The 107,164-nt window shown below is 42.2% G+C and overlaps 3 protein-coding genes across 8 annotated transcripts; 2 read left to right on the top strand and 1 right to left on the bottom strand.

Annotated features, from left to right (window-relative positions):
• The first annotated feature begins 260 nt into the window (after positions 1-260).
• Positions 261-28,949, top strand: RBL1 (RB transcriptional corepressor like 1). Of its 2 annotated transcripts, XM_062589412.1 has the most exons (22): positions 261-401; positions 1,143-1,276; positions 2,335-2,535; positions 3,476-3,540; positions 3,634-3,762; positions 3,884-4,044; positions 4,758-4,807; positions 6,628-6,814; positions 7,953-8,119; positions 12,036-12,148; positions 12,673-12,776; positions 13,513-13,650; positions 15,773-15,937; positions 16,092-16,227; positions 17,985-18,251; positions 19,231-19,409; positions 21,070-21,246; positions 22,571-22,642; positions 22,825-22,909; positions 24,292-24,455; positions 24,900-25,064; positions 25,340-28,949. In XM_062589412.1, exons 1-22 carry the CDS (start codon positions 261-263, stop codon positions 25,508-25,510), a joined length of 3,171 nt encoding a protein of 1,056 aa, XP_062445396.1. In that variant the 3' UTR covers positions 25,511-28,949. The 2 variants fall into 2 exon arrangements, with proteins under 2 accessions (XP_062445396.1, XP_062445397.1); XM_062589413.1 differs by lacking the exon at positions 261-401 and having other exon boundaries at positions 1,149-1,276; positions 19,285-19,409.
• A 5,722-nt stretch (positions 28,950-34,671) lies between these two features.
• Positions 34,672-66,323, top strand: SAMHD1 (SAM and HD domain containing deoxynucleoside triphosphate triphosphohydrolase 1). Of its 5 annotated transcripts, XM_062589441.1 has the most exons (16): positions 34,672-34,891; positions 35,007-35,073; positions 42,333-42,405; positions 43,625-43,785; positions 45,286-45,401; positions 46,018-46,088; positions 47,164-47,319; positions 49,561-49,661; positions 49,770-49,878; positions 50,499-50,590; positions 52,691-52,806; positions 55,446-55,585; positions 56,026-56,121; positions 57,397-57,501; positions 57,840-57,977; positions 60,074-62,255. In XM_062589441.1, exons 1-16 carry the CDS (start codon positions 34,672-34,674, stop codon positions 60,191-60,193), a joined length of 1,881 nt encoding a protein of 626 aa, XP_062445425.1. In that variant the 3' UTR covers positions 60,194-62,255. The 5 variants fall into 5 exon arrangements, with proteins under 5 accessions (XP_062445425.1, XP_062445427.1, XP_062445426.1 ...); XM_062589443.1 differs by lacking the exons at positions 35,007-35,073; positions 60,074-62,255 and adding an exon at positions 66,163-66,323 and having other exon boundaries at positions 34,679-34,891; XM_062589442.1 differs by lacking the exon at positions 35,007-35,073 and having other exon boundaries at positions 34,679-34,891.
• A 2,115-nt stretch (positions 66,324-68,438) lies between these two features.
• On the bottom strand, positions 68,439-89,264 carry PIGU (phosphatidylinositol glycan anchor biosynthesis class U). The gene is made up of 12 exons (XM_062589378.1): positions 89,135-89,264; positions 87,644-87,708; positions 86,181-86,240; positions 85,094-85,156; positions 83,898-84,007; positions 82,024-82,124; positions 79,989-80,086; positions 77,495-77,649; positions 76,816-76,959; positions 74,068-74,192; positions 72,712-72,854; positions 68,439-70,260 (listed from the first exon to the last, which is right to left on the bottom strand). The coding sequence occupies exons 1-12, from the start codon at positions 89,262-89,264 to the stop codon at positions 70,147-70,149; spliced, it is 1,308 nt and encodes a 435-aa protein (XP_062445362.1). The 3' UTR covers positions 68,439-70,146.
• Between the last annotated feature and the right edge of the window lie 17,900 nt (positions 89,265-107,164).

The raw sequence follows: 107,164 nt of genomic DNA, 5'->3' as shown, positions 1-107,164 counted from the left end.
GAAACTGCAGCGGCCACTACCGCGCGCCAAGCGCGAGCCGCGCGCCCGCCGCGCCCTCACACACCGCGCGTGCGCCGCGGGCGGCGGCAGCGCGCACGCCCGGCCCGAGGCGCCGCCGAGCCGAGCTGGGATCCCTCCGCCCGTTCCCGCCAAAAGCGGGCAGGGCGCGGCGGAAGGAGCCGGTGCCTTCCGGGTGACGCGGCGGCGTTGGAGCGCGGGGGCTGCGGCAGCGGAGCCGCGGGGGGGCGGCGGCCGCCGCCATGTCCCGCGCGGAGCCGCCGCCGCCCGCCGAGCCCGGCGCCGCCGTCGAGCGCCTCTGCCAGGAGCTCAACCTGGACGCGGCCAGCGCCGCCGAGGCGCTGCGCGACTTCACGGCGCTGCGCGGCACTTACAGCCTGGAGGTGAGGGCGGCGGCGGGGCCGGGCCGCCCGTCAGCGGGGCCGCTGTCAGGCGGCGGGGGCTCGGGGCGGCCCGCGGGAGCGGCTCGGGGGCGGCCGCCGCCGCTTGGCCGGCCTTGCGCTCCGAGCGGCGCGGGCGGCGCGACCTCGAGAAGCCCCTGCGGCGCCCGCAGAGAGCCGCCACGGCCGGCGAGAGGTGGTTGGGGCGGGCGCCGAAGCCGCCCGTTACACGGAGGCGGCAGGCGCGCAGCCGGAGCGTTGTTCCTTTAATTCCCGTTGGGGAAGCGCATAACAAAAACTTGCTTTTTTGTTGTTGTTGTTTTTTAACTTTACGTTCCTTCCATTTCAGCCACCCCAGCACGTCCTTGTTGTAATCTTCACTCAGAAACACCTCTGGGCGAGTCTGAAAGCTGTCTGCTGCTGTGTTGCCCTCAGTGGCCACGTTATACTGTGTGCTTTTCCCTTTTTCCTCCAAAAAAACAACATCCTCTGCCCCCTCCTATTATTCCGGATAGAATAGAAAAACAGAACAGTAAACTACTCATGTATATGTGTGTGTATGCCTATACGGATATATGCTTTAATCAAGTGCAGTAAAACGCGTGGAGCAAAAGCCCTCGGACTGCCGCAGCGCCCGTTGTTGTTGCGGTCTCGGAGGTTTTTGGAGGCTCCGTAGAGCTGAGGTGTGAGCTGGGTTCAGCCTCTCCTGGCTCACCAGTCTGGTGCTTTCCTGTGGTTTGGCAGGGAGAAGTTGTCCATTGGTTGGCGTGCGCCCTGTACGTGGCCTGCCGCAAGAGCGTAATTCCTACCGTGGGAAGCGGCCTTATGGAAGGAAACTGCGTCTCACTGACCAGGATACTACGTTCGGCCAAATTAAGGTTACTTTTTTTTTCAAATCGTTGTTGATTAGTGTAGAAGCCCTGGGATCTAACTGTTCTGGTATGTAATGTAGTAATCTATTGGTCCACTAAGCATTTCTGCTAATTTAGTTACCCAGGTTTGTGTTTTTCTTTAAGGCTCCAAGCACTGCAAAACTTGCATGTCCCAAGGTAATATTATAAAAACAGCAAATCTTCTTTTATTACAAATGGAAATAAGATGCAAATACGTAATTTTTTTCCCCCAAGTTCAGCTTCAATCCTTTGCAAACCACGCACATCAGACTAACAATTGTTCTGCCCACAGAGCTGGTTTTTCTTTTTCTTTCTTTTGTAGTTAATTGAAACGCAATTGAGACACCTAAATGTTTCATTAGTAATCTAGATAAAACTCATATTTGACTTAGGATGTAGGCCAAATTGCCAGATTTAGTCTTGACTGCTATGTTGTGTGGCATTTTTGGGCATGTAGAACTATACAATTACATACATATTTATGTGCTTCAGGGGGTTTCCAGGAAATACCTCACCTTAGAGATGTTGTCGCTGTAATTCTAACCATTTACTCTAAAATATTTCATGTTCCATTTAAAGAGCTATTTTCAGCTGGGCTGCCTAAGAGGTATTTGCCAGTCTTATTACTCCTACAGTTAAAAGTTTTGTCTAGGTAACTTTGATAGGCATGCACTCATGTTTTTGTTGCCTCCCTTCCTTTATAGACATGTTCTCCCTTCCCTTAAGAGACATGTAGCTAGGACACTCTTTCTGTCTTTAGCCCTCCCCTAACCAAAGTAACTATGCTGGCAGCCTTTGAATGCAATTAAGTATTTCCATGTCTGTGACCTAAAGAGAACCAAGAAGAAAAACCTAAATACTTCAGAGGCGAAAAGCTTCCAATGTGTACAGCTTGGCAGTGTTATCAAAACAAATGTTAAACCTATATAATAAACTAGTTGCTGAGGATTAAGTATGTTGCATTTTGCCTGTGTCAGAAATTCACAGAATAAATGAATTTCGTTAAAGCTCAAAATAAAATATTTTTTCTTTTTTCTTTTAAGTCTAATTCAGTTTTTCAGCAAAATGAAAAAGTGGATGGACATGTCAAATCTACCGCAGGAATTCAGAGAGCGAGTAGAGAGGCTGGAGAGAAATTTTGAAGTGTCAACTGTGATTTTCAAAAAGTTTGAACCAATATTTTTGGATATATTTCAAAACCCTTATGAAGAAACTTCTAAACCACAGAGAAGCAGGAAGCAGAGGTATTTTTGAGGCTTAATGTGACTTTTCCCTGGAAAGGGTTATATATGGTACAGCTTTATGAAAATTAAGATTGTGATTTGTGCTTTAATACTAAGTGAGAGTTCTGAAATGGTAGGACTGCTTTGCTTTGTGGCCTTGACTCCAAAACGCGGTAAATATTGTCGATCTTGCTGGAGTAGTGCTGGTATGAGGCGAGCTTTGCGTCTGCTCATTGTTCACTGTAAGGTTCAGATATTGACCCCAGATGAAGATGTCTCTGTATGTTAGGAAGAGCTACAATGAGATTAATTTCCACAAATACAGCAAGAGCAATACTTAATATGTTTAGCATAAATAACTAGAGGGATACTTTGTCTTGGCAAAGTACCTGCTCAGGTAGTCGATGTCCTGAAATAATCCTTCTCTACAGACTTAGCTGCCTTTGCATGGGAAAGCACTTCCAGTTCCGTGCTTTTGGATTATCTCTACTCTAAACATTATTCAGGAGAAGAAGCTGTAATACAAGTAATAGTTGCCTGTGTTGAAGGGATGACTGATGCTTTGGTAAAATATTTAGGAAAAATCTGTTGTCATTTATAAACCCCTTGGCATCCTGCTGTTCACAACTCCAGGTGGATTTTACCATTATGACGCCATAAAAATAGTGTGCCCAAGAGTCACAGGCCAAAGGCAGCTGTTTGCTCAAAGAAAGGATGAAAAGGTCAATGATGATGTGCTAAATGCTCTGTAGACTTAGATAGGAGGAGTATTAATTACTGAAAATTGAAATAAGTATGTATGGTTTTGCATTGTGCCTTAGTGTGAATTAAAGTCAGATGATGGCTCTGAATGCTATTTTGAGCAAGGAAGTAGTAAGAAACTCTTTGCTGTAGAAACAAGTTTCAGCTTCTTGGAACTGGAGACTGATTCCCCCCCCCCCCCCCCCCCCCTTCTTGCTAGACGGGTACCGTGCTGTGCTAAAGATCTCTTCAACTTCTGCTGGACTCTGTTTGTCTACACTAAGGGTAGGCTTGCTTTTTTTTTATCTGTATATTTTCTATATGTTTTGAGTTATTAACTCTTTTATATTGTTTGATGTGATACGCTGTCTCTTAAAGGTAATTTCCGTATGATTGGAGATGATTTAGTAAATTCCTATCATTTGCTTCTGTGCTGCTTGGACCTGATTTTTGCAAATGCCCTTTTGTGTCCAAATAGAAGAGATTTGCTAAATCCGTCATTTAAAGGTATGATGGGACAGATTATTTAAGATCAAATACAATTTTGTTTCCTTTTAAATGAAGTATAAGGTCAGTGGATTTTCTTCTCTTCCTCTCCTCTCTGCTTCTTGCCTCTTCTTGTTTTCAGGCTTACCTGTGGACTTCCATGCAACCGAGATCAAAACCTCTGAAGAGCCTCCATGCATCATTGCCACACTATGTGAACTACATGATGGGCTTTTAGTAGAAGCAAAAGGAATAAAGGAACACTACTTTAAACCATACATTTCAAAATTATTTGAAAGGAAGGTACATCTTACTAGTTTTAAGAATGAGTGATGGTCTTCAGAGAAATGATCTTGTCTTGAAACCATTTAAATCCTACAAGTTCTGGAGGAAAGTGTACTAATAGGCAAATGAATTTCTAAGTGATGGGTTCAGGTTTTCTTTGTACATGTTTTAGCAGAAGCAGATTTGAGTCGCTTTTCATGATGCATACCGTAAACCCCTTCGTGTTTTGGCTTGTTATGTGAGTGGGAAATCTCTGTCTTCATTTCTTCGCAATGTGAAAACTGAATCACGTACAGTAACTTATTTCTCTAAATCAAATGTTATCTTTTTGTAAATTAGTTTTATGGAATATCTGTAGTGATAGGGTGGGTCCTTGTTCTTATCTTAGCGTTGAGCAAAATACTTCAGAACGAACAGGTTGAGGTTGCAATTGCACGAACTGTTCTATCTGGTTTTGATCCTGGAAGTTATTTCCAAGCTCCGTGGAAACTTCTGTGTAGTCATTCATCAGATCACTCCCTAACCTGCTGATGGAAGAGATTTTAGATAGCAGTAGAGCTTCGGAAGAGTAAGCAGGCTTTGTTCCTGATTGTCTTGCTATGGACATTGTATGCAACAAAATGTCCAGTTATGTTCCTAACCCTTACTCACCTTTTGGCTAAACTGTCATGCAGAATTGGAACAGTTATGATTTTTATCGTATAAAATATTTCTGCTTTTTAATTTTTTAGATCTTAAAAGGAGAGTGTCTATTGGATCTATGCAATTTTACAGAAAACAAGTGAGTTATGGTTTATTTTCTTAAGCATGGGTTTGGGTTTCATTTCTGAAATACATGTCTCTGGATACTGTATCTCAAGTTTTTCTGCTCCTTACTCTTAACATAATTAATTGTTTTTAATTATATGACAAGTGAATCTATTATTGTTTGGCTGAAATGTGTTCTGGATCTGAGATTTGTCAAATATCAAAGGGTTTCGGGTCTGCTGCAGTGGTTCTTCCTTAACCCCAGGTTTTATGGTGTTTGCCTTTTTTTATTTTTCCTGGCAGCTGTAACCTTTGGAAAGTCTGATATACAAATCAAAGTCTTGACTTTGAAGTTAATGGATTTGTTTCTGTACATACCTCAAATACTGTACCTGGGTATGGAAACTTTCAGATAGTTTAATGTATGCAGTTGTCACTTTCCTGATAAGAGCATAAATCTCTGACTGCAACAGAAAAACTCAAGAGGGGAAAAAAAGCAACAATTGCAAAATCTCAAAAATAGGTTTAGAGCATTTCTGTGTGAGGCTAGTGTAGCTGTTTCAGAAAATTTTTAAAAATAATCTTTTGAAGCTAACTTAAATACAGAGACTAACAGCAGCTGCTTTGTTCGGAGTAGCCTTCTGGATTTTTTTTTTTTTTTTGCTTTTTTCAAAAGTACTTAACTTGTTTTTGCAAGATCAGTCTTTATCACTGGTTTGCTTTCTGAGAATTATAAGCAAAGATTGCTTGATTGTTTTAAAACTGCAGGTGAAGCTCTGAAATAGATACAGAACAGTGTTGATATAACCCATATAAAGCAGTGAAGCAAATATAACCACTAATTTTAGTATTTATACTTAAAGGATAATAGTATTACTGTAATAATACTGTCATATATGATAATACAGTAGTCCTTATTCTCTTGTAAGTAACTTTAAAGAAAACATAGAAACCTGTCTGTTTTTTATATCCAGATTTGTTCATAAAAATTTATTCTTTCTAAAAAACCATGAGAAGATACACCCATAAAATAATTGCAAGTTTGCTATGGGATCACAGAATCACTTGTATTGCAAATACATTGTTATGTTAAATATATTTGTAGGTAAAGAACATCTTGAACCTCGCAGGCAAAGATATTTCATATGTTCACGTATTACATAAACGTGCAGACAGTATTTAATGATGCTTGCTGTTTCTAATTTTTATTGCAAAATTTCATTCTGCTTCCCAGTTATCTGTTTAAAGCTTTGCAACCTTCATGAGGTTAAATATTCCTGTTTTACAGATGGGTAAACTGGAATAAAGGCAACTAAGGATTTGTATGGTATCGTATGTTAGTGAAGGTTTTGGGAATAGAAACCAGGGGACGGGCTCTTAAATTTTCCCTACCTCTACACCATTTGAAAAGTACTGACCACCAAGTGGCAAAAGTATAAATCAGACTTCCTAATGTGTTTAACAGAACTATGATTATTTTATTCTGTACTTACAACAGGTTAACTTCTTTTCAGTTGAGTATTTTAAAAAGTGTTTGATTTACAACTGTGATGGAAACTAAGTTGTTTCTCCCTGTACTTACTGAGAACCAGGTAGGGGTGGTAACTTAGGAAGAAGACTAGGGACTGCAGTGGACCCTATAGGGAATAGGGGAGATCTTAAGTAAAAAGAAAGGCAAGGTTTAGCACAAGCAAATTGCCGGTTGTAGTAAAGCATCACTAGCAAATAGTACTACTATTTAAAGTGTTACATGTTTGAATGCTTGTTGGTGTCAGTTTTGTACTTTACTGGCATCTTTTTTGTTTCTTCAGCAGTTTAACCTTTGATTATAATACTTTGTGGTTTCTCTTTCAGCAAAGCATTGAATAAAGAATATGAAGAATATGTTCTAACAGTGGGTGACTTTGATGAGAGGGTTTTCCTAGGAGCAGATGCTGAAGAAGAAATTGGCACTCCTCGGAAATTTCCTGCTGATACGCCAGTGGGGAAAACGGCAGCAAGAGCTCATGTAGAGTGTCACCTTCAGCAGCACTTTGAAAAGGTGGTTTGTGTAACATCATCTTCACTTAAAATACTCCCAAGTTTTTTCATCGTTTTATGTTATTTGAATCACAGTGGTGACTTTGAGAAGTTAAATTTCTTTAACTTTTTTCTAAGAGTCAGAAACTGAATGCCTTATGCAGGCTTCAGTGAACCCTCTTGCTAAGGAGAAATGGTTGTATCTTCTCTTCTGTGTGCTTTAGTAAGTAACTTTCTTAAAGAGTGTGCGAGTACTTTTGTATGGGTAATACCTTTGTCTAAAAAAAATTGATAAACAATTAAGGCATAACTTAGAATATATTAGGTATAAATGAAGTTTGAACAAAATCCTAATAGGCATACTGTGAAACTTTTACAGTGGATTAATTTACTTGTTTTCCTGATATTTCTCTCACAATACAGGAAATGTCAACCTGTTTGCTCTTCTATGGGAAATAACATTCAGGACCTAAAACCCACAAAAGCCTTACTCTAATTTCTTTACAAAAAGTAGAATGTAAACAGATAATGTTTCACTATGTTTAAAAATTGTAATATGTAATTAACGAAGCTGCTATATGGAAAAATACTTGTTTGATTACTTTTTAAACTGGCTAATGGGAAAAGGGGCACTGCCTGTGTGAAAGGATCATACGCTGTTTCATAGTTACTGTACATGCCAATCTGAAAAAAATTAATACTTATTACAATGTGCTAGTGGTGATGTAAATGAATTAGAGTTTTGTTTTTTGTCCCAAATGTAAATGTATTGCCTACTGGGGCAAATTAAGCGTATGATAATTTGGAATAGGTTTATAAATTTGAACTTCAGTTTCTGTAGCATAATGACCTCATTGCCATCCATGCGTACTGACTATGGGCATAACTTTTGATCATTATTCACCTAGAATCTTCAAAATGTAGTCTATCCTATGTTTACTGCAGTCTGTATTTATAGATCATGGCTTTGGAAAAGCTTTAACTAACTTTTAATGAGTTTTGAGGTCACAGGTTTGATGGCAGCCTACAGGTGGCATTTTCCATGTGACTACTAGTGTCATTTTAATCTTTTGAGTGATTCTGGAGGAGGTCTTGCTCAAAACGTTTTTGAAACAGTTCTGTTGACTGATTTATTTGCTGATTTATTTTCTGTCTGGCAGAAAAGGTCATTTGCACCTTCAACTCCACTGACTGGAAGAAGATACCTACGAGAAAAGGAAGCTGTCATCACTCCTGTTGCTTCAGCAACACAAAGTGTGAGCCGGTTGCAGAATATTGTGGCTGGATTGAAAAATGCACCAAGCGAACAGCTTATAACTATTTTTGAGTAAGTACCTGTACTGGTGCAGTGTATAATTGTTCGTGTTTCCCTATTATTTCCGGTTTAAGTGTCTTAACATGAGAAAAAACTTCTATTTTTTTTTAAATGAACTTTCCTTGTGGAGAAAGATAGCTGAAAAAAATCCTTAAACTTGTCACCTACTGTTGTTTTAATATGAGTTTATTTTTTTGCTGATGGTAATTTAGATCAGGCTTTTGTCTGTTTGAAAGCCAAACATATACATACACACACACACACACACACACACACACACACACATAAATATATGTTTATTCTAAGCCAACATGAGTGAGTTAAAATATATTAAAATGTATGATAACTATGTTGGTAGAGGTTTGGGGTTTTTTTTCAGGGGAGGGGGAAGTGTTAGTGTCAAGAAATTGAGATTTTTGTCCTGGTGAGCTGGGAAGATAAGACTAAATGCAGCCTAAGGGCTCACCGTTTCTATTTGATATCACTCCAGGATATCTTAGTCTAACTTGATAGCTTATATTTAAGCCTAGCAGAGTTAGTAATTATTAATCTAAGTCGATCTTCTGTATAACAGTAGCCACATTTTCCACTCCTGTAGTTCTGGTAGCCTTTCCTGATGCTGCTTCAGCTTATCAGTTTCCTCCTTGAACTGAGTATCTGTCATGTGGCAGGCATTCTGGCAGACATCCTAGGGGAGCTACAGCCTTCCTAGTCAAGGTCCTCCTGTTCATGCATCTGAAAGATGCATTAGCCGTTTTAGCTGCTGTATAATGCAGGGAAGTAATACTGGGTGAATATTGACAAAAACCCTTGGAATCATCATTTCTGGAATAGAGCCCCTGTTGCGAAGATCAGCTTATTTTTGGCTCCTAGTTGCATGACTGCATGCTGACTGCAATGAAATGCGTGTGCCAATGTTGGTGCATAAGCAGCTGAGTATAAATAAAATGCTTATCTGTGAAAGGTAGATTGTGTTGCTTCATAGGTCATAAATAATGATAACTTAATAGCAAATAATTGTAAAATTGTTACGTATTTTTCAAACACCTGTGCAAGGTCAGGCTGCCCTTTATATTTATAGTATAATGTCTAGCAATCTTTTGTAATTAGTCAAAGTGGACATTTAGACTGGACTGAAATATAAGTCCATTTAGTGGACTGAAATATTTGAAATGCAAAAGTAAAATTTCTATAGCAAGCTTTGTAAATAGGCGAAAGTATAACTTTTCTGATATTCTGAAGTTTTTTCTATCACTTACCCTTAAAAGTTTACATTACAAGTGCTTAGCAATATGCATTTCTATTTTTAATGTTTTCTTTTTTTTAAAGGACTGTTTGATATTTTTTTGCGTTACTCAGTTAAAATGTTAATTTGTCTGAAATCTCTGAGTGAAACACATACATTTTTTCGTTAAGTAATAACCTAGTCTTTCAGAGAGAGATGTAAATATTAAAACATGGGCGAGTAGTGAGTAAACTTCTGAGAAAAGCAAAGCATTCAACAGGTTTATCTTGCACATTGGCTCAGCAAGCAGTAAGATACATATTCTTTGGTTAGTAGAGATGGGAGGAACTGTGTTTTGAACTATGTGGAATATCCTGTGCTTTTGAATAATTTCTGTTTCAAATAAAAATTCCTTGGAAGTGTAACATTAATGTATAAATTAATTAGAAGACTTTGTTTAAAGAAGACTTAATTTATTTCAATGCTAAAATTTTTTGAAAAGTTCATTGTTTTAACTTGAAGCAAATCAAGACAGTGTGCCCTAATACAAACTTGCTGGAAGTTGCTAAAGTATTGCAATATGGGGTCTTGTCTGAAAACAAGTAAGTCCATTTATTTCAAAAAGTAATATGGTGAATTCTAAGGAGAAAGTCTCAAATACTATAAATTAGTTTTTGTGTAATAGCCTGTAATTAGAATAATTGGGTGTACTACCCTCATCAAACTTGAACCCTTCACAGTCTTTTAGAAATGCTGGTTCAGGGTAGGTGGTGTTCGTTACATATTGAACTGTTCTGGTTTTCATATCATTGCTAGTTGCAAAGAATAGGGATTGTACTTAAAAAGAGACAAGTGAAAACATAGATTCACCTTTCCTGATTAAAGTTTTTTCTCACTTAAATAGAGAACATAAGAATTGACTGCTAAGCTAGTCTGGTCCTGTGTTGTGTCTGTGCAAATGGTTGGCAATGGGTCATTAGCTGCAGAGTATAATACTGGTTGGATTTGAACTGTTTTTTTTTTTCCTGATATGTTGACTCAACATCTAGACCCATGGACTTTGGAGTCAGAGGTTGTAGCTCTGTTCCTGTATTTAATAGCTGCTGATAGACTTTTCTTCCATGAAATTACCTTTATTGTTTTAATCCTTTTATTCTTCTCCAAAATCTTTCCCTTGTGCTAGAGGCAGCTAAGTTAGCTGTCTGGATTGTTAGGTGCTGTTACTATGTTTCTCTCTTTATTCAAGTGCATCACTTTGTGTATAAATTATGTCTAATTTCTGTCACTTTATCAAGGTGGTGTTTAACATAATGGAGTTACAGTTGTTTACAGTTGGTTTTCTTTGTTGGGTTTCCTGTTTTTTTAACTACCCAGAATAATCTTATGTCCTCAGTAATAGTGTCATCTCACTATTCGTCCTGCTTTCCAGACCACTGAGAGGTATGCTTAACTGCATTATCCCTATGAGAACCATTCATGGAGAAGGCTACAGGCACATAGGTTAATAACTGATTGATGGATAAGAATAAGGAGCCCAGTCCTTCTAGTCCCTTGACACCTTGGTTGTCTAAGAATCTTGGAAAATGATTTGGAAGCCTGTTATATATATCAACATATTATCTTTTTCTACATCTTTAGTTTTTCTTAAAAAAGTTTTATTTCCTATTTTGTGTTGTATTTAGCCATATTTCTACTAGCTCTTTGTCTCCTAATAATTATCAGAGGATGGAGACTAATTTCCTGCAATTGTAAGATCCCTTCAAAGCCCCTTAAAAATTGTTATCCATTTTAATTCTTTCATTTCTGTTACTGAAGCTCACTGTAGCACTAGGTTTACACACCACTGTTTTTAATTCACTGACTTTGTGTTTGAGTTACCCTAGAGCTCTTACATGAGATCTGTCTAGTTGTAGTTGTCTCTTTGGTTCACTTTACTGATAGGTTCAGACTACTTTTTAAAGACAGTTCATGAGTCTCCTATGGGAGACTGTTTTCTCCTATAAAGAAGAATACAGCTGCAGTTCATGTTCCCCTGCAGCAAACACTGATGTACAGAATTGATTTATGTTATCTTACTGTCTTGCCTTATTTGAACATACCTTCATCTGTTGGCTGGGCAGGCTTCCTATTTCTGATGTTTTTTGAGATTTTTCATTTTTATACTTTCAGCAAGGTAATATAATCTGAAGAAATAAACACTAATACATAATTATAATTGTATTTAAGCTATTAGTTTGTGGGTTTGCTCATCTTTTGTGTTTCAGTTTGATTTCCAGTTTTTTAAAGGTATTGACTCTTTACTTTGAAAACTGTCACTTATGCTCTCAAACTGTGCCTGTTTGTGCTGGTACGAAGATGCATTTGGGTTTGTTTGGTTACCTATTGGAGTGTACTACTTACTGACTTGCTCTTCGCAGATGTGTCTTTCTGCTTAGTGTGCTACTATAGCTCTTGATTTCTTCTGCACTTGTTCTGAAATTCCCAGTATAGCCTCTCTATCATTGTTTCCTTTTTTTCCCCTTTCCCAACAATCTCTTTGTATTTTAGGTATTCTCCTTTACTGTTTGTAGTAATACGTATTACTGCCTGATGAGGAAAGCTGAGTAAAACTAGCTTCTCTCCTTTATGTTTTTGGGAAGGGACTAGGGGGGAGCAGAATAATTATTTGTGGAAAAAAGACTTTCTCTTTGCATTCTGCTCTAGATCTTGTGCGCGTAGCCCTATGGAAAGCATCATGAACAGAGTGAAAGAAATAGGTGAAACTTTCTGTCGGAACTACACTCAATCAACAGATGAACAGCCAGGATCTCATATAGGTATGAATGTGAAATGCATGGGATGTTTTAAAATACGAAACCAGGCATATGAACTGCATACCTGTGCTCTCCTGTAAGTATTTAATGCAGTGGGGCTTTGTTTGACTCAGAGCTTATCCAGAAAGCAAGCTTGCTGTCAAATGGAACACTGTTAAAAAGCATTACAGAACAGAACAAGGTTATGGTTCAAAATAGGATAACCAAGAAAGCACCAAAACTTTAGCAGCTGTTAACTTAAACTGTAAATGTTTATTCTTCTTAGATATAAGATTTAAAGAAAATAGGGTATCAATTTGCAGAATTACATAATTAGAAATATTAAAATGCATAATCTTTTAAAAATTTCTAGAATTGCATGCTGTTCTGGTGACTAGAGGATTTCTAAACACACTATTTTGATTTACAAAATCTAGACACACGAGCACACAATTATGTTTTTTAGAAGACCAAATATTGGTCAATTTAGTCTAAAACCATTTGTTAAAACAGCATTGGGCTTCATCGGTGATGGTTTTAAATTTCAGATTTTGCTGTAAACAGATTAAAACTAGCAGAGATCTTGTACTATAAAATCTTGGAGACTATAATGGTGCAAGAAACACGAAGACTACATGGAAAGGACATGACTGTAAGTAAGGAATTGGCAAAAGAAGAGAACACTCTTCCTAAGCCACCCCAGTATCAGTACTTCATGTTGGACAGGAACACATTTGTTATGTTTAGTGATTTGCAATGAGGAGACCATTTAATTTGGCCATAGTGGTGGTTTTGGCAATGTTAATCTGCTTCTAGTCTTTACCATTCTAGATTTCGCTGTAAAAAGAGGAGATTGGGGAAGGTGGGGAAAAAAAGCAGTACTTATTTCTTCAGGCAATAAGTTGTGAATCTGTGCTACAAAAAAGAAACTTCAAATGACACGTGTCATTTGACCTAAGTAGGTTAATGACTCGTGTGCTGCTGTGGGCTTACCTGTTCTTCCTTTCTCCTAGGTGCTTTCTGATTGACTGTAAAGAGCAAAACATCCATTATCCAGCTGGGTTTTTTAATCTTTTTGCAGATTTCTTCTGTGTTTTTTCTCAAAAATGACAAAACTTTAAGTGTTTTTTGAAATTAAAAAAAATGCTCGTGTTCTAAGTTTGTTAAGAAACGTATCTTTCCTATGCTCCCTTACAAGAATGGGTGTATTTTTTAAAAAACGAAGCATGTTAGATTTTTCTGTAGGCTCTATCTAATCTGAAGTTTCTTGCAGTAAGAGTGAGAAAGCTGTAATTCTGCCTGACTTGACACCTTTTTTGTCTTATTTAAAAGAGTTTACTTCTGTTTCCCTAACCTCAGACCACTGACAACTTCCGTAATCTCTTCAGGCTCTCTTAGAACAAGATGTATTCCACCGTTCCCTGATGGCATGCTGCTTGGAGATTGTGCTTTTTGCATATAGCTCACCTCGTACCTTTCCCTGGATCATAGAAGTTCTTGACCTCAGGCCATTCTATTTTTATAAGGTAAGCAGATACTGTCTTGTGACCGGGTCTATATTAAAAATGGCATTTTCTTACTGAATTGACAGTCTTAGAGGATGATAATTACCCTTTATAGACAATGGTGTAGGAGAAGAATGGTACTAATGGCACAATGCAACGTGCCTATTATTCTAAATTCTGGCTATTCTTAAAATATTTTATCTGGAATGTGTAATGCTTGAGCTGATACTGAAATTTAAAGGAAGAAAACCATTTTGTGAATGGTAGTTAACTGTGGCATGCTGTTGATCAACTTTTAATTCTTGTTATGTACAACTTTGAGTAGACAAAAGCATTCAAATATATGTTTTACTAACATGCAAATCTATTGACTGCAAGCTATAGGACTGATTGTGTCCTAGTTCTGCCTATTATGGATAAAATAGCAATAATATTCTTTGTCTTTCACTACTCCTACTTATTGCAGGCTTGCTCTGCTAAATTTTCTTCTCTCCCCCCCCCACCCCCCGCGCTTTTTTTTGGTCTTATATAACAGAGCATAAAATATCTTTTCTTGAGTGTTCTCATATTTTTGCTCATATTTTGGTGTGTGTTGGGGGGGTTGTATGGTTGTTTTGTTGTTTGTAGGTTTGTTTTGTTTGTTTGTTTTCCTCCTCCCCACTTGCCAAATATCCTTTCTGCTCCTTAACTTGTTTAATTCTTTTATCGCCTATTTATATGCCTTCTATGTGTAGGTCCTGGAAATTTTTGCTAGATACATAATCGCTTACTGAAAACGTTAGGAACAGAGCTCTGTTGAGAGAATAATAACCAAAAATAATTCAGTCCTTTGGGGAACCTGTATTTTATATACTATTCTCCCTTCCTTCATTTCAGATATAGGGCAGTAGTGAAACTGGAACAAATCTGTTAATACTGTTGTGGATATTGGTAGCCTAGATCAGTAGCAGATGCACTGGCATTTTCTCTGCAGATGTAACTTTGTTGAAGAGATTTATATTTCATTTCTATTTTCTGTTCTGTGTATGTTTTATAGTACTTTTTACTTTAAAAGCTTGCTGTCATGAAGACCTCATATGAAAGAGGTCGTATTTATCATTTCACTTATGCCACTTGAAAATTTGATCTTTGGACACTTAATTCCTATGGTAAAATCAGGTAGATGCCATATACCCCCAGGGTGACCTATTGAAGCATTTCCATCACTGAAGGTTCTTAAAAACAGACTGAAAATTCATCTGTCAGAAATAACATAAAGTGGGTCTTGCATTGGAGTTTAAGGATGAATTATGACATTTCAGGGGCCCTTTCAGCTGTTACTGATACTTGTACGTGTTAAGGGGTTTAACCTTTTCTGAAATGAACCTTTAAAACAGTCATTTTTCAACCTTTTTGGCTCCTTTCAAGGGAAGGAAAGCTTAAAATTTGTTCTCTCATGTACACAACTTAAGCTGATATATCTTCCTGAATAAGTGTAGATATGCAAAAGAGCATTGCATGTGCTTAGTGTGTTGATTTTGTATATGCTTGGTGATGGTGAGAGAGGGCCTTAAAATACCTTGGGAGTGGGTGGTTTTGAATTGGTAGGATGTTCACTTTCTGTTTTCAACTCCTGGACTGCCTTTGCGAAAGGGGGTTTAAAAAAAGAAAAAAACTTTTAAAATTCATACTTTACAAGGAAATGAAAATGTATATTTGGACTTAGCATTTCCATTTCATGTACCTTAATCCTGTCTTCTAGATATTTTGAATCATATATGTGTATAGACACACACATATACAGTTTTAGTTCCTGAAATGGAAAAGAAGTATTTTGAACAAAGTAAAGGCCTTCAACTGAGATCAGACAGTAGATGAAAACCCAGAAAGGCAAGCTGATACAGGAAAGATGTCCCAGGTGGAACTTTTGAAGAATGTGCTTTTATATTTGCAGAATCTAGGTTCTGTTGGTGCATTGGGAGTGAACTGGATTTTTTTAGAGGGATCAGAAGAGGATTGGAAAGATTAAGATGTGAGGAGGAAGCTGGAGCATTCTACATGGAAGAGAAGTTTTGAACAGGATCCTGAAATGAATAATAATTCGATGGTATTAAGCATGAGTGATGCAACTTCATTTTTTGTATGTGTGCCTTGTTACCATTAGGTAATTGAAGTACTGATTCGGTCTGAGGAAGGTCTTTCCAGAGACATGGTGAAACATCTCAACAGCATTGAAGAACAAATTCTCGAGAGTCTAGCCTGGACTCGAGAGTCAGCACTCTGGAATGCTCTCCAGGCTTCAGAAAACAAGGTCCCAACCTGTGAAGAAGTATGTTAGCTGTTTTTCTTTTATTAGCTGATTTGTGTTCTATTTTATACGGCAAATCATTCAAATGGGACAATTTTGCAGAAAATGTTTATTAATAGATTGGGACAAAGAAGGGAAAGCTGTTTATCTTACACCAGCATTTCTTGTTTCTCAGGTAATATTTCCCAGTAATTTTGAAGCAAGCAATGGAGGAAGTGGACTTGGACATTTGCCTATGATGCCAATATCTCCTATAGTTCATCCTCGAGTAAAAGAGGTTCGGACAGATCTTGGTGGGAGTTTAAGACGAGGTATGTTCAAGGTTTCTAATGGACTTTAAGTGTGTAGTTTTATTTATTTATTTATTTAAGACTACTTTAGAATTACAAAGAGCAATCCTGAATCTGAATTAAACATTGCTAAATGGAAAGACTTTCAGTCTAGGTGCATCCTGTCAAACAATTCCTGTGTTTTATTAGCAGCAGATGTTGGTAATAATGCTTCATTCCTGCACTGGAGCAGGATTTTCCTTTGTTTTGATGAAAAGGGTGCCTTGCTCTTTGGATGGGTTGTCATCTCTGACCATTAGTGTCATGTCCTTTGCTATTCGTGTTTTCTTTCAGCTTTTTCTCATTTTAGATTGCAGGGTTTTTAGATTACAGGTATAGCTTCCTCTCTGTGGCTTCTAGCATTTTTGAGAGGTCTCACTACTGTTGCAGTCTCATTATTCTTATCCTTCAGACCAAGTGTCTCAGTCTCTGCTTTTCTTTTCCCTCAAGTCCAGTGATGTTTGCCACTGACACCTCTTGCTTTTCTTCTTGGAATGACAGAGGCATATCTCTTCCTCCTTCCTACAGAACTTTTTTTGTGGGGTGAGGAGGAAGATAATGGAGGGTAACTGAGCAGGTAGTACTGTTTTCCTCCAAAGAACTGCCTTGCTCTTTCCTGCGAAGAAGAAGAAAACACTGCAAAGGAACTGCTGCTTTCATTGTTTCATAGTCTGCAGGTTCTTGCTGGTTCACTGAAGACTCACTGATGCTATGATGCTGACTCCTTTTATGTATGTCTGACAAATTGTATCATGGGACTGTTTTTAAAAAATACATCCTTTTCCTAATGCACTAGAATATAAGCAGTTGCTGTAGATGTTGTGGTGAATTGTTTGATAGAAGGCAAAGCAACCTGGAAATAGTATCTTATTGACAGAGGGGAGTGGGACCTTACCTTGTATGTGAGAGTCTGAAATCAAATGCTCTGTTCATCAAGTAGAACAGCTTGTGTAGGTGACAATGCAAAATGTTAATTTTCATTAGGGACTTACTTTCTTCTTATGTTGATGGAAAATCTATTTAGTTTCTTTAGACTCTGTGATGTGCTGCTGCTAACACAGAGACAGCTCCTAACTTTAAATAGAAAGTGGAGGGGAAGGGGTGGAGGGGGGGACTGGAAATCTTTATTTGCCCTTGGTACTAAGAAAATCATCCTGGCAGCATGGAAGTAAGGTCTCCAATCAGTTTCCCGTTGCCAGAAAGCTTCTGCTTTGTGAGAAGGAAGAAGCTACTGTCGCTGGCATCCCCCACAAGTAGCTAATGGACTTCTAGGAACAGCAGAAATGCTATTTAAAAAAAAAAAAAAAAAAAAGGAACAGTGAAGCAGAAGCCCATAAATTAGTATTACATGCTTTAGTTTTACTAAGGGAGTAAATATTTGAAAGCAACAACAAAGTTAGATGGGGACCAGAGGTGTATGAAGGGAGAGTTCGGGTCAGGATTAGTTCTGTAACCCTGTTGCTGTTTGGTCTCTGCAAATCAGCATGTTTTTTTCTTGCCTTTCATGTTGATAACCTGACCTGTCTGAGAAGATTAGAGAATAAAAGGAAATAGTTAAAGGGCTGTAGGTCCTTGTTCATACTGCCTAGGAACAGTGAACTATGAGATTACTTCTTAATCAGAAGAGACTTTTTATATTCTGTTTCTGCAGTTTGACAGATCAGCCTTTTCGCCTCATGTGGAGAAATGTTCCCCTTAAGCTGCTGCACTTAATTATTTTGTCTGTCTTTGCTTACTAGACATGCAACCATTGTCACCAATCTCTGTTCATGAGCGCTATAGTTCTCCTACAGCTGGTAGTGCTAAGAGAAGGCTCTTTGGAGATGACAGCCCGAAAGAAATGCAGGTGGAAAAGATCTTTACTGAAGGAACAAAGCTGACAATTGCTCCAGCTTCAAGCATTGTTGCTGAAAATGTCTCAGTTTCTTCTGGGCAAACAGTACTGACCATGACAACAGGTACAGTCGCAGGGAAAACAGGACAGAAAGTTACCATCCCACTGCATGGTAAGAATTCCTTCTGGTTTCCTTCTGTACTAGGTGTTTTGCTTGTGCTTCAAATCCAGTTAGAGTAAACTTGCATTTTTTAAATATATCACTTAAAAAAAAACTATTCATTTAAAAAAAGAAAAAAAAAAAAAAAAGAGAGATCAAGTACGTAGTCATTCTAAAGTCTGATCTGATGCCTGACAAGCATCTTTGGGAGTTTGTCATTGCAAACAAAGTTGTAGAACTTCTTTCAGTTACACTTCATCACAGATTAAGCTTGACTTTATTTTGCAACTTCAGTAGTGATTCACCACTGTTTGTCTTAACTTTTATTGTAATGTTAAAAGATTCTGAAATTTTTGGATAAGGAATAAGTGTGTGTGTGTGTGTCTGTGTATAAATATTTATGTATTTATACACACACATATACTAGGAAAATAGCGGCTTTGTTAAAGCTGAAAGATATTTTGAGTTTCTGGTGGTGATAAGCAAGAAACTATTTTTACAGTTTTCTTTAATTTAAAAAATGGTTCTTGTTTTTCTATAAAAATGAAAAGAACTAAAATAAAGAGAAAACCTCTACTATCGTGTTGACGGAGATTTTCAGCAAGAGGGTTTGACTACTGAGGAAACTAATCACATGGACTGTCTATAACATGGTGTCAAGTTTGCAAAAGTCATCCAAAACTGAAGAAACACCCATCCTCTCTCAAAAGAGTGAAACGCTATTACAGAAATTCTGTGGATTTCTTGTGAATGTTGTACTTTCAGAGTTTTAGAACATGAATGTGAATAATTGTTTCTTTTGATTTATCAGAAATATACTTTTTTGATAATTTCTGAATACTCTGAAAGCCAAAGAGTCCCCAGCATCCAGTGCTGACGGATAATGTGCCTTCAGCGTGGAATAGTTGTGAATGAATTTAGGATTTGTAATCTTAACTATGCACACAGTGGCAGCAAACCACTTATTTCTGGATGTGTATATTATCTCCAGGTATTGCAAATGAGATGGGTGGGATCACATTGATACCTGTTTCGATGAGTTTAGGTCAGCCATCTAAAATGGAGGCGCAGGCTCCCAGCCAGCCTCAGGTGAATCAAGTGCAAGAAGTACATCTGTCGTCAGGAAGCAAACCGAAGAAAACAGGATCCTTGGCACTGTTTTACAGAAAGGTAAGTGTGTCTGTTAGGAAGTTGAGCTTTACTTTTTCTCGTGGCTGTATTGCAGCTTATCCCCCTGAGCAGTTTTTGTTACCTGTCAGTCTTCAGCTACCTTGCCTTTGGCCTGTAGTATCCCCGTATAATTGGGAGGAGAAGGGAAAGGATGTTGGTTTCTAAAGTGCTGCAAAGAATCTGATTTCCCCCTCCACAGACTAACCCCATAAGAGATAGGTGTTTCATCTTTTTCAGTTAGCAACAGTTTTTGTTAAAAACTACTGGTGTTTTCTAGGTAGTTATTAAATATCTTTATTGCCTTCCCTATTTGCAAGGGTTAGACATCTTAAAAATGAGATTATCCTCCTATGTCCCGCTCATTCAGAACCACGCTATTTCAGAGCCCATATCTGAAGATTCCCTTGTTTAGTGACTTTATGAGGTCTGCCCTGTAAGTGCTTATCTTGCTGTTACGGGGCTTTGGAAAGCAGTGATGGATCACACAGATACCTAAAAAATTACTAGAAGGAAGGAGCTTCATTCTTGAAGTGATGAAGGGATTTGAGGGGTAGGGTAAGAACTAAGTGTTTCGTGGGAACAAGGAATGTGAAGTTTCTCTCTGCTTGCCTTCCACTATGGAGTGTATGAGGGGGTTTTTTGAGGAGGAGGAGGGAGGAAGTTGCCTGAATGCCTCTGAAGAATATATATCTAAATCAGTCCCTCAAAAATACAGGACACTTTGCTATTTATTTCCTATCTGAGAAAAGTTTATTTTTAGAGGCTTTTGCCACAGCACTATTTGTATTTTAAACCTACAGAAATCTATACTGAAAAAGCTGTAAATCTAAATACAGAAACTCATTTCTGTAAGGCATATTTTCTCTCTGAACTTTTGGTTCTTCAATTTCAACAGTGACAATTTGTTTCCCTCTCCCTTTCTGTATGTAGGTATGCATGTATACTGATATGCAAGCAGCCAGGTGTGAACTTGAATTGCTTATTAGAATCTTTGCTCGGTTGGGAAATGATATTTCAGTTGTGTCAAATATATTTGACAAACTAAGGGGTAGGCAACGCTGCTCTTGTTATGAAGGAGAACTCATATCTTTACTTAAATCTGTCTGTAAGGGAATTCTGACCTTCTGATTACAGTGATGATCATATTCAAAATGGTAATTTTTCCCTTCTTTCTTGTCTTATTCCTGTTCGTTGGAGCATGTAACTGAAAGTGAATGCTGCCTGCTTTCCAGCATAAAGAATTTTCACTGACAAAGTGAAAACCTCTGAAGAATGAGAACTTCAAGAATGTTGTGCTTGCCTTGATTATGTTAGGTTTCAAGATAGATTTTTGATAATGAAAAGGGAAAAAAAATCTGACTGCTTGCTGATTTAAGACTTTATTTGATCATAATTGAAATATCTCCCAACTTTTTGCCATTATAGTTCGTAAGTGATATGGTATAGAAGCAATAGTCATAATGCTTTTAGTCAGATTTTCTGTAAGTGTTAGAAATCCAACATTTGAACAGAGCTGACTTGAAGACCTGTCTTGGTCAAGTGGGGGGAATTTTGCTGAAATAAAGTATACAAGTTCAGGAGAGTTCAACAGCTCTACTCAGGTGAAGATTTTTGCAGACTGGGGTAGGTCTTGACTCTTAACTGTATCTTTTTGTTCTAGGTATATCATTTGGCAAGTGTACGCTTACGTGATCTATGCTTAAAACTGGATGTTTCCAATGACTTGCGCAGGAAGATATGGACTTGTTTTGAGTTCACATTGGTTCATTGTGCTGATCTGATGAAGGATAGACACTTGGACCAGCTCCTTCTCTGTGCTTTTTACATCATGGCAAAGGTAATGTGTAGGCTTAAATTTAGGAAATTCTACTTCAGTTGAAAATATAAATGTGTTTACAGTTTATTACCTGATTGCTTTATTTGCATCGTATTACTGAAAGGGAAAAATTCCTCCAACAAGTGGAGGAAGTCTCATTACTTTTTTTCCTTGTTTTGTGTAACCTCAAAACTTTCCCATCAACCAACCACTTGGTTAAGAGTGAATTTCTGTTTTTCTGAGCCCATTCACACTGTGAGGGCTTGTCACTGTAGACAAACTAGTGCGTGGTCTTACTGCATCACACTTGTGCTTTTTACTATTCTGTTCATGTCCATCATGATCTATGTAATTGAGCTGAAAAAACTGCACAATAATAGAATTATGCAAGTGCTAAACAAAAATCTGCAAGATCTTGCATCCTTAGGTATAAATGGAAAGTACATCTCCCCTCCCCTCCCCCCCCCCCCCAAAAAAAAACTCTTAGGATTTGAATATGTAGGATATAGGTTGCTGATATTAGTTTAAAATGCTGTTAAGTTGGAGTTTGAAAACGGAGTTTTGGTTTGACTCAGATTTCAGAACTGATAGTTAAAATGACCATCAAGTCTAATTGTAATTTTGAGGAAGACAAAGTGAAGAAATTGTCTAAAGTGTGAAATGGATGTTCAAATCGTGACTGCCTGTGCTCTTAACTGTAAGCACATGTTAAAGCTTAGCTTTGTTTGACCTTGCTCACTGATAGCTGAGGAAAAACAAAACTCTTGAATAGTCAGTGCTCCCATATATTAAACTACTCTGTTTGCAGAGTACTGTATCCAGTGCAGTGTGAGACCTGACAGTTTAGCCAGCAGTCTCTTCCAACCTTTGAAGTGTTTCTGTGCATGCCCTTAAAATATTGGGACATGCCAGCAAACCTGCGTAAGCTGAATTGTAGTATTACGAAGTGGTCAGACGCTTATGTGGATGGAAGTTGACGTGAGCAGCTCTCCCATGCTCCCCCTTGTATGGAAGGAGAAAAAGTAGCAGGGTCCCAGGTTGACTGGCATCTATTGCCCGTATGGTAAAGCTCTGTACAGGCTGTGGTCTTTCTACATGCTATGTATTTAGATGTAAACAGTGTCCTAGTTTGAGGAAAAGCCTTCCTTTGCAATGTAAAACTAATGTAATTTTTCTCCAATTTCAGTCTATTTTTCATGTAAGAAAAGCTTAGTAAATAAAGGATGGTAGAGGCTGTATTGTCTTTTAAAGTAAAGATAAGAACCTTCATGTGATTTACTGTTTAAACAAACCAAAAAAAAACCTACAGTTTGCAGCTGGTCTTGAATAGCTTTTTCTTTTCCAGGTAACCAAAGAGGAAAGAACTTTTCAGGACATAATGAAAAGTTACAGAAATCAGCCACAAGCAAACAGCCATGTGAGTAAATAGTACTGCTTTTCCTTTATATAATATCAGATACAGATGGCTTTTCAAATTTTTATGCTAATAGAAGAATAGATAATTTTAAATGTTAAAATTATTCAGATAGCTTTCATATAATCTTTCTGCTTTCTTGTTTTCCTTAACAACAGCTTTTTTTTTCCCTCCGTGTCCTCTAGGTTTATAGGAGTGTCTTACTGAGAAATATTTCTGTGAATGTTCTGTCGGACAAAAATGGCAACCAAGATGTAGAGATGACGGATGGTGAGTACAGCAAAGTAATCTTCTGTTTTTAAACAGGTACTTGCATGCTTTAAAAGAACTGAATGGTCAAGTAGTAAAGAAAGCTCCCCTAAGGAGAAGAGGAGCGTGTTTTATGATTTTTAAATGTACTGGAAAACAACATTATTGGAAAACAAACTGCCTTGTCAACTTGTCAAGTGTCTTCAACTGCTTGAAGAAGTATTGCTGCCATTTTAAAATACATGAGAGTATTTCACTTGGGTCCAGAAAGGTGCTGATCTCTTGTAGGTTCAGTATCCTGTCTAGCAGTTCCATGATTTTTGAATGTCTTTGGTTATCTAAAGTGGCACTGGGCTCCCACTTCTTGCCAAGCGATTTGCTTGGTTACAAAGTTCTTTAGTTCCTTCTGCCAGACTTTTTCTCTGGTTAAGAGTGTTTTATCCTTTATCTAATGTTAATCCGTGTTCTTTTGACATCAACTTACAGGAACGTTTGTGTTGTAAAAAAAGGCAGGCATGTTAAGGAATTACGCTCATGTGTATCCACTGAAGTTATTGATGTTTGTCTTAAGTTGCACTGATTGCAAAAGGCTTTATTCTTTGTTCCGTTGAAAGGTAACTTGTTTTGCTTTGTAGTAAACAATACAGAGGATGAAACATAGAAGGTTGTATTCAGTAGAGCTATTCAGTAAGTGAGAGAGTACATAGTAATACACTCATGTAGTTGTAGCTTTTTCCACTTAGTTATATGCCAGAACAAGTGATGTTATGGATTCCTTGCAGTAGAGGCATGAGTTGAGTACGAAGCTGTTCTTTGCCAGTTCTTCATGGGAAGCTTTGCCTGGAAAACTTGGAAATTGTCAGACGGCTTAAAACTTACTAGATTACTGTGAGCTTGTGTAGCATGTGCAGCTCCATTTGAGAAGTCAAGGTCTGCAGTCTGGCAGTTCTGACCACCTTAAAATTGTTCTAGATCCTGGCTAGTTTTATTACTGCTGTACCTGGATTATTGCCTGGACAACATAAGTGAGCACAGTATGATTCTGTACAACTTCCACCCCCAACAAAAAGCATGGAAAAGGGGGGCAATAGTGCTATGTTGATAGGGAGTCTTTTTGTTCTGTTTTTAGGTTTTTTGCTATAGTTCTGTTTTATAAGGAAAGAGTTATGTTAGTCTTTTTAGTCACAATCCATTATCTCCTATACCAGTGACTTGCAGTTCCTTCTAGTGTTCATAACCACCAACAGTGCACCCTGATCTTGTCTGAAGCATGCTTATTTAATTCATCTTAATTAATTAGGCAACTTATGAGTGAGTTCTTTGTCAGTTGGATATTTTAAGTTTTAATCTGAAGTATTCAATTTGTTGATACTATGTTCTTGAAATCTGAAACTCTCTCTTAGACTCATCTATGAAAACTTGTTCCTCAGCAAGATCTGCAACAGAGAACTCCAGTGAGTCAGGAACAGAGGAGAGAGGTGATCTTATCAAATTTTACAATGCAGTCTATGTAGGAAGAGTAAAATCATTTGCACTGAAGTACGATATCACAAACCAGGATCATGTAGTAAGTAAAATGTTTTAGAATTTTTGCTCTATTTATTAAAGATCACAGAGACAAAGGGATTTTACTGCCAGTTAAAAAGGTTGTTAATTTTGTTTTATTCTTCCCCTGGCATGATTACAGCACTCAAATAGGTAATGGTATGGGACTTGCTTTAACAGCAGTTCAAGAGGACAAACTGTCAAGTGCAGTTCAGTTTATAACTCATTTTCAGCTTCTCATAGCGATGCAACAGCCTTTTGCTCAAGAAGTACCTGTGCAGCATCTATGCAAAGCATCTGGGAAATTTGTTCTGCGATTTGGTAGGCACTTGCTCAGCTCATTAGGTACTGTGGACTAAAATGTTCAACAGAAAACCTGGAAGTGCATCAGTATTACCTTTCTCTGAAGTTACCGTTCTTTAAATGTTTTCTGATTTAGCTTATATGCAAATTTGGCCTCTTTCAGATGGAAGCCCCTCCCTTGTCTCCTTTCCCAAACATTAAGCAACAACCAGTATCTCCTCGGCGGATATCTCAACAGCACTCTGTTTACGTTTCACCTCACAAGAATGGTGCCTGCTTGACCCCTCGAACTGCTCTACTATATAAGTTTAATGGGAGCCCTTCCAAGGTAGAAATAAAAAAGGTTGAAAGGGGTAAATTTGGGAGAGGACAAGCTGTAATCTCATGATGGGAGAGTGTTCTAATGCAGTGATGGTTTTTTTGAACTGGTTTCTCTGTTTGTGCTGAAAGGTAGAATTCTTTACTTAGGATTCTTCACCTGATCAGTAAAGAGGTTCAAAATAGTAGCTTTTTGATTCTCAGTTAACTGAAAAATCAGAGTAAACTTGAAATGGACTCACTCAGGATATGTCTTTTCATTTTTTAATTTTTTCTTAATCACAGAGTTTGAAGGACATCAACAACATGATAAAACAAGGTGAACAAAGAAGTAAGAAACGAGCAATAACAATTGATAGTGACACTGAGTCCCCTACAAAACGACTGTGCCAGGAAAATGATGACGTTCTACTTAAGCGTCTCCAGGATGTTGTCAGTGAAAGAGCTAATCATTAAGACTGCCAGTTTTCTGTGGGATCTAAAAGCTAAGGAGTTCAATGCAGCTCTTGTGCTATTTGTTTCTCACTTCTTGGCCATGTTGTATGCAGACAACTGTCAAATTTCTTTTAAATGTTCAACTGTTGCCTGACTTCCACAGAACGCAAAAAGGAAGGGTTAAGTAGTAAATGGCAGAGAATAAGTATGCTCATTTATGCCGAAAGAACATCTTGTCTTAGAAGTTACTCTATTTGAGCTGTTTTAGCAAAAGACTGATCTGTAGAAAGCTGCGCTGGATGTTCTGTAGCCTAATTTAGAGCATCTGAGTTCTGAGTGTGACTCAACATCTAACGACAGTGGTTTTATTTCTGGATTAAGGGCATTCAGGAAATAAGTGAAGTCAGTTAATTTTCTCAAGCTTTTGGCATTTGTTTGGGGAAGAAACTTTAAAAGTGCCTTATTTTAAAAGAGCATGGAATTTTATACATGATTTTAATGGGAAGTAAATGGAGTGAAGAACAAACTGATCATTTAGCCTGAGTAAGAGATCTAAACAGCTTTGAACTTTATGACTTAATACGCTGTGCTCCATTTCCTCTCAGAACTTCAGCAAAGGCGATCGTTATGATGTGGATCAGACAGCTTATACAGTAAGGCAAAAATCACAAAGTACGAACAGCAGTGGCATAAATGGGACACTGATACCTACTAAAGCACGGAGATACTTTTCAGTTAGTCTGAATTATTTTTCTTCAGAGCCAGTGAGCGCTGCCATGGGAGCTGCTCCTTTCCAGTTGGAAACTTAAATGCAGTCCTGCTGTACAAGCTGTTCATGCATATTTTGTCTTAACTGTGAAAAAGTATTAGACGGTTACAGTTCAAAACAATTTGAGCTTTGGCCAACTTGCAGCTGTTTTAATGTGCAAATTCATTTAACAAATTGTATCTCTTAATTTTATTTTTTTCCTGAAGACTCTTGTTGTGTAGTATCTACACTGAATGTAAGCCCGATCAGATAAGGCATATTTGTATATGTGATTTTTATAGCTATTAAAGGTGTGGATTCATTGGAAATTTAGAAAGTCCAACATCTAAGTTGTTTTTGCTGAGGGATTTGGTAGGATTTGTTTTACCAAAATGGAGAAAAGTCAAGGTTTGTTTGTTACTGTATACCAGTAGTTTGATCTTACATCACAGAATGGGTAAGGTTGGAAGGGACCTCTAGAGATCATCTAGTCCAACCCCCCTACTCAAGTAGGGTCATCTACAGCATGTTAGAAAGGGTTGCATCCATGCGGGCCTTGAATATCTGCAGAGAAGGAGACTCCACAACCTCTCTGGGCAACCTCTTCTAGTGCTCTGTCACTCTCACAGTGAAGAAATTCCTCCTCATATTCAGGCGGAACTTCCTGTGGTTCAGTTTGTGCCCATTGCTTCTTGTCCTGTCGCACAGCACTTCTGGAAAGAGTTTGTCCCCGTCCCCTTCACACCCTCCTCCCTTCAGATACTTATAGACCTTGATAAGATCCCTTCTCAGTCTTCTCTTCCCCAGGCTGAAGAGGCCCAGCTCTCGCAGCCGCTCCTCATTGGGCAGGTGCTCCAGCCCTCTGATCATCTTTGTAGCCCTGTGCTGGACTTTCTCCAGTAGCTCCATGTCTCTCTTGGACTGGGGAGCCCAGAACTGGACACAGTACTTGAGAAGAAGCCTCACCAGGGCTGAGTAGCGGGGCAGGATCACCTCCCTCGACCTGCTGGCAACAGTCTTCCTAATGCACCCCAGGAGACCATTGGCCTTCCTGGCCACAAGGGCACATTGCTGGCTCATAGTCAACTTGTTGTCCACCAGCACTCCCAGGTCCTTCTCTGCAGAGCTGCTCTCCAGAAGGTCAGCCCCCAGCCTGCACTAGTGCATGGAGTCATTCCTCCCTAGGTGCAGGACGCTGCACTTGCCCTTGTTGAACCTCTTAAGGTTTCTTTCCACCCCACTCTCCAGCCTGTCCAGATCTCTCTGGCAGCACAGCCCTCAGCCACTCCTCCCAGCTTGGTATCATACGCAAACTTGCTGAGGAGGCGCTCTGTCCCCTCATCCAGGTCGTTGATGAAGAAGTTGAACAGGATGGGACCCAGTACTGAGCCCTGGGGGATGCCACTAGCCACAGGCCTCCAACTAGACTCTGACACTGCGCACAACCCTCTGAGCTTTGCCTTTCAGTCAGTTCTCAAGCCACCTCACTGTCCACTTGTCTAACCCACACTTCCTGAGCTTATCTAGGAGGATGTTATGGGAGGGAGTGTCCAAAGCCTTGCTGAAGTCAAGGTACACAACGTCCACTGCTCTCCCCTCATCTACCCAGCCAGTCATGCCATCATAGAAAGCTTTCAGATTGGTTAAGCAGGATTTCCTCTTTTTTCATACTTGCATTTAAAATTAGAGCCATACAGAGACTTCTCAGCACTGTATTTTTCACTTCTATGTGTATATATTAAACATTTTTTAACGATTACATAGGACTTGTTTAAAGAGCTCTGTTCACTTTAGTTTGCTTAATATGTGCAAATAGATCTGCTGTGCCTCAGTTCAATGGAAGATATTTTTATGATCTTGAATAGTCTCAGCAAATGAATCTGGCCAGCAATGATGTAGGAAAAATGTATTTAAAAGTGTACATGAGGCAGTTTACAAATGCTATAATTCATTTTTGAATTAATTAATTAACTCTCTGATTTTTTTGGTAGATTTGGAAAAAGGTGCTTATCTGTTTGACCAGGAAGAGCTGCAGTATGAGGAAGCAGCTATGCAATACAGTAGGTTTAATGTAGATTCTTTTGTTGAGTTCCTTTATTTGGTTTGAATATTTGGCTCCAGATCTTGAGATAAAAAGCACAAGGGAAACAACCTTTCTATCCTCATTTGTTTACCAGTGTTGTTTATATGTTGAATGGTTATAGTTATAATTCAGTCCTGAAAAGCCTCCTGTGTTCCTTGTGAGGAAATGGGGAATCTTGATTTCTAGCTTTATGCAGAGTCTGTGTTTATTTGCATGGAGGGCTGCAGGCTTTCTGGAGGATGTGGTTAAGATCAGCCTTAACAGTATAAATCTTTCAGCAATATTTTATCATGAGAACTTAGTTGATTTGGTTTTAATTTAACATCATGTGCAGATGTGTTTTCTTCCTCATGTATATGCTCACCACACTGTCCTGGTATTCTCTGGAACTGTAGAAAAATGATGATGATAAAATTTTTATTAGTTGTCATTAGTCATTGTTTTTTCATTAGAAAAATTAACGTACAACAACTGGGTGTGGTTCAGACTTTTTCATATTAGATTTGGCCCTTTTTAGGTGCTAATAGAAAGAAGTATTTTTTGGACTTGCTAAATGACTAAAATAACAGGTTATGTGACAATTTTATAATGGTTTAAAAGTGCCTTGACATGTAAATATGTATTTTATAATAAACAACTTTAAAAAATGTTTTAACCTGTGTTGCTCAGTTTCCTGTGATTAAATGGTGCCTTCTGATTGCATTTTCAGTTCTGTCAGAGACTCTTGTCATTCTTCTGTCTTCCTCAAATTTCTTTTGGATTCTTTTCAGTTTGAATTAATTTCTTTCATTTTGCATATTCATTTGATCTATCTCTGATTTCCTTCTGAGATTTCTGTACTGTTAGTACTTCAGTCATAGTTTCTGGGAGGGAGAGGTGACTAATGTGCTTACTAAAGTAACCAAAAACACTGAAAGGCAAAAACCTTGCAGTTATAGATGACCCTGCCCACACGAGGAAGGCATAACTCCAGAACAACGAACCATTAAAATTATTGCAAACTCATAGTTCCTGACCTTGCAGTGCTGCAGCCATGTCATACAGAAAACTAGTTACGATTATCCTGATCCCAGCAGTTTAAATTTGATTTAAAACCTATTTTGAACTTGTTCAGATTTTTGCCAGCAGGTTTTATGCTGGTTTTGTGTCTATAAATGTGCATAAACTGGCTTGGACTCAGTGCTCAGACTGTGCTCAGAGCTTTTTATCAGTTTTTGTTATGCCCCTGCCCTATGGGGGAGGGGGAACATATTAGGAGGAGTGATTTGATTGTGCAGAAATTCGTTTTAATGACTTTACATGATAGCTTTAGTGTCAAGATTTAATTTGGGGACTCTGTGTTAAACGTAGTTTCCAACTGAAAATGATGCTGAGGGGCATAGCTGTGAGAATGTCATTGACTTCTCATCAGAAACTTGCAGATAAGACTGCCAGTGAGAGGAGGGCATTGCAGTTGGGCAGTGTAAGGTGAGAAGTAAGACTGTCTTACCTATGTCTTGGAAACTGCATTCTGTTATTAGATCAGTGTTTTTCCCCAGCTAAAGAGATTTTTCATTAGTTCTCCAACTAAAAGCATCACCACCTTAATGCTGCTTAAAGCAAGTTCAACGCTTATATGTAAGTGTTCCAGAGAGTTAGAAGAAGAGTTATTAACACTACCAGGAAGAATACAATAAATCTACTAACATACTTCATATATAACCGGTATGTTAACATTACGTTACTGCATTCCAAGTGTCGAGTACTAAGATGTGCCCTCAAGAAAATCTGTGGTCAGAGTGTAATTAAGCACTGTGGGGAAATGAAACTGATTTTTTCTTAGTTTCCTGTTAGGAAATAGTTGTCTTTTGTTTCTATCTTCTGACTCACGATAGAGATTTTGGAGGATTTGGGGGTGGTCTTCCCCCCTTCCTCCCCCCCCCCCCAGCAATCATGGACAATTGATTTTGGCTTTGTAATTGATATATTCTGTCTCTTCAGAACTGTAACTTGAGACACAAAAAGAGATGCTCTGAAGGAACCACAATAGTTCAAGAAGTTCTAGGATCTCAGCTGAAAGATGCTGAACACATGTGAATCAATCTCAAGGCCAAAGAAACTAAGTTTATGATGATCTCCATAGTTGACATAAAGAGCATGTCTCATCACTCAGCTGTTCTTGAAAAATGAGTGTCAGATAAACATGAAAATGATACTTTGAGTAATCATCCAGATGGCAAACCCTAAAACTTTCCAACTTCCTTGAGTGATAAGAGTTTCAGAAGACTGGTGAGTCACAGAGATGGATTAAGTGTGTGGTTCTCAACCTTTCTGTAGGTTTACAGCTGCCACTTCAGCTCTGCTGGATGTAAGTGCATGGCAGAGTTGATGGGTGTGGGGAATCCACTCTGCCTCATCTTGAGGGTTAATACACCTCGGTAACAGGGAATCTTTGGTTTAAGAGTCTCTTGAGTGTTCCCCAAGTCAGGTGCAGCCTTTTGGCTGAGGTGCTGTAAACTTAAGCTACAGTACCTTTACTGCAGGCACCCTCAGTGCCTCTGCCTTCTCTTGTCTTCCATGACAAGTAGTAGGAAAAACAGCTTTGCAAGGACTCGATCAGAAGAATTTCAGCTCCGTAACATTTAAATAAAGGGCTCAAGCAACTGAGCATGAAGAATCAACAGCTCCAACAGATACAGATGGCTTTGCTGTGAACTCTTCAGTTCCTAGCAGTGTCAGTGGCAAAGCTATTGCTCTGGTGGACAGGTTCAGGTGTTTATAGCACTGCTTAATTAAAGTCCAGCAAAACCAGAGAAGGCTAGTAGAAACATGTCAAGTGAATAAATAAAGAAAACTTACATAGGAATAATCCCCCTTCATTCTCACTTTTAATGTGTACCTTTATTTCTGTTTTTCCCTGCAAGAGCTTCATTATGGATTCATTTTAGGATCTTGTAGTCTTAGACCTGTCTAATGTCTGTTTAGCTCTAGATGTGCAGCATGTTGAAGTTTGCTGTGTGTTTAGGGTGACAGGAGGGAATGAGAGGGCGTTCGGTCCCTCTCTATTGCGCATACAGAGGTACAATCCATATGAAAACATTTTCCTCCCTTCTCCTCTTTCATGTACTTGGTTACTAGGGCTTTCATGCTGCTCAGGACAAACACCCTGCCTATCACGGTATTTCTTTCTCCTGCTAGTGAGGGTGGAACAGGCAACCCTTGAATCCCACTTCTACACTGTGTTTAAGTTTAGTGTTATAAAACAGTTTCTGCCTTGATTTAGGAAGGATGTCTTGTCATTTTAAGGGTGCCTCTTCCTATTTTAGGCTACAGATGCAATGATGTGTCTCCTGGATTTCTTTGGATGAACATCTCAGAATTGCTGGGGTTGCAGATACGATGCATTACTTTACACTCTTCCCCCTCCTCAGCAAACTCTCTAGGTATAATCTGTACATTGAGATGTTCAGACTAGAATTATTGACATTCGAAGGTAGGAGAATGGGCAGCTAAAGAATTTTTCTTTAAAAGGTCAAGTACCAATGAAATTTGGATGTCACTTCAGTGTGGGAGATGGGAATTGGAAAAGGTGTAAGACTATTTTGTATGCTTATGTTAATCAATGGATCTAGCCTGTTATTGTCTGCTAAGGTTTCTTCCAGGAAGAGGAGTATTCTCTCTTAAGTAGGTGGAATTAGCTTAGAACAGTTGCCTCATTTCAGTTAATGGAGGCTGATGGAACTCTGAAAACCCTAGAGTGGATGGAGACTTTTGGTCTCAAAGAGGCAGTGAGCCTCTTAAGTGCACTTTCCTGACAACAGATGAGAAGTGAAAAAACGGGATGTTTGCTTATGAAAACACGGGACGTTTGCTTATGAAAACAAATCACTGTAGCTTGGTAGTAGAAAATGTAAGTTTTGAGCTCTGCAGAAACCTGATGAAAAGCCAGGAAAGCTTTTTGTTAAGTTTTTCTCCTTCATAGCTGTGAACTGTAATGGGAAATTTGTGACAAGAACACAGCAACTGAAGTGTGTGAGCTGCTGAGGGAAAACTGTCCCCAGATGTTTATCTTTCACCTTAAGAAGCCCATGCAGCATCATAGTAAGCATGGCTTTTTGCAAAGAGAACATTTTAACAATGCCCTCTTGAAAGGAGCAGGTACTGCCCTTCCATGCATGCCCTGCAGTCGTCCTTTCATGCTCGATACTGCAGAATTACAGAAACAGGATGGAACGCAGAGATGTTTAATGCATGAGGGTATGGTCTTTTGGGGGATATTTCTGCTAGAGTTGCTGACAGTAGCAGAGTGGAGGGTTGCCCATGAGGAGGTGCTATCCAGCACACCAGTGCTCTGTGGCACTGTGGTGCTGGGGTCACTGGGAGCAGTGACCTGGTGAGCATGCTTTATCCAGAAGTTTGGAAAGCTGTGGTGAAACAAATACCTGGTAAATTAGAGATGCTATTGCATGAGATTTATCTGTGACTGCTACATCTCTGAGAAGGCTCTTAGAGATGCTGTGACTTCTGAGCCACACACACTAGTGTCAATATTTAGGAGCCCATGTCTCAGGACGCTTCTGGGGACTCTGTAGAATGTAGAGGCCTTTTGCAGCAGAGTTGATTTTGTGGATGTTGGGACATTTTCTGTGGAGATAATAACTGAAAAAGCAGTGGATACACCTGTATCTGTGAAGGCCTTGGTTTTACACTGTCGCTGTTCTGAGTAGCAGATGCTGGGGTCCAGAGAGCATCTGTTTGCACTGCTGTTGATGTCATTGGGAATAATGGATTGAAAAAGTCAGTTTGGGTGTCTTTGGGCATATTTGTAGGCACAATGACTTGGGGGCAATGGTGCTGTGGCATCACGATTTGGGTTCACCTCTGTGGAGGCTGATTTCTGTAACTGAGCTGGGATTTGAGACATTGAGTCAGGCTTGCTGGTATTTGTGGAGGTGCTAGTTTCCAGGTATTTATGTCAGAATTCCTTACAGTAACCTGCCATTGTGGTGGGTACTGTTTACCTCATTCTGACACCTGTCTTCCACAGTTATATTGACATGTCCAAGGCTATCATTTGAAAAATGAATCATTTCAGAAAGCAGGCTCATAAGATGGATGCTGGAGACGGCCTTCTTACTAACAAGTAATTGTGCATATTTTTAATTTTTCTGTAATGATAATGTGTGGGTGCTCTTCATTTAATTGAGCACCAGTGAAGAGGTTGCTGGATATATCAGCATAGTAATGCCCAAGGATGCCAAGTAATGGATATTGGGAATGTTGGAGAGATGGCGTTGCCAAGATCATTAGTTTTAGCATCGGACAGGTTTGGTGAGAGTGTGTCTGTGAGTGGCAGTTTCTGTGGAGGGGGTGCCAGTGGGGTTTGGTGTGGTGCCTCCTCGAGGTGTTGTCAGGAGGGCGTTGGTGTCCAAGACCTGTGTGTCTTGGGGACTTATGCCTCTAGTTTGCTTTCCAAATTTTTCTGACATCACTGGCTTGCTGGCCCACCCTCAGCCTTTTGCTACAGCTTTTGCGATATCATAGCTACCTTCTGTGCCTTTCCCCAAGGCTGAATGCAGGCTTGAGTAGTGAAGAAGCAGTGAGGCAGCTCCAGCTGCAGCTGGGTGATTTCGTGCCACCGCAGCAAGTGCAAGGACTCATCCTTGTCTGTCCTGGCCAGGGCTCAGCCCACGGCAGCTTCAGGGTGGGCTGCAGTGCCCCACGCTTTCCTCTGAATCCGTGAGAACTGACTGCCTCACCAGTGCCTCTTGTGGCTCTCCCTCCTACTTCTTCCCATTCCCTGGGGGGAGGAAGGGGAGAGGGGTGTCTCCAGATGGCCGTCCTCATCTTCTCAAGCCCCAGCAACCCCCTCTCATCTCTGTCCCAGACTCTCAACTGGGGATGGCAAAGGGGGTTGCTGAGGGGTTACAGAGGCTTGCTGGACAGCCGATAGCTGTGACGGCTCCCCGGGGGGCAGTTGCTGGAGCTGTTTTGGGGCTGTGAGGGTGGTTGTGGGGCTGTGAGGGTGGTTGAGGGTGGCTGCAGGGCTGTGGGGGCGGTCGTGTGGGTGTGGGGACAGTTGTGGAGGGGCGGTCGGGGGGCAGTTTTGGGGCTGTGGGGGTGGTCAGGGGGGCGTGGGGGCGGTTGCGGGGGGGCAGTTGCGGGGCTGTGTCGGGGGGCTGTGGGGGCGGCCGGGCGGCAGTTGCGGGGCTGTGAGGGCGGCACCCCGAGCCGCTGCCACAGGCCGCCTGCCGCGGCGCCGCGCGCCCGTGGCCGCATCGCCGCGGGGCACCGCTCGGCGCGTGACGTCACTCCGGCGCCGGAGCCCGCGGGGCGAGTGCCGCTGCGCCTGCGCGCGGCGGCGGCGGCGGGATGGGCAGCCCGGCGGCGGCGGCGGCGGCATGGGGCGCGTCTCCCGTCAAGCGGGCGCGGTGCGAGAGCTTCGCCGAGGAGCTCCACAGCCCGGAGAGGCGCGCGGCCCCCGCGCCGCAGGGCGACCGCTCCGACCCGCGGCTCTGGGACACCGAGTGGCTCTGCGACTACCTCGCGCGCAGCGGCGTCGGCGAGCCCAGCCTGCTGCGGCGCTTCCGAGGTGAGGGCGGCGCGGCGCGGCGCGGCGCGGCCGCCCCGCGTGGGCCTGGCGCGCGGCTGCCCCGCGCGGGCGCGGGCGGGCCTGGGCACTCACGCTGCGTGCTTGTGCCCCTCAGAGAGCGGAGTCACCGGGACCATGCTGCTCGACATGCCGGCCTGCGCCCTCGAGATCACCCGCGTCTGGTAAGAGCCGCCGGGCCGGGCGCCGCCTGGCGTGTCCCGGCGCCCCGGGGCCTTTCCCTCGCCTCCCCGCCGCCCCGGGCAGGTTTTCTGCCGAGGCTGGCGGAGCAGCGCGGGCCCCGAGCCGTGACAGAAAGGGAAGGCGGCGGCGCCGCTGCCCTGCAGCCTCACGGGGCGCTGGCGCCTGACCGGCCCTTGCTCCATCCTCTCGTCAGGACGCGGTCCTGGATCCTTGGACGTTGAGCTCGGCTGGACCCAGCACCGCTGCTTGCTTACGCGATCGAAATCAGCTCTAGGGAGGACTTGCCCTTTTTAAAAGGGGAGCAGGAAGTTCAGCAAGGAATTATGCTTAGGCAAAGTACCTTTCAAAAACAAAAGAACAAAAACAAAACAAAACAAAAAGGGGGGGTATGTAAGTCACATGTCTTACCGTAGGCACAGCCTTTCCTTGCCCCCCACCCCCTCCCCAAGCCCTGACAATAACAGTAAGATCCGGGAGAAAATATTTTCCATCCTAACCAGATGGCTTGGTCAGGTTTCTACTGTAAACGCGGAAGAAACTGAATGTGAAAATAATCAGAACAGATACATGTGATTAAAAGGCTCTGTGTTACTAGTGTAGTTGCTAGTGTACTCTTAGATTCTCCAGTGTTTGGCCAGATGTTCCCCTGCTGATCCCAGCACGGTCAGTGCTCTCCAGGATGTAGAAGCTACTTGTCCAGTAGACATAAAAGGTTAAAAAAAAAAAAAAAAAACTGAAAATTGTAATGAAAACATTATAAACAGCAAAATAATTTTTAAAATGTTAGCGATACTAGCGTAAGCTTCAGGGATTTTGATGAGACTTTTCTTCTCAACAAAAAGTTAATGCCAGGCTGATTCTAATAGTGACAGTAGTAAAGATTTTTAAAACAACAAAACAGGCAGTCCTTTGTGGAGATTGTTTCATCCATCTCTCTCAAGGCAGCTACTGGGCATTTGAATGTTAGTTGCAAAATTTGCTTGGACTTCAATCGTTGTTGCTTCTACTACAATAGTTTGGAGAAATTTGAGAAAAAAGGGATTGCGTGCGCACTGAGAAAATACAGGTCTGTGGGCAAGTGGCTGAGTTGAACAGATCTGTATTATTAAATGTAGACATTAGTACATATTAAAGTGCTGCTGTGGTAACAGAGATGGCCAAAAAAACCTCTCATTTTAATCTGGCAGGAGTTGATAGGTTAACAGTCATTTGCCAAGAGCACAGGAAAATAGAACATTGACTTAAAAAAAACTTGAAGAATTGTTCTCACTAGCAATACAAATGGTTGAAAACCTTGCAATTTTTGAGGTGATAACTATACTTTCTCTCTCTTCTGAAAGAGAAGAGAGCATAAATACATCACATCACTGAAGATGTCTGAAATCCCCTGCTTGCTCTTCTTTGCCCTAGTAGAACCTATTTTGCTCACCTTTCCTGGGATATAAGCCAACACAGCCACCACATACCTTCAGGCACTTTTTAATCTTTGAGTGTCTTTTCTTTATTCTTTTGCTAACCTTGTTTTACTCTTTCTTCCAAATTTCTTTCAACCCTCCTCTGCTCCATACAATATATTTGCTAATATTGTGGTTAGAAGTTTGAAGTGTGGTTAGTTGGCAGACTTACAGAAGTGTGCAGAGTTGTACACTGTGTGTGTGGAGGATTTTGAGTCCTTCTATATACTGACTGGTTGCTTGACTGTTTATTAGTTTTGGATATCATCAGGAATAACAAGAGGATGTGTGCGTGTTTTAATAGGTTACCGGAAGGATTGTAGCTTTTAGTACCTTAGTGGATGGATGAGTATCAAGTGTCCATATTGGACACCTTGTTTTGAGGATTGTCAGAATGATGAATGTATTCAGGCGTGCTAGTGTAGAGCTCCTTGTTGGTGAGGTCACTGTTTGCACTTGCCTTTATTATTGTGCTCTGCTTCCAGCTCACCTTTCTTTGTGGAGCGGCTGCTGTTCCCTCACACTCCTGTTTCTGCTAAGCTGAAAACATGAGTCAAATGAGAAATTGCTACAGCTTTTTGCATTTCAGAGCAACTCAGTAATTCTGAGTACAACTAAATGCATGTAAGGGCTCTCAGTCAGTATTGGATGATAGGGTATGGAATGATATGCTTGTGGATTTTCTTTTACTAGGTGTTTCCTCCAGCAAGATTGGTCAGGGACCTAGAGCACATCCTCCCTTCTAAGAGTTTAATTGGCTAAGGTAGAGTTCAGCTGGTTAAGTCCAAGGTCTGCTTCTTCACTGGTAAGAGCTATTGTAAAGAAAGCTGGAAGTGAGGGCCTACCCCTCCTTCCCCTTGAGAAGCACTTTTTAAGAAGTGCTCTTTAAGATGATGCTCTACTCTGGCCCTGCCTGTGCTACGTTGTAACTGTGCAGCAGCTACCTCTGTTTCTGGTCTGGTACCTGCCTGATTTTGAACCTGACCCAGATGTGCTGGCTCGGCTTCTTGGCTTGATCTCTGACCTGCCTTATCACTACAGACTTACTGACTTGATCCCTGGACTGTGCCTGGCCCTGATCCAGATTTGCCACACTTCACCCCCGCTCCTTGTTGGTGAGGTCACTGTTTGCACTTGCCTTTATTATTGTGCTCTGCTTCTAGCTCACCTTTCTTCGTGGAGCAGCCGGCCTCGTTGTTTCCTTACACTCTTGTTTCTGCTAAGCTGAAAACATGAGTCAAATGAGAAATTGCTACAGCTTTTTGCATTTCAGAACATCTGCTTGACTTTGCAGTAAAGAATAATCTATTTGCCAGCTTTTTTCCAGTGCATAGCGTGTCTTACAGTGGCTTTAATCATTTCTCTATGACAGACAGAGGTAATAAATGTGTATACTTAGTTCACAGTCCCTTTAAGACATTCATAAGGAAAAGCTTGGGACGATTGGCCTGGAGGCAGTGCTGTTGGTTTTTCACACGTTCTCGTGTTCCTAGAAGTTAATGTTGTGCACAGCATGTGGCATGGTGCATGTAAAATGTAGATGATGAATAGGACTAGCTGGTTCACTTCTCTGGAATAGTCCAGTTAATCAGTGCAGGAAAAGGACTAGTTAAGCTAGCAGATCAATGCTTCAGATGAGGGAGAGGAGTTGAAAGGTGGTATAGGCTGATACAGATATTTCTGCAAGATAGCCCCAGCTGAGATGGGGCTCATATACCTGTGCAAAAGCTAACTACTGGTAGCTGCAGGTTCATCCTCCCCTTTCTACTTTGTCCTTGTTCTTGTTGTGTAGAGCTGTTTCAGCAGGCCATCTTGGCAAAAGGCTGTTTGCTGCGGTCTAAGTAGAGTTTCATAAGCTGTGGGCATCTGTAGGACCTTCTTGTCACTGAATTATGGAGTTGCTACTGCCTTCCATCCCTTGCTGTACCACAGCTCATTTTGTACCAGCTGGCCTTACTGGAGTGGCAGTAAACAAAACTGGCAAAAAAAAAAAAAAAGGCTGTTTTTCAGTCTTCCTAGTGTGTGATGCTTGGGAGGCTATAGGTGAAGCAGGAAAGGGTAGAAGGGAATGAATGGGAAAGAAATTGCCAGTTTCACCTTTTAAAAGGTAACCCATTGTTTTACTGGTTCAGCTGTGTGAGGAACTACGTTTGCAGAACCCTGGGAAAATGAAGTAATGAAATATAATTTGTGTATCATCTTTTGGTTGAGGCATTCTTTGACTCATAGGGAGCTTTCTTGCCCTTCTTTTTCCTCTAAAGAAGGATTAAGTGCTTTTTGTGTTTTGTCATTCAGAACATCAATCTTGCCGTGACCGTATTGACATTATGCTTCATCACCTAGAGTCAAAGTTCAAAACAGAGGTTAGTCTTCCTTGAAGCAGGGCAAGAGACAATGTGGAAGTCGTGGAGGTGTTATGAAAGTGAATGACTTCCTAGCCTCTCTAGTTGGGCCTGTTCCTTTTGCTGGAGTAATGCTGTCTGAGGAATCCCACTTCCAATACTATATGCAGCACTGATCCAACCAAGGGGGTGTCTCCTGGCACAAACTACAGATGTATCATACAGTCCAAAAAGCTGTGTTAGTGCTATTTAATTCAGCTGTGCTAGAGGTGATTTTCTGGAGCAAAAGCACATCAGCCTGTTTTTTGTGGACAATGTTTGCATAAATACTGTTGTAAGTAGCTTAGAGCAAACAGAGTTGCTTCATTGTGATCCGAAAATATCTCCAGATGTTAGATTTTGTTGTTCATCAAAAAGTAACGGCTTTACTTGATTGAAAATGAAGTGTTTGTGTTGTCCTGCCTCCTGCCCAAGGCCTCGTTCAGTGCCAGTTGTCTTGGCAGCATGGGCCTTTGGAGGGATGGCACCTGAACCTGAAGGGTTCCTAGCATTTGGCAAAAATTAGGATTAAGAAGGTGATTAAACTAGGAAGCCCTTAACACTTAGTGTTGGAGCATCTATCAAGGATGTAGCTTGAGCCCTGTGACAAAATACAATTTTGAAAGGCCTGTGCCAGTGTTCTCCTACCGTTGCAAAAGTGTAATAATTCCCATGGTAGATGCCTGAGCCTAAGCTCAACAGGGACATGTGGGTGATCTGATGTGCACTTTGTGGGGTAGAGAACTGAAACTGCTCTAATGAGGTGTATGGTGTCTGCTTTTGAGTAGCTCTCATAGGAGCAGTTGTAAACTTGTAAACTGTAACAAAACAACTTGATTTCACCAGTTTTTGTGTTTTTTTTTTTTTTTTCTATTTTAAGTTATAACTATACTTTCTGTTCTGTGCACACCATCTGTCTTTCAGAACATGAAGCAGATATGTACTTTTGGTGAAATGTGGTGTTTACTGAAGGTCAATTTTGGGAACTATGCTCCATATAAAACACAATTTTGGAAAGTTCTCTTCAGGATGCATCCTAGCAATCTCCTTGTAGTGCTGTGTGGGATGCCAAGTGCCTCGAGTGCTTGCTGATCTCAAACTTGTGGAGCTCCAGTTCTGACGTTCAGGTTTTAAGTGAACTGGAGACTTCAATGTGTCGGTGTAAAACAGGCTTATTTACTCCTGAGGACTTGGGAGTCTGGCCTGCCTGTGCAGACAGCTGCTGACTAACTTAGATTCTTTAGTTCCCATTCCTCATAGCTGTCTGGTGTTCCCGTAGTTGCAGTTGTTGGTCATTTCTCCAGAGGGTAGATGCCCACATGCATTCTCTTTATGTACGTGGCCTTTTTCCAATGAATTTTCTCCTCAATTCTGCATTTTTGTGGCATTTAAAAGTAAAATTGCCTCACGTTGCCTCACTCCATAAACATCCTTAAAGAAGTCTCTGTCATGTATTTGCACGATCTGGAATATCCTTTTGAGACATTGCTATCCACGTCCTATTCTGCCACTCTGTAGTGGTGTCATTAGAGCTCTTTCAAAAACATGCTTGTGATGATTATTTAATGTCCATTATTAGCATGCTTTTAAGTGACATTCACTGAAGACCTCTGATGTAATTAATAAAGTGTGGGTCATCTAATTACATTGAGTTTGGATGGGTTTTTTATTATTATTATTTTTTAATCTTCTGATAGCTTTCTCTCTGCTCTAATCCAGGCATGATTTTATGTGTTAGATTAGTATATTCAGAGATTTTAATTTTTTTTCCATAGAAATAAAACAAATGTAGATGGCTGGAAGCAGATCACTTCTGACATTGCTGTCCTGGAATTGTTTCTGTGGATGGTGACGGAATAGCTGGCTGCCACACCAAGCATTTGTTCCAGCTGAGTTAGCCAACTGTCAGTTGGAAAGGTTACACCTTCCTCTTGGGGAGCACCTTAAATATACTTGGTACCCTTTTTCAGATGAAACTCAGAAAGCAGTTGCCTTTCCTGAGAGTATGAAGATAGGTGTTTAGAAGCTCCTGAGTTTTACTGGTTGCAGAAGAACTCCTTGTTTTTTTCCGCAGTGCCAAAGTTTAGTTTCCGTCGTAGCAGGGAGCAAGAAGGATGGGCGCATGCAAGTGGTCTTCTTCTTGACTTTCATTTTAGCAGCTTTCAGTTACCCAGTAGATACAGTGCTCCTTCAGGAACTACCTGTAAGTATCTCAGAGTTTGTAACTTAATACAGATGGAGCTGCTGAGGGTGCAAAGTAGCAAACTTTGCTATATTTGTTGCTATCTTTGAGCAACACCTCTAATGCTTTTGATCTTGTTTGCTTACAGCAGTAGCTAAAGATTTTAAGTGACTGTCCATGAACAGCAGAGGTGGCAACCCAAGAGATCTCATGTTGCAGTCAGGGATACTAAATTTTTAAGACAAAAACTGGTTTCCAGCAGCTCAGATATTATATGGATTTAATATTTTATACATTGTGAATTATTAAACTGTTAGGAAAAATAGGTAGTGCTTTTTTTTTTTTTTCCCCTAACAGTTGACATTTTATGGTATTAATTTCTGTTAAAGTTTAAATTCAGACTGGTGCAAAGCTGATCTCAGAGGCTGGGTAGCTTGTGTAAATAGAGTAAAAGTTAGCAAATTGTACTTGTTCGTGGTGTAATGTTTGCTGTTGGGTTGTGGGACTGAAACCATTTTGCTTGAGGACAAACTTGTAGATAGCTAATAAAAGTGAGAGTGTAATACTGTATTATCTCCCCTTCCAGACTAGTCCTGCCTGTGTTTTTAGATTACTGTGGCTACAACAAAGTACCTCTGTTGAAAGCTTATGAACGTATTGTTGAGAAGAATTTCAATGATTTATTACAAATGATAGCGAAATATCTTTATGAAATACAAGAATCACTTCTCAACAAAGACGGAATATCTTCCATACTCCAGTGGTTCAGCTCTTGCAGTTGAAGTTCTGTTATGAAAAATTCAAATTGTTTTGGTTAAATTAAGATTCTCTTAAAACAGAGTTGACTAATTTTGGAATAAATGTATAAAAATATTACTTATTTTGGATTGGGGCCTTTCAGTTTGAGGAGTTTCTCAACCTTAAAATGTCAGTTATTTGGGCGCTGTATGTTGTCTTTCAGATACATTAAAAGGACTTACCCAAATGTGACTTTTCCTAAAATAAATTGATAAATTTTTTTTTGTATTTCTTGATGTTTCTTCTTCTCACTTGTGTAGCAATGGGACGAGCACTTAGATGTAGAAATATGTATTTCCACCAAAAGAGCTAATAAAGATCGGAACAATAAGAACCTGCACAAGTAATTCCTTATATACTGCAAACTGTAAAGGAAAATACATAAGAAATTTTTCTTTCTTTTCCTTCTTTTTTTTTTTTCCTAGCCTCCCAGCTGAGAGACTGAAAGTGCTTGCCTGCCTGAACAAACTGAGACAGCAGCATGTGGACATAATGAAGGTAACTGTGCTGCTGTGTGGGGAGGCCAGCGAGAGAGTGGTGCTGCCAGCTGGTACTGACACTTCAGATCACTGTCCTCTGTTGCTCCTCCCATTCTCTTTGAGTTCTGTGGTGGCAGCCTGTGCTGCTGTGGTGCTTTTCTTCTCTAGAGCAGTGAACTCCAAGCCCTTTCTCTTTGATAGTTGGGAGTCTTTGTAAACCACATTAACCAATGAAGTTGTTAAGATCATCAGTTAAAAGCTTGATGTGGGCACCTGGCAGTTGTGAAAAATTGAAAGAGCGAGTGAGCTATTTGGAAATGTAGTGCGAAGCACTCCTTTCACATCTTTTGTCTAGTAGAGTCTTTCCTTTTTGTTCTTTATTAGTTTAGCCCCAGGTTTGGGTTGGCAGACTACTTTTGTCTTCCACAGTTTGCACTGTTGAACAGTTTCTCACACTGTTACCTGTTAGTTCAATTCAGATAAAGGCTGGCTGCTACATGCATCCCTCAGCCTTCTGCACATCTGTTAGAGCCCTATCAGTTTAGGGACAGTGAGGAGAGAGCCTGTCATAAAGAATCCTATTTTGTTCAGTATTTTACCAAGATATATATCCTGGAATGGCTTTATCTTCTGTTCTGATGCAAGGATTAAATGTGGTTATGCTTATCTTCTCTAATAAGTCTCTGTAGTTACTAAGATATTTTTTAAAATGCATATGCGGAGGTGGTCCAGGAGTGCTTCTTTCAAATGGCAGGTATCTCGAGCTTTGTCTTTTGTTTTACAAAAATGATTGGAATCATAATTTCCTCTTTGCAAAATTTGGCTTGATTTTTAAAAACACAAGCACTGGCAAACTGAACACTTCTTATTGGATGCCTTGGAAATGTGTTGTGGTATCCTGCTTTAATTGGAATGGCAGATGTTGCCATTAATAAAGACAGCTGTTTTATCAAGTGGTAAGTGTCAGAATGAAACAGATACAGATAACATTTTTTGAGATTTTTTACTTAGATTCCTTTACCTACTGAAATGCATAGCTTTATCTTTTTGAACATCACACTAAGTAGTTCTCTAAGATAAAGCATTATCTAGGGTAGAAAAGATATCACTATTTTAAAAGAGAAAACAGCCCTTTTCCCCCAAATAGCTGACCCTTGTAGACGTCCTCTATCTTGGCGCCTGTTTCTTTTAAAAGTCAGTTTTTAAATGTTAGTTTCATTATTATTTGACTCTTCCAGGTTTTTAATGATCCCATTCATGGGCATATTGAGATACATCCTCTTCTTGTTCGCATCATCGACACTCCTCAGTTTCAGCGCCTTCGATACATTAAGCAGCTGGGAGGCACGTACTTTGTTTTTCCAGGAGCTTCTCACAACCGCTTTGAACACTCTTTAGGGTAAGGTGTTGTTCTCTTATATGCATGTCTCTTGCATTTTAATTTTCCTGAGATTGTTTCCACTTTGAAGACAGCTATATGCCATTTTCTGTCTTGTAAATGTTCCTGTATATCCTATGTAATTGTGGGTGTGGGCTGTTCTCTTTAATTTCTTTTGATAGAGCAAAACCATGAAATCTGCAAGATGAATCACTGTTAGATTTCTGTTTTCCCCCTTCTTTCTCCTTGTGAGACAGAATGCTTTATGTTTTTCCTGGTCTAAATTGAGTTGGGAGGGATACTGAATTTGCCATAAATGACTGGTCAGTTGTATTACTCTTGTATTACCCAGCACAGATGAAATGGATTTTGGCTGTAATGTTTGTACTTAGGTATACTTTATGCAATATATTACAGTTAGATGACAAGTAGTCAGACTGTTAAGTTAAACAGAAACAGATTGTGGACATTGGGATTTCCACTGGTTTGCTTTAGAAAGGTTATTGTTACTTAGATCATTCATGATCCACAGAGAAGCTGAGTAATCACCAGTATAACCTTGTTTTAAAGGCATATCCCCAGGTGCAGAGAAATTAAACTACTTGGTGTATTTTTTCAGGTGATTTGGCCAGTCTAAAGTTGTTGTATAGAAGTTGTTGTATAGAAATAATTTGGAGTAAGTCTGGCTACTGTCCCCCAGAAGGCTAACAAGAGGCAAATGACTATTGCAAAGGGTCAAGCTAGTGAGGCAAGCTTAAATTAACAGCATTTAATGAACCTGGAAATATAAAAACCTGAGGGATATAAATAAACCTGTGAGAACAGGAGTCTGAAAACTCCATTGGTGTCAATGGATAAATTGGTACCAATGTATCCATCCAGAATACATTGATACCAATGTATTGATCCAGGATACACTGATACCAATGTATCTATTCATCCATCCAGAAACATCAACTGATGTTTCTTTAAAACAGTTTGATTAAACTGTATAGTTAAACTTAGGACAAATGTTCTTAACTTGTATGTCATTTCAAAAATTTCTTTATGTTTAAAATAGAAGTAGGCTTTGTGTGTTTGTTGGTCTAGGGAAAAAAAAGTACAATTTGATCTAAGACACTTCTTCCTCTTATAAAACATGTGGGGGTTTAAATTAGAAGTTAAAGAGAGCACTGATAGTGACACATTTGATCTGTGAGAGAGAGTAAAGTACAGAATGCATCCTCTTAGAACTGTTGTTGCGGGAATACCATACTTAGGATGCAGTTGTTAATGTCTCCATTTTGGACATGAAGTCTGTTGCATTTTTACTTTTTTGCTCTCAAATATGTTACTAGGGCTCTACTAGAGGAGATAATTTGTTTCCGTGATTCTCATGCAGATCGAGGGTTGAGTATTTGTTGAGTACTACCTGTCAAACTACGGCTGTGACTTAATGTGGTGAAATAAAATTGATGAATTGTTCTCTTTCTATTCAGCCTAAAATACTATTTCTTTGCTTTCTGGTTTTTGCTGCAACAGAGTAGGCTATCTAGCAGGGTGTCTGGTTCGTGCACTGAAGGAAAGACAACCAGAACTCGATATAACCCAGCGAGACATCCTCTGTGTTGAGATTGCTGGGCTTTGTCATGATTTGGGTAAGCAATGCTTGGGATGATTTGTTTCTCTCCAGAAAGAGAGCTATGAGATCAGAGCATGAGATCTGTTTCTGGCTGCTCAATGCATGGCCATATTCTGCAACAGGATTTACTTATTCCTGTTTAGTCTGGAGCAACTCTCCTTTTAGGCAAGTCTATCTGGTAAAACCGCAGACAGCTTAGCCACTCATTCAAGTCTTTTCAGTATGGTGCTTTGAATTCGTCCCTCTGTGGCGTGTGTCCTGTTCTTTCTGTGATATCTTCAGTTCTCTTAAAACCTCCAGTAACATCTCAACTGGAAAGTTAGTGGTCCTTTCAACATTTTTCATGATTATTTTGTAAAACTGCCTATCTTTCTCAGAGTTGTCGTAGAATAATTAATGTACCTACTGTTACTGGAGTATTTGCTTGTGGTGTAGGTAGCAAAACTGAGTATGTTGAGTGTAGTAGTAGTTTAGATGTTGCATTAGTGAGTATACTTGCTGTAGCTGAATCTTGCTGATAGGTGATGTGAAGTTGAAGGCAATTACATAAGAATCCAGGTGCTTAGCTTGCTCCAAATAGTTTTATTGATGAGCATGTCTCAGATGAAACCTGTATAATGTTTATTTTTAAGGTCATGGGCCATTTTCACACATGTTTGATGGAAGATTTATTCCACTTGTTCGTCCAGATTTGAAGTGGAAGGTAGGCATTTTGCTATTAAAATAAAATGAGAAAACTCAATTTTTTAAAGGGAAAATAATTCATCTTAAAAGATTGACCAGTACTTGTGAGCACATAGTTGTCATCTTGCTTTTTCTTACTGCATCATTGTGATGATGTAATTAAAAAACAAAGTCGTCTCCTTGTCCTGTGGAGATTTCCCTATTGTTGTCTGTAAATATTCGTTTGGGGAATTTTCCCCCCTCTTAGTGTTGACCATGGGCAGATGTAACCTTTCTAATAAAGCAGAAGGAGGTGGGTAAGCAAGGGCATACATTTGTCACTGGCATCTCCTTCCTAAAGTGAAAATGCTCTTGAACTCCCCTGTGTAATGTCTTGAGACATTCTGTTTGTGTAAGCATGTCCTGTTTCTGCAAATATCTCATTGAATAACAAAGAAAAGAAATGTAAATCCTCAGTCCTGAAAATACCTATAGTAAGGTTTTGAAAGGGCAAAATGCATTAGGACTGCATTGATCATTTTAAGACAGTATCATGCTTTAAAATATATTGATAGTTTTTTTAAGAATATATTTTACGGAGGCAAAATATCATTCAGTAACTTCTTTTCAGTTTTGATGTTTTAGTTCGAAGTCCATATACTTAATAGAATGATTAGAATTCAGATGTTCAGGAACTTATGAATGGAATTTCAAAGGTTATTTGCTTTGAATAAAATGTTATACATTCCTTTCAACCCTCTGTGTGCAAGTTAATTCTAAACAAAATCAGCTAAGTCAACTTTTAATTTACTGCATGGCAAAGTGGGTTATTTTGTCTTTCAACATTATAACTCTTTTCTGTTTATTAAAAACATTTAATTAACAGCTCTATGCTGAAAATTCTATTTCTAGAGGCAGTGGGTAGGATGTTAGTCCTCTCTGAGTAAATGCAAAATGAATAGAAAATCACACAAGTGCTACACTTCTGCGTGACCTGGCACATGTGCTATGCCAGGGAATGCTACTCAGTGCCACTTGGGAGAAAGTTATGACACCTCAGGAAAGGTCTGAAGAAGAAACTTTGTAAAGAAACATTTACATTTTTTTTTTCACAGCATGAAACTGCTTCTGTTGAAATGTTTGAACATCTGATCACTTCCAATAAGCTAGAAAAAGTCATGGAATCTTACGGTCTTGTCCTGGAAGAAGATATGAACTTTATCAAGGAACAAATAGGAGGACCTACAGATGAAACTACTTGTGAGAAATCAGTGAGTCAATATACTGCTGCTGTGGATATTTCTATAAATGTCTTAAATTTTATTGAGAAGGAATATAATTTTAGCTTCTGTTTTGTTTCTTTTTTTTTTTTTTTTTTTTTTCCTGTTTTGGGTTTTTTTGAAGCTTCCTGAGAATCCTTGCATGAAATACCCTACAAAACTTTAGTGTTGTTTTTTAGGGTGCTGGCCTTAGGTAGTAGCTTCACTAAGTTAGGCACATGCATCATCATGTGAAGCTGTTGCCTCAAAGTCATAGGATTAGTCTTTAAAAAAGGGTATTTGTATGCAGTAAGTTGCTGTAACTAGATTGGTAGAACTGAATTTTTAATAAGTATCTTAAATGACCGAATTAGGATAAAACCAACCTGTTTATTGGAAGCACTGAAGGTAGTGCTGATGGGAGGTCATGTTTTTAAGTGGCTGTATGAAGAAAACATGGAGATAGTTTAGAGTAACAAGCTGATAATGAATAACAAGACTGAGAACTGGCAGAAATGAGGCAGGGAGCAATGCAAAGCATCACCCCAAGTACATGAGCAAGGCCAGAGCCACGTTAGCTTTGAAGATGATAGCAAAATATTTGGATTTATTGCAGTAGCAAATGCAAAGGAAAGATAAGAGTTGAAGAAATGTGTCGCCTCAAGAGGCGATGAAGAAGAGATCATAATTATTCCTCTACAAAAGAATTAAGTCCTCTCTCCTCGCTTTACAGTTGTTGTCATCTTTTTCAAGAACACCTGTTCAGTTCCTACCAGATTAAAGAACTCATCAGTGGGAGACCTACTTGCCTGATGTCCCAAACAAATCACGTCCACAAATGTTAGCACATACCCATTATTTTCTGTTGTAGTAATGTGTAGTGCTCCTGTGTGTTTTGGAAGTCTCTGATGACAGAACATAGGGAATTTAGCATAATAATATGCAGTTTGCAATCTTATGGAAGAGGATATTTATTTACAAAATCTCTAAGTTGATTTTACTGTCTTATGCTCATTCGCTTACAGATCTGTCACTGACACTGTCCCACTCAACTACTCACAAACACCATGCATCCAAGTAGTCTGGGCACTGGCTGTTGAGTCTTTATTATGTCTCTGGGGTCACTTCTTGGCTAGTGACAACAAACTAGATTTTGCACAGATCTTTTTATACTCCTTAAGTCATCACATGTTACGAGGTGGTCCTTTGCATCAGAAAGTTGCTGCTTCCACAGATCTTAGGCCAGGTTGTTACCCATTGTCTTTTCTTCCTTGATTTAACTCTATGCCTGTTTTCTGGTGAGATAAAAGGAGAAGGAATAGTATTCGTGGTGTGTGGCAACCCTCTTGCCATCTTCCTGCTGTTAGGATGCAGGGTCTTCTGCTGAAGTCATTTGTGCCGTGGTCTTACCAGAGTATGGACTTTGCTGCTGCCGAGTTGTCTGTGCTGTGATACCATCAGGTCACAGGCCTTTTGGTCTTGATGTAAAGAACTCGTTCTTAATTTCATTGCTAGGAATGGTGTTCTGGGAACCTTGTGCAGTGACAGAGTTCTTTGTTATTGGTGCAGGCTATTCTTTAGAACAGCTGCTTTATAGCAGTGTTTGTATGATTAAAGAATGCTTACATTGCAAGAGGGTAATGGTTATGTGCAACTTGTTTTTACAATAGTTTTGAAATAAATTTCCTGTTTGACTTAAGGCTGAATTAGTTTTCAACTATGGGTTAGGAGTTTAAGTAGCTGGCTGCTTATGCAATTTTAATTTAAGATAGTTTGAAAATAATTATATATATTCTAGAAAGTTCTACAGTTGATTACACGTCACTGTCTTGCAGTCTTCTGCAGGGAGATTTAAATCATTCCCTAAGTGTTTAAAAAAAGAAAAAGAAAGAAATCTAGTCTTCCCCTTCTTGATTGCTACCCACTAATTTCCCCTTTTTAAAAGCTCCTTTGCTTTAGTAGAATGGGAAATTAAATAATTACATACATGGTATTCCTTCTGAAATTCTAGGAAATTGGCTTATTAAGCCTGAGTTCTGGATTTCTAACACCCAACTTAGCTACAAAAGCTCTTCTATTCTATTCTATTCTTTTTGTGTCCTTTGATATATAACTCAGTGTTAGATGTGTTTTACAGCAAAGTCAAAATGTGTTCCTACTATCTATAAAATATTGGTCTGACATTGTTTGCATGTTTTAATTCACTATTTTTATTTATTTATTTATTTATTTTCTCGACTCCCTTGTTATTAGTGGCCCTACCTTGGTCGACAAAAGGAGAAAAGTTTCCTTTATGAGATAGTAGCTAACAAGAAAAATGGCATTGACGTTGACAAATGGGATTATTTTGCAAGGTACAAATTTTATGGTTTGTTTTTTATTAAATTCCTTCTGAAACAATGCTACTACATTTACGGTAGATATGATCTCATTGTTAAATACTCTGTGTGGAATATTTTTAGGGATTGCCATCACCTAGGAATCCAGAATAATTTTGATTATAAGCGATTACTTAAATTCACTCGGGTCTGTGAAGTAAAAAACCAGAAGCATGTCTGTACCCGTGACAAGGTAAGCAGTATGTATGAACTGAGGAAGCATTCACCAATAAAAATCGTACCAGGCATAGCAGCATACTGAAAAATGTGATGTATGAAGGCCTGTCTTAGGTAGTATGGTATAGCTGTGAATTGAATTGCATGGGGAAATGCAGGGAGTTGCCTACTGGGTGCTTTGTAGTAAGGAAGAGAAAGAAGTTGCTGCTCTTCTGTGAGGTAGGATTGAAAGTAACAGGATTAAGGAAAGGAGGAACAGAACAACCCAGTCTGCAGGGCTTGTGGTGAGTCTGTCTAAGGGACACCCTATGGAATCATCAGCTATATGTTATCCTACTCAAAATCTTCTGAACATGAGGAGAGCATGCCTTTGGAAAGATGTGGTTTCTTGTAACATGAGGTCTTCTTCTCTGCCCGTCTGGTATGTTCAGACTATTTGGGCACACTGACGGGTGTCTGCTTTCCCATGGTTTGAATCTATTTCAAAATTGGAAAATTGTTAAAAATACATGTCCTAATGTATGCTTCAAATGGAAAGAGTCAGTTCATTCACTTCCTTGATTGTTTGATTTTTTCAGTTGAAGCAGGATCAAGAGTAAAAGGTATTTGTTTTTTCTTTTTTTTTTTTTGATTCAGGAAGTTGGAAATTTGTATGATATGTTCCACACACGGAATTGTCTGCACCGGCGAGCATACCAGCATAAGGTTGGCAACATCATTGAAATAATGCAAGTATTATACTTTCTTTTTATTGCATACTATTTATTTTAAATTGTTGAAACTGTATATACATTTGGAATATTAAACTAATCAATAAGCTGTGATGTGTAATAAAAGCCACTGGGCTATTCAACCTGATTTTTTATTATGGCAATATTCAGTGCTGGAGTATTGTGGAGGCTGTGAATAATAAGAGAGAAAGGGACAACATCCTTCCATGTGAAAAGCAATCGGAGGCAAGTTACTAAAACCCTGAAGAAACATTCTACTAGGATGTGCTTCTGCTGTTATAATTGCTGACAATGAAAGTTTAACTTGCAGGTGAAGACTGTCAGTTCAAACTGACTATTTAGCAGAGCAAGATTTACCAATAGACTAAAGCAAGAGCAAGTTTACTGCAGCTCAGCTGAGATCTGTGTCTTGTGTCTATGCAATGCCATATCAGAAATTTGCCAGGACAATCTCAGTTGACTCCCCGCATTTGTACATCTTGTGGATGTCTGTAAATATATAGAGGTTCCCCTCTAGCATTATTCCATTTAGCATTTCTGCTTTTGAAGAAAAGTAATATCTCAAAATAATTTTTTCATGATGAACTTGGCTGCTGAGTAACCATCTGTTAAGTTTAGAAAAAAGGAAGGCAGGATATCACACAGTACAGGCATCATTCTGATTTCTTTCATTTTGTAGTCTTAGACGCTATTAAACCTAAGGATTTTTAGCCTGACTGCTTTTGAGGATCACTAAACCATGAACCAACGTGTGACGAGTGAAATATCATAGAAATTTTGCTCTTAGCTTACTGGGATTATAGCAGTCTATCCAAACCGGAATATAAGCAAGCTCTAAATAAAGGCAAGTGCAGAGTCCTGCACTTAGGGAGGAATAACTCCATGCACCAGTACAAGCTGGGGGCTGACCTTCTGGAGAGCAGCTCTGCAGAGAAGGACCTGGGAGTGCTGGTGGACAACAAGTTGACTATGAGCCAGCAATGTGCCCTTGTGGCCAGGAAGGCCAATGGTCTCCTGAGGTGCATTAGGAAGACTGTTGCCAGCAGGTCGAGGGAGGTGATCCTGCCCCGCTACTCAGCCCTGGTGAGGCCTCTTCTCAAGTACTGTGTCCAGTTCTGGGCTCCCCAGTCCAAGAGAGACATGGAGCTACTGGAGAGAGTCCAGCACAGGGCTACAAAGATGATCAGAGGGCTGGAGCACCTGCCCAATGAGGAGCGGCTGCGAGAGCTGGGCCTCTTCAGCCTGGGGAAGAGAAGACTGAGAGGGGATCTTATCAAGGTCTATAATTATCTGAAGGGAGGAGGGTGTGAAGGGGACGGGGACAAACTCTTTCCAGAAGTGCTGTGCGACAGGACAAGAAGCAATGGGCACAAACTGAACCACAGGAAGTTCCGCCTGAACATGAGGAGGAATTTCTTCACTGTGAGAGTGACAGAGCACTGGAAGAGGTTGCCCAGAGAGGTTGTGGAGTCTCCTTCTCTGCAGATCTTCAAGACCCGCCTGGATGCAACCCTGTCTAACATGCTGTAGATGACCCTACTTGAGCAGGGGGCTTGGACTAGATGATCTCTAGAGGTCCCTTCCAATCTTACTGATTCTGTGAAATGACAGCAAGAGATACAGGGGACTTCAGAACTTTCGCTCATCTTTAGAACATCAGTTTTTAGTCAATTTTTAAGCACTTCTTTGCATCTGAAGATTTGTGTTCACTCAGTTAACTCCTGGAGCAACTAGTCTACTCAAGAATATGGTCATCTGTGATGTAGTCTCACTGCAATTGATTGAGCATGTCACTGTCTTGTAGGGATCTTCAATCAACTGAACAGTAATAAGATCACAGTTTAAAGCAGAACCAAGTGTACTTCCTGATTCACTGAAATGAAGTAAAGACTTGATCCAAATCTGCTTTCAGTAAATGGAAGGACTCTATTGAAATGCACAATGACAGCATGGAGATAGGAGATATTGCAGTGTGGTTGGGTTCTGCTATGTACTTGAACTACAGTTTCATTTTTTGTCTTGTATTTATAATGTACAGCATCATTTCATTTCTGACTCTTAAACAATAAGATGCTTCTTAATTTTGTCTCAAAATAGGATTACAGAAGCCTTTCAAAAAGCAGACCAGTTTTTTAAAATAGAAGGCTCTAAAGGAACACCCTACAGAATTTCTACAGCCATGGAGGATATGGAAGCCTACACTAAGCTAACTGGTATGAGCTCTCAGTAGTTTTTTTGTTTTACTTTATTTTATATAAAAAAGCGTGAGTACCCATTAAAATGGGGAATGTTTTTTCCTGTTTGTACAGCTATTTGCATGTGAATCCTGTTCTATGACTAGGACTCTGAAGTACTGCTTTTATAAACAGATGGAAAGTCAGATCTTGACCATCATATTTCTGTGCTCTGATGTCTTGCTGGAAAACTGAAACTTTCTAGTTTAAATAGTTTTTATTTGTACATCTAGAGAGAGAGAGAGAAGCAGCAGCTTATGATGTTCTAGATGCATTGAAATCCAGATTATTGCAAGAATTGCTCTCTGGAGGTCATACTTGTGCCCCAGTTCTGTTGCACTTGTCGCAGGTGGAATACCAGTCAGCTCTGAGCAACACTCTGTCTATCTACTTCAGATGGAGGAGTATTGTATGCTAGTTGTAATGGGAAACTAACTCTCAGACAGGTTTCTAAGGGCGATAAGGTCTGATTAGATTGATGTTTTAGGACATTGTTACCCTGCTAGCAAATGCAACAGAAAGAAAACAGACTTTACAAACAACTTGGTTTACTGCATAAAATTTCTACTTGCTCTATCAAGAGCTCATCAGAATTGTTCTTGCATGGTAAACAAGCAGAGCAGCAACCTGCTTAAAGGCATGCAGGGATGTCCAACATGATTCCAGAGTGAATGACTTCCTGTAAATTATACTCTGACTCTGCTGGCACCCACTTCTTGAGGTCTGGGTCAGCCTTGTGAGCAGAAAACACTTAAATTATTGAATTCATGATAACTGACATGAGTTGTGTTGTCTCCCGTGTTGTGCAGTTCACCTGCTTCTCTCTACATAGCATTTTGGTTTTGCCTCCCCCTCCTGCTCTTCACTGTGGAGCACATCAGCGTTCCTCTGTTCAGTGCTGTGGCATCCCCTCACTAGTTTTGTGCAGCATGGGAGGTGAAGGCCAGTGTGGACACAGCAAGCCCTGCTAAGCTGAAGGGCTTTTGCTGGGAATGACTGAAGGGCAGAGGATGCTGCCAACCCTGCTAACACATGTCCCCAAGGGCTGGCAGCCTGTGAGCTACAGTTACAAGGATTCCCACAGCATCTTTCTTCAGTGGCAAGGCAGTTTTCATGAGTTTGCATCATCAAGCTTTAGCTGGACAATGAAGAGACTCATGTATTTTTGTCTTCAGCCTACGGATAAGGTGACAGAGGCCAAGGGCACTGTTGCAGAGGGATCTACATGCCTCAAGCTGTGTCCTGCTAAGACACAGCTTTCAATTTGCAAGCCTTTCTCATCAGCAACAGCCACATGCAGCCTGACTGCGGAGCTGCTGTGTTGAGCTGGTGAAGGGGCTGCACAGAGTTCTGAGGGGGGGGAACAGCCTGATCTCTGGTGCTGAGTGAAGGGACCCTTCTCTAATACAGCCTGCCTCTGTCCTGTTCTTAAACTGAGATACTTCCTTTCTTGCTGCCAGTGGTTGCAACATGAGGACTTCTCAGAAGACAGTAGGCTTGTGTTTAATGGTCCGTGATGAAAAATTCTTCCATGAAACTATCCAACTGCCTTTTTGACCTGTGTAAACAACAAACTTCTGTGAGGTTCCTCAGCAGTGATTTCCCCAGCTTTCCTCCATGTTGGATGAAAAACCACCTCTAGTTTTTGGATCTGTGTTCTCTTGATTCAACAGTAAATCCTAGTTTAAGTAATAGATAAGACAGCAAATGATTCCTTGTTACCACCTTTGCACGGTGTGTCTTCTCATAGGCGTATTTTCTTTAGGTTCTCTCTTTCAGTCTGAAGAGTCATAGTCTGTTGTTTCTTATGAAGTATTTTCATACTCTGATCAGCCTTGTTGTCCATGAAAATAATCCTCTGTAAAGGTGTTTTGCTAGATCACAGCAGTGCTTATGCAGTGGGTTGGGAGTTTCTTAAGCCAACTTTGCTATCCCGGGCAGCATGCTGTAGAACTGTACTCGCTGTGCACGGCTAAGTCACACAGATAATCTGGGCTAGAAGAATGCAGATGGATGCACAGGGTGCACCTGGGTTGCTTGTGTGACATGTGAACAGAATCCTGACGGCAGTGGTTTCTTTAGGGCAGCCAAAAATACCTTTCTACACTGAAGCCACATCAAAAGAATTTGCTGCTCATGTTGGTAGTGGGAACCACACTGCCTGCTTCACTGTCATGTGGGAACAGAATGGGGGACTTTGATTCCAGCATCCAAAGCTTGAGAAGTTCTTGAGGTTTAACAGAAGTATTTTTTTTTTTTCATTTGTAAAAAAGAAGTATTTTTTTCATTTCACCCTCATCCCTCAGCCTATTAGCACTGGGGATGTTCTGCTGAACAGAGATTGGCTAAATGAGAAAAGAAAGCAACCTCTAGTGAAATAATTAAAGTTTTACGGGTAAGAATTGGGTTAGTTTTTTTAAGTCAAAAACACTCACAAATTTGTGATGACCAAGAGTATATTCTAAGTGATTTCTCAGTTGTCAGACTAGCGTGTTGGGCCATTCTGTTAAAGTTTTTCTTGTTTATTTAACCTTTGTCCCTCTACATACATTTTTGCTTTGTTTGCTGCGACAGCAGAATTTGCCATATTTAACAAAAAATCAATGCAACTTTGACAGATAATATCTACTTGGAGATTCTGCACTCAAGTTGTCCAGAACTGGCTGAGGCACGAGAAATTTTGCATAAAATAGAGCGACGTGAATTATACAAATTTTTAGGAGAGACTCAGCCTGAAAAAGTGAAGGAAATTGCCAAGGTAATCTCCATTGCTGGAAGATTCAGAATTCCTTTTCTTTATAAATGTTCTCTAAGTAGCTGGCTGCATTTTTTTTTTTTGGCTTAACTGCCATTTCAGAAATTGTATTAAAAGCTCTTTTGCTGTCTTTACATAGCCAAGCCATTGAATATGTTTAAGAAAAATGAATGGGAAGAGTCTTCATGCAAACAGGCAGAAGAATGGCAAAATGGCAAGAGACGGAAATGTGGAAATATTGCTGCAGAAAAAAAGTCCTGTTTTCTTGGGGGGGGGGAAGTCATCTAATGTATCAAAGGATTAAAACAGTCAAATTGCTTAAAAAAAAAAAGTCCACTGAACTATGAAGAAATGAAAACTTTGGCTGAGTCCCATGTTATGTTATGTTGCCCAGGTGGACCTGATGATGCATAAATATACTTTGATTTGTTGTATCTTTTCAGGGTGAATATGATGGCCTAGCAGAAGAAATTGCTGATTCCAAGCCTGAAAAGAATCCTCCAACTGTGGAGCCAAAGGCTGAAGATTTCATAGTTGATGTAAACATCTTTCCTTTCAGGGGGAGATTAGAGTAAAAATTACTCAGTCACAGAAAGCTTTGTATGCCATAGTGAAAATCTGAAACATTTCAGTTGAAAAAGAAAAGAAAAAAAGAAAGAAAGAAAAATTGTCTCATAACATAGCAACAAGTTCAAAGCTCAAGGCTTTGAGAGCTGTGAACTTCTTTTTTGCTGTGTTTTGCTGTTGTGGGTCAGGCAAAGGGCCTGGTGACGTGGCTCTCCCTGGGGTGTGCATTGCCTTGCACAGGTCAGAGGTTTCAGGCAGCTTCGTAAGAGATTGTCCTTGGACAATCTATATTCTCAGTGACTGTGCAGAATGTGTTCTATGACTGCCTCCTTTGTGAAAAGGAAAGGGGAAACCTTTGTTTTTTAGCCTACAGGTGTTAGACACCCCAGTCTGGGAACCACTGCTGTGGGCATGTGTCTGAAGGCCAGTCAACTGTGAGCAGAGTGACTTCCAAACTTCTGGTATTTCACATCTGATGCATGAACCTGTTGGCAGTTATTCCTAGATTTTTTTTTTTTGTGCGTAAAGCATCTTGGTGCCACAGCTCAGAATCTCCCCAGCAGTGGTTGGAAGGAGCCAATATCAGAGCAGACGATTTGAGCATTGTACAAGTTTCTAATAGCTTAAACCCTCTTCTGATTTGATTCTGGGAAGAACTAATGATTGGTTTTGTATAGAGTATTTGACACATCACTTTTAAAGCTCTCGTGTTGAAGATTCATGTCAGACTGGGTGAAATTATAGCAGTTCACATAACTTTGAAGGAGGTAGCTGTATGTTCCTTGCCTCACATAAACTGTAGTCATGGGGAAGTAGACTCTTCTCCCTGCTGACTGCAAAACTGTTGGTTTTATTTATATCCAACAGGGTATAAATTATATTGTCTTACCACCTCATGTTTAAAATTTTAAGCTCTAATTCTGCCTCAGTATGTAGTGGGGTTTAGAAAGACTTAGGTTTGCCAGGGAGCAGCATGTTCCCGTTGTTTGAAATTGGAGTGTTTCAGAGTGCAGAGCTAGTTGGGAGCAAATGTGCATGTCCACTTGGCAGTTTCAGAGAAAAATATTGTGGAAGAAAAGATTTAAAAATACCAATATCAGGTTGTTTTACTAAGTAAGCATTTGTTAATTACAGTTTTATTTGGTTACCGTCATTTACAGGAATACAATGCCTATCTTTGTGCATTTATTGTACCAAAACTAAGGATGAACATTAACAAATACCATTTTATTTGTTTCATATGCAAGGTTATCAGTATGGATTATGGAATGAAAGAACAGAACCCTATTGATAATGTTCTCTTCTATTGCAAAGCTGATCCTACCAAGGCAGTGAAGATCAGTAAAGAACAGGTAGTTTTTATTTTCCTCAACTGGCTTCTGAAGGACGTGTTTTTTTGTTTTGTTTTGTTTTTTACAGTTTGTGTGTCAGTGTTTACCTTTCTTTGTGGTAGTTCTTGTGGTAGTGCTGCAGCTATCTGGAGATATGATGGATGGGTGTTACATATGAGCAGTGTTTAACTTGTATAGACTTGGGAATCTTAAAAAAACATAATTATTGTGGGTAAAGCTTATGACTTGTAGTGGGATATTTCTTAGTGCTTTAAATTTGTGTTTAGATGAAGAAATTGAAGTTCGGTAGACTCTAGATTCTGAGAAAGACTAAAGCTTATTTCTTTCTTATTGCAAAGGTCTCGAAGCTTTTGCCTGAGACTTTTGCGGAGCAGGTTATTCGTGTTTATTGCAAAAATCAGGATCCGGATACTGTTTCAGCTGCAAAACAATATTTTATTCAGTGGTGTATAAGGAGGGATTTCACCAAACCACAGGTAACAAATTCATGCTATTTTCTTATTAGAGATTTTCACCTTAGTCTGTAAAGTTACTATTTCATGAAATGTCTTGGGATTCAGGCCTTGTCTTTGTGGCAGAGCTGCTTCCCAATGACATACCTTCTGGTTTTATTCTGGCGTGCATCTAGGCGCGCTTTGATTTCACAGGAACAGTGATTTGATTTGTATTGATTTAACTTAAGTGATTTGAAAAGTCATGTTTTATAACAAAATTAGTGTCCACATAAACACTCGCTAGTTCGTTGATGCATGTTGCCTCATATAAAGGCTTAAAACACCACAGCAATCAAAACATTTAAGGAAGAGGTCAGATGAGTTATTCCTGTTGCTTTGCTGCTTTTCCTTCCATGTTTACCGGCTGTCAAATTCCCTGCTCTCCCAGGAAATGCCTTGTCAGCCCATTGGGTCTGAGTTAGAGCGCAGAATCTTTAGAAAAACAAGATTGCAAGCCTCCATTCTCTGGGCAACTGCTGAGTAGAACCTGAGTGCTTAGGAAGGTCTTGTCTGTTCTTTGTTTCCTCTTTTGGTCAAATCTCAGAACATACAAGTTACCAACTGTGAGGAAGAGGGCATGCTAGAGCCGATATGAAGTTACTCCTTTTGCACAGTGTGAGAGCTAGCCTGGCAGGTAAAACTGAAAGCCTGAAGTCCGTATGTCTTGCTTTGCATTTCTCCTACCAAATGTGGTGAAGAAGCCTGTAAACTGGTGATGTGTGATACAGCGTCCTCATCATGGCCTCCTTGCAGAAAGCTGGGGCCTTCCATCTAATAAAATTGTTATGTACTGATGCTTTCAGTACATCTATCATGATAAGGAAGCAGTTATGGTTGTATCAAGTAAGCTTTTCTCACTAGAGAATGCTGACGGAGCCACTCTGCAAGGTACACGAACTGTCAGATTTCTAAGCATATAGCGGGTCTGCTGTTAGATTTCTCTCCTAATGGTCTGTTTTAGCTTCTGTTTGTTTCATATTCATACCATAAAAAAGAATAGCTTTCTTTAGTTCCATGTGCTTTTCCAGATGTCCTGTCCTATATCGGATCAAGTCTGAAAGTGTGTGTGTATGGGGGGAAATGCTTATATTAAAGTCTTCAAGTCACTTAACAAATGAGGTGTGAACAATTTGTTGTGAACCATGTGCGTTTCCTTTACACTGAGTATGTTAATATCCCTAACTTTGCATCTTATTTTCCAGACACACCTGAAAGTCTCATTCAGAGAAAGAGCTACACCCTCTGAAATGAAAATTCAGTCAGTAGACTAGTGTTCTTATTTGCTAGGCCTACAGCTGTAGGCATGAACTATTTGTTTTAGGCTCATTCTTACATAAATAGTTCTGGTGTCTATCATTTGAGAACAGCGAATTTCAGAAAGACTTTTTACAAATGGATCAAATAGTAGGTTTTTTTCTGCTTGTAGCATCCATATGTCATAGTGGTTCTACCCTACAGCCACAATCTACTAGTTCAGGGATGTGTATCTTACACACTGTGTGGGACATATGCAACCTGCCAGGGCAGTCGCATCAGCTTGTTTTCCAGGTTTGCAGTGCCTGAACATTAGATTAACCTATGTTTCTGAGAAAGATAAGCATCACTGACTAGACCATAACATTTATTCTACCCATGTTATATACCTTAAGACTGTGAAGGGTGCATCTGAGCACCTGCCTGTAGCAGAATGCAGCAGTCTTGAATGAGACACTGAGAAATTCAGAGCAAAAACTTACGTTGATGTTTCCAGTTTGTATACCAATGCCTGAAATAGAAGCCTGCTGATCTTCCTGAATTTGCAGGCAATTTAGGAGGAAGTAAACTGTGAGTGGTGAAGGCTACTCAGATGCAGAGTGGAAGGTTTTTCCCCACCAGATATTACCACTGACTACAGCAGTTCCCATTTCTGGGAAGCACAATCTTCAATAATCATTGATATACTATGCTTCTAGGACCTTGCGTTTATTTTTATTTATTTATTTTTTTTTGTATTGAGTCTGATACTGAGCCTCTTTCCTCTTGCTTAGGATGGAAAGCAAAAGATAACGTCATTAATATTTTCTGACTTTTAATGATAGGATGGTGATGTGGTTGCTCCTCATCTAACTCCAATGAAAAAAAGCTGGAATAACATGCAAGAGAATGAATCCTCAGCTTCAGAATCCAGTTGCAAGCAAAGGCTTTCTTTTGATAAGTAATACTTTTCATTTTGCACTGTTCACTCTCCTTCAGAAGATGGGTAGTCTGGAGTAGCAACTTACTTAAAAGCCAATTTGATGGACTGTAAAAATTTACAGAACAATGCAGTAATGCATTTTACAATACAGCATATGTACAGTTTGTTTTAATGTAGACACTTAAACTAAGTGCATATTCAAAATGGACTTTTCAAAAATAACAACCTGTTGCAGCAGAAAAAACTCAATTCTCATTTTTTTTGAATGTATTGATGCTTTGTAGCAAGAGAAACCTTAAAATATTGAAATTCACCATAATTACAAGGAGGTGTTGAAGACACATTACTGCTTCTCCTGACAGTGATCCCTTCTTAAGGTATTACAATGTTACAAGAACTAGTAGAAAATCTTCAGCTCAGTTCTTTGCAGTGCCTGAGGCAGAGAGGAGTAAGTATGCTTCCTGAAATACAGTGAGATAGTAGCACTTTGAAATAACCATAGGTGGCTTCTTTGAGAACAATAAAACATACTTCCTTTAATAAGAAATAATTAAAATAATAATAAGAAGTAGTTGGGGGCAAGGGGAAGAGTTCTTTTTACTAACCAAAGATTATTTTTCTGGAATTAGAAAAGGTGATGAAGATGCAACCCTCTTGCTATAAAAGTGACCATGCAATTTTTATTGAAGTAACAATGCATTTCAGCAACAGCCTTTTATTGTTTTTATAGTGTATTTTTGATACATTGAATGTTATATTTTTTATTGCTACACTGAACTACAAAAGCTACCCAAAACTTCTATCCTTTGAGCACTTGCAAGAAAGCAGAGCTACTTGAATGTGAGTCAAAGCGTGTGGATGTACGCACAATTCTTAGCATGACTAACTAGTCCCAGAAGGATGCTGCACACAGCTCTGCTCCTCCTTGCAACAAAGTGCACCTTGTATCTGTGTTACACTGTACTAGGTAGACAGGCCCTTCATGACTTCCTCTATTCTTGCATCTATTCCCTGTTCTGTGGCTTTGTGATTGCTGTTTCTGTAGGCTTTTTGTTTTATTTTTTGTTTTGTTTTCCCTCTCCCATGTAGAATTATAAGAATTCTTACAGTTCGCCTTACTGGTAATACTGATGTGAGTGTTGCTAAATGACTGTCCAGTTGAAAAAACAAACGAGGAAGACCTTTTTCCTCTTATCTTTTACTCAGGTCTCAAACATTCTTTTTAAAGTCTGCTTTGCTTTTGTTAAATAAAACCCAAATGCTTGAAAAAGCCCACCGTCAAAACTGAAAACACCAAGCAAAATATTCTGTAATGCTGAGAAGTTGGACTGAGTTTTAGATTTTTGTAACATCTATTCAAAAAAAAAAAAAAAAAAAAAAAAAAAGGCAAGTTCAGCAATTGATATTGATTTTAGCAGCCAAGCATTGGTAACTAGACTGGTTTTGAAAACTGTCAGAGTGGGGAAGTCATTGTAAGAGAACTTCATAATTCTTTTCTTGTCTTACTGCATCTCCTTTGCCCTTTTTATTGTGGCAACTTATAGCTGTTATGCAGAGGTAAAGAGAATGAGTATTCAACTACTTATTCAGATTTAATTTGATGAAATAACCAGAAGTTGTTCTGCATTCTGCTGCTTTCTTATGAACTTGTGCTTAAGTGTTTAAGGGGGATGCTGTGCAGCCTCTGCTGTTCGTATCTTTAATGGTGTTTCACCTCTACAGTTGTACCATGTAATTTCTATTGCAAGGTATTGTGACCTCTTTAAAAGCTTAGAAAGGATTTTTTTATTATGCTTCAACAAATAACATCATAGAGTGAAGGCATTTATCTCCTTATCTACATGAAATCACGTATTTACTTGTTCAGAATAACGTAATTTTCTTATTGTTGCTTGGGTTTGTTTTGAAGCTGTTGTAAAAGGTGCACTTTATGTTTGGGAAAAGCTTTTTGCTTATGTTAACCATGTGTTTCAGAAATTTGTACATAAATGTATCAGATGTTAGTTTCTGAGACAGAGCATTTCTTTTTCTCAAACATGTTAATCTGAGCCTCCCTGGACTAAAAATAAATTTATAAACAATGATTTTAATATTCTTTTAATGAATTGCAATGTGTGAACTGTATTTATAACTATGCAGTAAGACAAGTGTTTTTAATGTCTGACACCCAAATGTACTCCTAGAGGACAAATGCAGTTCTGTGGAGGTGCTGCTGGGGCAGGTCCTACCAGGGCATCTGCAGCCCATCAGTCTCCTCCTGGCCTGGCCCTTGGCCCCGGTGTGAACCAGGGCTCCAGGTGAAGCTGTGAGAGCAGAGCTCTTCAGTGGGGCTGCCTGGTCGGAGCTAGGCTGGGCCACCCTGCAATGGATGTGGGGTCTAGAGCCCCCTCTGGCTGCCTGCAGCAAGCCTGGCACGAGCGTGGGCAGCGAGGGAGCTGGAGGAGAGCAGGGCACCAAGGCAGAGGATGAGGAAGGACCAGTGAGTGAGCAGAGAGCTGGTATCACTCCCTATTTTGCTCTGGCCCCACGTGTCCCCCAGGCTTCTGTCCATGGAGGGAAGGGTGATGGAGGCTCCTCTGCTAAGCCCTTCCTCTGAGATGCTCCACATGCGGCAGAGCCTGATGGGCTCGTTGAGAGCATGGCCAAAGGGTGATGCTGGCCTCTACACTCCCTCCTGGCGCTCCCCTGTGCCCTCCTTCTGAGTGAGGTCTCTGCCTGTCCCTGGGCTGTGCAAGGGCAGCCCTGCTCCACACAGCCTTCCCGGGCCTTGGCATTGCGGCCTTTTCTCGTTGATTTCAACCTGCCCCATTTTCCCCCAAAAAATGAAGGCAGAAAACACATGAAGACTGGAAGTTGTGGGGGGAGTGACAGCAGGGGCTTTGCTGAGGGCAGAGGGAACATGTGGCTGGGGCTGGGGAGCAGCAGCTGCTCAGGCTCTTTCGATCTCTTTCTTGTGGCAGAGTTTAAACTCCTCCATGGAGCCTGTGCCTAAGGAAGCTGGAGAAGTTGGGGATCGTCTCAGCCCTAAGTAGTCCTGGCCTAGGTGCTTTCCTGTGGGTAAAAAATCCCAATTGCAGCAGAGGAGAATGTGACCGCAAAAGCAAAGAAGCTGCAAACTCATTGGCTAACAAGCTCTCCTCGGAAAAGTAAGAATATCTTGGCAGATTTTCTGTCCTCCGGATACTGGTGGACCTCGTGGTGGCAGCAGAAGGCCTGCTGAGCCTCGTGGCCTCTGTCAAGCCTCAATTTTGGCTTTAGTGAATCAGGAGGGAAGAATCCTCTGGGGCCTGAAGTTCTCTAGCTTTGGGAACTCAGAGCTGTAGATCTAGCCCAGCCTGGAGTGCGGTGGCTTGGGATGGCATTTGGTGCACGGAAGCATGAGATGTCCCTTGCTCCCGTCAATCCAGCCTTGCTAGCAGCCTAAGGAGCATGCGGGCCTTGACCGCTAGGGAAGTGCCAATGCATTGCTTTGAGATCAGTCTCTTAGCACGCTTCTGGTCCATGCTGGCATCTCTGGAGAAAATTGCTACATGTGGGGCCGTCATTCCCTGCAAGCTGGGCAGCGTTGGTAGACCTATCAGTGGCTCAAGCTCTCCAAGTCAATCTTTTCAGTCTGGTGGGGTGGGGAAGGAAGCAGCCCCTGAGCCGTGTCCATATAGCAGTGGTTTTTCCCAAACTGGTCTCTGTTTGCTTGGAGATGGGACTTGCAACAAAGCTGTGCTGCCAGCCTGGCTCATGCTGGTCATGGGAGGGTGTTGGGGCGCAGGGCTGATGTTTGCTCCTCTCTTCCTCCGGCACTGGGGAGAGGGATGGAAGCGGTGGCATTGCTGGCCTGGTGGCATCCAGCTGCTGACAATATTCCCTGGAGGGCCGAGCTTGGGGACAGCTGGGCTGGCAGGATGGACACGCCACTGGTTCTGCACTCATTTACTTGCAAAGGGCTTTTCCTCAGTGCAGGCGATGCATGGGGAGGGCAGGATCCAGGCATGCGAGGAGATGCTGGGTAAGCTCCACAATGGGAAATGGCTAAAGCTAAACCCCAAGGTGAGCCTTGGCACCCTGAAGATGGAGGGCTGGTTGTCGCCAGTGCATCAGGCCCGGAGGGGATCCCAGGAGCTTCTGCAAGGTCTCTGCGGCTGAGTTAGTCAGTGGAGGGCTCTTTCTGGATCTCTGCAAGGGGCGCAAGGTGTGGCGCTGCAGAGGCAGCAGCTGGAGCATGCTCTCCTCTAGGGAAAGGCCACTAGCCTCAAAAAAGCAGGAGCACAGTTAAATCCAAGCTCTAGAGGGGGCCAGTCCCTGGGGACACCTGTATCCTGACCATCTCTCCCTCCACCACAATATCCTTTGGCCAACAGCCCCCTTTGCTGGTGAGAGCTCTGCCAGCTGGCGATGCAAAGAGTAAGGGATCTTGTTTGCCATTCAGATAAGCAGGAAATAGATTTGTCCTTCATTTATCTCTTCAGGAGCAGCTGCAGAAGGCAGGGGGCCTGCCACCCTCACTGGGGAGCTGCGCTGCAGGAAGAGCTGAGTAGGAAGGTGCCGCAGTAGCACCACACAGGGTTGTATTTGCGCTTGGAAGTAAAAACCTGGAGCAAGCCACAGCTGAGATGAGGTGATGCTTGCCTTATTCAGTGTTGCTTAACCCTGGTGAAAACCTCTCAGGCATCACATGTTTAGCGAGGGAGCTATTGCAGTCCCCTCACTAAATGTGTGCTTTCAATGCGGAGCAGAAAGCATTCTGGCAGGGCAAGAATGGAAGGCCATGATGAGGACGCTGTATCACACATCACCAGTTTACAGGCTTCTTCACCTTCTGGGAGGAAGCAGGGATGACAGGAACAGCTCCAGCGTGATGAGGGGATCACAGCTCCCTGGACATGGGTGGAGGGGAGGTGAGGAAGCATGACCACCCTAGGTTCCTTCCCTTGGCTGCTCTGGTTGGGTCAGGGCTGTTGGCCCACCTTGAAGTCCTTTGGGTCAGGAACTGCCCCCCCCCCCCGCCCCATTTAAAAGGCGTTTTTTTTTAAAAACTTACGAAGTTTCTAAGAGATACCTTTTAAGTACAGAAGTGATTGGCAGGGACAGGCCCCCCTGCCCAACTGGAGCAGCCCAGACCCCATGCTGCCTCATCTGATGCAAGTCCTGGAGGGGACCAAAAAGCACCCCCCCCCCCCCCCCCCCCGGGTTTGTGCTGCCACCCGAAGCACTTTTAGGCTCTTAGCCTTTTTGCTCTTACAAGTGCCCTGGGTGCTGGAGCTGAGCTGCTGAGAAGACCCTGGTTTCCCACCGCCCCCCCCCCCCCCCCCCCCCCCAAGAAGGGAACCGTTGCCCAGTTTTGGAGTGGTTGGAGCTAGTGTGGACACAGGCAAAGGGCAGTGTGACTCCTAGGCAGCTCTGTTTGGGGATTGTGTGTGTGTGTGTGCGTGTGTGTGTGTGTGTGTGTGTGGGGGGGGGGGGGTCAGACATGGAAATACTACAGTGTGGTGACTTTGAAACCTAACCCCCCCCCCCCCCCCAAAAGGGGCAGTTGCTGCTTTAACCCCCCCCCCCCCCTTTCCTGGGGCGGGGATGTGGTGATGGCTGGAAACCGGCAGCCAGGCAGGGTTGGAAAAGGCCTCGTACCAGGCATGGGGAGAGGAGGTGGCTCTGCCCCTCACCTCTGCCACCAGAGAGCTGGTAGAAGCAGGCGCAAGGGAAGCCTGGGCAGGGAGCAGTTCTCCCCAGCCCCAGTGCAGCCGAGGGTGGGGGAGTTGGGGGGGGGGGGGGGGCCTTCACCTACCTTCCCCCTCAGGACCCCCACTCCTTGGGGGGAGCCCAGGGCTGCAGAGGTGTGCAGGGCTGTCCGCTGACCTGCTAACGGGGCTCCTGCTCTTTTTCTTCTGTCCTGAAGACAATTGGGCTTTGCTCTCTACTTCATAGCTTTTCTGCTTTTTTTTTTTTTTTTTTCAGTCCTGAGGGCAGGGCATGAGCTTTGTATCTCTTTTTTTGTAGGGCACAATGTCATCAGAGGAGCACTTTCCAGAGGACAGCATCTTCTCTCCTGGAGCGAGTTGCACCAGGCAATGCTGCCAGATGCCTGTGGAGACCTGATGTGTCCTATTTACCTCAACAACACATTTGACATGATGTGGTTTAAACAGCCTTTTGCTTGTGTGGTGTTTTTTTTTTTTTTTTTTTTTTTTTTTTTTTTTTTTTTGCTGTATCTGGGAGTGGCCAGCAACTAAAACCAAACGCTGCAAGCAGCTGTCTGAGTCCATCATCCACTGGGTGTAAGGGGATGATGACTTCCAGGAGTACCATGTCAGGTGCTCCAAGCACAGCTCTTCCACACACCACCCAGAAGAATATTTCACTCCCATTTTGCAGCAAGGAGGCAACATTATCCTCCAGCCTGCTGGCACAAGAGCATCTCTGCTCAGTGCAGTGACATTTGGCAGGCCGGGACACAAAAGAGGGCTCAAAGCAGCTCTCTGAGGTGGAACCATCATCACCACTGCAGGTTTCAGCTCCCAAGAGGCAACAACTCAATTAAGAGGATCAGGATGGAAGAGCAGGGCTCAGGTAACCACTCATGCTACAAGAGAGCTCTTCACTCCAAAGGAGAAGTTCGGGCATTTGCAGGAAGAGGGAGAGCCATGGCCAGACAGGAGTCTGGGACACCCTGAGTTTCCTCCTGGGAAAGGTGTGGTGCTGGGAATTCAGGCTGCCTAAGACTAGCAGCAAGTAGAGTAATCCAGCCAGCACAAAATTTGCACTGATTGATGTGGGAAACAGAATAACCAGCTCCGGCAGAATAACCTTGATGAAACAAGAATGTGAGAGGTAGGCAAGACAAAACCAGCAGAGTAACAAATAACCCTTGGGAAGTGACCTTGGGGCTGCGTGTGTTTTATATCTATATATCTATATAGCTATATATATTAAATCTATGTATCTCTCTCTATATATAGAAAGATAAGGATTTTTTTTTAAAATATGTGTGTGTGTGTGTGTATGTGTGTATATATATATATATATATATATAAAATCATAGTATCTAATATAACATATTATACTACACATCCCTAAGTGAATAACGAGATGGAAATGACATGATAATGATGTTACCACCTCTTCTCTGCTTCCTATGCTAATTAACAGGAATGTGAAAGCGCAAGCGCAGAACAAATACTTGATGTAATGAAATTGTAACCAATAGAAAAATTAGTATGAAGTACTCCCTGAAAAGTGTGTATAAATACAGACTGAGAAGGGGAAAAGGGTGCTAGCTTTGTGGAGCTACCACCTAGCATCCATCTCTGCAACCCTGTGTGTCTATTGGGTGCTTGCACACCAGGTAACAGAAACCAGGTTTTGGGAAAACAGTATGAAAGACAGAAATCTGCAATTAAAACAAAAACAAAAAAAACCCCACCCAGTGTGGCTCCTCTCATTGTCCAGCAGCACTGAAGCCACATCAGCTACTCCATCTGATGCTGGTCACCCTCCACCTGCCTCCTGGTGCTCGTGCTTTAGGGTGTGAATTCCCTCACTTGAGCAGTGGCTAGTTCAAGAACTGGGCTGTCTTCTCCTAGATAAACCTGTGATATTAATCTATTCATTGCATTTGCTGTTAAGCTGCTGTCCAGATTGAACTGCGTAGCTGCCAGAACAGGGCACTAAGACGAAGTGTTGTGAGCTCTGAAAGCTCACAAAGAATAAACATAACAGTTTACAACGCTTAAAAACCAAAGCGCCTCTCAGGGTGGCCTGGAGGGCCTCCACAGTCCTTTTTGTGTGCCCTATGACCCTTTGGGTCTCTCTGATCTACTCAAGATGCCTCTGTTATTGCTCTCTTGCCCTCTCAGGACCCCTCTGTACACTCTTTGGTGCTCTCCAAAGCCCTCCGAGTGCCTTTCAGTATCCCACTGAGTGTCCCCCCCCCCGGCCATTTGCCCGCTGGTTTCCTCAAGATCCCCACCAAGTTTGCCTTTTGGTGTACTCAGAGCCCCTGCTCTCCTCCAGCCAAACTCAGCCTTTCCCAGACTCTTTAGTCCTGGGAATATTTATTCTCCTTAGACACAAGTGAAAACTCTTCAGATCTTTGAATGGTTAAAAAACAAACAAACAAACAAACAAACAAAAAAAACCCCAAACCTTTCTTCCCATTTACAACAAATTAACACAAATCCTGGGGTTCTTCCACAGCTTAAGTCGCACCCTGCAACCCATGTGGATGAAATTTGCTCCCTGTCTCCATCTTTGCCAAACACAGAGCACTCAAGAGGCATTTAAAACTTGCACAGTTTATTGTGCTCTTTGACATGCCACACACACATATGGCAGCCGAGAGCAGCCCTGGCTCCGAGTGCCCATCCAGCCCAGCCCAAGGTGCAGAGCGGCTGCAGGGCCTTCCCAGGCAGGCACAGCTGAGCGCAGGATGGGCTGAGCTGGACTTGGAGCAAACCCACTCGCCAGCCAAAGCGCTAATAGCAGTGCAATAAGGCAAAAGTTGTTATTGTCCAGAAAGAAAGAAAAAGAAAGGAGCTGCCTTGGCAGGGCCTGGGCATGTTGGTGTTTCAATTGGTGTAGAAGAGATGTAGTTTCTAGTTATTTTTGTCAAATTAGCAGCCCTCCAACTTCTTCTTAGGATCAGTGGGGCAAACTGCTTGTGTCTTACCCAGACACCACTGAAAAAAGCTTCCAACATGGTATTTAAGCTAATGCTTCTCAGTGCCAACATACATAAACCAGGAGAGAAGGAATCTAGCCTGGGTTCCCCTAGGTCAGTCACATTCATGCTCTGAAGTGAGCAGATCTGAACATACACAAAGGGAAGGAATAGGGGCAACCAAGGGATGCTGTTTTGTTACGCAGGCCTCCATGTACAGCCACAAGCTACCATCACCATACTTTCAGGAGGATCACACTGGGGAGTAAATATTCAGTATTGTTAAGCTGCTGTGGAACACCTCAAGCCCAACTCCACAAAAGGGGCATCTAAGGCTCCTTCTGAATTTGTTTTCTGGTCTTAAAGGGGAGACTTTGGCACCTCCTGGTCCCTAGCGTGGGCAGGCAGCTTGCTCACTGCCAGTCCAGAACTGCTGCTCCAAGCAACCACAACGGGTGCAGTTTAAGTCATGCCCTGCTAAGCTGTGCATAAAAGGAATAGTGAGAGTCTGTCTCCACAGGAATGGTCCTTCTTCTGAGACTCTATAATGCTTCTGTGCAGCTCTTAACGTGAAAGAGTCTGCGTAGCTTCAATGGGATGCATGTCCCCTATCCGTCCTTCTTTCACCCTCCCACTGCCAGCTCTCACTAGTGGTTTCAGCTCCAAGATGGTGGCTTTAAAAACGAACCTATGGCAGCAGCCTAAACCGTCCTCCTTCCACCAGGTTACCCCTTTGTTTCACAAGTTCTCCGCGTGCCTAAGCAAATCTCTTTTTTTTTTTCAAGATCCAGCAACAGGACAATAACTGAGAAAGCATCTGAATTGAATGCAGCCAGGGCTTAGGCACTAATGCCCAAAGATTGCCACGTGCCAAGCAGGAACACTACTGGTCAAAGCAGTGAAGAGGGAATTTCCAGGAGAAACAAACATCTCCAAGAAGCAATACCAACAGAGTAAAGAAGTTATGTTCTCAGCTCTTTCCGGGCCAGAGATTCAGCCCTGTTTTTAGCCCAGGCACTTCCTCCAGTTCCTGCTGGACTGCCCAGAGTTGATAGCTGAGGTTGCAGTAAAAAGCATGGCTGAGGGAAAGGAGATGCTCCAATGGAGGCATTGTGGCTCCTACTTGCAGCTCTTACAGTCTCCACACCGAGTTCACTGTTGCAGCTCAGGAGGGTATTCCCAGAATTTCCTCAGCTCTCTCTTTCAGTAGATATCATCCTCAAAGTCTGACCTCATCCAGGGAACCCTCCCCACCCACCCCATGTACCCCAAGCTTTGCATGTTCCTTACAGTAGTCCATTTCCCAAGAATGGTGAGCATCATCCTTACTTCAAAACAAGCATGGCCTCTGTCCCATCTTGTCTTGTCAAATAGAGTCCGTGAGTGAGGTAGTACTCCCGTCGGAGGAAGGCATAGAAATAATCTGAGACGAGCAGAATCTGCAGAAGTGAAATGTTCAGACACATCACTAATGCTTCCGAACACAGGACAAAAAGGGACATGTGTTTGTGACAGACATGGAAAGGATTTAAGAAGTTCTTATGCTGTTCATCACCCTTTCTGAGAAGAGACACTGTAACCACATGAACATTCCTTGAGCTTTCTCTTGCAGTACAAAACCAAGGGAGATTTAAACTGATCTGGTTTGCTGCCAATGTGTTCTCACAGTCATCTCAGCTGAAAAGAAAGTAAGTCCATTAACTGGCCAATCTGTAGCTGGCAGCTCCAGCTGTGCCACAGCTTCACAGACCATCTTAAGCCTCATGCATGACCTTCATCCATGTGAGTGCTGTAATGCAACCCAACTCAAATGCTGAAAGTCTCTTACTGATGACTGCTATTGAGCACTTTTCAATTGTTACTGTTTTTCAGTTGCAATTTGTACTCAGAAAGAGACTTGTAGGCAGAAGAAGAAACACCACAGCCTCACAGGTCCACCTTAGCAAATCAAAGTTTTTAGCAGTTTAACAGCAGTAATATGTACTAGGCTAAGAGGTGAAGGGAAGAGTAGAAAGACCAAAGCTGTGGTTTCACAGCACAATATCCAAGAGCAGTATCAGATTAAAAGACTCCTCCTACCCCATTGCTTTCCCATCTCCTCCCTGCCCCTGTGCTGTAGTGCCCTCTCTGTGAGGTGGACAACCCTGTGTTTAAGCTTGCACTCCGGCTCCTTTAAATGGGGAACAGTGATGGCTACCCCCAGAAATATCTTTCCCCCCACCCTGATCCAGTTCAGAACATGCTTCTGCAAAAATCAGTGTCAGCACCATCCTGCTTGGTTACAGAGATGCAGGTACCTCAGGCTGGAACTGCCTCCACCCACTTTGTAATGTGAAATCACAGCTGAAGTATCTTGCTCTAGAACTGCACAGAACATGGAAGTCTGACATTAATCACTAGGTCACTCCCCTCCTCAAGCTACACTTCTGTTGTACTCAGGGGTCACGGTGCTGGCTTCTCCCTAGTGCTGGGGTAGTGTTTACAAATGTCATTTTCTATACAGTTGCCACCTTGGGCAATCTGCCTTTGTGGAACCAGGCTGGGTTTTTCTGGGTTCAGGCAGCGACCTGCTGTCTCAGTATTGCCATTTCTCATTTAGCCTCTAGCAGTATGAACCTTTCCCATGAATACTGACCTCCTCCATCAGGAAACACCACCGCATAACTGTAGTGGAAAACTTTTCCAGGATCACAAGTTAGCAGTTTCTGCCATAATAGCCATAGGACACTCAGTGCACCCATTTGGAAAAACACGTTCAGCCAGCTACTTGGGAAAAGTCACACCTGAGAGAGCCTTACCTGAAGAATGGGAGCTGATAGGAGTGAGGGCTAGTTCCTGCTCACAAGAAAAAAAGAGAGGAGCTTTCTGCTCTGTCTGCATTCATATAGAGCACAAAACTTTGTGCAATCTGCTATGACTTTCTCAAATAGAAAATAAAATCCTCTTAGAATATCAACAACAGGTGTCTGCAAATGCAGCTTTACTGTTCCTTTCATTCCATAGAAACATATGCAATTAGAGAGCTAATGAACTATCCCAATTTCCTATAAGACCCTCTGAGTAGTATCTCTATACTCCATCTTCCCCCACTCCTTGCACTGAGTCTCCTTCTGCTTTTACAGAACTGGTGCTTGCCCCGATTTATCAAGGGGTGGGGCAAGGTGGTTTTCAGCCCCCAGCAGAACTGTGCCTCTGGGTTTAGGACCTATAGCCTAGCTCTATATTTAGATCTGTAGCCCGTAGAACTAGCATGGAGAAGAGGATGGCCTTAGAGAAGGTTGTGCAAACTGTGCACATTGCACCTCATCCTCCAGGGGTGCTAAGCTCTGTTTTCCCTGGTGCCAGTAAGAGTCACTTATCGAAAAGGGCACAGTCTTGAGAGAAGCAGGGAGAGTCCTGGCACAACAGGGACCCTGTGCATTCCCTCAGCCCTACGTTTCAGTGAGTTGTAGCGCTTTGCTTCAGAAAAAAATGGTACCGTGTCCCAATTTATGAGCAGTTCTTGTTGGTCTGTTGTTGGACCCCACTGCACTGCCCCATCGTCTTTTCCATTTCCCCTCTGAATTGACCCTCTCCATTCACGTCAGCTATTAGTCCTGCCATACTGAAACACTTCTGTTATCAAGCAGCAGGTTAGGTAACTTGCAGCATATTCTAGCTGGATTGCTAAGTGATAATTCAAATACTAGGAGAGTTCTGTTTCTCATCAGTGGGCCAGAAGGTGAGGACAAGGCAGACTTCAGCTGGATCAAACAGAGTCAGGAAGCTGCTATGTGGGATTACACAGGATGCAAAGAACCAGACGTCCTGCAGAATTCACTGCTGCTGGCAGGACATCCACTCCATCACACTCCCCAAAGTGCTGCCTTGTTTTGTCTCACTCTACTAACCTGTCCTATGTTGAAAGTCAACGTGATGGCGTAATAAAAATTGGAGTTGGCACTTCCAGCATAAATCCAGAGATGCCACAAAACAGGGAACAGGAGGGAGCAGACAATGAGCACGCAAGACAGGATGAAGATGTTCCGGAGGACTGCAAAAGAAAAGCAAACTCTTATAAAGATGCATAAAGTGACCGGCTGTGATCGTGCAATGGTGCATAAGATAAATGCAGGGGAGAGGACTTGCCAACACTTCTCTCCAACTTTCACATTTTGTTTTAATGATTCTCTTGCTAGATTTAGTAAGAAATCCACTGATTTTCCTTTAAAATAAACGCTTCTGCCTTAGCTTGAACGTGAATCTCTCATTTGTACCTCCTTCCTTCTAGGTCTAGCTACCCTGGGGCTTTCTACCCTCTTCTGTAACAGAAAGCTAAGCCTTTGGCCTTAGCTATTGTTAGTGTAAAACTAGTGGAGCAGATGGGCTCAGAGTCAAACAATGTCCCATTTACACGCTGCCACTGATGCTGCAGAGAACCAGCATTTAAATAAAGCCAAATATACCCAAACTACACTGGGCTCCTGATTATGTCTCCTGATACAAGACAGGCTAGCTGTCCACAAACACACTTGACATAGGTGAGAGAAGACTGTAATTAAAGCCCAGGGCAGCCTGGCAGGATTAGTCAAAGCAGCTGCTTTGCAGTGACTTCAGCAGGCAACGCCAGGAAAAATGCAGCTCTTCAGGACTACTATACCGGCAGGCTTGCAAAATCTCCCCGTGTAGCAAATCCTACAGTCAGAGCTTGAAAATCAGCAGAGAGCGCTCTGGTGATTTAAAGAACTAAAGAGGCTAATTACAAAGCATGTAAGAAAAACTGGACCATGGCCTGCAGTAATTCAGCTACTTTCACTCTGAGCAAACAAGTAGGTGCAAAACAAAGAACCACTGCAAGGGTGCAGGATTTTAAGGCTGGAAAGACCCATCGATTGCAGGAGCAGCACACAAATTACACAGCCTTAAATGGGAGTGAAACCTTCCACGGCTGCATTCAAAGGGCTGATGTACTTTACATAAGCCACATCCTTTGTACAAGGCTGTCAAAGGTTCTTACACAAAAGTTAATCTTCAGAAGAATTTGGAAAGAAAGGGAAGGTAAGATAAAAGTGAGAATTCTCTCTGTGATGTCTTTCAACCTCAGTCCTAAAAATACTTGCATCACTAGAAATCAAGCTTGCTTCCAGATGGCCCAAAGATGCCACAAGAGCCTGCAGACAAAGGCCTCGTTTGGTTTAGTGGTGACAGTTATTGGACAGTCCCCCTTCGCATTCCAGATAAGGAACAATGAAACACCAAAAACTTACATCTGTAAAGGTGACTCCAGACTGGAAGGAAGGCCATGTACAATGCAATGTCTCCCACAGTAGGATAGGACTTGAAGATAGAAATGATTGCGATCTGGACAAACATGAAGAATATAGGGTGTTCCCTAGAAAGCAAAAGACACAAAGGATAAGAGGATGCAGTAGGGTCTCTGGAAACGGGTAACTAAGAACAGCAAGGGCACAAACGTACTGTGGGACAGGCTTTAAGAGGCTCTCATACCCCTATGCTCTCCCCAGGCAAGCCTCTGAGCGCAGGGTAGGACAGGCTGAGCTGCTTTACAAAGAAGCGGTACAAGAGAATGCACATTGGTTCACTGCCCTCACACAGAAATTCTGTGCCTAAATTCAACATACACTTACACAGTCGCTTATCTTGGCTGCTCCTAACCAGCTCTGTCTTACTCACAGAAAAGCAATCAGCACTTCCCTTCTGAAGCTTATTTGGGGAAGTCTACAGTTACCCCTCTCGTATTCCATGATGGTGATACCGATTCCAAGTCACCAGGATAAGCCCACTGTGAATCCAGGTAATTAGTAGATATTTTTATCAGAAAGAAGGGTAAGCTTGTTGTCAACAGTCCACTAGGAATGTCCTTGAGTTACCACTTTGCTCTGGCAATAAATAACAAGTTTCTGACCCACTGCCTTACTCTGTCAGGGAGCAGTCATCTGTATAGCCCAATCCGCTTCCTCTTCTGATGCCTGTTACATACCTGTTGCTTAGCAGAATCCAACTTCAGATCCATACGGATCAGGGCAAGAATTTATTATTTCCTCTTAATCACAGCTGCTATGAAAAACGTAGAAGATGTGCAACAACTCCACTTGAGTCATACATAACACCATGGCAAGTGATGAATCAAGTTCCTCAAATACTTTCTCAACACCAAAATGATAAGGTGTGTCACTGTCAGAGGCTTGTTGGTCCAGATATTCTTCCCAGGGTCAGTGGCATATTGCCCGTGCAGTTTTCTGGCCGTTACATGAGCAGCGGAGGAACTAAGTATGCAAGCAACATCAGTTAGATGTGCCCCTAACAAAGAGGTGAGGTGGTGACGCCTGGGATTGCTACTGTAGGGTCTAAAGTGCAGCTTTGTTTTTAGAATGAGTGAATAAGCTTTGCAGTACTACAGAGAAATGAAAATAGAGGGTGACGGTGAACACAATGTTCTGCGCAGACAAGCCTTTAGAGGATAGCCAACTTTTAAATACTGGCATGAAAAAAAACTTAGTTCTTCAAGCATAAGGAGAGATGGATTTTTTTCCCTATCACTAATGCTCAGAAGTAAGGATGAAACTAGACTGACTTTGTCCTAAAGAGAGAATACCCTCCAAACATAGGAGGCATTTAATTTCTCAGCTGTCAATAAAAATGATCCCACTGCGGCTATTGGGACACTGATAGAAAGGGAAACAAGATAAAGGAAAATATCCTGAAAAATATCTCCACTGCAAAAAGCTGTTGGGAAATGCAGGCCTCCTACAGCACTTCAGGCATCTTAATGCCTGAAGATATGGAGACATTTTCTTATGGTGCATTCACAGGACACGTAAGTGATGTCACGTAAGTGACGGTCATAACCGGTAACTACAGGCTACTCAACCTTCCAAACACACAGAGAGAGGGCACGGTTCCAATAGAGGTAGGAGTGAGCACGTATCTGCTGCCTCCTCCGAAACCTAATCATGGTTTAAGAATACTTGCCGGAAAACAATCCTTCTAGCTCCAAGCATTAGCACAAGGTTATTAGGATGGCAAAAAAAGGACTTCCAAAAGTGTACAAAGGTATAGCAGTAGGCAGTTCCTCAGTCGCAGCCCAGTGAGAAAGGGGACCTCAGGAGGTCTTTAATACAATCTTCTCCTCAAAGCAGCGTCTACACTGAGTTCATATCAAGATTCTTCAAGGCTTTGTCCAGTCAGATCTGGAAAACCTCCAAGGAAAAGACATAGGCTCCTTTTGCAATGCCTGGCTGTCCTTACAACGAAATATTTTTTTTTTCTTATATCCAGTCAAAAAATCTTCTCTCTTTCAATTTATGGCCACTGTCTCTCATGTTCCTGCTGTGCACTTCAGTAAAAAGTCTGGCTCTATCTTCTCAGTAACCTCCTTTTAGATATCCAAAGGCTGCTATCAGACACCTCTGAAACGTCTTCTTTAGGCTAAAGCAGCCCAGTTCCCTCATCTTTACCTCGGTCTCCAGCCCATTGACCATCTTGGTGGTGGTCCACCACACTTGCTAAAGTTTATCAACATCTTTCTTGTATTGAGAGGCCAAAATCCAAATGTAATATTCTAGATGTGGTTTAAAAAGTACCTTCCCCCTTCATCTACTAGCTACACTCCTGTTGATATAAGCCCATGGCTTGTCAGTGATAGGAAATATTTGCCCATTCCAATCCAGCACAAGCGTAACACATTTACTCAGCTTAAGAGAAAAAGAATGCAGCTTTGGGAAATGAGAGGGATAGCCTTATATAAAACCTATCTTTTCCTATCGGATCCAGATGTCCGCTGCCAGCCCCATAAGCTTCCACTGGATAATCATGGCTTAGTGAACTTCAAGAGTTTAAACATTTTTTCATACAGCAAATATGTCAGTGAAAAAAAATACATTTCACAAAAGGCTTTATTCCTCTCACTCCCATGAACCAAGACTGAACAGCATAAAATACAGAAGCTGTCAATTCAGACAGAGTAAAAAAAAATAGCAAAGAAACATACTTACTTTAGCTTTACTGCCAAGGGAATGGTGTAGAAGAACACGTTGATTTGAAACACGCATACAAAGAAAAGACTAAAGTGCTCAAACATTTCTGCAAAGAAGTACCAAAAGAGGCCAATATTGGGTGTCAGATCTGGAACCGAAAGGCTGAAATTTAAAAAAATAAGTCAAGGTAATATTTTTAAATGGTTGTTTTTCATTGCTTCTGTCACACTAACAAATCATTGTGCGCTATTGAATGGAGGATCTGAATTTTAAATATGTAAAACAGAAATCAAAGAGGTGAAAACCTGGAGAAAAAAAAAAGGGATTAATCCTTCCTTACAGGATCTAAACCACTTCTGAGCAGACATTTGTCTACTCTGCTTAAAACCTCCAGAGAAGAAAATTTCACAACCATGCAGCTCAATGATCAAACCCATTTTCAATCAGCTAAATGGAAAACAAGCAACTTCTCTCACCTATTCCTTACATCTCTTCCTTTCTCCAACTCTTGCTGTTATTTAAATAAAAGAATTTCACTACTGCCAGCTCTCCTACACACACATTTTTTTTCCTGTGTTGCCAGTAGAATCAGAGATTGCGCATTCCTCAGGATAGGGAATAGAGCTCCTTTATGCGATGCACAAGAAAATACACAGATGGGTTTGGACTGAAAAACAGTAAGAATTTTTATACTTACATAAACCCGTAAACAGATGGGATAAAATCCCAGGAGTTGAGAAGGAAGAAGGAGAGGCAGATGATTACCACCAGGCTGCAAAGGTACAGCGCTGCATACTGCATGGTGTAGAGCCAGAAGCTTTTACTCTTCAGTTTCACTGGTATGAACTGACGCTGAAAACGAAACACAAACAGGCAGATACCCCTCATCAGTTGGAAAGACACAAGCAAGTGTCTGAGTGTTCAGAACATCTCTTAAACTGATGAAAAAGTATGAAATACTGGCACTGGTGCACTAGGAGGAACAGCTTTCAGGCACAGCCTGCTGGAGGTTCTTCACTCAGACCAACTGAGTCATATATGTTACCCATATTTCCAGAATTGTGCTTGAAAATCAAGTAGCTAAGCTGGTCATTTCTGCTTGCAGTACAACAGATTAGTCAAGTCTCATGTATCCTATGCGAGATTTGCACACACTTTCTCACAGCTACACTTCTGTCTTATGTGTTTACAACACTATCCTATCACCTGCCTTCCATTCCATTAATCCACACCACAGAGATGTCTGAGAGGCCTGTCCCTGATCCACTACCTTGTGATGCTGGATACTTCCCACGTGGGCTGGCACGGCTGAAATCAAGGGAAGAGGATATCCAGTGGCTTCTTAAGCACAAAGGAGCTACTCTGAAAGGCTGCATGCCCAGAAAGAGGACTGCCGCAGTCCTGCCTCTGCCACATGTCCTGACAGGTCAGCAACATGCCCTTGTCACATAACATGACATATGGGTATTTCACACCAAGAGGTCTAAAATTCCCTGGCTGTGTACATAACAACAAATATATACACATGGTCAAACGCCTTCGGAAATTGCTCAGAATTCTGCAGCTCCAGTTCAGTGATGGGGCCTCTCCATTTAGTACTGGTGTTTATACTGGCAGGAAACATACAGAGAGGCAGCTCTAACCGGTAAAGAAGCATGGTCAGGTCCTTCAGTCATAACACATTTAACACCACTTGGTGGGACACTGTAATCAAATTTACCAAGGATTGTTGGCAGGACAGATAAGAGACTGCTGGAGAAGAACCATTTAATTTTGTACAAAGAATGCAGGAAACTCATTTACAAATTTGCATAAAAGAGCACAAACTAGAGCACTCCCCTTTAAAATCAGTTGCAAATTAGACATTCATATACCAAGGCATTCATATATTATCACTACTTTCAAACACAACGCTTTTATCTTTCTACTGCCATGCAGACACACAGCTTAAATGAAAGTTCTAAGAAAACAAGTAGGACCCATATACAGTAAATTAATGATCTCAAAAATTAGCAAACTGAAAAAGCAGCACTGATTCCACAGAAGTTCTTGTCTTGCAATGAGTACAAATAATAAAATATCTGGAAAGAGACATAATACGTCAAATAATAAGGGGAGGAGAAGGGACTAGAACTGACTTCTGAAACTGAAGGATTTGAGAATAGACTGTAAGGAATCTAAAGTTAAGATCAATTATAAAAATCATGAGGAAGACAGGGCAGAAGCAACTAAGATGGGCACAGCTTCAGAATGGCCAGAATGACAGAAATGATCACCGATGATCTGTGAATGTGGAATAAGAGTCCTCTGCGAATAGTCACAGCCTTTCCTTGCTCCCACATCAGGATGAAAATAGCAAATGATCAGTTTTCATTAGGTGCATTATGATTTGGACTCTCAAGTAAGTTACTGTTTACAGTATCAGCACAGAAGCTAAGAGAGAGACCAGAGACCAAGGGGAACCACACAGGCAAACCGACTAGATGCATCAGAAAATTCCATTTTCCTTCTGCTTGGCCACTCTTATCCAATTCACCCAATTTCACAGCCCAGAACTACAACGCTCTCCATATATGCTGTCTTCTACTCAAAGTAGCAAAGAATGGCCTAAGCTTTAAACCTCCATCTTTCTACAGATGCACCTAGTAGCCTACCGATGGGCTCATTTTGCCTGGAGCAGTGTCAGTCTGCCAACGTGGTGGGCACCCATGAACTATCAAGGTCAGCCCTGATGGAATTTAACAACTACACTGTTAACAGGGAGGGAGAAAGGCATAAGGGCATGCAGCTGCTTTGGCAAGCACATGCCTTTTGCCCTTAAACTTCAGATTAGTATTTCTGGGTTTGGGTGATTCAAACACAAGGCTCCTCATTCAAACGTGGCTCAATGACTGTGTCAGTGCAAAGCAAATGCTCTTGATCTAAAATTCTCCTTGCTAATCACATGACACAAAGAATATCACTCATTTCAGGCAAGTTGAACACTAATCAGCTCTAAAGATGACTTTCTGCTTCCTCCTCTCCATGTGCAAGCATTCCTGTTAAGACTTTAAACTTTCCATAGCTTGAGGAGAGGAGCACTTTTTCTGAAACTCAGTACTTGCCCCTGACTCCCCTCTCTTGATACCTGAGAAGAACTGCACCTGTGCAGTTATGAGCAGACAACAGAGATATAGTTAAAAATCATTTACCTGTAGAAGGTAAAGGAGCGCTGGAGCAAACAACGTGAGAGGGTATAGTGACTGGTAGGTTGCTAAGGCCAGAAATACTGCGCTGAGGAAGGCACTACCTGCAAAGAGAAAAGTAAAGTTCATTCATACAGAAAATATAATAACAACAGCCCTAGAGACAAAAGTTCAAATGGAAAGAACTTCAAGGGCTTTACAAATACCACGGTGCCACTTACTGAGTAGCAGAATGTGTCCTGCAGAATGCCCTGTTAACTACACTTTTGAAAGCAGAACAACTCATACTCAAATGATTCTCCTACAAGAAGGGAGGTTTATATCTCCTATAACATATATAGAAAGAGATTTATATAATCCAGCCTATATATATAGTAGCCATTCATGGTGTTCCTCTTTATGAGAGGGAACACATTCACTTAAGTCATTTCTGCGTGAAACAGCTGTTACAGCTGGGCATGCCAGATGTCACTGTCAGCAGAATGCATTGGGGCACTCAGCAAAGCTTTGCATGCATCACAGGTAAAAGTCTGTAGCTGAAGGAGAGAAGTGGCACTAGCCCTATTTACAGATACAAAGACTGAGGTAAATACTGGCCCAGTTTTTCCAAGTGGTCTTCAAATACGAATGCCTCTGAGGAGACCTTATTTCAGGCATCTCAGGTTGAGCTAACTGCTGAGTACTCAGGTTGCCCAACAGCTGTGGGACTGCCTCCCACCAAAGATCAACTCCAAAAGGTATCAGGTTTTATATCAAAAAAAAAGTGCAGTATCCTGGTTAGAACTTTTTGGTTTATGTCACTTGGTTTATGTCACTTGATCAAAGTTATTAGTAAAAATACAGCTTAGTAAGAATCCTGACTCAGTATACTGGGATAATTATCAACTGTATCCAGTCACCAACATCAAATACTTGGTAAGCTTCTCCGCTTGCATCTTTTTTAAAAGAGAAAGTATGCCTGGTGTTAAGTCTTCTCCAACTACAATTAAAGTCTCCTAGGCAGTAGCCTTCCTATCCTCTATTTTACAGAGCATTACATTCTGCATAGCTTGAAGGAATTGGCACCCAGAAATCATTGTCATAATCTGACACTCTCTCTTTGCCCACTTTAAGCACTAGAGGCTGCCACACACCACATCAGGCAGAAAACACATAGGACAGCAAACACTATTTTGCCCATGACAAAACTTTGGTTAAACTGATTTTTCGCTGTTCACTGACACCATAAGACAAACAGACCCTGCTCATTTACTTTTACAAATGCTTTTAAATTAAACCTCCTCCTGCCTCAATTAGTCAATGATCTTAGAAAAAAATTCTTTTGGAAATACTACTTCAAAAAATATATATAAATATATATATACCAGCTTTCCTTGCAAGGTCTGGTTCTGGGCACTTCTAGAGACTAGATAACATATCGGACTGATTTTTCCTCTTATCCAGTAGAGGCTTTCCTAAAAAGTACATGATTAGGATGAATCATGTGCTAAAACATTTAAGTGCTGGTGGTTAATAGAAGAGACAGAAACCAGGTTTCATGTACAAAAGGAACAAAACAGCCATTCTGTCATAATATATGCAACTAAGCTGGTATTCCCCAAAGCCTCTTATTCCCCAAAGCTCCATTAGCTTATTTCAAGCCAAGGTTACAATTCTGAGTGAAAGTCAAATAATAGTTACAGGGAACTTTACTTTAAGGATTTCCTCATGTATAAAAGAAAAAGCAGCAGAACACTATGTCCTCCTAGACTACAATGCACAGACACAGGTTTCTTTGTAAACAGAAAGTGACTCAGGAAAAGAAGTCAGTTTTCAAGAGATAAAACTCCTAGGCACACTGGGATGAGAGAAAGTTTTACCTGAAATCACAAGAATTCAAGAGATCAAGGGAAAACTTAGATATTGGGACACAGTGTCTAATGTGTCCCACTGAGATCTTTGTAGTAATCACATTTGTAAAGATCCACATTGATTTAATTTCCATTACTTTTAAAATCTTTATGGAAGGGCATGAAGAATAATTTTTTCCTCGGTGTGTTACCTTTTATTGTAGCTAAAATGAAGAATGCAATGACAGTATTGTTGATAGTGCAGGTGGACTTTGCCACACAAGACATCACAGTATAAGGATTTAAGAGATAGCTGAAAAAGAGCAAAAACTGTATTATATTCATGCCATTCAAAGAAGGTAACATCTAAATTAAGAGAAGTTCAAAGGAAAATAAGATGCAATTTGCTGTTTCATTTTGTTTATTTATATCTTACGGGTTCCTCACATCATCAAATTAACTCAGCTGAACTGGTGCTTTTGTCTGAAGCAAACTCAGATCTTTGGATTGTAGCCTAGGACGCAACAGCCATAGGGAACTCACTGCAGAAAAGGAGATGGTTGGGATGACACCTAAACATCCTGTTCTGTCCTAGAAAACGATTATCAAAACGTTCCTCGCTTCTCAAAAGCTATGTGCATATATTCAGTCAGACCTACAAACGCTGGGTCCCAACTAAGTTCTGCTTCTCACTTCTGCTGGCCCTGAAGAAGTAACAAAAATAAGACAGAAAGATAGAACCAATTCTTGCCAGTACATTACCCAGTTCCACCTGTGTGCTCCTACTAAGGTAATACAATTCCTTGGATTCACCACAGCATGATTTGAGAACAAGAGTCACTCCTACATACAGGAGTAATCAACTGACTCTCAGCTCCCAAGGTGGCAGCTTAAAATACACCAACTTGTTATATGCAAATTCAGCACAGCAAACCCAGAACAAACTTATTTTCCACATTTCTATTAGTAAGGATGTTGGCTTCTTTTGGAAATGAGAATTACGATGATCTCATTTAACTAGGTAAAAGTGCAAACAATGCTGTAAAGGATTATCGATAAGCAAGATAATGAATGGATTGATCAGCCATGGCAGAATTAAATCAATCATCAAACTAACAAGAGGGTGCCGGTGATTTCCTAATTATCTTCTTACACAAACATTTTTCCTACTTCTCTGGGTCCTAGTCTGGCTTTTTTCCTGTGTTTCCAGACAGAAACAGCCCAATGACATCTTTCCTTTAATACTGTGCATCAGTGTTAAATAAAAATATGAAATAGTCCGCAATTTGAACAGATATAAAAGAGACAGAGATCCATCTTTCTCACCCTGGGGAATTTACTATTTTACAAAATTCATATGGCAGTAAGAAAAAACATCTATCTAATCTATCTAATGGAAAATTCTTTTCTGAGCCAGAACAAATTCATGTAATATTTTTTTCAGGTCAAAACCCCAAATAAAAAATTAATTCTTTCATTTTAAGTACCTTACTGTACATTATCTATTTTAACTGAACTTTCTGAAATTAAAAAAAAAAATGTGAAATAGATAGAGGAACACTGAGATTATTATAATAATAACATTATTAAAGCTGACAAATTGAAAATATCTTTGAACTATTAGAAAAATTCTGTGATGTTAAAATTTTGATATTCAGCAAAAATGTTGTCTGATTACTCTGAATTCTTTCCTCCACCAAAAAAAAAAAAAGAGTTTTCTACACTGAAAAGACACCTGAAAGATTTGGGAGGTATAAAATTAGTTTTGACCACATTAACATATAGGCAAATTAAATGGGAATGTGATCTAGAGAGACATAACATTCTTGCTACTGAACTAATGGCCTTATGCTGTTAAGCCTTTCTTAAAGCCGATAGAAAATTTACTTTTTGGAAATATACCTTTGGAAGAACATTTGCTTTTCGTTTTCAGAGTATTCAGGCTGAAGAGATGTTATGTGCAATAGGAAATTCATGTTATTGGAAAAAAAAAAATTCAACAAATGCCAAGCCCCCAAATCAAACAAATAAAAGCCAAGGGGTGAAGAGGAATCAGTTGCCACAGCCTATAAGATGCAATACTTACAACAGTGCTACCTTGAGGGGGATGTAGTGCATTTCCATGGGCGTCCGGATGAGTTCAGCCACATCTGGTGCATATTTATCCAGTTCTATTAGAAGCTTTTGCTTTTTAAACTGAACAAGGGAGAATGATCAAAGACTGTCAGATGAGGAAAAGTCCCTGTTTCTTATTAGTTACGATTTCCCTCATTTTAGAACCTTCTATGAGTCCCATGTTTGAGCTAAAACTCTACTTAATAATTATATACTTAACAATATATTTAACAATTGAAGTTGAAGACAAAGAGAGCAGATAACTCTATTTTTTAAAAAAAGCTTCCTTAATTGTCCATGTCTGCCTCTTGAAACAGTTAACAGTGAATTCACCAAATCAGTTTAATACTCTCTATCTTCCGAAAGTGCATCTGGTTCTCCAATGAAAAGTTGGCTGTACAAATTCATTGTTCAGCATATGAGCCCCACAGAAGCCAAGCCACAGCTTAGTGGCCTTCGTTATTTGAAATTGTATATTTCTATGTCAAACCTCCTTTATGGATGCAAAATATATCTCCTTCATCAGTCTTAATCTATGATGCTCTCTACAGAGACAAAGGAGAAATCTGAATTGTGAATTTAGTGAACTATGTCATGGTAAGACAGGAGAGAGATGCTGACAATAAATTCTCAACAAGCAAAATAACTCACAGACAGGATTTTTACATGCCTGCAGTTGTGTTATAACTTTTTCCTTCAACTTCAAGCCCAAGTCTTGCTAAATTCATAATCTAGTAATTAAATACTTCACGTTTCCACAAGAATCAGTACAGGTTTCTAAATCTCGCATCTTGTCATGCGTTTTGACCCTAGAGCTGTCTGCATTTTATTGACTATTGTGCTCAAGAATTTGTCAAATTCTTTAAAACCCCTTCATATTAAAGGATCTGTACCTCTGAGGTCATCACTCAAGCGAGCGTACTAGTTTTGGACACTAATTTGCTTCATATCATAATAGTGCCACAACAGAACTGAAAAGCATCCTAGTTGGCTTACTGTATTCAGTCTCCATATTTGCTGATCATCCAGAGATGATCAGATTTACTTGCTACAGCTAAGCAACAAAGAGTACCTGATACTGAATTCCCTGGCACGTGGTCTTCTTGGCACAAGATATTTATACCTGTCGGGAGAAGGAGGACCAGCAGCACTGGTAAGTCAGCTTACCACAACTTTGTTGAAGTCCTGGATGGCCAAGTAAAGGGCAACAGCAGTTAGCACATCAGTTATCTAAGAAAGGAAGGTAAGAAAGACTGACTTTAAGCAAAACAAACAAATGGAAAAAAAGATACTCGGTACTACTGCAATCTTGCTGACCTCAGCTCACGAGAACACAAAAAAGCTTTAAAACCATTAACTAGATTGCTGATTTGTATAAAGGGATTCACGCATCACCACTGAGCCCTGAAGTCATGTACTACACCAAAGATATTAATATTTACATGACAAGAGAATGGGGAATTAAGGGAAAGCAATTGTCATTGGAAAGAAGTATGCCAGGATAATGGAAAGAATCACTCATCTAATCAGAGCAGGGGCAACACTGAGGCAATGCCCAGCTGGTTAAATCCACCTGTCCACTAATCCAGCTTGAGGGCACCTTGAGTCACCTCAAACTTACCAGGTAGCAGTACAGTCACTTGAACAGTTAGCATAAATACAGCACAGGTGGCTGGTAGATCTGTATGTGACCTGTCAGAGACGGTATCTGAGGAGAGACGCTCTACTGGATTGCTGGCACAATCAGCTACCTGATTTTTGTCCTGAATTATGCAGAACTCGCATATAGTTTACAACAAAACATATCTGGAGCTCTGGCCCACTCATGCTCTAACTGCATCTGTGGAGTTTGGCAGTGGATTTTAGTGCAGGGACATAGAGTAATCTGGGGGGAAACAAATGTTATTATTTTGACAGTTTGCAGATTCCTTTTTTTGTGGGACACAAAACCCTCTGTATTTGTAAGAGGTAAGCTTTAAAATCTGAAACCAAGTATGAACTTCCTGTCCCTCTATAAAGCGTACGTACCCAGCCAAGAACTGACAAAAAAAGAAATTAATTCGTAGAGCAAGGGAGAAACCTCAACTTGGGTTTGTACAGGCACAGCTGCCTCTCTAGATATACCATGAGTTCAGGAGGAGTCTGAACAACGCAGAGACTGAAGGTCCTCGATCCTTGCAGGAGTGAAAGGAAAGTCATACTCAGCATTTCACAGAATGGGGCCTTTCAAGAGGAACTTTTCAGGAGCACTTACCATGAATACCAGCTCAGCGTACTCAATCAAGAAGTGGAAGAGGTATATTATCAGTGGGGTCTAAAAAAAAAGCAGAAGGGAAACACATGTCAAATATTGCCAGTCTGCTTTCAGATGAAGCAACTGATAATTTGAAGGGAAAAATGTACTACGACCGTGAGAGACTGGGAAAGGTAGTCTTCCTTAGCATCTTCTGCAATGCTCTTACCTTACAATAACATGATTCATCAGACCATACTGACTGATCTTTTTCCTTAAAAAGCTCTCAAAACATTTTTTAAAAGATGCCACCAACACTGAAAATTATATCCTATTCAAAATTTACAATTCCACTAGCACAGAGATAGAGTTACAACAGAAAGTATTAAAACAGCTTTTCTGTATATATATATATATATATATATACACACACACATATATAACAGAAAATCCTTTTTTTTAGTTTATTTGCATTGTAGTTTTAAAAGTATTTCCTACACAGCTGGTTTCACTGTATAGCCTGTTGTTTAGATGAGTCTTTTATAAACCAAAGACAACATACTAACAACATAAAACAGCAGGACTACAATCCTATTACCCTTATATTCTCACAGCTCTTCCCTTTTAGAGTGAGAGGAAGAGTAGGTTTAGGAATTACTCCTTTGACAGAAGAGATATACTTATATGGTGTAAATTGAGTCTTTATTGTGAGAAAATGTATTTCTTTTAAAATATTTTTAAAATAATATGACGCTATAAATAAGCGTTGAAAAATACTTCACAGACTGGAAGTTATGTTTAAACAAGAGGAATTTATTGAAAATAAAGTTTTCAGAGCTATACAGAATATCGAGACACATACATGATACTTACTAAAAGTGTACTTTGATACTAAGCCTTTTCAAGCACCTAGGTCTTACATGTCTGGAGGAATGAGGTGCTTTTCAAGATGAGGAATTATCGTACTGCATGCTTGTGCTAATATGAATACTTCTGCAAACGCAGTAGCAGACTGAAGAGCCCTATCCACCATTTCTCACACCAGCACAGCTTTCTGCTAGCCTATTAAAACACACATAACTACTGTTAATCCACTCATAGTCATGTAACAGCTCAGTACGTTTAGGAAACTCAAGATGCTACTATCCACTTTCTCTTCGTGTTCCTGCCTCAGAAACATTTGGATGTGAACAGAGCGTTCTCATTCTCAAAGATTTCCCCAGTTCCAGATGTCTCAGGTACAGTTAAAAAAAAAAAATCACACATCATAAAATCTATCATTTGCACAGCAACTACCTATTAAGTGACAAACCACAGTTCCTAGTTGGGCAAGTCACTGCATAGAACTACCACAACTATAGGAATGCAAGTTCTTTGAGGTCTTTGGGATAAGAGAGGTTCCCAACCTTCACTAGTCTATGAGCAGTAAGATTAAGAAATGTCCCACAGGAATATCATGTTTAAAATGAAATATGCATACCAACCTCATGGAAAATAGCTCCAGAATATGGCGAGACCCCTAAATCCAGCAGAGCTAATCCTTCAACCACTGAAACACACAAAACGCCTGCATTAGAATTCTGCAACGTGGGAAGAGAAATATCTCATGATGGTAAAAATACAGTTCTTAAAGTACCTACACTGGTAAGCATCTTACATTGAATCACCACCTGAATGAATGACACAAAATTGCACAACAAGTAACTAAAATTGAATGTTTTCTTACTTATTTCTACCATACAAATTTCTTCAGTGACTGAATTCTGAGTTTTGATTTCTTTATCTGCTTCAGGCAACTAAAAATGTTAAAGCTACAGTTATAAAAACACATGTAGGATATTCACTGATTTTAAGTCATCTGTTGCAAGATACATAGTACGTACACTGGAGATACACTCAAAGGATGATCATGACATTCCCTTTTAAAATGCATTTCTGTATTTTAAAAGGAAACTCTATAATTTGAACTATTTTGTATAATTAGAAGGGCCCCAAATGTCCCAAACCTGATGCACAAAATCAAAGAGCAGAAATTAATACACATTATCAGCCAACGCTGAAAGTGTCATGTGTTGTTGGAACAGGCTGACATGCAACCTTAATTCTGACCCTTTATAATCATGTAATTAAAGCTTGTACTGCAATGCTTGCACACATTTTTCCACAAGGTCTCTACCTTGCTGACCACGAAGGTTCTCTGGGAATTAAGCAGAATATATAATGAAAGAAAGTATGGGGTATGAGTCCCTATATTTGAAAAGTCCACGGGAAACGAAGCAGGAGTGTACAGAAAATAACAAGAAGTTTTCAGCTCAGTAAGATGCTAGAAAGGTAAGAGTCTGTCTCTGCCACAGAGTTTTCATAGGATGGTAGATATTCATGCCAGACTTTTCAACCTGTGGTCCTTATCGTCTTAGACACCTACTTTGATGCGGTAAGATTTAGAAACTGTTGTTGCAAAGACATTTTGGAGAGCTCTACTTTGAAACTAGGAAATGATATCCTGTGTGAAGCAGAAGCCTCACAGCTTCAGATATACTCACGCCTTTTACCTTTATTATTTTGTGCTTTTTTTTCACCTGAAGACTGCAGCTAGCATTACATGCATAATACCTGTATATTATCTTTTCAAAGGCACATCTTTAAAACCAGTTAAGGTTCATAAGGGGTTCAGATACCATAGAACATTACACAAGAGCCTCGGTTAACCTGGAGCGCAGCCTTCAGGCCAGAGTTAGGATCATATGCAGGGAACAATGTGTGGGGCCCCAAACTGAGCAAGAAAAATAAAAAGAAGCAGGGAATAGCTATGCACAAACTGGGAACTACCTAGTGCTGTTCCCGTCCGAACCCTGTCCCGCGTCAGTCAGCGGCCTGCGGCTGCAGAGCCGGAGCCGCGCTGGGGTCCCGCCATGGGCCCAGAGCCCTGCCCGCCCGCAGCGGCACCCCGCGGGGCTCCGGCCGCGCCGCCTCACCTCGCTTCCAGCCGTTCAAAGGCGAGGCTACTTCGACCCGCTCGGAGATGAAGGCGGCCAGGCTGGAGCGGTACAGCACGGCCCGCACCGTCACGGCCACCAGGATCACCAGCACCAAGGGAGCCGCCATCTTAGCGGGGTGACACCGGCTCGGCCGCCGGCTGTAGTTCCCGGGCGGCGCTGGAGAACGAGGCGCCAACGCGCCAGCCCGTCCCAGAAGACTACACTTCCCAAGAGCCTCCGCGGCACAAGGACCTGCCGCTTCCCGATACCACCTGGGAGCTACGGCGCGAGTCGTGGGACAAATCTAACGGGAGCGCGAAGGCTTTGGGCCTATGGCGCTTCTCATGGTGGTGTGGGCAGGAGTAGGAGAAGGACAGAAGGACGTGGGAGTCCTGGTGGACAAGTTGAGCATGAGCCAGCAATGTGCCCTTGTGTCTAGGAAGGCCAATGCTGTCCTGGGGTGCATTAGGAAGACTGTTGCCAGCAGGTCGAGAGGAGGTGATCCTGCCGCTACTCAACTCTTGTGAGGCTGCATCTTGAGTACTGTGTCCAGTTCTGGGCTCCCCAGTCCAAGAGAGACATGGAGCTACTGGAGAGAGTCCAGCGTAGGGCTACAAAGATGACCAGAGGACTGGAGCATCTGCCCTCTGAGGAGCGGCTGTGAAAGCTGGGCCTGTTTAGGCTGCAGGAGAGAAGACTGAGGGGGGATCTTATCAATGTGTGGAAGTACCTGAAGGGAGGGTGTGAAGGGGACGGGGACAAACTCTTCTCAGAAGTGCCGTGTGAAAGGACAAGAGGCAGTGGGCAAAAACTGAAACATAGGAAGTTCTGTCTGACTCTTGAACGGGGGTTGGACTAGATGATCTCCAGAGGTCCCTTCCAGCCACAGAATCATTCTGTGATTCAATGGGAAGAGCCAAGCCCACTGGGGTGGCCTGTGCCAGCAGCCTAGGGAGAGCAGGTGGCTAACCTGTCCGTTTCCCCCCCGTGAGTCCATCAGAGCTGGCCTCGCGTGTGCCTGCACTGCAAAGTCGTTTTATTTGGAGGCAGCCTGCATGATTGCTGTGCAAGAACCCCATGGGCGGGTGATTCACCCCCTCATGGGGCAGGAGGCTGGTTATGGAAGGGCTCAGTCCAGCTGGTGTGAAGGCACTGAGTGCAGTGGTAACACTATTTTCCTATTATCGTGGGCCATAGCTGTCCAGAGGACTTCGTGGTCCCAGGACTGATTGGGACCTCTGATAAATCAGAGTGGATTTGTTCAGGTTGACTTATTTATGCAGGCATCTGTAAATAGGAAGCCAGAAATGCTATTTTTTCTTCTTCACATCTGTTAACAATGCTCCCTTCAGTTTTCTGATCAGAAATGCGTTTGTTTTTTCTTTTAGTGTTGATTGCTTTCCAAGTGACAGTTCTGATCATTGTAATAGACAGCAGTTGCCTGAGAGTCCTCCATTCTGCTTTGAGATGCTGATTTCACTAGTCTCATCTGTGCTGCTTGTTTTCTATCACCAGCTGACGCGGCACAGGGAGATGGAAGCCCCAGGGAAATTCAGATAACCTCAGAGGGCACTGTGAATCAGATGTAAAATCTTGCCATTACAGTAGTTCTGTGCTTAATTGGAGTGAAAAAAACCAACTAAAAAGAAAGGTCAAAAGAATAATTCCTGACATATGTAGCAATTATTTTTGGAGCATAGGTTTACTCAAATATTTCTCCAATAGGAGATTCTAGGGCTAGCAAAGGAACAAAGTTCATAAATTAACTTCATATGTTGAGCCCCCTTAAGACATCAGAGAGCTTTGAGACATTTTAGTGGCAGAACCTTGTTATCTGTCTACAGACTGACACTAATTTGAGGGTTTGACTGGTTTGCTTGAAGATGTGTATGCACAAACACACTCACTATGAAGCTACACTCATTAGGAAGCTGCCTTTGGTCTTGCTGCTGCTGTTCTTCCCCGGTAACTTTTGAATCCACTTTCAGCCAGAGGGGACAGAGGAGTAGACCTCTAAAAATGTCAAGGTTCCTGCAAGCTTTATGAAAATCAGAGAGCTGGAAGAAGTTTTGGAGACCCAAATCAACGTGCCCACTGAGGGAAAGTTTGAGATCATCTGGCGGTATGTACTGGACAGCCACACATGATGGGTAGCTCAAAGGTAGTGCAGCATGCATTGCCTCTTTCCCAGACAGCAGGGACGAGGCAGGGAGGTAGGAACAGTGGAGGCAGCAGAGAATGGGAAGTAATTTAGGGGAGGTATCGGAAGGAAGAGCTGAGACTTGCAGCAAAGAGCTGTAGGGATATAAGATAGAAAACTCTGAGAAACCTCTTCTACTGTGTCCTTGTGTTTACCACTGGCAGGCACAGAGGGTGAAGTGACTGCAAGTCCACAGAGGTAGTTGCAAATTCAACCTTGAAGTGGACTTACTGCCACTGCCTAATCTGAAGCCTCCAACTTTTGTTGCCTAAGTAAAGTGAGGCTCCTCATGGAGCCAAAAAGACAATTGAGAGCTGCCATTAGAGGCTTCTTCACTTCACTGGTTGGCTTGAGAACCTAAGAGGCCAGCCAGCTATCTGAGGTGCCCACATTTGCAAATCTAGATGACGAATACAACCTGATGATGCTGCATTAGAGGAGAACCTTGATAAAACACTCCGTTTAATCCTTTACTCCTGCAAACAGATGCTGATTTGGGTGCTTTTCCTGTGTCCTGCATTGTGTCATGCAACAGTGACATTTTGCAAGGTGAACAAGCCCCTCCTTTTCCATCTCCATTGCATAAAATAGGCATTCGGAATCTTTAGGTAACCTGCCAAGAGGTAACATCTCTTCCAAATCAACCCTTTTGTACCCAGGAGACCACAACTATATATATTATTCTGGGATCTTGTGAGGGCCCTGTGCAATAGTATTAACAGTTCAGTTCTTGGCAAATCTTTGAGGGAAGACCAAAGAGTAAGTAAGCAGAGTACCTAGCTCAATCTTGGATCTTGCAGACCAAGGTGGATTTTATGCCCTTTGTGGTATGATCAGAAGCAGCTCAGGTACAATGAACTCACAGGACACTGGCTTAACAGTTCCGAGTACTTCCATACCAGCACTTCAGGAGTTCTTTACATTTCCATCGTATTGTTCATCCTAATCATTTGAGAACTGTCTGTTGTATCTACTGCCCTGATAGCTAAGGGCTATTTAAAATATGAAACACTTACTGTTATGCTTACCAACAACACGGAGATAGTGTTGCAGAGACCTATACTGTCATGGACTAACCAGCTAGACTAAAGAAAAGGAGAAGCAGAAAGCAAGAGGGAAGGAAATAGTGGGAAGTATGCATCGCCAAACTGATGATACAGATTTAAAAATCAGTATGATTTGCTTCATTTGTGAGGAACTGAATGAAAGAATGGAGGCCAAAGGGAATGGAATGGAATTTGTTAAAACTAGATTTTCCTTTGCTCTTCACTAGGTAGTAGGAATGAGAATGGGCAGATGAGGGAACTCAAAGAATGTCCTGTGCCCCTGGAAGCTTGTCAGCTTTTTTTCAATAACACTGTTGAATCTAACCAAACATATTTACCTCCATCTGTAACCTGCTATAATATCTGATGGAAAAGAAGTGAAAAGGGATCTCTGCATTACCAAGACTGTTTGCAAACCAGCCCTTGCTGAGCCTGCTGTCCTTTTCCCTCTGCTGTATTTTTCTTTTGTTCTCACCTGACCATTTCCAGGACATTTTGCTAGTTACAGGAGCAGCATATTTTTCACTACCAGGCCTGCGCCATGGCTCCTAGTTAGTGTTTTTTAACCTCATGGCAACCTGCTGGAGCACAGAGGCTCCCCACTGCAGAGGGAAATCAGAGGTGGAGTGTTTGCTGTTGTAAATGAGGTTTAAATTAGTTCTTCGCAGTTGCTCTGTCTCTGTTCAGCTTTGGGAACAATCCTACCAGAAGGAAACTGGTAAGTGTTGGGAAAGAGAATGCAAGTGTTTGCAATTTGGCTGGTTGTCTGCAACATTAACGGATGAGGCAGGTGGCTCTTGCCAATGACACTAGAGCTCTGCTGTGTTTTCACTGAAATCTGCCTGAGAAGTGGGTACATCAGCCAAGATCTGCCACAAAGGCATGGGGGAACATATAAGCTGTGATGGAGGCAGCATGTCAGAGCTGGCTCTGTGCTCCCAGGCTGCATGTCCAGAGCAATAGCACATCCCCCTTTTTGTGCAGAGCCATCCAAGGGCCTTGACTAAAAGGCAGATATGCTGGATGGTGCCAGTCTAGTTAATATGTATGAGTGTGGCTTCAGAGGCCATGTGAATGTGAAGTAGATGCACCATAAACAATTACATTTGCATGGAAGTTCCAAGAAGTAAAGTTTTTCTTAAAAAAAAAAAAGCATAAAAGTGCTGAGCCCACAAATCTCACCTCCATTATCTCCCTAGCTAACATAGATCTCTGGACTTGCTGTATAGGGGCCCATTTTACATAGCATCTCTCAAATCCTTGATCCTGCCCCAGTCTTGAAGGCTAGAGGAAGGTAGCAGGGACAGACCAGGGCTTCTAAAATAAAGGAGATCTTTACTGGCAGTCTCTCATGGTACAGGGGAAAAGATGGATCCTTCTTTAGTGCAGAATTCCTGTGGGCCAGGGTGTCACATTACAAAGGCACTCACGCTGTCCAGGCTAGAGGAGTGTGATTAGCAGTGAGAAACCCATCTGTGAAATGGAATTATTTCTATCCTCCTTTCCTTGCATGGGAACACTAATTAAGAAGTCAGTAAAGACAGTAAGAAGCTTTCCAGCAAAAGCACCACCTCCAATTGCCAGCCACTTCATCTATGTACTGGTCAACAGACCAGAACCATACAACCAACTTTAGTGATTACTCCTTCAGGGGTTTGATGCTGACAGAAGCCAAACCAAAGAAGCTCAGCCTCTTTGAATGCAGAAATTCAATCTGGAAATTCAATTTCTGTAGCCAGAAATACAACCAACTAGTGATCTAGTGATCTAATCTTGACAAAGCTGTATCCGTAATGAAGCCTGGCTAATGTATCATTGCCCTTAAGAGGAGCCCAGAGCTGAGACTGACCAAAACACTCAGCATAGAGGGAACCACATGTCGTCAGGAGCCCTAAATTCAAAGAGAATCTAGCCAAGGACAGTTCAAAACCTTTCACCTGATATTTAAGACAAATCCTCCCTCCTGGCTGAAGCTGCCCACTGAGAGAGGAGTGAGGAGCTGAGTACCTGCCTGAAGGGATCATCTGTTGTAGTTAAAAAAAAAAAAGAGAGAGAGAGAGAAAGAGGAAGAAGAAGAAAAGAAAGAAAAAACTTCACAGTTTGAAAGGAAATAAAAGGAACCATAAATGTAGGTAACTCTGGAAGCTACCAGTGAGGCTGCTGGAAAGGCTTGTCTATGAAGCAGTGGGGTCAGGGTAATCCCCGTTTTTTTACCATCAGCAGATGTCCCTTGCTCTTGCAGCTGGAAGTACTCTTTGAAAGAACTCTCTGAGGCTCACAGATTTCTTGATTAACCATTAATTCAGCCTTTACTTTTACATTGCTGCGCTAATTGTTGTATTTTAGATAAGGCCTTGAGCTGTTAATGCTTTTCCAGTGGAATGACACATCTGGACGTGACATTGGTTTCCTTCTGGTGGCAGATTAACCTGGCTCTTGAAACAATAAAGATTTCATTATTCCTATCGATTTGCTCCCTTCTCCCTGCTGAGGATAATCACTTTGTTTCTCTCACTTTTGCTCTGCTAAGTGCATTCAGCACCTTGACTTTTGTGTATCTCTGCAGCTTTAACATATCAAAAAGCCTAACAGCAATTCTAGTATGGCAGCAAATTTACAGCCAGATCTGCAGTTGTACTACCTGAGTATTTTAGATAATATTTTTTAGAAATTAATATATTTGTGGATCATCTAGATTCACTTATTTCACTCTGGTTCGCTTTTTGTTCTGGTCAAATAATATAATGGCTTTCACATCTGTTATACCATAAAGTTGGTTCAGATCCAGAATCTCTAGGAGACAGGCTGTGCAGTTACAGCCAGCGGCCCCCTTTCCTTCCTCCGTTTCAGGCAAAAAAACCAAGCAGGTTTGTAACAGCTGGAGCAAGCAAGGAGACACTGAAAAAGCAAGGTGGGCTATGAAAAGCAGCACTGTGTATCATCCTCTGTTTTAATGTCCATGTTTTGCCTGCTGAAGGCAAACACATGATCCAGTCTCTAAGGAAAACAGGTCGTTGTATTCTGGCTCCTGCAGTCAGGCTCTGCCTCCTCTGCCTTAGCAAACGGCAGTAAGGGGTTACATTACCCAGCTCAGCACCTTCTCAGCTGAGGAGGAGCCTCTGGGCCTGTCTTAAAAGCTCGACTCTATCCTAGTGAGAGCGGAACACCAGCCTGACCCCACTCTGTAATCTCCACACTTGGAAACTTGGGTCTCTTACATGCACGGGACATCCTGCTCCTGTCTGCAACAGCCCTGAGTGTCCTCAGTCAGTTATCCATTCATTTACCTTTCAGATCGCTTTTCATCCTATCCTGCAAACAGTACGTACGTGACTGTTGCTTGGATAGAAACTAAGAGTAAGGTACAAGGAAGCTGGAGAAAAAACAAGTTTGACTGGCAGACACTTCCTGCAGCCAGCTCGTCCCCAGCCACCCCGAAACTGCTGGCCACTGCTCCCATGGGAAGCAGAAGCGTGTTTGTGCAGAGAGTCACTGTGCGCAGAGGAGAAACTTTTACACAGCCCGTCTGAGTTGGCATCCAGGCTGCTGGGGTGGCCAGCCTCCTGGAGCATCTCTGGCTCCCCTCTCCTGCCCATGAGCATTTCTTACCGATAGACAGCTGCTGTGGTAGCAGAGACCACTATTTTGGCATGCCCAGCTTGTTTCATTTGCTTTGGCCTCTGTGTTAAGCTGTTTGGTTTGTATGAAGGACGCTCCCTCTCCTTTCACGGCTGCATGGGAGGGTTAGTGTGCTTTAAGAAAGCAAAGCCCTTTTTTTTTCTTTTTTTTTTTTTTTTTTTTTTTTGGCTGAAAATTGCTGAACTGTGTTCTTGTGTCTCTGTGTGCTGTGAGGATTGCTAGAGCAGAGAGAGCATGCTTTTCTTAGCCATTGCATTAGATTTATTTGTAAATAAGAACATGAGCTGTCTGCCTGCACTTCGTGGTGTTGCTAATGCCTGGTGAGTCTATCAATGGTAGCAAAGGGGAGGAAGATTTAAAGAAAGCTGTCCTGTGGGATAGCCCTCAGTCTGCTGTTCCATGCGTGGGTTTGAATACAGGCTTGGATGGGAGAGCTGCCAGGTGCATCCTGCAGGGGCTGGCCTCCCGCCTGGTCACAGATAGCCTTGTCCCCTTTCCCTGTGGCTATGGGCAGGCCCAGCCCCGCAGGAGGCAGGAAGCTCCTCCTGAAAACCCACGCATCTCTGTTCCAAGCACCTGCAAGTATGTGATCTGTCTAGGCAGTAGCCCAGTGCTTCCTCGTGCCTATTAAATCGCCTGTATAATCCCACAATAAGCGTGTTTCAGTCCTCTCTTCCTTGGAACAACCAACCACTCATTGCGTGTTAAAGGGTGACTTTGGTCAGTCACAGTTAGAAAGTGGAGGCCTGTTCCTGGAGTTGCTTTGTAGTGGACAACTGACGACAGCCACTGACAGAGAGGCAAGCAAATGTGCAGATTTTTCCCACTGCAAATAACCTAAATCTTGTCACCAAGCCAAGGCTTTGCAGTCATTTTCATTGCAAAATACCTACTCTGTACAAACCCAATCATTGTTAGTGGTTGATTTGGTGTACGTATTAATCCTACTTCAAGATTTCTGTCCATGTCTACTGCGTAAAGAAAGGCAGCTTAGTGCATGACCAGCCTTTGCTCGGGAGCTGTTAGGGGGAGGCCAGTGGCAGCCCAACAGAGGTGGTCCAACAAGTACTGAGGCTGAGCACATTTTCCAGGTAGGCACACACAAAAACACAGGTATGCTGTACACATATACACATAAACACATACACACAGAAAAACACAGTGAGCAACACCCAGCACTCACACAAACCCCACCAGCACCAGTGGCCTCATCCTGTTCCCCTCTCTGGCTGACCAAGATGAAGGTCCATTAGTGGAATACATATACATATATATATATATATACACACACACACATACATATATATGTGCCACGTGGATCCCTCCAGTAATTAGGCTTACACACACCACCCATCCAGGAGCTGGTCCTGGATCCTTGCTCTTCCCAGATGCCTCACTCCCAGACACACATGCACACAAATGGCTCCTTCTAATGGCTCCTTCTAGGTGTTTTATATGATTGTTTTATGTTATGGTTATGATCATTATTAGTGCTATGTCATCCAGAGTGTAACTATAGTAGGGATTGCACAGATGCAGACACAGACACTTGCTGCTGGAAAAGGCAAGAGGAAGGAAGGAGCTGTTTCTTTCCCAAATGGGAAACTGAAACAGGAAGAGCTGGAGCATCTTGCTCCAAATCCCCAAGGAGCCTATACTGTAGGTGGCAACTGAACCTTCAGATGGTGAGTCCAGCTCCACTCCACTATCCTGGTTCTCTCTCTTTAGGAGGCAGGACATAAACTGTGAAAATCTCTGCTTTCCACACAGTAAGGCAGGAGCACATGCATGTGTTGGTATGTCCTGTGCAATGAGATGGACATCAGAACTGGTGGGGGTAACTAAAGACGAGTGTCATTTTCTGTAATGCTGCAGGGACAAGGGGAAAATTTCCAGCAAAGGCCACCAAGCTAAAATAGTATGACTGAGTCATGCCTGTTACTAAAAGATGATAACCTTTAACACTGCCAGCACCTGGGGCTGTGCCCTAAGGAATAAACCAGTGCAGAGCAACCTCCACTTGGGGTGAGATCAGCTTTCCAAGCACTGTGCTGGCAAGGAGAGGTAGGCCAGGCGAGCGTCTGTGGTCTATTATTTACGAAGAAAGAAAGAAAAATGCGTGCGCTGCAGGGTCAGCAACAATTTTCCCAGGCCAGTGCCATCCCCTCCTCTTCTCCCGGAACTTGGCTGTCAGGGCTCCTGTGCAGCCCAACTCTCCCTCCAGGTGTGAGGCAGGTGGATGTGCTCAGAGGGAAGGGAGGAGGCAGCTCTGGGCAGTGCCCAGGATGTGCTGCTGCCCAGTGCTGTGACAGTGCAAGGGGACTGGAAAGGACCCGAGCAGCCAGCGGGAGTCCCTCGCCCCTGCAGGCTTCTCCCTGCTGCTGGCTTGCACGGGTGCATGCCTGAGCCAGAAGGAAGCTGCTCTGATGTTCACGATGGGAGGCTGTCAAGCAAGAAAAGCTCCTCTGTCAGAGCAGAAAGTACCAAGGGGCATAGATTTTATTTCCTTTTTAAAGTGAGCAAGCCAAGAACTGAACCTGGGCTGGTTTCCTGTGTGGGGGGGCCCCCAAGGCACCTGGTGAGTGCAACACTTGAAATCCTGACCTGTCCGGGAGCCTGGACATCTGCTCTCCAAGCAGGAGTGGCAGCTCGCCCTGCACAAGAAAAACATTATGCTTGTATGGAAGATGAATGAATTAGATAAAGAAGAAAACACTTCTTCAGGTAGGGCCAAGCTCAGAGGCAGCCGGGGGAGCTGGGAGCCCCTCCGAGGCCAGGATATTCTCCAGCTGCCCATTACAGGGAGGCAGCACCAGTGCGGTCATGTCCAAGGATGGATAACAGGCAAGGCGTCCATCCCTTTGCACTGCAGAGTCCTACTGACTGGGATGGGACATCGTGTGGCACTGTACGTGGCAGCGGCAGTCTGCCCTCCGGAGAGAAATTCGGACGTGGTGAAAGGGGCTACACAACCTCTTGTGCTGCAGCGAAGAGTGCCTGGCACTTGGGTGGCCGTTTCCATCCATTGGCTAGAATGCGGTGGGGATGGATGCTGCAGGGTAGCCACAGCCCACTCAGGTACTTTCCTTTTAGTTGGGTATGTTCTTCTAAACAAGCCACAGGAAAGTTGTGGAAGTTATTTTAGGAAAAGCTGTGCTTTCATACAGCAAAACTCTGTGGTTTCCCAGCTTCTTCGTCATGTGAAGTGAGATTTATAACAAAAATAAATTTTCAGTGACTGTCAATTCTGGCAGAAGCTGCTCTGGCCTAGAAGAAGCAAGATCAAGGACAGAGGTTAGATTTCTTAGAAAAAGTTTCATCTGTGCCTAACCATCAAACACCTTAAAACATCGTTAAATCTTTTGATTTATGTATTTCCAAGTGTCTCAAAACACAAGCAATTTCACCAATGTTTTTCAAGGAGAAAAACACAGATGCAGAAATTTCCTAACGCTTTTCTTGTGTTTCAAACCTAGGATATAAATGCATTACAAGATTAATTTTTCCTGTTAACTACCATCTTCACAGAAGCCAGGGTTCATTCCTAGAGTAAAGTAAATCAGTAGGTACATATTCGTTCTGAAGTCCAAACACCGCTTATGTCTTACTAACAAATGTTTTAGGTCAGACCTTTCAAAGCCCATACTTGTTTCTATTTGTGTACCTATTACTGCAGAAAGCCATGCTACCCAGGACAAACAGCTCAGCCAGTCTGGGTATGGACTCAACAGTTTCTGTAACTGCGGGGGCTTCAGGGAACAAAAATTGGGCTAAAATACTGATTTCATCTGGCTTGCTAGTTAATTGACGTATACTAGACAGAAACAGAAATCAAGAAAGAGTAAATGTTTACCACAAAAAATGTATGAAAGCTAAAAAAATAAATGGTAATTTTTCTTGTTTTTAACATAAATGTGAAAACTGAAAATTGCAGGTGATCCTGCAATTTCAAAGAATGAAACATTTGCTGGAGGGGTTTTGCACTGAAATGGGAGTGCACACGTGCACTCACAGACTTTCCCTGTCTCTTGTTTTCTTCCCTTTCATTTCCTGCATCCATAAAGACTCATCGTTTTGCTCTGCTCTTGGCCGGACCGTATAAGGGCTGAGGCTGGCTCTATTAAGTGCCCAATAAAAAATTGCACTTGTTTATTTTTCCAGGATGTGCTTCAGAGATTAGGAACCTTTTAACAGTAAAAATAAAAGAGCAAAATGACATTCACATAATGAATAAATAAAATGATGACTGAGGAAATGGCTAGGAGAAAGGACTCCAGTATGAGTTGCTTTGCTCTAACTTTGGCAGTATGCTTCGGAGTAAATCCTGACTCGTTCATCATATCCCCAAACTGATCCAAATCCAGTCTGCTGTTGCTCAGGATATTTTGTTAAACTGCCTTTGACAACACCTGTGTGTCCAAAGAAAATGCTGGCAAATTGCAGGCAAAAAATGGCTCTATCACTTCCAGCAACAGGTCTAGTGAGAAATGCAGCTGGTTTATGCAATGCTGCCCCATGCTTTCTGCGTGGACATGCTATGTCCAGGGGATGTCTGCAAAGGGAAGTGGGACACGGAGGCACGTGCATCCTCGAGGACCAGATCTGAAGCTCGCTCTCTCCCTTGGTGCAGCTTGGGCAGAGAGGTGCAGGAAGCTAGCTCATCAGCACGCCGCTTACCCTCGGGCCGTTTCGCAGGTGCTTGCTCCCTTTAGTAGCCTGGCTGCGGTATTTTCTGGCCACCTTCCCTGCTGGCTGGCCTCCTCTCACAGGGACTCAGAACCACATCAGAAGAAATCACAGTCAGCTCTTCTCATAGGCTGGCTGGGGCTTACCAACACCACTTGCAATGATTCTGCCGTTTGTAAATCCTCTCGCTGGTGACCTTCTGGGATGTTAATCTGAAAGTCTGTTAAATTTGAATTAATTACTCTTGATGCTAAAACTGAGATTTGCAGCCACACTGAGATGGATCTCAGGGAGTTTAGGTTGGGGCTTGAGAGCTGCTGCCATAGTGAGGAGTGCATCAGGCCTGATCCTGCATGCTGGCAATCTGCTATGACCCTCTGGAGATAGGGAGCAATGCAGGAGCTCCATGAAAGTCACATTCCTACATAAATAATGCTTCAGATCAATCCTTTAGGAGAGATTTTCCAGAGCAAACTTTTTCTTAGCCCCCACACTCTTCTTAGAAGGGGATGAAGCTGAAGTCCATCTGCCAGGCAGTTTCTGAGTTCCCCAGAAAAGGGCCAGGTTGTTCCTGAGGGCTCTCGCTGAGCCCTGCCAGAGCCCCAAGCTTTGGTACGACTACAGTCCCGGGCAACCACAGCCTGCAGCTGCCTGCTCCAACCTGCTGCCATCCACCTCTGCTGCTGCACTGCAGCTCCCGCCATGCACGGAGGGCCACCTAAAATCCAGTCCCCCTTCAAATTTCAAGAAAACATGGCTGAGCACTTCTGTGTGATTTCCTCTCCTTTTCCTTCCCATCAGCTCCTTCTCTACCAGGGCTCCAGGCTAGGGTGATTGCTCCCCCTCAGCATGGCTGAGCAAGCCAGATACTTCCCTCTTGTCTGAGCAGGCGGGAGCTCAGCACCCCTTCCATGGGGAGACTCTTGCAGGAGGCACTTGAATCTGGGCAGCCCCATCCCTGCTCCCCAGCAAGGCTGGCTGGGAGCTCCCCACCCCAGCCTAACTGCCCACCAGGGAGGTGTAACCTTATTTTAGTGTAACCACTGCCAAGAGAGGGGCACAGGAGAGACCCCCCCCCCCCCACAGCAAGATTACTGGCAAGCTTTGACTTGAATTTTGACCTGACATGCTGAGAAGTTTGTTGTGCAGATGCCAACACTTCAGGGGACAGAATATTGCAGCTGATGTATTGTTTCCCTCTGTATATGACACCCTGACAAGCCTGGCAGAGCCTCCTTGTTGCTGCTCTGGGTGATGCATGGTCCTGAGGACTTCTGGACTGAGGTCTGTTCAATGCTCCTAAACCACTGCACTGTAAGAGCTCCGTTCGCAGCCAGTTTGGTTATGCCAGTCAGGCTCCTGCACATGACAGCACAACTCAGCTCCAGTGTAGCTAACGTCAGCTCAGTATAGCCATGTGACAAATCCTACTGAAGTGCATAGAGAGGGCCACAGCCACAGACTGATGTTTTATTCCCCTGGCAGCAGATCCTGTTTCGAATGTTACTGCCTTTCCCTCAAGTCTTCGTGTTCTTGTCCCTTGCCACCAGTAGATGTTCCCAGGCTTTTAGGGTAAGAAGGGTTTCTGCCCTCCTCCAGCCCTGGTGTGATGTGGTCCTCACTCACAGATCAGCTCAGGGCACTGGCTGTGGTTGTAGAGCCCAGTGCTATAAATCCAAACTGATGTGGCTGTGACACTGCCTGAGCTACCTCTGTTGACTGAAGTGCATAGGTAAAGGCTGCTGGCATGAACTGTGTCTCACCCCGGCCCTCCTTATGGCTGTGCTTTCATTGACAAAGCCCTGGAGGGCATCTGGATGACAAGGCAGGGCCTGGGGAGCCAGCTTGGCCCCCATGGGCATGGGGTGGCTTGTGTCCTCTGAGCAGAAGTGAGCAGAAGACTTCCAGCTCCCTCTTCTGGTGCCAGACTAGCACTGACGGAGTGCTCCTTCACAGGCTTGCAGGGGGATCCTGCTGGACCCCAGCTGCTTCAGTCAAAGAATCTGTCCCATCTAGACACAGCTTTCTCTACCGCCTTGATCCTGAGTGCCCATGAGGGAATTCCTGCATGTTTCTGGTGACCAGCCTGGTGGGGGTAGGTCCTCCTGTCACAAAGGAGGGTGTCTGGAAGAAAAGGAGGAGGAATTTCACTGCTGGGGAAAGGCCAGATGTTTGGTCATGGTTGGGACTGTGCCTGCAGGAGGCCTAGGAGATGATCTCAGGAGTAAGGATGGAAGGGGGCTGAATGGCTGGTGCTCAGGAGCATCATGTTGGCCCTCGGCTCTGCCAGTGACTCAGCTGGTGAACTATGATCCTTCTGTTTCTCCAGGCCTGAGCCTGGGGCTATTCACGGTCATGAACTTAGCGGTCATGATGCATGACTTGCCTGGCCATGTTTTTGTCACCATTTCAGACACTTAGCATCTCTTCTGGATGCTGGGCCTTGTGATCTGCTCTCTCAGAGGAGTCACTCACCTCATGGCTGTTTTTTCCTGTGGGACATGGCACTTTGAAGTCCATGCTGAGTCCATACATCCTTTGGTGTATGACTCAGCTGCAGACTGCCTTGGCCTCCAATGAAACCCTTCTCTTCTGCCCATCAGTCATTACCTCAGATACCCACTATAAACCTGTGTGCTCTTCCAGGCCTCAGTAGCATGCTGTGACAGTGCAGAGGCTAGCTGGGGTGACAGCAGTGGGTGCCAAAGCCCATGATGCTCAGCAAGGAAGAAGGGTTTGCTGCTGCCTCTCGCTCACCAACAGAGAGGATAAAACGCAACAAGCCAAATGAACAGTGTGGCTCCAGTTTATACAGTATAGTTCCTTCCTTGCATCATGCAGGAGTATGTCTTACACTAGAGAGCTACAGTTCTGCCAGCCCTGTTCTGTGGATCCCCTCCTTTCTGCCTTGACCACCCACCTTTTCTCATCTCCAGCAAAGGACAAGAGCTCCAAGGTGTACTGAGTGTCCCTGGTGCACAGACAAGACCAAGACAGCACATAGGCCATGGGTGCAGTTTTCAAAGGTGCTCAGAATGCTACAATGATGTTTTTAAACGCCCTGCAGGACACATACTGTCTCTGCTTGTCAGGCAAACCCTCAGCAGCACACTGCATCAGTACTCCCTGTACTTGGTCTCCTGCCTTTGGGCTGAATCTCCAAAGATTTAGTTTTGGAGAAAACCTCACTGGAAAACCTGCCAACAAGTGCTTTTCTAGTGAAGAGATTCTTTCTCTTCCTAGCAGCTTCAGTGGCTGGGCAGCACAGGCCAAAATGGGCTCTGCTGCTGCTCTGCCTCCAACTGGTGCCAGGGCCAGAGTTCAACCATGAGCAATGTCCAGGAGCTGCAAACACCAAGTGTACCACTGCCAAAACCATGCAGCACCCACTCTGTCCTGTCAACACCACCTGCACTGCCTCGAGGACAGTTGAGAGCCCCTCTCCCTCATGGGAGCAGGAGAGGCACCACAGCTGCTTGGCAGACCTGAAGTGTTGGAGGCTGTGGGCTGCTGTGTGACAGCTGTGCACAGGGATGGGGGACTGTGCTCTGCAGAGCTGCAAGGCAGAGCCTCCAAGGGTTTCCTGGAGAACACTCCAAGGAGAACCCACTGAGCACGTGGTGAGGTTTGTGGTCCACTATGCTTTCTTCTGTATGTGCACACACCTGTCTATATGCAGTTTGCCTATTCACCTCCATGCATTATTGTATTCCTGTCCTAACTGGGGTAGTGTCTTGTGCTTACCTTGTGCAGGAGAGCGATGGGCCCATGGACTGCTAGCCCTGTGTAAGACCTGGGTTAACAAGTTTTAGCAGGGTTTGGGGATTATTTCAGACTCAACACTGTGCTGATGACACTACAGCACGTCTCATCCTGGTAAACCAGGAGCTGCCAAGTATTGGAGCTCTGGCATGCGAGTCAGACCACACTGTGACTGTGTCCTCTTCTATGTGCTCCGGTGCTGAGCTACATGAATTGCTGGGATTTCTGCTGTGTTAACCATGGGAATCTGACTGTCAGAGCACGTCAGTGAATTTTAAGCTTAGGAAACTGTCTCTGTGCAGAGTAGAGGCTGAGAGGCCCACTCCTCAGCCCACTTTGCTTAGTACATGTCCATAATCAGGACCCACAATATCCTCTTTTTCTATTTTCTTGTAAGACCAGTTTGGTAGGTGTCCTCACTCTGGGACAGCATTTTCTGAGGGCCAAGGAAAGGAGTACAAGTTCAGCATTGCCCATCACCAGTGTGAGGCCATCTGCTCAGCTTTTATATCTCTCTAGTATAGGAAAGGTCTTGCCAGGAACACAAACCAATCCTTGTTACATGCATCTCCCAGGTGGAAGTGGCAGACCTAAACCATGCAGACACTCTCCAAGATAGTGGGAGGGCAGACAGACACTGTGGATCCTTTGCTGTACTCCTGCATCTTCCTGCATCACTTGTTTTGCTTCTTCTTTCCAGGGCGACCTTAGTGCACTGGTGGGGCCTTATGGCAGGACTGAGCATGGACTCAATTAGTGGGTGATATCACCATGGAGAGATCAGCCCTGCCTGAGCATATTGTTTGTGAAGAAGCTCTAAGTAGGAGCCATTCCTCTCCCAAACCTGTTTCTCTGCTCCTCACCACCTCCTGGCTTTACTTGCCCTTCTGGATTGATGAGTCCTTCTCTCAAGTGTCTCTCTCCACTTTTTTTCTCCAGGGTAATACGGGTTGTTTAAGTTTGAGCCTCTCCTGGCTCAGCTCCATGCACCCAGAACAGCAGGAAGAGGCAAAAAAAATTGCTAGACATGGATTCAGTGGTGCCCTCACCACTTATGGGACCACCAGGTATATCCAACACTAGCAAGCCCCACAGTACGTCAGCCACCGTGATGTTACTGGAGTAGATATGTGTGAAGAGGATCCTGAGCTGCCAGACCAGGACTCTGGGCTTGGCTGAAACACTGACCTGCTTTCTCACCTTTGACAAGCTTTCAGGAAAACAGGGACAGGATGTACACTTCCCTCTTAGGGAGTGTTAGTCAAATTAATTCATCTTTATTCAGGTTCAGCTTTATTCCTTAGCCCTGACAGAAAGAAGTAATGAAAATACCACCTTTACCTTCCTAGCCTTGAGCAGAGGAAGGCACATGAGCACATGCAGTTCTATTGACTTCAGAAATAAGTTCCTAAAGATAGGCATGTATTTAAGTGCTGTCCTGTATAATCTCAACTTCTTGAATCAGAGCCACTGATAACAGTCCCAAAAGGGAAAAGGCTAGTATTAGAGTTACAATATTATGGTTTGATCTCAATGCAGCATTTGGGATGATGAGCCAGGCACACCCAAATCCTTCTTATAATCAGAAGCATGGTTTCTATCCTCCCCATTTCTTTCTTACATACTCTCCCTTGTACGGGGGGAGCAAAGTCTGCAAAGGGTCTCTATTCCTAGCTTTACTTTCACACCACTTCGGAAAATACCCCTAGCATTAGCCTTACCTACCCAGGCAGGAGAGCAGAGCTGGCAGCAGTGGTGTGTGCTTCCCACACCTGCAATCAAAGCCAGGTCTTGCATCATCTGGACGGTGGCCCTCTGTTGTGGAAGAGCAGGAAGTAAAAAGGGTTTTTTTCCAGCAATCTGATTTACACACACAGAGATTATCAGATGGGGACAAAATGAGTTTTGCAGGAGAATCAGTTCTGCGGAAGCCCATTATTTAAGTGTGTCTTGGTTTAGAGGTAAAGAAGTTTGTAGTCAAATGCTCTAGTTGTCCTAAAATATATTTGTTTTGTTACTTCCCTGGTGTCACTGCTTTAATTCAGATGGAATCGGGGAAAGACCTTATTGAAATAAAATTCCTGTCTAAGGCCAACCTTGTTGCGGGGACTTGGGGTTGCTGAAGCAGGGACAGGAGCTGGGGATGAGGTTAAGGATATGAGTGTGATTTTTCTCACTGGACCCCCATGCTTTGGCAAGCCCTCGCCCTCACCTCGCCTATTTAATGAATCATTCCCTAAGAACCTCACCAGTTTCTGTGCTTGTTCAAAGGAACCTTCTGCCTAAGATTAACCTCACATTGGACACATGGGCCTGATCTAAAACATAGATTTTAGCTATGTTGTTGAGACACCAGTGAAGGAGTGCAGGAGTGAAGCACCATCATGGTGGAGTTATTCCAAATGTTTCCAGTAGTCTGGTTTCAGCCCAGCCCAGCACCAAACACCAGCAAATCTGACTCTGTGCATATACTTTGCTGGTTTAGGGTCAAGATGCCCTCTGTAAGGCAGAAAGCCCAGATTGGCCCCCCAAACTTTCAAAGGTGGATGGCCCAAGAAAGCAGGAAGCAGAGCTCTCAGTTTTCTGACTCAGAGGCTGGGTACATGTGCAAAGCAAGGTCTCTCCACTTCCCCAGGACAAGACAAGTCACAGAGCATCAGTAGAGCTCACTAACAGACTGGGTAGAGCCTTTCA

Source organism: Rhea pennata, chromosome 16, assembly GCF_028389875.1.
Source record: "Rhea pennata isolate bPtePen1 chromosome 16, bPtePen1.pri, whole genome shotgun sequence".
NCBI lineage: Eukaryota > Metazoa > Chordata > Aves > Rheiformes > Rheidae > Rhea > Rhea pennata.
This window is presented reverse-complemented; position numbering and strand designations above follow the sequence as displayed.

What these genes read in the sequence shown, in the direction of transcription:
- RBL1 (XM_062589412.1), top strand. Translation starts at nt 261, where the DNA reads ATGTCCCGCGCGGAGCCGCCGCCGCCCGCCGAGCCCGGCGCCGCCGTC. An exon ending in TGCAATTTTACAGAAAACAA is followed by an intron (nt 4,808 to 6,627) that starts GTGAGTTATGGT and finishes TTTCTCTTTCAG; the next exon opens with CAAAGCATTGAATAAAGAAT. An exon ending in TGGTGGGAGTTTAAGACGAG is followed by an intron (nt 16,228 to 17,984) that starts GTATGTTCAAGG and finishes TTTGCTTACTAG; the next exon opens with ACATGCAACCATTGTCACCA.
- SAMHD1 (XM_062589441.1), top strand. Translation starts at nt 34,672, where the DNA reads ATGGGCAGCCCGGCGGCGGCGGCGGCGGCATGGGGCGCGTCTCCCGTC. An exon ending in ATGTCTGTACCCGTGACAAG is followed by an intron (nt 49,879 to 50,498) that starts GTAAGCAGTATG and finishes TTTTTGATTCAG; the next exon opens with GAAGTTGGAAATTTGTATGA. An exon ending in GGCAACATCATTGAAATAAT is followed by an intron (nt 50,591 to 52,690) that starts GCAAGTATTATA and finishes GTCTCAAAATAG; the next exon opens with GATTACAGAAGCCTTTCAAA.
- PIGU (XM_062589378.1), bottom strand. Translation starts at nt 89,264, where the DNA reads ATGGCGGCTCCCTTGGTGCTGGTGATCCTGGTGGCCGTGACGGTGCGG. An exon ending in CCCCTCAAGGTAGCACTGTT is followed by an intron (nt 82,125 to 83,897) that starts GTAAGTATTGCA and finishes GCTCTTTTTCAG; the next exon opens with CTATCTCTTAAATCCTTATA. An exon ending in CTGGAGTCACCTTTACAGAT is followed by an intron (nt 72,855 to 74,067) that starts GTAAGTTTTTGG and finishes TTTCTTTTGCAG; the next exon opens with TCCTCCGGAACATCTTCATC.